Source organism: Equus quagga, chromosome 10, assembly GCF_021613505.1.
Source record: "Equus quagga isolate Etosha38 chromosome 10, UCLA_HA_Equagga_1.0, whole genome shotgun sequence".
Classification (NCBI taxonomy): domain Eukaryota; kingdom Metazoa; phylum Chordata; class Mammalia; order Perissodactyla; family Equidae; genus Equus; species Equus quagga.
In genome coordinates, this window is record NC_060276.1 from 42647649 (window position 1) to 42791227 (window position 143579).

At 41.1% G+C, this 143579-nt stretch overlaps 4 protein-coding genes across 8 annotated transcripts; 2 read left to right on the plus strand and 2 right to left on the minus strand.

The window, feature by feature from the left end:
- The first annotated feature begins 2784 nt into the window (after positions 1 to 2784).
- On the plus strand, positions 2785 to 51711 carry SYTL4 (synaptotagmin like 4). 4 transcript variants are annotated; one of them, XM_046673958.1, is made up of 17 exons: positions 2785 to 2899; positions 28334 to 28511; positions 28764 to 28979; positions 29118 to 29227; positions 29448 to 29550; positions 37323 to 37424; positions 37896 to 37971; positions 38313 to 38403; positions 38519 to 38622; positions 39138 to 39233; positions 40291 to 40469; positions 40764 to 40866; positions 41384 to 41545; positions 45133 to 45241; positions 47096 to 47195; positions 47952 to 48160; positions 50091 to 51711. In XM_046673958.1, exons 2-17 carry the CDS (start codon positions 28402 to 28404, stop codon positions 50237 to 50239), a joined length of 2019 nt encoding a protein of 672 aa, XP_046529914.1. In that variant the 5' UTR covers positions 2785 to 2899; positions 28334 to 28401; the 3' UTR covers positions 50240 to 51711. The 4 variants fall into 4 exon arrangements, with proteins under 4 accessions (XP_046529914.1, XP_046529916.1, XP_046529917.1 ...); XM_046673960.1 differs by having other exon boundaries at positions 38555 to 38622; XM_046673959.1 differs by lacking the exon at positions 2785 to 2899 and adding an exon at positions 3820 to 3909.
- Positions 51712 to 54835: 3124 nt separating this feature from the next.
- On the minus strand, positions 54836 to 77795 carry SRPX2 (sushi repeat containing protein X-linked 2). Its single transcript, XM_046672657.1, has 11 exons — positions 77474 to 77795; positions 75580 to 75796; positions 71049 to 71129; positions 63427 to 63618; positions 61171 to 61347; positions 60744 to 60870; positions 60463 to 60584; positions 58963 to 59142; positions 58499 to 58632; positions 56485 to 56606; positions 54836 to 55365 (listed from the first exon to the last, which is right to left on the minus strand). Exons 2-11 carry the CDS (start codon positions 75659 to 75661, stop codon positions 55185 to 55187), a joined length of 1398 nt encoding a protein of 465 aa, XP_046528613.1. The 5' UTR covers positions 75662 to 75796; positions 77474 to 77795; the 3' UTR covers positions 54836 to 55184.
- A 7031-nt stretch (positions 77796 to 84826) lies between these two features.
- TSPAN6 (tetraspanin 6) lies at positions 84827 to 91527 on the plus strand. 2 transcript variants are annotated; one of them, XM_046674143.1, is made up of 8 exons: positions 84827 to 85053; positions 86017 to 86205; positions 86492 to 86566; positions 87439 to 87537; positions 88036 to 88170; positions 88575 to 88658; positions 89908 to 90013; positions 90678 to 91527. In XM_046674143.1, exons 1-7 carry the CDS (start codon positions 84967 to 84969, stop codon positions 89974 to 89976), a joined length of 738 nt encoding a protein of 245 aa, XP_046530099.1. In that variant the 5' UTR covers positions 84827 to 84966; the 3' UTR covers positions 89977 to 90013; positions 90678 to 91527. The 2 variants fall into 2 exon arrangements, with proteins under 2 accessions (XP_046530099.1, XP_046530098.1); XM_046674142.1 differs by lacking the exon at positions 84827 to 85053 and adding an exon at positions 85203 to 85477.
- A 21958-nt stretch (positions 91528 to 113485) lies between these two features.
- On the minus strand, positions 113486 to 128250 carry TNMD (tenomodulin). The gene is made up of 7 exons (XM_046674072.1): positions 128203 to 128250; positions 127907 to 128038; positions 119285 to 119425; positions 118972 to 119073; positions 115725 to 115878; positions 114174 to 114340; positions 113486 to 113866 (listed from the first exon to the last, which is right to left on the minus strand). Exons 1-7 carry the CDS (start codon positions 128248 to 128250, stop codon positions 113657 to 113659), a joined length of 954 nt encoding a protein of 317 aa, XP_046530028.1. The 3' UTR covers positions 113486 to 113656.
- Between the last annotated feature and the right edge of the window lie 15329 nt (positions 128251 to 143579).

Consider the following 143579-nt stretch of genomic DNA (forward strand, 5'->3'; position numbering starts at 1 on the left):
GTCATTCACTATGGGACAGGAACTTACACACTATACATAGGATAATAACCCATAAGTCCCTGTTTCAATTGCTGCACAGCATGGTGCCTGGGTTTGCTTGCATTGGACCCCTCATGATATTTGGCATAAGAATTTGAGCACTGAATCCTTGTGGCAAACAAGGAGGACCAAACAGAAACGGACAGCAGTTTGCAAAGTACAAAATCTCTGTAAAAAGGCCATGGACTAACTTTGTTTTGGTTCATTGTTTATGTTTGTCTCTGTGTATTTCCAGCTGGTCCAGTGAGACTATCGTAGACTAAAGGACTCAGATTCTCACATCCTCTTTAATGAGGTGGACCTTGGCGAGTGAGAAACTGCATACACAGAAAAACGTGAAAATCATAAAAGAATATCTGGAAATTTTGCTGGAGAATAAGGGGATTTGACTAGTTGTTTTCTAAAGTCCCTTCTAGCTGAGGGTGTTTCCAGCTCCTGCCAAGCACCAACTACAAAGAAGTAGCAGAGAAGAGCTTGGCGTGAGTTTCCACAGGCCACGTTAGGGAGGTGGAACGCATTCAAAGCCTGGGGCTGAGCAGAGAGGCCCCGAGGACTGAGTTGGCAAAGCTAGACAAAACAAAAGGATTTCCTTTCTGCAGTGGCTTCTTCACACTTCAGGCTGCAGACGTATTGAAGGGCTAAAGGATGGGAAAAAAACTCTGGGGAGAGCCCGGGAGCTGAATTTTACTGTTTTGTCTGCTAGAATTAAAATGATTTTTCTCTTTCCTTTTTAAAATTTTCAAAAAAAGATGTCTTCTATTATCCAAGGCATACGTGCTCATTATGAGAAAGTTGAAAAATACAGAAAAGTAGGAGGAAAATGAAAAATTCATTTAGTTCAACCACCTAGAGATAGCCACTATTAATATTCTGTGCATTTCTTTCTAGTCTTTTTTCCATGCATATCCCTCCATTTCCATGAATTATTGTGACTATATTTTACATTAAATATTGTATCCTACTTTCAGTTAACATTAAATATAAGCTTTTTCCTGTCATTATAAACTATGTGTAAATATTGGTTTTATTGGCTATATATTATTCCATTGTATGACTATACTATAATTTATTTAACCGTTGAACCATTAGGGTTTTGTTTTTTTTTAGTATTTTATTATTCTAAGTAATACTGGGATTGACATTGTTGTAGAAAAAGTTTGCAAATGTCTCTGTTTCCTTAGGACACATTCATTCATTCATTATACAAATATTAGTGAGGGCCTACTATGTGCCAGGCACTATGCCAGGTGCCAAGTTTCTAACTTGGATGGCATGTTGTCATTTGCCGAGACAGGAAAGGCTGGAGTAGCAGCAAATTTAAGAGAGAAGATGGTGGGTTCAGCTTTAGATGTGCTCAGTTTGAGGTGCCTGCCAGATATCCAAGTGGAGATGTCAAGAAAGCATAAAATTACAGTTGTGGCCATATTGATGGTAATTAAAGCCAAGTGAGTGAAAGACATCCTTTAGGGAGAGAACATAGGTAGCCTAGCCCTGAAAGTGTCTGGCTTTCAGAAGTAAGACGACAGCGTGGAATCTAGAAAGGAGAATGAGGCGAGGGCAAAGGGATAGGAGGAAAACGGAAAGAGTATGGCGTCAGAGAGGCCACAGGAAGACTTTCAAGGAGGAGAAAATGTTAACAGCGTTAAATGTAGCGGAGAGGTCAAGCAAGATAAGGACTGAAAATGCCTTGTTTATTTATTTACTGACAGATTTATTGACACGGAGGTCATCGGTTGGCTATCCTGTTGAGCACAATTTCAGTGGAGTGTTGGTGAAGGAAGCCAAATTGCTGAATGAGAAGTAAGGGAATGGAGATTGCAAACGTACCTGTAAAGTACATTTCCAGTAAATTTGCCCATAAAGAGGAACTGGAGAGTCACCTAGGGTGTAGGGAGGATTTTTATTTTTAAGATGCCAGAGAGTTGAGCATGTTTAATTGCTGACGACAGATGAGAGGGATTGGAGCATGGTTAATGGCTGATGAGAAAGAGAGAGGGAAGGAGAGAGAGAGGGGGAGAGCAATCTACAATTACTAGGTAGATGCAAACATTTGAAAATCTATTGACATACATTGCTCACACGCTTTTGAAAAGGATTTTTAACCAACAGACACTCCCAGCAGCAATGATGAGAGATCTTGTTTGGTGGCCACTTTGTCATTATTGTTATAAAAACAAACAAACAATGAACCTTTGCCAAAGAATCTCATTATTGTTCTAATTTGCTTTTCTTTGATTACTAGTGAGTTGAATGTTTTAGCCAGTTGTGTTCATATGTGTGAATTTAGTCTTTTTGCCCAAAACGTTTCTATTTTAGACAGACTTTTATTTGCCATAAAAGGCCAAACGCCAAAAGTCAAAGGATCAGAATGGCATCATATTTTATCTTCTCAAACTGTATGGTCTAGAGTCTGCAACCTCTTAGTCACGAAGCCCACTGTACAGGACAGTTTGACAACTTTTGGCTCAGCGGAGCGCCAGAGGCATGTGATTTATCATCTGAGAAAGTGACCACAGATGGAAGTAAAAGGGGGGCCAGGTCTAGTCTTGGATCCCCATCCTCAGTCCTCAAGCTCCCTTTTCTAACTCTGGAGGACATTTCTCCAGTGCCTTAGGGCTGTGGCTCCCAGAGCTCCCCCGGGTGGCGCGGCCCTTCACTAAGGAGCCCGGAGCGCTGTGCGGCCCCTTTAAGAGTGCAGCTCCTCCCCGCTCTAGGGAAAGTTGCAGCTTTTTCCGCCTCCCGGGAGGGTGAACTGGGCCGGCCGCCGGCGACAAGCTGCGGTCTTCGCGGAGTCGAGACCCTCCCCTGGATCCGCAACTGGGACATCTCGCCCGCTCGCGGCACCTGTTGCAGGTGACAGGTAAGTCGGCGACTAGCGACCGCCCCTTCGCTCTGGGTCCAGGGCTCCTCCCTGGCCCCCAGCCACTCTTCGCTGCCCAAGCGCCCCCACCCCTATCATAGGGACCCGCGCCCCCCACCCCGGCCCCCGCCCTCCCGCTCTTTCCTGCTGCCCCGCTCCAGCTGACCGCCCGGCCCTCTGCCCTGTCCGCCTCTCCGGACCGCACCCCCCGCTCGTGGACTCCGTCTGCTCGGGCCGGTCCCTCCCCGCCACTTTGCTTTCCCCCGGGCCTCTTCTGGCCCTTTCCCTGGCCCACGCGTCGCTGGCGCGGGCTGTGCCCCTCTGAGCTCTGCCTCTTCCCTGCCTCGCCTCGCGCCTGCGGCCGGCTTTTCCCGCCTGCCTGCCAAGCAGGGGTAGCCCGAGGGCTGGCCCCGGGGGCGTGGGCGGCCGGGCTCCTGCGGGCGCTGCGCCCTCGGAGGCGTCCAGTCCCCTTTCCGGCGGGTCCGCTCACCGCGCCGGGGCCGGCGCGCGGGGGCTCGGCCGCGCTGCTTCCGGACCTCGACGGCGCTGTCGGCTTCCCTGGCCTCGCTCTGCCCGCCTCAGGTAAGGGCTGGAGGCCGCCTGGCCCCGAGTCCTGCCTCAGTGGACTCCCTCTGCGCTTGGGACGGGGGCCGGCTGTGCTCGGGAGCTCGGGCTGTATCTTGCCACCCTTCGGGCAGCCTGCGGGGATTGGCTCCTGGAGGGGCGTCCCCAGAGCCCTCAGAAGGGGCCCAGAACGCTCTGTGTTTTGTGATCGTTTGCAAAGGGGCAGAAAGATGTTCCTCCAGCCCTTAACGTTGCATGAGATGGTTGGGTTTTTTGGTAGTGAAACCATTTGGTTAGAATTCTGGCGACTTGAATAGGTGGTCTGTTTCTCATTAACTAACATTTTCTTTCCCCAGTACCCTGCCTTTTCAGGACCAGAGGACCTAGCATTCCAGAATACTGCTTTTGGCAGAGTTGACCCCAGACGTTGTACATTTGGGACAGAAGTTAGTCTTCAGTACATCCTGGACCTCCTATTTTTAACTGGCTTGTTTTCTGCTCTTTCAGCTCCCTACCCTCACCCCTCATAAATCCATTAATATTAAGGTTTTAATGACCTAATGTGTTTACCGCTAGTCTGTGGAGAGAGCAATGTTTAATGCAAAGAGTTGAGTCCCTGATGAAATTTTTTGTCATAGTGGTAGTTGTTGTTTTAGCACCTGCTGGAAATCCTAGTAGAAAAAGACCACTAACTTCGCTTGTGAGACTGTCCCTGGCAGGACGTGAACATTTCTGGTAAGGTAATTTGAGGTGCCTCACTCTAGGTCCAGGTAGTGAAGTGAAGTTTGGAGGCCTGTTCAGGCATAATCTGTGCGGTAGGTAGCTTTCTGGTTGATGCTCTCTGAGCTTTTCCCCTTAAAGGCTGCTACTCATAATGGTTGTAAGAATCCATTGAGCCGGGTGCTGCGAAAAATTCTATACGTAGTTATGTCGTATAATCCTCATGGTAGCTCTATGCACTATAATTATAATCATGTTATGATGAAAAGGAGATTCTGAGAGGTTAAGTGCCTTGCCCCAAATCACCCGACTGGTGAGGGGCAGAGCTGGGCCATCTGACTCCAGGACTTGTGTTCTTATCCCCTGTCACACCACCTGTGCTGTCTTAGATGTTAGGAACACTAAGTAGCTCACGGGTGAGGACTAAGTGATTAAAAATTTCTCTTTTGAGGGCTGGCCGGTGGGTGGCGCAGAGGTTAAGTTTGCACGTTCCGCTTTGGCGGCCCGGGGTTAGCTGGTTCAGATCCCGGGTGCGGACATGGCACCGCTTTGCAAAAGCCATGCTGTGGTAGGCATCCCACGTATAAAGTAGAGGAAGATGGGCACAGATGTTAGCTCAGGGCCAGTCTTCCTCGGCAAAAAGAGGAGGATTGGCGGTAGTTAGCTCAGGGCTAATCTTCCTCAAAAAAAAATTTTTTTCCCTTCCGAGCTGAAGCATAAGTTTTGGTCCTTGACGCCACCTCAGATGCACTGCGGAGGCTTTGGACCACTTACCTCACTGGTATCTTACCCACTTCCCCACTTTACTTCCCACATGGGCCAATTGCCACGTTGCCACTATAGGTACACACCCCTGAATGTACCCGCTGAGTGAAACCTCTGGGGCTCTCAGCTCAGTAGTAATTGTCCTGGAGTTAAGAGAGTGTAGCTTTGGATTCCAGGGATGTGTGGCTGACTCAACGCCTTCCTTTCCTGCTGGCTAGGGGAGAAATGAGAGTGTGGGAAGTGATAAGGATTTCCCAGCAGCCAGACCAGACAGCCTGAGGGTGAGTGTGTGCTGGGGATAGATGGAGTACCTTAAGCAGGGACAGTCCAGGAGAAAATGTCCTCCCTGATCCCATTTCTGGGCCTTTGCTCAAGCTGCCTCCCCCCCTTTTTTCCTGAAAAGATAACTTGCCGCTCAGACTCACTCCCCTACCATTATTTCCTATTCATCTCTCAGGATTTAGCACTGAAGTCACCTCCTTTGGGACAACCTTACTAAACACGATTCCTTCTCTTAAGCAGAATTACCAGTTATCCTGTGTCCTAAAGCACTTTACTTACACCTTAGGAAAGCCCTTAACACCACTCTTAGTTGTTTTTCCACCTGCCTTCCCTAACTACCCTATTTAAACTTGCAACCCCTTCCCTGAACGTTCCATATGCCTCTCCTCTACTATGTTACTCCAGTGTAACGTACTGTGTATTTTATTCATCTTTCTTCCTTATTGTCTGTTCCTCTTCCCCCTCCATAATGTAAATTCCATGTGGGCAAGGATTTCTGTCTGTTTTATTCACCAGTGGACCCCAGCACTCAAAACAGAGGCTGGCACATCGTAAGTGCTTACTAATATGTGTTAAATGAATTAATGAATGACTTTACCTTTCTACGAATTGGCCATCTTTTGTGATCTCCTGGACCTGAAACCAAGTGTCCCCAGTCTGTCACCCTACACCTGTGAGGTTGCCTCAGGCCCACTTCTCAGCCAGCTTTCCTTCTACTGAGTTTTGCTTTGAGATTGCATTCCTGATGACACCTTTGACCTAGTTGGAAGTACTTCCTCTCTCTTTTTTTAAGGCATGAGACTCTGAATGAAAACTTCTAAAGTTTAAAGTGGGAGTGTAAAGATGCTGTGCTTCTTGCGGGTAGGAAGGGGGCTGCCCTGAGAGGAGGGGGTGTGGATTGTCAGATGTTTTGAGGCATTTTAGGCATTTGGTATAAGTGTAAGTAAGAAGCTGGAGAAAGTTACCGTGCACTAGGGGAGTGAACAGTCCAAAAGGATAAAAGATGCCGCCAATTAAGCTTCTGACCGCAAGTCACCCTTAGCCTTTTAGGCATGAGGTAGTTATCGGATTATGAATTTTATGAAAAAGCCATTGCTGAGTGCTACTTGGTAGTACTTGACTAGTTTTATACTAGGAGAATTGTGCCGTGTGAGGAAACCACTATGTAACATAAAAGAAAAAAAGCACTATTCTGTTTAAAGGTTTAAATGTATTTTGAAATATTCAGAAAGAAAAAAAGGCTACAAGCCCTTAAAAGATAGGCTTGGAAGGAGCTGGGCCCTTGTTACGGTGGTAAATATGTGATTCTCCACCATTTGATGTATGTTGACTTCTTTGAAACTGGAGTTTGTACAAAACACTTCTACTCAGCCCCCTCTTCTACTGAATTTATCTCCCCAACTTCTGAACGTTGGAGTGATGCAGGGCTCAGTGCACGGACTTTTCTCCATCCAGAATCTTCCTAGAAGCACTCCTCCAGCCCCATGGCTTTAAATACCATCTGTCTATACACTTGATCACTCCCACCTTTATGTCTCTGACCCAAGCCTTTCTTCTAAGCTGCAGCCTGTTGTATCCAATGGCCTATTCGATGTCTCTCTTGGATGTCAGATAGACCTCTCAAACGTAACATGGCCAAACAGGACTCCTGATTCCTTTCACATCCCCAGCCCCTTCCCTCGGCCTCCCTTATGTCAGTAAAATAGAACCATCATCCATTCAGTTGCTCAAACCAAGAGCCTAGGGTCACCCTTGATTCCTCTCTTTCACTCCCCCCATCCAATTCGTCAGCAAGTCCTGTTGACCTGAGCTTCCAACTGTGTCACATTCTGCCACGTGTCTCCATCTCCTCTGCCTATCCCTCTAGTCCAAGCCACCACAGGTTGCAAAGCATATCTTTGTACAGTGCTTGAGGATGGCTATAGATATAGCTGTGCACACACACAGTTCTGTGGGATAGCTTTCTAGTGGGAGAATTGTTGGGTCAAAGGATATGTACACTAAAAAATGTGAATAGGCACCGCCAAAGTGACATCCAAGAGGGTTTAACTCTCTCTGTTGAGACTGCTTTTCCTCATGCCCTTGCTGAGGATAGACAGTCTTTTTAATTTTTGTCAGTGTGATAGGGGAAAAATAATACTGAACTGATGTAACTTGCATTCTCTGATCACTGAACACTGAGTGAGGCTCAGTATCTTTTCATGTGTGTTAACTAGTTGTATTTTTCCTGACACTTGCTCCTTACTATCCTTTGCACATTTTCCTTTTGGGTTATGTGTTTAGTTTGTTTATAAGAACACTATTTATTAGGGATATTTACCCTTTGCCTGTTATATAGTGCAAGTTTTTTCCCCTCTCATCTGTCATATGTCATAACTTTGTTCATGATGTGTACCCCTCTTGTAATAAGATAAAACATACTATAAAACATTTAAAAAACACGTTCATTAGATTTGGCAATTAGGAGGTCAGTGACGACATCAGTGCAGCAGGAGGAGAGAAGGCAGATTGTAGAGGGTTGAGGAGTAAGCATGGAGAAGGACTGATGAGGACTATGGTATACCCTTTGAAGAGGCTTGACTATGGCTCTGATGGGAAGGAGAGAGTGTTTCTGATAGACAGTAGGGCACAGGGGACAAGAACATGTTGTTAATTTTGTTTTGTTTTAAATATGGGAGAGAGATGAGCCCATGTATGTGTAGATGGCACAGAGCTTGATGAGGCACGGTCACAGAGGAGGCAGGAGTATGGGGGCTCCAGAGTGAAAGAGGTAAAAAGACTGGCTTTCCAGAAAGGGAGGTAGCTCTTCCATTGAGACAGGAGGGAAAGAGGGCAGGACTGGTGAAGCTGTGAAGAAGGCAGGAGCTATGGAAGCACAGGATTTTGAGGGCGGTCCCATCTGACAAGAGCAGTGAGGCATTGGAATAGCGTTTGAGAGGGATGAAAAGAGGAGGTCTTTAGAGGCATACCATCCAGCTTGCCACATCACAGTGAGCCAGGAAAGGCTTGGGTACCTTGAATTTGTCTCTGCCCCAAGTCCCAGAACCCTGTATCCATTCTCTTCTGTGGCACTCATCAGCCCAGGTGTAGAAACAAGGTAGACAATCTAGTTTGGGGGATCTTTCTGGGTGGCTGGGACAGAAAGATAAGAAGGCAGGAGATTGGACAGTGCTGGTGTAATAGTTGAAGTGATGGACCACAGTGGCTTTCATATCTGTGACTATCTAAACCTACCTTGAACTTGAATAATTCTTAAGAATTGGAAAATTTCCATGGTGTCTACACTATTTATTGTTTGTAGCTCTCTCAATTCAGGAATCAGAATAGTTTTAGTATCAATGTCTTTAAACTGTTGCTTTCAGCTTGTCAGAAAGCACTGGTTGATTTACTGAGGGCCTACAATATGCCAGTTTCTAGGCTAGGTAGTGGAGAAGATAGACACTGGCCTGTTTTTCATGAGACTTATCTCAGCAGGGGAGGTATATGTTAAACAGTGTATCACGTAATCAATGATTTAATTGCAATTGTGATAAGTTCTATGAAGTTCAGCTTTTTAGAAATCAAATCATCCCATTGCTTTCTCCAACATCTTTTACCAATTTACATTTGCCGACAAAGTATGAGTTCCTCTTTTGTCTTCCCTTTTTAAAATTGAATATTCTCTTTTTAAAAGTTTGCTGAATTGATAAGCAAACATAAAATATCTTTATTACCAGTAAGAGGGAAACTTTTTCTTTTTTACGTCTATTGGCCATTTGATCCTCCTCCTTCAAGAATTATCTGTTCATGCTGTTTGTCTGTTGGTTATTTTCCTCTCCTTGTTTTTAGTAGAGCTCTCTTTCCATGTTTAAAACCATGAAGCACCCCCCCCTCTCTCCTCTCTTAACTCTGGAAACACTAAAATATATTTTACCCAGTCTCTGGCCATTCTTTTTTGATCTCCTTTGAACTTGTTTTTTTACCTACTTTGGAAATATTGGTCTGCTTAGGAATCTGACTACATTTTTATTATTTGACCAAATAAACGATAACATTCAAGTCTTCTGTTCTGCTCTGCACATCCCATTCCCCTGAGGTAACAATATTAAATTTGTATCTCTTTCCAGAAATTTTCCATGCATACATAAAATATTTCCTTCTTTCCTTCCATCCATCCATCCATCTATCCTTCCATCCTGTCTGCACTTATATGTTAAAAAATACAAATGGAATAATAATATATATGTTTTGCAATGTATTTTTTACTTAGTATTTGTGGCAAGCTTTCAATATATAGAGCTACTTCTTTCTTTTTAATAGCAATATAGTATTCCATTATATGTATGTACCATAATTTATTTAATCAGTTTCCTTTTGATAGATATTTAAATTATTGTATAATTTTTTTGCTGGTTCACACACTGAGCATCCTTATGATATATATTTGTGCGTCTACTTGAATATCAGTAGGATAAGTTTTTCAAAATGGAATGTCTCCATTAAAAAATGGTCAGTGGTGCTGAAGATTCAGGGAAGTCTAGGAAGATAAAGACTGGGAACTGTCCATTGGATTTAGGAGGTTCTTGGTGACTTTAATGAGAGCAATTTCGGGGAGGGAGTGTGGTGAGTTGAGAAATGACTGGGGAGATGAGGGAGTGGAGGCAGCGAATATGGACAATTCCTTGGAGAAATTTGGCTCTGAAGAGCAGAGAGAGGGTGGTTAGGGGAAGGGTTGCAATCCAGAGAAGCTTTTTTTTTTTTTTTTAAATTTAGGAGACATTTAGATGTCTTTAAAGGCTGATGGGAAGGAAGGGATAATTGTAGAGGTAAGTCCTTACAGGGAAAAGTCCTTATGCCAGCCGGGAGAGGATCCACAGTGAGGTCGAGGGATTACCCTTAAACAAGAGGAAGGACATTACGGTAGGGAAGAACAAAAAGTGAACAGATATAGATGGAAATAAAGCTTATAGATTTGGTGGCAGGAAGTTGTCTGAGGGCACTTATATTTATGATGTAAGAGGAAAGGTCATCTCTTAGAGCAGGAGTTGAGGTGGGGCAAGGTTTGGGTTGAAGATTGGAGGTGCTTGAGGAAGGTTTGAAATAGTTATCGTGGCAGACAGGAGAGCAAGCTAGGACAAGGGAGGCATAGCTGGAGTGTCAGGCAGTGTTGAGGTGAGCTTGGTGACCAAGAATTCACGTTCATAATCATCTACCAGGTTGTGATTTTTTTCTCCAGTACATCTCGGTCTCAGTGCAGGCATAAAGCACAATAGTTGGGCTCCTCCAGGGTTATGTTTTTATCAGATATTTGAGTGAAAATGGGTTTGTTAAAGATATTGACAAGAGTGCAGTTGAAACAGTAGAATTCAAACTGTCTAGGAAAGGAGTGTACAGGAAGGAGCTGACAGGGTGAAAGCAGACGGGTCTGTGGAAGACTCTCTCCCCCCATGAGGTCTGACAACTGATGTGGGGCTTGGGAAAGTCACTGAGTGGACAGGCGAGGGGGTTGTAGTCAGAGTGGAGCATGTGAATTAATGATATCAAAAGTGGAGAAGTCCTGGGTGATAAGGTCTTGGGTATGGCTAAATATGGTAAATGGTATTTTTGATGCCAGCTCATTCTTTTAACAAATATTTATCATGTGCATCTTATGTACCAGACAGTGCTCTAGACACTGACGTACAGACATGAACAAAACACAGCCCCTTCTCTCAGACAGCTTTCTGTCTAGTGGGGGAGATTATTCATTTTCATAAAGTAAAAGGGCATGCTCATTGATATGCTGATTACTGAATGTTTAGTTCTGTTTAGAACTAATAATAATGCCAAGGCCAAATATTTACATCTATGGGGCTAGGAAAGTCCATCTAGACATTTCGAATGTCTTGCTTTATTGTAAGGTATATTAAGTGAATTATGAAAATTCATACCTCTTCTCCCTTTAGAACTTTTTATGGTGCTTTCATATGCTGTGTCAGAATTGAACATAAAACAAATGCATACATATGTGATTTGGACATTTTAGCAGTTTTAAATTTTTTATGCTTTAGTGTTTTATTAATATTAGGACATTGCTCCTGGCTGTAGACCAGATGTTGGTAATGCATGTACTAATCTTGTTCTGGGGATTTGATGTAACGTGTAAAGCAATTATGGTGAAGCAGTTTAGGAGGGAAAGAGGGCTTGCAGTACGTTAATATTTTACCTTTATTTTATATTCTACAATTTATACCTACTCTTTTGTGTACATATACTCATGCATATATTCATTAAAATTTTATTTGGAAGAAATTAACATATATTTTATGTCTTATAGGGCTTAAATAACACCTTAAAATTATCTGCCACATATATAGCTCAATTTAAGTTCAACCACACGTTATTTGATTGTGTTTAAGGTTTCTGTGGCCATAGCTACATCACAGCGTCCCTAAAATTAAAAAAGACACCAAATGCATGAAATCACAGTTACGTGTGAAGATGGGCTGGATTAGTCACAAACCATCATGATTTCTCATTTACGGGGACTGCGTGGGTGATTTTCAGGTGACGTGGCCTACAAGAAATATTAGATGCTAGCTAGAGTTCAGTGTAGAAATCCCCACCATCTGTGACCCTGACAGGAGAAGAGGGTCGACCCCTGCGGAGGTGCTGGTTTATCAAAGCTTGTTGACTAAGGAAGGATAATGGTGTTCCATCTGGTGATGAGGCCTATTGAAAAATGACAATGTGTCTGCTCTCACCAGACTTTAAAAAAATTGTTTTATGCATATAAATGACCTGGATTTAAAATATTCTGTACCCTTAGTGGAGGATTTTCTGTCTTTTTAAGCTTTTGGGCTGCTAAAGAAAGGAACTTTGGCAGAGAAGAGGAGGAACTGGCCATCTTTCACCCCATCAAGCTCATGCGGCTCTTGTGAGCCTGCCTGGCTCACGTGAGAGGAAGCCCCAAGTCTAGGTCTTGCAAGCTGGAAAGCCAAATGGGATTTGTCTTAATATACGCATTTCCCCTGTTGCCAAGGGGGGTTTTGGGCACATGGTCTCGTTTTTATGATCTTTTCTACTTACCTCCATGTACCACATTTGTGGAGATCTGCCTTCTAGGAATGGTGGTAGGTTCAAGATGCCTGGAGTTGCTGAGGAGGAGGAAAAAAGTGTGAAATAGGAAAATAAGACCACATTTTCATGTATCCAAAGAACCACTCTGCAGGAGAAATATATATATTAAGACATCCAGCTTCCCTCTAGGACTTACTTTAGAGAAGCATGTATCATTTTAAGTGGGAATTTCCTCAAACCATTTATGAACGGAATTTGGTGGTATTTGAAAGGCAGTCATGTGGATTTAATCTGGAGGAAAGTCCCCATCTGTGATTCTGAGAGCTAACAAAAGAGATTATATTTTAGTTATTCTCCCCTTTACGCTCCTACCATCGTTCAGAAGGGATGTCTGTCCTGGATGCAGAGAAGGGGTCCTTTCGCATGTGTAGAGTTGCTCTGAGCTTGTTAGACCTTGCATGGGGAGGTCAGGGAACTGAGGTGGTAAACTGGACCGAGGGCCTCTCCAACATTCATCTGTTATTAGCTGAGGACTTTTAAAAAACTCTACCTCTGGTTCCTGAGGGTAGGATGTCCCCCTTTCCAAATATTACCATGTACAAGCAACATTATCAGAATATTAAGAGACCGTATAGCGTAGTGGGTAAGAGCTCAGGCTCTGGTACCAGACTGCCAGGGTTCAGAAACCAGACTGTCACTTATAGGGTGTATGACCTTGGGCAAGTGATTTGTTCGACGTGTGCTTTAGTTTCCTCTTTGGTACAATGTGGTAGTATAGTACCTACCTCAAAATATGGTTGTGAGAACTAAATGACTCCATGTACATAAAATGCTTAGAAAAGTGCCTGGTCTATAGTAAGCATTATGGAAGTGTTAACTGCTCTCATCATCATCATCATCTTCTTTATCTTCATCAGTTGGTGCATATCTTAAAAGGAGCTAAAACTGCAAAATGCCTCAGTACATTTAAACTCCACTTTTGTAGAACCTATTTTGAAAAAGATCGTGGCGGGCAAAAGAACCTTAGTGCAAAACCAAAATCAGAATCTTGTAAAATTGAGAGCTAGTTATAGATTTCTCATTGTTAGGGGAAAGTAAAAAACTACTCGGCTACCAATAACACTTTTGAGAATGGCCCCCGGTGTTGGCAGGCCTGGGCATGTTGTGTGCAGTGTGCTTGTGCTCCCTGGGAGGGCTGGTGCGGATCTAGACCCCACCGGCCCCTGGGAACCTCAGCTGCCCTTTGGTTTTGGAGTCTTGATTCTGACGACACTACTTTGTCCCCGCTCTTGTTTGCCTTGTTTTTGATCCTGTTTTTTAAATGTATGCTGTTTTGTGATGTTTTATGTATCTTTGTAAGTCACTTTAAGTCCTGTCTGGAACAGTGTATAAATAAATATCTTTTAAACCGATCATATCAAGTTACTAACATATGCTTAATATTTATGTTTGTCAGCCTACCTCCATGCAGAGAGGTTACGGTGACTTTCCATCTGGGCAAGACTACTGATTAGATTTCTCAAATTTCATAGCAAGAAATCAAAACAGCCATATGCTTATATGTTTTCCAAAGCATATGGTTAATAATAATTAAAACTAAACAGGTACCAGGATTAGGTGTTTATCCTAGATCAGGCATGATGTTATGCCCTTTACACACGATGTCTCCTTGAATCTTTACAGCCTTAGGCAGGAGCTCTTATTTTTAATCACCATTCTTTACAAATGGGGAAACTGAGACTCAGGGAGGCCGAAGGTCACATAGCTAAAAAGTAGTGAAGCTATAATTTGAAGCCCAGTAGTCTGGCCCCAGATCCAGTGCTCGAAGGCACTATTCGCTGCTATCCTGCTCTTAATTAGGAATTGAGTATATCAGAACCCCGAGTCCTAGTAGAAGAGGCTGTTCTGTGTTAAAGAACAGTCACAGGTCCTGTAGATTTTACCTCAGTGTTATGTCTTCAATATGCCCCTTTCCATCTCTACCACCACTGCCCTCTACTCTGGGCTCTCATCGTCTTCCCCCTGGATTTATACCACTGCCTCCTCAAATCTATATTCTGCGTAACTGTCAGAGTGATTTAACAAGTCCTCGCCTTACCTAAAACTCTTCAATGGTTCCCATGGTCAATGGCTAATTATCCATGTTTCTGAGCATAGCATATGAAGCCCCTTCTCCCACGTGGTATGATCCCCACCTGCCTCTTCCACAGCCTCCCTTACAATTTACTGTCCAGGATCACTGCACTCTTGCCCATACCACGTTGCTTCATGCCTCCATGCTTTTGTAAATGCTGTGCGCCCTACCTGGTTAACCAGCTGGTACACATTATTTACAACCAGTTCATGTGCTGCTGTTGGTGTCTCTTTCTAGACCCCTTTCCACAAGTTGGAGGAGGTGCCCCACCTTGGTATTCTCATAATACCCTGTGAGTGTATTTCTTTGATTACCATGTTCATTTATGATTATCCATTTAAGTATCTCCTTCAATAAATTGTGAACTCTTTGTGGTCAGGGACTACGCATTCTTCTTTTATCCTTAGCCAGATAGCACAGCACTTAGCACATAGTTGGCCCTCCTAACCAGTGAGCATTCTGTAAACAGTACAGAATACAGAGCTCCAAGTCAGGGAAAGAAGTAGGATTTTGAAGGCCTCAAAGCACACATTCAGAGATAACTACTGGGACAGCAGAGGGAGGTCTCACAGAAGAATCTTTGGGGCTAGATATATTTACATTATTTAATCCAGGAGCCAGAAGGGGCTTGGGGGGTTGGGAGTGGGGGTCTATATCCAAAGACAACTTGGAAAGATGTGAGAAACCAGACTTGGCAGCTTTGCAGTTGAAGCTTTTACCTTAAATTTGTCTGAGTGGCCTTGACTGGATATAACACACATTTTAATAAACAAATTTAGAGTTGCTTTCTTGGAGGGGCATCACCCTAAAATTGAAAGGAACAGTTGATAAAATAACCAACACAGCACCCCAATGTAAACATTTTCTTGACTGTAAGCAATGTGGCATGCTCACTCAGTTGTTACCAACCAAAAAGATGTTACCAGTTGGTACCTTTGGGCATAGGTGGCTGGATCCAAATAAGGGGATTTAGGGGAGCCCTGCATCCCTGGAAGCTTTCTTTTCTACATGGAGTCTTTTTAATTTTTTTTTGTTTTGGAAGATTAGCCCTGAGCTAACTGCTGCCAGTCCTCTTCTTTTTTCTGAGGAAGACTGGCCCTGAGCTAACATCCGTGCCCATCTCCTCTATTTTATATGTGGGACGTCTGCCGCAGCATGGCTTGATAAGTGGTGCCACGTCTGCACCAGGATCCGAACAGGTGAACCCTGGGCTGCTGAAAGGGAACGTACGCACTTAACTGCTGCGCCACCTGGCTGGCCCCTTTTTAAATTTTTTTGTAAGTTCTGCAGACTCACCGCATAACCTGTTTTGGTTTCCTTTTTCTGTACTCTACAATCCACTCTCTCCCCTTTAGATTTTCAAATAATTAGTTTTTTTTTTTTTTCCAAAGGAGGCTGGATTTTGCTAGCCTATGGGGCTGTGCTTCATCTCTGTTTTGGAAATCCATACTTATAATAGGTGTTAATTCTGACAGTGCTTTATATTGGTCTGCTTCAGATACTGTAATTGTCCTGGTCACAATTAGTTAATAGAGCCCACTTTGGAATGTACTTTATGGTAGTACAAATCCTTATTCATTGTGTTGTCCCGCTTGCATCAGGACAACTGCATTACAGTCATTAGAATGGCTTATTCTTTCCTAATTAACATACATCGTAACTATATCTAAGCAGAATCATGATAACATATGGTGATTTGTTAGAATGGTTTCCCTTCACCCTCCTTTAAGCAAAGGGTTTCCCAACTTCTTTGATCACTCTCCCTTACCACCAAAAATTTTCATCACCCCTAATATACACGTTTATTTATAAACTGTATATTTACCGCTGTACTATTATATATTATAAAGTATTCACAAAAGTGAAATAGAGAAGGATGAGATGAAATAAACACTTTAAAATTAATTTTAATATTTATTAATGGTTTAATAATCTTTGCTCTCATTTTGGTGAGAGCAATGATGTTAAGTGTGCTTCATTTAAACAAAATCTTGGTGTATAGCAGTGATATTGTGTGCTTCATTTAAACAAAATTTTGGTTTATGATACAGCTACTTGAAGGTTTCATTCTGAGTTCTGTTTATTTTTTTAATTTATTTATTTTTATAAAGATTGGCACCTGAGCTATTATCTGTTGCCAGTCTTCTTTTTTTAAAATTCTTCTTCTCCAGAAAGCCCCCCAGTACGTAGTTGTATATTCTAGTTGCAGGTCCTTTTAGTTGAGCTATATGGGACGCCACCTCATCATGGCTTGGAGCGGTGCTAGGTCCACCCCCAGGATCCGAACCAGTGAAGCCCTGGGCCGCCCAGGCAGAGCACGCGAACTTAACCACTCGGCCACAGGGCCAGCCCCTCTGTTTATTTTTATACTTGATTTTAGTGACTGTCATAGCTGAAAAAGAAACTTCACAAAACATATACATCTAAAAATAAAAGAAGTACATCATTAGATGTACTTACTAAATAATGGTACTCATATTATAATTCTGGGAAGCAATTATACAAATGTTTTAGTGCTAGTCCATCTTCCTTGCTCTGAGCATGCTGACTTTTCACATTTTTAACAAGTAGAACAAAACTTACTGAAATTCTTCATTTGGATGAGTTGGAAGGTAAAACATATCTTTTAGGCAACAAAATAATAATGGAAACTTTTGTTTTAGATTCCACATATAAGTGAGATCATACGGTGTTTGTCTTTCTCTGACTGACTTATGTCACTTAGTATAAAAAACCAAGCTCACAGGTAGAGAGAACTGATTGGTGCTTGCCAGAAGTGGTGGGTGGGGAGTTGGGAGGTGGGCAAAATATGTGAAGGTGGTCAAAAAGTACAAACTTCCAGTTATAAAATAAGTAAGTCATGGGGATGTAATGTACAACATGGCTACTATGGTTAATAATACCGTATTGCATATTTGAAAGTTGCTGAGAGAATAAATCTTAAAAGTTCTCATCACAAGAAAAAATTCTGTATGTGTGGTGACGGATGTTAACTAGACTTTTGTGGTTATTCTTTCACAATATATACAAATATTGAATCGTTGTGTGGTACACTTGAAACTAGTATGATGTTGTATGTAAATTATACCTTAATAGAAAAAGTAATAATGGAAACATTTTCAAATCTACTGTGTATTATTTATTCTCTATTAAAAAAAACCCCTTTGACATAAAACATTTTACTGTTTGAATGTATTTAAGGTCTCCTACTGTCCTGTAGGTTTTCTGGGATTGTAAAACTTCTGATTACAAGAAGGTTTAGTTACATTTAAACTTAAAAGTTAAAAAAAATTTTGTTGAGGTGTAATTTACATACAGTAAACTGTACATATTTAAAGTATGCAGTTGATAAATTTTGACATCTGTATAACCATAAAACCATTACGAAAATCAAGATAGTAAACATATCTATCACCTTCAAAAGTTTCCTTGTACTATTTTGTAATCCTTCCTTCCTGTCCCTCACTGTGTCCTACCCCCACATCTTTCAAAGGGCAGAAGTTTTTGATTTTAATAAAGTCTCATTTCTCAAGTTCTGGATCATGTTTTAGGTGTCGTATCTAAGAAATCTTTAGATTTTTTGCATATGGATATCCAGCACCATTTGTTGAAAAGACTATCATTTCTCCACTGAATTCCCTTCACTTGACTACTGTAGATTATGATAAGTCTTGAAATCAGGTTAAGTTTTCCAACTTGGTTTTACAGATGTTTGAACCTCACAATATGTTGTAATTTTTTTTTGCTCTAAACAGTCGATTATATTTTTAAAGGAGATTTAAATAATAAAAAAAAAACTTTACCCACATAGTTATCATTCTATGTGCTCTCCCTTCCTTTTTGTAGACTCATATTTCTATCTGGTATTATTTTTCTTCTGCCTAAATGACTTCCTTTAACATATTTTATAGTACAGATCTGCTGTTGATTAATTTTTTCAACTTTTGCATGTTTGAAAGTCTTAATTTCACCTCTATTTTTGAATGATATTTCACTGGGTTTAGAATTCTAGGTTGACAGATTTTTTTTCTTTCCATATTTTAGGGATGTTCCACTCTTTTCTCATTTGCATTGTTTCCAATGATAAATTTACTTTCATCATTATCTTTGTTCCTCTGTATGTAACACCCCCCCCCCCATTCCTAGCTGCTTTTAGGGTTTTCTCATTATCTCTGGTTTTAAGTAATTTGACTATGGTGTGCTATATGGTGTAGTTTTCTTTATATTTCTTGTGTGTGAAGTTCATTGAGCTGCTTGGATCTGTGCATTTACAATGCTCATCAAATTTAGAAAAATTTTGGCCGTTATTTCCTCAAATATTTTTTATTGCCCTCATTTCCTTTAGTGACTCCAATTACATCTATATGAGACAGCTTAAAGTTGTTCCACAGCTCGTTAATGCTCTGTTCTTTTTTTTCAGTCTTTTTTCTTTCTGTTTCATTTGGATAGTTTCTATTGCTGTGTCTTTAAGTTCACTAATCTTTTCTACTACTATGTGTAATCTGCTGTTAATCTCATCCTATGTATTTTTCATCTCAGACATTGTAGGTTTTATCTCTAGGTTTGATTTGAGTCTTTTTGATATTTCCATGTCTTTAATTTTTTGAAATATGGAATACTGTTATAATAACTGTTTTAATGACTTAGTTAATTCTGACATTTGTTTCAGCTCTTGGTCAGTTTTTGATTGATTTTTTTCCTCATCATGGCCTGTATTTTCCTGCTTTTTTGCATGCCTGTTAATTTTTTATTGAGCACCATATATTTTGAATTTTACCTCATTGGGTGCTGCACATTTTTATATTTCTATAAACATTCTTTGGCTCTGTTCTGGGATGTACTTGAGTTGCCTGGAAACAGATTGGTCCTTTCAGGCTTTGCTCTTTAGATTTGTTAGGCAGGACCAGAGCCGTCAGAGTGTACAGCTAATTGTTTCCCATTATGGAGGCAAGACCCTTCTGAGTTCTCTGCCCAGTGCCCTGTGAATCATGACGTTTTCTAGTTTGGCTGGTGGAACAGGCAAACTCCTAGCCCTGTGTGAGTGACACGTACTGTTCTTTTGAATCCTTTCAGCTGGTTCTTTCCCTTGCTTAGGGTAATTTCCTCATAGGCATGCCACGTGCTGATCAGTCCTTTGCTGAATACTCAAGGAGGACCCTCTGCAGTTCTCGGAAGATCTCTCTCTATGCAGCTCTCTCAGGTATTCTGTCCTATGAACCAACCACTTGGGTTTTCCCAGACTGCCAGCTCTGTCACCTCAACCAGGGAGTTTACCAGGCTCTGCCTGCATTTCTCCTCCCTGTACCGTGGCCTGGAAACTGTCTCAAGACAGAGAGCCTAGAAAATCAGAGGGCTCACCCTATTTGTTTCCTGTCTCTCAGGGATCACAGTCCTTCATTGCCTGATGTTCAGTGTCTTGAAAGCCACCACTGTTTCATGTATTTTATCCATTTTTTGGGGGGAGGAGGCTTGTTTCAGGCAGAGTAGAAATCTGTTCTTTGTTACTCCATCTAGGCCAGAAGTCAAAGTCCACTGACATTTTATAATCCCAAATTTTCATGACCAATTATAATTTGTAGCCCAATTTCAAAACTAATCTTTCGAAAGTGTAGACACCATTAGTTCTAACTATCTATGTTCAAAAATATACAGAATCTGGCACACAGCAGTGTAAATCTCACATCACTAGTCAGTTTCTTTGTAAAACATAGTACATTTGCTTAACAACAGCAGTTTAATTCAGGACTTCTTGGTTAAACTAATACCCCTTGAAAGACTCTGGTTCACTTTTTCATGTTCAGTGAGGTATAAATTTTACCAAAATTGTCCATTGTCCTTGGCCCAAACAGCAAAATCCTTTTATCATATCACTCTGCTGGGATATGACTGATAATCCAATAGAATTTATAGGCAAAACCATCACATAATTACTACGTGTAAGTTTAGAGGAATAATTTAATACCAGTTCAACCTTTTTGCCCTTGAGCATGGGTCAATTTTTCTGAAATTCTTCTGTCATCTCTAAAGTTGTCATCACAGTTCTCCACTTAAAAAAATGCCTGAAACTTTAAATGGTGTCTAGATGCAGTTTAACTCACAATTCATCTGTGTTCTTTAAAAGAAAATAAATGTTACTTTGCAAGACCCAGTTAAGTCTTAAAGCACAAATGCACATATAAAAACTACAAAATAAAAATAGCTGTTACTTAGAGAGCATTCTCAGTTCACATTACTTTCAGCAATTTACCTATTTTTAAAACTCATTTAATCTTTATAACAAGCCCAAGACGGTAGGTAGTTATTACCTTCATTTTACAAATGAGGAAATTGAGGCACTGAGAGATGTAGTAACTTGCCCAAGGTCACACAGCTAGTAAATGGTGAAGTTGGGATTCAAATTCGGACAGTCTGGCTCCAGAGTCCATGCTCTTAACTGTGACATCATACTGCCTCAGGAAAACAAAAACACTTTTCTCTCAGCTCTATTACCGCTCTTCAGTTTCTGTGAGTTTAAGTTTAAACATATAAATACAAATAGATTTCTGAGTGAAGACATTTAATACACATTTATTGAACTCATACTGTGTATCAGACTAAGTAACCTCCTGAGGGTATGAAGTCCAGATACAGTGCCTGCCCTCAACAAGGTCACATCTGGTAGAAGGTTCTAGTTTGAGCATAAGTGTTGCCATCTTCACATTTGTATGTGCACTGCATGTTTGGGAGGGAGAGGGGTATGGATGTGCTCAACAAAGTAAACACAGAGAAAGGTGTTTTATTTGCTGCCTGGTGCAAGGACATTATTTGGTATTTTTCTAATTCACATCAGTTTCCATTTGGGGAACACCAACAATGATTTTTAAGCTGAGTACTATTCTTACAGGGAAGTTTTTTATATTCCTGTTTTTATAATCTAATTTTTACATTCCAGGCCCTTACCCAAGGTCATATAACTAATAAATAGCAGAGCTGGGATTTGAACCCAAGTCTGTCTTACACCACTATATTCTTTATTCCATGCTTCCTATAAGTTTGACCCAATTTTTGGTTTTTAGAACTGGTCCTCAGAATTTAAAATAATTTGAGTTAGCTCTCCCTACTCCTTCTTGAAAACTGTGTTAGTTTTAATACTCATTTATTAATTATTGTTATCTCCTAATCTATAGGACTAGGATATAAATTGGATATTTCCATTTGGGTGTAGAATTCTACATATGTTCATTATGTCAAGCTTCTTGTGTTGTTCAACTTGTCTATGTATTGACTAATTTTTTATCTGCTTGTACTATCAATAATTGAAAGGGGTATGTTAACCTCCCATTGTGGTGGTAGATTTTTCAGTTCCCCTTGCTTTTGTAAGTATTTGCATTAAAATATTATCCTGAATTTTGAGCAATAAATGTGTATGATTTTCTAACTAAACAAACCATGTTTTCTAAAATACCTTCTTGTGAGCATGAGGTCCCACAAGGATGCTGTATTAAGATATTTCATCTGAGTCTTGACACCCCGCAACTAACATGGAACAGATTGTCCATCAGAGCTTGGATTTAGACACTCATGTTATCTGAGCTGTGGTCTTCTCGATAGATAATCCTTGCCCTTTTGACTACATACCTGTAATTGAATTTTAATGAAGGACCTTAAGATTTTCTTAGGCTTTGGTTTCTCCACTAAACCCTAGTATCTGTCTAGGGTAAATATGAAAGGTCACAGGTTTTCTCACTTCAAATCTGTCTGGTTTTCTTCTTTGTGCCGCCATTATTTTTCTGAGTTATGTTTTTCAAAATGTGATGTACCATTTACCGTAAAAAATATATCACTTAACTCATTGCATATGAAAGCATATTTTTATTCCATATTTTCCTTTTTGAGTTTCTCGAAAATATTCTATCATATGGTATGGGGTGGTGGTGGCGGTGAGGCAGATGGCAGGTTTCTTCTTTAAGAAGTTAATGATAGGCAGGTGGGCCCCGTGGCCGAGTGGTTAAGTTCCCACACTCCGATTCGGCTACCTGGGGTTTTGCTAGTTTGGATCCTGGGCACGGACATGGCACTGCTCATCAGGCCATGCTGAGGCGGCGTCCCACATGCCACAACCAGAGACACTCACAACTAGAATATACAGCTAGGTACTGGGGGCTTTGGGGAGAAGAAGAAGAAAGAAAAAACAAAGAAGTTAATGATAGATTTAGTACAATTATGGTTTCTTCTTTGACCTATGAGTTATTAAGAAGTGTCTTTAAATTTCCAAAAAGTATTGGGATTAAAAATTATCTTTTGTTATTCACTTCCTATTTAATTTCCTTGAGATCAAAGAACATGGTCTGTATGAGAATGACTTCTTTGAAATTTACTGAGACTAGAATTATAACCCAGTACGATGGTCATTTTCGGTGGTAAAAGTTCCATATGTGCTTGAAAAGAACGTGATTCTCCAGTTGCATATAGAATTCTACATGTTTCCATTAAATCAAACTTATTTTGTGTTTCAACTTGTCTATATTCTTACTAATTTTTTATCTGCTTCTACTATCAGTAATTGAAAGAGTTATGTTAATCACCCATTTTGATGGTCGGTTTTTTCAATTTCTCTATCTAGTTGTCCTTAATCTTCCTTTATATGTCTGGAGATGTTGTATTAGTGCATACAGGTTTATTTACTCTATGTAGTAATCCTCTTTATCCTTTATAATACTGTTATTGTCTTGAAGTTTTATTTTTTAGATGTTAATATAGCTACCTCAATTTTCTTTCGGTTAGCATTTACCTGGTATATCTTTTCCCATCTGTTTAGTTTTAATCTTTCCTGTCCTTATGTTTTGGATGTGTCCCTTGTAAAATGGCACATAGGTGGAGTTTTACATTTTATCCAGTCTGTTAATCTCTGTATTTTAAAGAGTGATTTTTGCCCCCACGTTTTTTATGTTTATTAGTATGTTGGAGCTTGTTTTTACCATCTTACTTTTTGCTTTTTATTTGTCTCATTTTTTTCTATGCTTTATTTTTCCTCCTTTCCTTTAAATTTTTTTTTTTATTCTGTTTTCTTCTCCCCACTACTGATTCCACAAGATCCCATCTCAAGTGAGCTGGCTGGGAACAGGGTTAGTGTTGGAAATAACAGCAACCCATGGTCGAAGGTAGGGCAGGAGATGGGATGTGGCTTTTCTGAAAGGAGTCAGATTGGCAAGTGATGGGGGAGAGGAGACAGGGAGCTGATGAAGGTCATGGCTGGTGGGCTCTGAAAATATTTTGTTTTACAGGTGTGAGACAAGGGTGTCTGATGGGACTGGAGGAAAGGGAAGTGGGAGTGTGCAATGAAGGGAGGCTTAAAATAGAACCCGAAGGGACTAGGTTAGGGAACTGAACTAAAGGCAAGTAAAAAGATTTGTGGATGACAGTGAGGGTCCAGGTGAGGTTGGAGACCAGGAATTGTGCAGGACCTGGGTATAGAAGTAGACAAGGCAGACTACAGCATTGGTGCAGGTTTGGGATTTTGATGGGCAGTTGTGGCAGAGAGATCAAGGTACATGGATATGGAAGATACTGGTGAGAGTGGTACAAACATTGAGGTGTCTGGAGTCCAGGATGGGTAGGAAAGGAAGAAAGATCAGCAGGAGGCAAGTAGACCAAGAGAAAAGTGAGGGTGGGCTTGAGACTGTGGTCTTGATGAGGTTGAAGAACAGTATAGTGGGAGTGAGATGTGGTTGGAAAGTGGGGATCCTTGAATTTAAGATTTCAGAGTTGGGCAGTTCTGGTTGGTCAAGGCCGGGAGTGAAAAATAAAGGGAAGATGTATAATATAAGCAGTTCTGTTTTCTTATGGTGCTATCTTTATCTCAGCGATGTTCTTACTTCCCTGCCTTTTGATATTACTTATCAGAAGTAATTGTGCCAATGTACCTGTCTCATCACAGAACTCTGCTGCCTCTCCATAAGCACCAGTTTTCTAATAAATCTAGTTTTGTTCTCATTCCCTTTGTGCCTGGGCCATCCTTGGTCTTTAGCTGCCAGGCGACTGGGGATACCTCTTTCATCCAGGAGCTGCTGATTTTTTGGCCAGTGCTTCAACCATAATCACACATATGGGAATTCATTTCCACAATGCTTTTGATTGCGCTGTTCAATGTTTTATAATTGCTTTGGCCATGATCCTGCCTGGAGGGACCCAGTAGGGCACTAGCTCTAGAATCAGATTGCCTGGGCTTGAATCCCAGCAACTTCATTTGCTTGCTGTTTATTTTTGGGCAAGTTAACCTAACCTCTCCTGAGTCCTCATCTATAAAATTGGGGATACTAATAGTACCTCACTCTCGGGTTGTTGTGAGGATTAGATTAGTTAGTATATGTAAAGTACTTGTTACCTGGCATAGAGTAAATTCTCAGTAAATGGAACTGTTGGGGTGATGATGATCAACAATAGTGGTGGCATATGCAACACTGTGAGCCAAATATTGTGTTAGGTGCTATGCCAGACACATCGAAGAATATTAAAAAGTCCTTGTTCTCATGGAGAATATATATTCTTGGGGATAAGAGCTAAGAATTCTTCCTCAAGACTGCCTAAGAAAGGGACTGTGAAAGAGGCTTAGTGTCTTATAGTTCAATAAAGACCAGGAAATAGCCAACTCGAGAAAATGTTGAGGTTTCAGGAACCTGTATAGTTTGCTGTGTTGTTTATACTCTCTGTTGTCCTGTAGGTAGTTAGTAAAAAAAAAATTTAAAGTGAAAAGGGCTTGTAGTCTAGTTTCAAGAGAGAGCACAGAAGGTAAGTATAATCCTCATTTCCCTTTTCACTATGTCTTTCTCGGGCTCTTCGACTCCTGTGACTACCAAATCTCTGTTTTCAAATACAGTCTCTCTTCCTGAGGTCCAGCCCTGTGCTTCTAACTACTTCTGGGCCTAATTCCCTGAATATCCTGTATGCAGCACAAACTCAGTATGACTAAAATGAAACTTCTTGCCTTACTTCCAAACCTGTTTCTTCTCTTATAATCCTTATGGCTGTTAGGGCTATCGCTAGCATCAGTTGTTTAACCTAGACGTGCAAGGTAGGCATCTTTGACTTCGCCTTCTTCATCCTCTCAGTCACTCCATTCTGTTGATTTTACTTCTCAAAGCTCTTCTGTGTCCCTTTGGCTTGCTGCCCTGGTTTAGGCCTGCCCTGTAGCAGATTCAGTGAGTGTGTGTACTCCAAATATGTATTCCAAACGTTGTGATTGGCCCTTTAACACATATTACCGGATTTTCATTTTCTTGACAACTTTGTGAGGTAGGTCATTTTGTAGATGAGAAACTAGAGGATGACAGAAATAAAATGACTTGTCCAGTTGGTTAGAAGCACACTTAGTAAACCTAGATTATCTTTTGTCTGGACTACTGCAATAATCCTGCTGTCTCCTTTGAATTTTCCTTTTTGATATTTAAAAGTAAGACGTATTAGAAAGTCAGAGCTATATAAAATAAAAAGTGAAAGTTGCCCCTCCCAATTCTACTCCCCAAGAGAAACCAATGATACTGGTTTTTGTTCTAGACCTTTTTCTTTGCATATACAAATGTATAGATAAATACCAAAGAGATCATACAGTATAGTCTTGCAACTACTTCTTTTTCACTCAGGGAGGTATTTTCATACAGATCTACTACATTTTTTTGATGGATGCATAGTATGCCATTATATGGAAGTATTATTTTGTTTTGATGATTCCTCTGTTAAAGAGCTTTTTGTCTTTCTCTGTCTGACATATTTCACTTAGCATAATACCCTCAGGTCCCTCCATGTTGTCACAAATGGCACGATTTCTTCTCTTTTATGGCTGAGTCATATTCCATTGTATATATCTTCTTTATCCATTCATCAGTTGATGGACACTTGGGTTGCTTCCATGTCTTGGCTGTTGTGAATAATCCTGCAGTGAACTTAGGGATGCATAAATCTTTTTGAATTGTTGATTTCATGTTTTTTGGATAAATACCCAGTAGTGGGATAGTTGGATCATATGGTATTTCTATTTTCAATTTTTTGAGGAATCTCCGTACTGTTTTCCATAGTGGCTGCACCAGTTTACATTCCCACCAGCAGTGTACAAGGGTTCTGTTTTCCCCCCATCCTCTCCAACACTCGTTATTTCTTGTCCTGTTAATTATAGCCATTCTGACCGGCATGAGGTGATATCTCATTGTAGTTCTGGTTAGCATTTCCCTAATAATGAGTGATGTTGAACATCTTTTCATGTGCCTATTGGCCATCTGTAAATCTTCTTTGGAAAAATGTCTATTCATATCCTCTGCCCATTTTTTGATTGGGTTGTTCCTTTTTTGTTGTTGAAATGTATGAGTTCTTTATATATTTTGGAAATTAACCCCTTGTTGGATATATGATTTGCAAATATTTTCTCCCAGTTGGTGGATTGTCTTTTCATTTTATTGATGGTTTCCTTTGCCATGAAGAAGCTTTTTAGTTTGATGTAAACCAGAGGGGAAGGGAATGATGGGAGGGCAAAAGGGGTAAAGGGGCACATAGGTATGGTGATGGATGGAAACTAGACTTTTGGTGGTGACCACGATGCAGTCTATACAGAAGCCGAAATATAATGATGTACACCTGAAATTTACACAATGTTATAAACCAGTGTGACCTCAATAAAATAAAAAAAGAACTTTTTCATTTTACTCTTGCAAATAATGTTGCAATAACATTCTTGTACATTTACCCTTGAATGCACATTTGTGTGTGATTATTTCTATTGGGTAGATTCTTAGAAGTGGTATTGCTTGGCTAAGGAGTATGCATATTTTACGATGTGTTATGTACTACCAAGCCACTTAAATTTGTTCTTTGAATCAATCTTCCACACTATAGCTAGAGTGATCTCTGTAATATGAATTTGATCGTGTGATTTCCCAACCTGAAAAACAAAGTAGGAACAAAGGTGTTTGATGGATTTCTATTGTCCATGTCATAAATTTTTAAATTCTTAATTTTTAAGAGTATTTGAGAGTTATAAAGTCTGGCCCCAACCTATCCTTCCTACCATTCTCCCCCACCAACAAACATACTCTGTTCTATAAGGCAAAATCCACCTCTTCTGTAAAACATTTCATGTATACAACTCTCTCTCTTCTCTCTCTATGCAAGATAGAATTAGTTACTTCCTTCTCTAAGTTCCCACAACACTTAATTTATTATCCCTCTGACAGCACTTTGTACATTGTACTGTATTTAGATATATCTGTCTCCCCTACTACTCTGTGAACTTCTTAAGGACAGGAACTGTGTCTTACTCATCTCTGTATCTCCAGCACTTTGCACAAAGCCTGTCAGAGTGGGTGCTCAGCAAATGTGCGGGAAATGACTGAAGATATTCTTGAGGTAGTGTTAACAATAAGAACTTTAGGAGATAGAGTAGGTGATGGAAGTTTTGAAGTGTAGCAGAAAGCTGACTGACTCCTAGGAACATGGAAGCTAGTGAGGAAAGGAGAAATGGGCTTCAATTGGCAGGAGTCCCCATGTGATTTTCTCCTCCACTACAGAGACTAGCTGTCTGATTATTTGGGTTAATAGACTTGGGACTTGAGAACATTTAAAGTTCATTTAAACATTTAAAGTTGAAAATAGGATGATTGAGGATCCACTTGGTGGAGGGGGTGTTTGACTCAGCTGTTCTGTGCTCTTTCCAGACTAAGATGATTATGCTGAAAGACGCAACTCTTTCCCAGAGTCATGAATGAGTTTTTCTTCTTGAAAAATCAAAGCCCCTTCATTTTCAGGGCAGGATTCAGGTGGGAGTAGGAACGGTAGAAAGATCAGATACTTCTATGCTGTCTCTTTAGCCTGGCTCAAGGGGGAAGTAGCTTAACCAAAGGCTCGAGGGCTGTGGGCCTATTCTTGAGTCAATTACCTGTGTGAAATTAGTTCTTATCTTATTTCAGGCAACTCGTAGCTCTCCTGGTCTGATTGCTTTGAAGAAAGAAGAGTAGAAGAAGGAATAGAAGAAATCATGTCGGAGATACTTGACCTGTCTTTTCTGTCTGACTTGGAAAGGGATTTGATCCTCAGTGTTATTCAACGAGATGAGGAGCTCCGGAAAGCGGACGAGAAAAGGATTAGGTAAGAGTCCCAGGAAAACCATGGGTTCCCAGGCCTTTGACCAATGATGTCTGGACTTTTCCTTATACCCCTCATCTGACTTTCAGAGGAACTTGTATATGAGCTTTACAACCCCTCATTGGGTCTGGTTGGGCTCTGAGGTTGTTGCTTTCACAGAACCAAATAGTCTTACTGTCTCTACACCTCAACCCCTCTCCATCCGGCCTATACAGATTCTGAATCCACTTGTGCTTCTCTTTTTGGTCTTGGCAGGCGACTGAAGAATGAGTTACTGGAGATGAAAAGGAAGGGGGCCAAGAGGGGCAGCCAACATTATAGTGATAGGACATGTGCCCGGTGCCAGGAAAGCCTGGGCCGTTTGACTCCCAGGACCAACACTTGTCGGGGTTGTAATCACCTGGTGTGCCGGGATTGCCGCATCCAGGAAAGCAATGGTACCTGGAGGTGCAAGGTGTGCACCAAGGAAATGTGAGTGTTGTCTATGGCTGAGAAGAGAGGGGAAATGAGGCCTCTAGGTGTGATGAGAATTTCTCTCCTCAGCCTTTGTTGGTTGAATAACAAGGGCCATTTTTTATCCATATGTTATTTTCTTTTATTCCATCCCAGAGAGCTGAAGAAGGCAACTGGAGACTGGTTTTATGACCAGAAAGTGAATCGCTTTGCTTACCGCACAGGCAGTGAGATAATCAGGATGTCCCTGCGCCGCAAACCTGCAGGTACCAGACCTGTCTGGAAATGGTTCCTTGAGATGCTTGACCTCAGTGAGAGATCCTCTGGTGTGGAATCCTAGGGTATTCTTACTGGTGGTGTCTTCACTCCATGGGCTCAGCCTGTTTGTGGGAAATATAAAGATTGTATTGCCGTCCCGTCTGCAAGTGCAGTGTGTTTCCCTTTCCCCACTCATCATCACCACTCTGCCGTGCTTTTGTTTTGAAGTGAATAAAAGAGAGACAGTGGGACAGGCCCTCCTTCATCAGCCACAGATAGGCGATATCTGGCCAGGAAGAAGGATCATTCAGGAGCAAAAGAAGGAGGCCAGGTAAGAACCAAGCAATCATTTAGAGAAATGCTACATGTCCCTTTAATTCTATTTTTTTTTTAGTTTCTTTTATTTATAAAATAGTAGATATTCATTATAGGAAAATTTGGAAAGTACATAAAAGAATAAAGAAGGAGGAAAAAAAATTTCTAATCCTGCTACCCACATCTAAACATTAACATTTTGGCATATTTACTTTGTTCTTTATAAGAGCAACTTGAATACAAATAAAAATAACACATACTCATTATTAAAAATTTAACCAGTAGAGGAAATAATAAATAAAACAACAAATCACTCAAATTCCTACTACCCCACTATTCACATTATGTGAAAATTATTTCAGATATCTTTTGTGCATAAATATAGATAGAGAGATGGGTGCGTGGATAGACTGAAAAACCTTTATAATAATGGATCATAATATACTAAAAAAATTCTGTTTAATTTTGCTTGAACTTAGGATAAAATACTGAAATAAAATTGAAGAATTGCTAATCTTCAGGCAAATGTTTCTTTACCGTAAAAAATATTAGTCATTAATATCCCTCTAAGTTTAAGAAAAAATATTATTAAAACCATTGAGCAGTTAGTCATTTTTTTCTAGTGTCTTTTTGGTTATAACCTTATTGAGATGTAACTCACATAACATACAGTTCGCCCATTTATAGTGTACAGTACGATGGTTTTTAGTATATTCACAGAATTGTGCAACCACCACCTAAATTGATTTTAGAACTTTCATCACTTTAAGAAGAAACCCGGTACCCTTTAGCTATCACTCCCCCCAACCTTCCTGCCCTTCCCCATCGCTAGGCAATCGCTGATTTACTTTCTGTCTCTATATATTTACCTATTCTGGACATTCTGTTTAAATGGAATTATGTAATGTGTGGTCCTTTGTGACTGTCTTCTCTTAATATACTGTTTTCAAGGTTCATCCATGTTGAAGCATGTATCAGCACTTCATTTCTTTTTATTGCCAAATAATATTCCATTATATGTGTATACCACATTTGTTAATCTGTTCATCTGTTGATGGACATTTGGATTGTTTCCACTTTTTGGCAGTTATAATTAATGTTGTTCTGAACATTCGTTATGAGTTTTTGTGTGGACATATGTTTTCATTTCTCTTAGGTAGATACCTAAGAGTGGAGTTGCTGGGTCAAATGGTCATTTAGTCATTTTTTAAATCTACCTGTTTCAATACTAAACATTATCGGTGGGCTCCCTGCCATGAAAGAGGCGATTAGCTTTCTTACACTTCCTCCCAACTGTTTCCCCTACTCCCACTTTTTATTACTCAAATTATTTTTTACTTTGTCAGGACTTAAAACATTTATATTCTGTTATGCAACCATAAATCATCTGCTTGTTTTATCTGTTTGTTCAGTTTTAGTTCGTATTTAAAAGGATTGTGTGCTTACAGTCAGGCTTGGACTATGGCTTCTCTATATTTCTGAATTCTTTGATTTATTTCTTGGTTGTCTGAAGTTCCTTCAAGAAGGGCTCGCGGGTGCTGTATTTCTTTCTTTCTTTCCTGTTAAGAATGTCTCCTACTGCCTTTATACTTGAACAATCTGTTGGCTGGATACTATATTCTTGGGTCACACTTTCTTTCCCTCAGAATGTTGTAGACATTACTCCATTGTCTTCTGCCACTGAATGTAACTGTGGAGAAGTCTGAGGCCAGCTAGCCTCTTGTAGGTAATTTACTCTATGTGTGTGTGTGTCTGTGTGTATATGCTTGAAAAATTCCTTTTATTTTTCTTGAAGTTTAGTAACTTAACAAGGATGTATCTCAATGGTGATTATCCTGTATGATTTTTCCCTAATATGAGGTGTGTCCTTGATGAGTTCTGTCTTCATTGCTGGAAAATTTTTCTGCATTGTATCCTCTGAACTCTTTTTCTGTTTCGTTAGTTAAGTTCTCCACCTCAGGGACATTGCCTTTCTTTATCCTCCATTTCTGTCCTTTTCTTTAACTATCACATGCAGAGAAAAAGAGAAAGATGAAAGCAATTAACCACGATTAGCCCAACCCTTTCCTCTTTGTTATTACTTTGATTTTCTTCCTTCCCTTCTTCGCTCCCTCCCTTCCTTTTTCCTGTATCTAGTTTACTTATTTGAATGAATCATCTTGTTTAGGTTTTAATTTGTTCTTTGCTCTCAGTCTTGCCTTTTCTCTAATTTTGTTGTTTTATCATCTTGTATTTGAGCTCTTGTGCTTTATCAAATATATATTCATATTAAGTTCCTCTGTAGTATAAAGCACTCGCAAGAAATCTACTTCTTTTCCTATGGTTATATTCTTCTCCAGAATGGGTTCTTCATCCATCTTACAAGTTGTTTCTATTTCTCCGCAGCCCATGGCATATTTATATATCTGCCTGACCGTTTCTTTTCATTTTGCTCCTGTTTAACATGGGAAGTTCTGTCTACGTCTTTTATTTGCTCTGATATAGTGTGTGTGAATTCTTCTTGACAGGCCTCTCACATCAACTTGAAACAATTTATTTCTTCCCCCCACACAACTATACTTTAGTTTAAGGATAGAATATTGCTTTCTTTTTTTTTCCTACATTTTTTAAATTGAGATAACATTGAGTTCTATATACTTCTGTTTTGTAACCCGAGGGGAGGGGCAAAAGGCAACTTGGGGGTCCTGGGTTTTGGTCTCCTGAAGTTGTCTTAAAGGTCTGGGCTCACTCAGTCCAGCTCTGGCTGCATCCTCTAGCTCAAACCAGTGCCACAAGAGATGACATACCCCAGCAGTCTCGTCTGCCTTTGTTGGGGTCCCCCAGTGATACTTGGGGCCACAGATCTTGAGGACTTATGTTTTCCTTAACTTATCCCAGGACTGCCTACTCACGTGGTCTGCACATCTCCACACTGGAAGGAGTTTTTCTGAGCTGAATATTTCTTCTGTTTTCTTGGCTGTGACTTTTTGAACTTTATGACTTGAGGCTTTACTCCTTTCCTCATTTCGTTGCTGCTGGTGAATTTTTGGCTTTTTATTTGTTTTTCTCTTTCCTAACTTCCCCTCAAACAAAGAGAAATGATTTTATCATGTTTTATATGATTGTTGGAAAGCAATATAGAAATATAAAATGAGTTCCCAGTAACCTCACTGCTTCTGCCCCAGACAATTATAAATAGTCATTAATAGTTTTGGTGTATATATTACCAGACTGTCTAAATGTACAAATATGGGTTGGATTCTTAAATTTTAACTTCTTTTTTGAAGAAGGTTGTTCTATATACATGTTAAGTAAAAAAAAGAAAGAAAGCTTTAAAAACTCAATAATACGGATAACCCAACAGAAACTGGGCGAAAGATTTGAACAGACATTTCCCCAAAGACAATATATAGATGTCAAATAAGCACATGAAAAGATGTTCAACATCATTAGTCATTAGGGAAATGCAAATTAAAATCACAATGAAATACTACTCTACCCACTAGAATGGCTAAAATTGAAAAGACTGACCGTGCCAATTATTGGTGAGGATGAAGAGCAACTGGGATTCTCGTACCCTGCTAGTGGGCATGTACAACGGTGCAGCCACGTTGAAAAACAGTTTAGTAGTGTCTTAACAAGTTAAATGTGCACCCACCTCGTGATTCAGCCATTCTATCCCTGGATATTTACTCAAGAGAAGTGAAAGCATATGTCCATACAAAGACTTGGACATGAATGTTCATACAGCTTTATTTGTAATAGTCGAAACCTGGAAACGACCAGATATCTATCAACAGGTGAAGGGATAAACTGTGGTTTGTTTACACAATGGGCTACTAGTCAGCAATGGAAAGGAATGAACTACTGATGCATGCAACAGCATGATGAATCTCAAAATAATCATGCTGAGTGAAGGAAGCCAAAGAAAAAAGGGGATGTACTACTATATGATTCTGTTTGTAGAAAATTCTGGAAAATGCAAACTAAATTTTAGTGACAGAAAGCAAATCAGCACATACTTGGGGACAGGGGCAGGGAGGGAGGGACGGATTACGAAGGGGTGCACGGAAACTTTTGACAGTAATAGATGTTCACTAACTTAAATAACTCAAGGTGTAAAAGGAGAAAATTATAGAAAAACGTTAACATCTTTCCATGTCAGCACCAAGGGTCTACCTCATTCTCTTTGCTGCCTGTACCATGTTTTGTTGTATGTATGTCCTGCGAGTTTATCCACACGGCCTTGAGTGGGTGACTCATCTGTTCTAGGTGATGAGGCCCCCTTTTTCCTTTGTGGATAAGGATAAGAATGGCTTTTATTTCCTGAACGTGATTAACACATCTGACATCATCGGTCAGAATGTAATTTTTGAAACCTACTGCTTCTGGCTGTCTATGACCTCTCGTCTCATTGGACCCAGAAGACTCTTATTTGTCCTAAACATGGAAACAGATTAAGTGGTCATAAATGATCCTTTTCCATAAAATTATGGAGCCTTTGAGATAATTTAATTCAACCCCCTTATTTTTACAGAAAAGAAAGCAGGATAAGTGATTTACCTGAGATCATACAGATAGTTAGAGCCCAGGACTCCCATCTCTTAGTCTATTTTTTACTGCACAGATGTCAAATAATTGCTTTTTTGCCCTAGGGTTGTTTGTATCAGCCCTGGATCAGTACGTATTAATCTAGGAAAAAATACAAGCAGAACACCCTCTTCATGGACCATTGTTAAAGTACCTCTCTAGAGGAATGGTTCTAATTTGGCTTCTGTATTCTTTCGGGCAAAGAGGGGAAAAGATTGATTCTGAAGTAGAAATGAAATCAAGTTCCCTGCTATGTCTTGGACTATAAAGTTAATACATCTCTCAAGAAATGACCGCTGTTTCCCCTCTTCATGCCCTAGGATTTCCACCCCTGCTGTCTGTTTTCATCGAGCTATCTCAAACATCATGTGCTCACTTGGAAAGTTCATTCCTTCCTGCCTAAGACATTAGAGATTTTGGTTACTTTGTTCTTTGTTCATTTATTAGTTCATTCGTTTAACAAATATCTGTGAATGCCAACTATTTGCCAGGCTCTGTTTTAGGTAGTGGGATATGCTGGTGAACACCATAAGGTCCCTTGTTGGTGGAGCTTAGATCTGGGGGTAGGGGACACAGACAATAACTAATCAAGTAAATATATCATATCACATGTTGACAAGTGCAGTGGAGAAAATGAAGTAGACTAAAGGGATAGGGAGCATGGGAAAGCATGTGTACATATGTTGTTTTATTTAGGATAGCCAGGGAAAAGTCTTAATAATAAGGTGACATTTGAGCAAAGACATGAACCAAATGAGGGAACAAACCCAGAGAGTATCTGGGGGAAAAGCATTCTAGGCAGAGGCGGCATCAGGGATAAAGACACTAAGGTGAGTTTGTGTTTGGCATGTTTGAGTAACCTGGAACTGAGTGAGCCGGGGGGAGTGGCAGGAGATGAGGACAGAGGTGAGGTGAGAGCAGGTCATGTTGGACTTTACTGGCAATTTTAAGGACTCTGTCTTTTACTCTGAGTGAGAAAGACACCTCTGAGTGACATGATATTATTTTTCCTTTTTTTAAATTGAGGTAAAATTCATATAATATAAAATTAATCATTTAAAAAGTTTTAAAGTGTACAATTCAGTGGCTTTTAGTACTTTTAGAATGTTGTGCAATCATCACCACTATCTAATTTCAGAACATTTTCATCACTTCAAAAGGAAACCTTGCACCCATTAATCAGTCACTCCCCATTTCCCCCAGCCCGTAATCTACTTTCTGTCTCTATGGATTTGCCTGTTGTGGACATTTCACATAAGTAGAGTCATCCAAAATGTGGTTTGTATGACTGTCATACAAAAAGCTGTTTGTGTCTGGCTTCTTTCACTTAGCATGTGTTCAGGGTTCATCCATGTTGTAACGTGTATTAGTACTTCACTCTTTTTTATTGTTAATAATAATTCATTGTATGGATACACCACATTTCATTTATCCATTCATCCATTGATGGAAATTTAGACTGTTTCCACCTGTTGGCTATTGTGAATAATGCTACTGTGAACATTTGTGTACAAGTGTTTGGTGGACACATGTTTTCAGTTCTCTTAGGTATATACCTAGGAGTGGAATTCTTGGGTCATATGGTAATTCTATATTGGACTTATATTTTAAAAGCTCATTTTGGCTGTTGTATGTATGTAGATCGTATGGGGACAAGGACGGAAGTAGAATGTTCAGTTAAGAGGCATTGCAACCATCCAGGAGTTAGATGATGGTGGTTTGGACCAGAATAATGGCAGTGGAGGGGGTGAGAACTGGTCAGTTCTAGATATACATTGAAGATAGAGCCAAGAGGATTTGCTAACTGATTGGATTTGTATTGTGAGAGAACGAGGGAGTCAAGGATGATTCTTAAGATTTTTGACCTGAAAATTAAAAGGAAGGAGTTGCCATTTGATAAAATTGAGGGAAGAGCAGGTTTGGGAGAAGATTAAGGCCTTGGTTGTGGACTTGCTGCGTTTGAGACATCTAAGCAGAGATGTCAAGTCGGCTGTTGGAAATACAAGTCTGGCGTTTGAGTGAGAGAGAAATTTAGGAGTTATTAGTTTACAGAGGCTATTTAAAGCCATCAGACTAGATGAGATCATGTAGGGGTAATTTTAGATAGTGAAGAGAAGCAGTCCAGGGAATAGGCCTGGACACAATCCAAAGATTAGAGGTCTAGGAGATGAGGAAGGTCAAGCAAACGGGACTGAGAAGGAGCAGCCAGTGAGGTCAGAGGACCAGGAGAATGTGGGGTCCTAGCAGCCAGGTGAAATTCCTTGAGACACTTGAGGAAGAATTATTTTTCTCCTTTTCTTGCTGCTTTCACAAATTCCTCCAGGTAAGGGGCCTAGGAATTGTGTCCTTCCCTCTAGAGATGAGGACTGTTGTTTTGAATGATCAGGGTCATCTTTCATTCAGCTGAGAAAGAATTATGGTCATCTGACTACTGTCTTCAAAACATACTGCTTACTTATGTATATACTTTAAGCCCCACTGAGGGCATTTAGTCAAGAATTCAGTCAACAGATATTTGAGTGCCCACTCTATGCTGGTTTCTCTTCTAGGTATTGGGAACACAGCAGTGAACAAGATATGTGGTCACCGATCTCATGGAACTTAGTCTCATGGAGGAGAAAGACATTAAACAAATCATTTTTTAAAAATTATTGAACAAATTAAATAATTTGCTTAAAAGACATAAACAAATAATTACATGTGTGATGACTGCCACCAAGAAATCAGGATGCTTTAGGAGCACATGGGAAGGTTACTAATCTAGACTTGGGGTGGAAGCATGGTCAGAGAGGTTTGGAGGAATTGACATATAAGGAGAGACGTGAAGTAGTAGATTTAGCCAGGTGAAGAAAGATGGCCATTGTGGAAAGAACATCCCAGGCAGAGAAAAGAGGGAAGAGGCAGAGCTTTGGCATATTCATGGAACCAAAACAGCTTCATCATTCTGGAATGTAAAGTATAAGGAGAGGTGGAGGGTGAAAGATGAGTCTGGGGAGGTGAGTAGGGGTCAAACATTAGGGATTTTCTTGCCATGCTAAAGAGTTTTAACTGAATCCCAACAGCAGTGGGGAACCACTGAGAAGTTTTAAAAGTGTACTCAAATATTTAGCTTAGAAAAATCACTTAGGCTACCATTGTGAGTGGGCTAGGAGGAAGCCTGACTCCTCCTGGCAGGAGAGCCCACTCCCTTTACATATCAGCTCTTGGTTTTTATTCTAGTATGCCATTTGAAGTGACCAAGCTGAAAATTGGGAAGAGTGTGCTGGAGGCTGAGAGTGAGAGTCTGGATAGCTACACGGCTGACTCAGATAGCACGTCCAGGTGAGATCCCTGCCAGTCCCTGAACCTCCACCCAACCCGAGTTCTCATTTTGTTCTCTAGAGTCAGGATGCCTTCAGTATTCCTGACTTGTCCTTGGGAAGTCGAATGAAGTATTTTCTTTGACCTTGCCATAAGTCTTCCAGTAAGCACCTCTGCAGTTGGCTCTCAGCACAGTTTTCTGGAGCATGCTAGCTTCCACAGCCTGCTCCACCTTGGAAGAGTCTTCCTGGACCAGCAGCAACTGATGCTGTTGTCCCTTAGGAGTGGGGGTGTGAGTGGTTGTATTTACACAAAGTTGCTTATCTGATCGTCTACACTCCTTCAAGGTAAATCAGATGTGAAGTTTACCTTCTGGATTTGGTTACTACAGTGACACCAAGCCAGTGGCTCTTCTTCCATGGAGCTTGGGTCCCTAGAGAGAAGGGGGAGAAGAGGAGGTGATTGTGTTATAACTTCCGTGTCTACCTCTAGGAGAGACTCTCTGGATAAATCTGGCCTCTTTCCAGAGTGGAAGAAGATGTCTGCCCCCAAATCTCAAGTGGAAAAGGTAAGCTTTAGTTATTGGTTAGCACCTCTCTCTCTCTCTCGCTCTCTCGCTTTCTCTCTCTCTCTTTTTCCTTTAAATCAAGAATTCATCTAAACAAACTTTAGTTCAGATTCACTTGAGAGCATTGATCTAAGGTTTTGGTTGAAACATGTGAGCAAATAGATTTTGTACTACTTCCTAGGATTAAATTAAATTCCTAAGATTAAGTTGATCTTTCCTTTAAGTTTGTCATAGTTCACCGAAAATCTGAGCGTTTTTCTTCTTAAGGCTATCCTTCCTTACTCCGTCCTTCCACCTACCCAACTGTCCTTTTCCATTTCCTTGCCCCTATTCCTTCCTAGGAAATTCAGCCTGGAGGTCAAAATGTGGTATCTGTTGATGAGAGTGAAATGATATTCAAGAAGAACACCAGAAGAATCCTCAGGCCTTCAGGTAGCTGGTTTCCCTTCATGGCCTTTTGAAATTGATGTTCTGGGTACCCTTGATGTATTCTTGATATGGAGAAGAGTTGGTCTCTCTTGATATGGGGTTTTGGTCTTCCACTCAGAATACACTAAATCTGTGATTGATCTTCGCCCAGAAGATGTGGGGCATGAAAGCGGCTTCTTGGGAGACAGAAGCAAATCCGTGCCAGGCCTCAGTGTGGATATGGTAGGTACCCTTGTATTTCATTTGGTCACTGTATGAAATTTTATATATCTAGAGTTGACTGTCGTAGCTGATACTCTCAATCAACCTATTTAATTCTTTAGGAAAAACCAACATGAATCTTGATTCCCCCAAATTTCTAAAGTAAATGTTGCTCAGTTGCTTAAAGAAGAAGACTGTCTTCGCTGTCTCTTTTGTCTTCTAATACAGTGTTTGGTATATGGTTGGGGGCTCAAATAAACACTTATTTTGATTAAAATGTAGAGGGATGGCTGGGTTGGGGCAGTCAAATGGGAAAGAGATATTCTTATTTTATTCTTTTGAGATTTGAGAAAGATGGTTGTAATATAGTGTAGAAGCCTGAAATCAGGAGATGTAAAAATAAGGATATGTGCGTACATGTCCACATGACACCTCAGAGCTTAGCGACAATTAGGGCTCTTACTAAAGGAAGGATATTAGTCTTTGAACTTTTAAAAAATTTTTATTAACTGTGAATCTATATTTTACTGTTCCAGGAAGAGGAAGAAGAAGAAGAAGAAGACATTGACCACCTGGTGAAGTTGCATCGCCAGAAGCTAGCTAGAAGCAGCATGCGAAGTGGCTCCTCCTCGGTAAGTTCTGTTAGTTCTGTGGTTATAGGCATGTTGGGGTACAAGGAAGGAAGGAAGTGCCTCCCAAGAGCAGAGTCCGGACCTGGGGAAATCTTCCTCATCCCTCTTTCCAGGTAAGTGAGGTGTATTTGTTCCAATCCTCAGTTTGGACCATAGTTGCTTAGTGCACAGCTAGGTGACTTCCTCAGCCTCTGCCCTGGAGATTTTTATGTCAGGTAATTACGGCTGGAGACGTTCTTCATCACCGCCTTGTGAACAGTTGCCCATAGCTTCTCTCCTTAAAGAGGTGCTCAGGCCATGAAGTGAGCAACATCAGATTTCATCATCAGGGCCCACTCCAAATCTCACATTCCAGGGCACTGAGTGTCATGAGAAGGGCCCTGGCAGGGTTAATTGGCATCAGGGTTTGAGTAAGGAGCAACAATACCAATCAGAATCATGAAGTTAAAAGGACACTTAAGAATCAGGGCCTAGTTCTGTCATAAGTATGAAGAGTGATGCATAGGGGAAACAGAATCAGGAACCAGGGCGAGTCGAGTTTGTTCCTGCTCACACACAGGAAGAGAACGGCGGCCTTGGAGAGCCAGTTACTACCTGAGAGGAAGATGTCTTTTCACCTCTGGTGGGATTTTCCCTTCAATTCTGATGCAGTCACTTTTCTTTATAGGTCTTGTTTTAATTAGTAAGTGACCCCTTCTATCCAACGTTTTAGCATATATAACACATACCAAAAATGGACATAGTTGCACTTTACTTGTACTCCTTGCCCACTTTCTGAGGCAGGTGAAAATTAACAATAAAATGTGTAAAATGAGAGGCAGAAGAGAAGCTAAGAGCCTAGGGGAGCCATGGGCTGATTTATTAACCCAGACAATTGTGAGTGCTACGAGCTCTGTCTTATACTCTGTGTCCAAGACTGTTGGCAGTACTGACTTGTTGCAGGGGCTTCTGAAAGTTGTATTTTGTTCAGTGACTAGCTTTATCCTGAGGGAAGATGTGAGCGAAGCGGCAGGGGGAGTATGCCTTCACCAGATGTTTGTGGGTACATTCTCTTCAGAGTACAATCGGCAGCATGATGAGCATCTACAGCGAAGCTGGTGATTTCGGGAACATCTTTGTGACTGGCAAGATTGCCTTTTCCCTGAAGTATGAGAAGCAAACACAGACTCTGGTTGTCCATGTGAAGGAGTGCCACGAGTTGGCCTATGCTGATGAAGCCAAGAAGCGCTCTAACCCGTGAGTGCTTCTGGAATCTGACTGATGCTCTAAGAGAGCTCAGACCCTACCATCTCTCTGGGCCCTCTTGAACTGAGGTTATCTTTTCCTGGGCAGACAGGGAAGTGTGATTGAGATCGCTTAGGGGAGATGTGGGAAAGGGACCGGGATAGGGAAAATGCAAGAATGACATGTCTAAGAGGGTTTGATGTGACATTTTCGTTTCGTCATGGCATATGTATGTGGAGAGCAAGGAAGTGAAGAGTGGGCTTGAGAAAAGACGGCAAATTACTCCCTACTCTCCTTGGTTTCTAGATACGTGAAGACTTATCTTCTGCCTGACAAGTCCCGCCAGGGAAAAAGAAAAACCAGCATCAAGCGGGATACTGTCAATCCACTCTATGATGAGATCTTCAGAGTAAGTATCTGGATCCTCAGGGTAGGAGAACTTGTTCTGTCTTGTGCGCTAAGCTGTAGCTGTTCCTCTGCTACATGGCTGGTTGTAGCATGTACATGTACCTCATGTCTGAGGATACACTATAGGCATCTGTTCACATCCCGATCTTCCCGAGAAGAGAAAAAGGTGATCTGGCTTCCTTGGATTGTTGTGAAGCTGGAGATTCACCTGGCCACAAATCTCATTTTAGAAAGTCATTTGGGATCAAGAGCCTGCGTGGCATTTCTTTTTGAATGTTCCAGTGTTCTCTCACCCACTCAAGGAAAAATTGATTTTCCAAGTCTTCCCATGGAATATGGTAGGTTTTTGTGAAATGGGGTAAGTGGAGGCTTTGAGTGAGGAAACTCAAAGTGCTTAGGGACTAAAGTAATTTGATATTCAGGACTGTGGACTTTGGATATGGTCGCTCAGGTTTTGGAATAATCTATTCTGAGGAATTACCATGAACTAACCATCTTGGACTTCTGTTCTTTCACAGTATGAGATTCCAGAGTCTCTCCTGGCCCAGAGGACTTTGCAGTTCTCGGTTTGGCATCATGGTCGTTTTGGAAGAAACACTTTCCTTGGAGAGGCAGAGGTCCAGATGGATTCCTGGATGCTTGATAAGAAACTGGATCATTGCCTCCCTTTACATGGAAAGGTAGTTGGCTTTAACAACTCCTTACAGTTTGGATCTGAGGTAGAATTGTCTGCAGTGACCTCTGCTGATACGTGTCGGTAACGTCTTTGAATGTAGTCTTCTGTTGAGTTCTGGCGCACCCTGCTGGGGTTTCTGAGTCTGACCGTGATTTCAGATGCACTTGCATGTCGAGTGTGAGTAATCTCTTCTGTGTAGCCCAAAGGATGAAGCCATGGTTTTCCTTTGAAAAGTCTTTCATATGTGTGCCAAGCTTTGCTTCCTCACCTTCCAGAGTCTGGGCGTATCCTAACATCCTAACTTGCGCTTCTTATTTACGCTAACCTTTTGGGTGTATCCTAATCTGCGCTCTTTCCAAACTAATCTTTTCCCTAAAGAAGCAGGAGGTAAAGCAATTCATGGAGTTCCAGTTACTGTGCTCTTGGTCACACAAGCCAGGGAAAATTTTACTTTGGGGTGGCATCTAAGGTGAGAGGGTAGCAGTGTGCATGATAGTGCCTGTTGTCTGAGTGCAGACCTGGATTTGAATCCTGGTTCTGTTATTTGCCAGCTAGGTAAGTCACCTAACTTATATGAGCCTTAGTTTCTTCATCTATAAAATGGAGATAATAATAATATTCCCCTCTTGCAGGATTGTATACAAAGTACCCATCAGTGCCTGGCACATAATGCACATTCAATAGGTTACTGTCATTCTGGTTAAGATGAAATTGCTAGGACTTCTTGATTATCAGAATTCTTCAATGGCAAGGTTCTTCTGTAAAATTTTTTTACACTAGCATTTTAAATGCTAAAAATGGTACATGGTACATAGAATCTCTTTAGAAAGATAGATAAGAAACTAGTAGTAGTGGCTGCCTCTAGGAAGAGAGACTGTGGTGGGGGCAACTTAGTTTTCTCGATATGCCCTTTTATAATGGTTGAGCTTTTTACCATGTCTACATATATTGCTTATTAAGAAAATTAAGAATAAAAGGATTTATATGCACATGGTTCAAAATTAAAACAACATAGAAGTGTATAAAAAGAAGAGTAGGTTCCGTTCCCTAGAAATAACCACTGTTATCAACTGCTTGGATATATTTATAGAAATTTTGTACTAAGCAGCATGGATACACATGTATGGATTTATATTTTTCCCTTTTACACAAATGGGCTCATATGAATCTCATTGTGTATATATCCCTCATTTTTTTCATTTAACAATTTATCATTTATCATGGACATCTTTCTAAGCCATCACTTTACAGATCTATCCCATTCTAATTGCTGTGTAGTATAATTGCTTGTATTATTATTTATTTACCATTCCCTCACTGATGGGCGTTTAAATTGCTTTTTTTTTTTTTGCTGCTGAAACTCTGCTGTGACATGTCTTGGCCTTCTTTTGTGAATGTAACTATAGGAGAAATTTCTGGTGGTGGAATTGCTGAGTCAAAGGAAATATACATCCAATATTTTGATAGCCACTGCCCTCTAAAAAAAATAGTAACAACATTAAATCTATCCCTTTAAATACTAATAAAAAGAGGAAAGCAATTATCATCAAACTATAGTATCTTATAAGAAATTTAGAATTGCTTAAGCATTTGGCATGCAAGTCATTCTCTCAGGGGTCTACAGTTGATGTAATTATATTGGAAATGTCACTGTAAACCATCATAAACAACTACTAATAAAAATGTTTTACGTCAAAAGAAAGAACTGCATTACCATGAAGGTATTTGCTCTTTGCAATTATTTTGAGCCAGAATGAAAATAGGCTACTGAAACCAATATGCCAATTTCCTGCTAAGGCTAAACTCCAATTTTTAAGAGTCCACTGAAGTTCACAATCTAGAAATTAATAAATTGTGTAGACATTTTAGAAACAACAAAAAAGGCCACTCTGGTATCACATATATTTTTTAATTTAAAACATTCTACCTTTATTATCTCTGATTTTTCTCTCTTTTTTTTTTTTGCCCTAGTAATCCATTTGCTCCCATTCAGTTTTCTCTTCCTGGCATCCACTTCCCTATTCTTTTGTATCTCTTCCATATGCTGAACTTTGTGCATTCTGGGCATGTGGTACATTTTTCCAAACCAATGGGGATTCTGCCTTCTTGGCATCAGTATGCCTAGTGGTGAGGACCTAGGCTAGAGGAGCCCCATGGAACACAGGCAGGTGAAAGGGCACCTCTGGTCTGCACCAGCTCATGCTCTGGATACCAGAGCACAAGGAACAGAGCCACCACCAAGAGAGCCACTAGAGTGAAGCAGTTCTGCTCTGTCCACAGCCAATGAGCTAGGCCACTTGCTGCTCATCCAAGACATTCATTCATTCACTCTTGCATTCATTCAGTAAATATTTGTGGAGTACCTACTATGTGCCAGGTACTTTGCTAAGTGTCAGGCATACTAGGATGAACCAAAATAGGCTTGATTCCTGTCATCCTGGCATTTAGATTCTAGTGGTAGAATAGCTCATCAAAAGTAACAGAAATAAATGTAAAATTAAAAATTCTGGCGTATTCAAATCCTTGGAACAGAGTTCCAGCTAACCCTCAAATCTGTGCAAAGTCTCTTCAAAAAACATTTTTTATCTTTGAAAATCATGTAAGTGATACATGCCATTCTCACTAAAAAGGCACTATAGATATATACAGAGTAAAAAGTGAAAGCCCTCTTTCCTTCCCCCATTTCACTCCCTTCCTAAGAAGGAACAAGTGTTAAGTTTGTCTGTGTCCTTCTTGGGTTTTCTATGCAGTATAGTGTAGTGGTTAAAAGCATGGACTTTGGAACCCGTCTGTCTGAATTTAAATCCTGCCTCTGCCAATTACTAACTGTGTGACCTTGAGCAAGTTACTTAACCTCTCTATTCCATAATCTGTAAAATGGGACTAATTCTACCTATCTCATAGGGAACTATTTTAAGGATTAAATAAAATGATATACTTAAAGTACTTATAACAGTGACTGGCATTATATAGTGATAATGATAATAATCATTATTTACGTACATATATATTCACATGTACAAATATCAATATGTTTTAATGTAAGTGGGCTACTTTTCTGATCTTGCTTTGTTGACTTAACAATACATCTTGGGTATCTTTCTATGTCAACATGTGCAGATTTACCGCATTCTTTTTTGATTGCATGCCATATGCCATATGAGGGCATTAAAATCACTCATCTAACCTTTTCTATATTGATTGACATTTAGATTGTTTCTACTTTTTGGCTATTACTAACAGTGCTGGCAGCAAGATTCTTCATCATGGTGTCGGTACCCTGTGAGTTTGTGTGGCAACCTTGCTGAAGACCTTTGAGGGTATTTGGAATCTAGTAGCTGTATCCCCAAGGTAGCAAAATAGTGGGCATTGCAGAAGACTCTTGTTCGTTCTTCTGCAGCTCCTTCTGAAGAAACACCTTAGAAACCTGTGGCTGCCATGGCCCAGGGACCCTGGAGTGTATTCATAAGGAGAAGGATCCTCTTATGCTGTGAAGCTATTCTCGGGGGTAATTTTAGAATCTCCTCAGCGAGAGGTCCCAACACCTCCTGAGAAGCCCAGCTTGACCTGTTGGGTTTCCCTTTGTTTCAGATCAGTGCTGAGTCACCGCCTGGCTTGCCATCACACAAAGGCGAGTTGGTGGTTTCATTGAAATACATCCCAGCCTCCAAACTCCCTGTTGGAGGTGACCGGAAAAAGAGTGAGTTTTCTTTGGGGCCCTGGATTTAGCTTAGTTTTCTGCACAGGATCCATGTGAGGCGGTGCTGGCTAGCGGCTAGCACTGTTGGAGAGACCAGATTGAGATGTGCCCTGGATCATCTTCCAGGGAAGATTCCTTTACTAAGTAAGCCTGTTCTGACTTTTTCAACCAGAAGGGAATGCCTTAGGGTTGGCATTCTTTTTTTTATTTTAGGTCATTAAACTGACTTGGTCTTGGTCCAGCTATGGGAAGCTACTAAGAGGGCAGAACAGAATAGAAACTTTGGAGCTGAGAAAAGGTGGTTGGAAAGGGAGGTGAAGTATGAGGGATAGGAAGCTGAAGGCTGAGGAAGGGAAAATCCACACACTAGGCACTGTGCTGGTGACTATGGATATGTAGATGAATAAGACACGATATTTGCCCTCATTTGAAGAGCTTAGTTTAGCAAGAAAGGCAGTCATATGCTAAAAGAACACAGATAGGGGAGTGATGAAATCTGTCTGCTTCCATTTGGGAGAGCTTTAAAGAGGAAGCAATGATGAAACTGGACTTAAGACTTTACTAGGCAGAAAGGAAGAGGATGGGGCAAGAAGAGCATTTCCAGAAGAGGAGATAGCATGAAAAAAGGTGTTAAAAAGGCATGGTAAATGTGGGGTTGTGGGTGAGTGTGAGGGACTGAACTCCTTATTTCAGTGGGGCTGGAGTTATGGTATGTAGGTGTGAGAGTGGGGCTGGAATTGGAGATGAGGCTGGAGCCGGATGGAAAGGGCCTTGAACTTAATGGTAAGGAGTTGAACTTGATCCATTGGCAATGGGAAGCCAAAGTTCTTAAAAATATCCGTTCAGCAAGGTCTCATCTTAGGATTTGGGGAATCCTGTAGGATTTGGGATCCCCAAGGAGGGTGTGCAGAATGACTAGAGAAGGGAGGCAAGGATAGGACCATAGGGAACAGCAACATTTTGAAGCATGAAGAGAGGAAGAAAAGTCGGTGAGGTAGAGGGTTCAGGAGAGAGCAATGCCAAGAGAGAGCTTGAAGAAGAAGGGAGCAGCAGTTGTCAAGAATATTGAAATACTGCTGGGAAGTCAGGCCAGATGAGAACTCACAGTTCGTGACTCATCGTGACATGGCTCATCGGCATTAGGTTACATTTTCAGTGGATTAGTGGAAGCAGAAGCCATATTTCACTAGAAACTAGGCTGAGTGAATGAGGCAAAGACGAAGAGGTGGTGAGTGTGCACTTTTTTTTTTCCAGGATAATTGATGGTGAAAGAAAGGAGAGACATGGAGAATAGCTTGAAAAGGAAATAAGGTTAAAGGGAGATTTTCTTTTAAAAGGATCTTTTTAAAAAAAAGAGATGAGATTAGCATATATTTAGACTGAGGGGATGGGACCAGTAGAGAAAGAGATATCAAAAATGGGAGGTGGGGGGTGAATTGATGACTCCTGATGAGTCCCTGAAGGGATCAAGAACATAAGTGGAGGAGTTCCCTTTTTAAAAAAATCATTCAACAAGTATCAGGCAACTTTATTTCTCTAAGCCTCAATTTTCTCATCTATAAAATGAGAACAGTAATAGTCTATATCTGAGGGTGGTTTTGAGAAATGCTTAATGTAGAATCTGGCACATAGCCAGTTTTCATTAAGCATTTATTGTGATTGTTGTTACTAATTGAGCACCTATTGCTTACTGTCAGGCACTGTGCTAGGTGCTGAGAATACAAGTCAGGTGTAGTCCATTTATCATGGAGCTTGCTGCCTTCAGGAGCAAGGAATGGAAATGCTACGTAGATAAAGCTCAAGAGAAATCTGGAGGTATAGGGGCTCACTTGCTATGGCTGACATCCCTTACAGGTAAAGGTGGGGAAGGGGGAGAGCTCCAGGTGTGGATCAAAGAAGCCAAGAACCTGACAGCTGCCAAATCAGGAGGGACTTCAGACAGCTTTGTCAAGGGGTGAGTCCCTGGACCAGCACCAAACTAACCAGTTTCAGGACAAGAGAGCTAAGAGAGGAACCCAATTTAACCTTTCTCTGTGGATATTATCCTTTGTGTCCTACCGCCTCCAGAAACCAACTTTGTTCCTGAAATTAGGTAATGGCAAAACCTCCGCTACCCACTGTGTCCTGGTCTGAGCTCAGTTTGGACTGGGCTGTAGTGTTGATTTCCAAAGAGAAGGCTGGTAGACAGATAGGGCTGACTTTTCCTTTGTTACAGACTTATGCTCTTAATTAATCCTGAATAAAAATCTATGTCCTTGACTCTCAAGATTTGGGAACTCAGGACTCGATTCCCCACAATATTTAAGCAATGCTGGTTTTCTACCAATTATAGACCATTCTACTGATTTAAGTTCTCTAGCAAGTCATGTTTGGCTATGCCTATAGTTATTACGATTGCTTTTATTTAAAGAAGACCTTGCCCAATAGGAATGGAAGGAAATATTTAAAACCCATTTTTGGTGGAATATAGACACAGCACACTAATAACATTATACTCATTTTCTCTCCAGGTTAAAGAATGGAATCAGGTGAATGATCTAGTGGAGGTAGTAGGAACTCTGCTTCAGCAGATTCAAAGGAGGGAGTGTGTGTACTAGGATCTGAGTGTTGACTCACTTTTCTGGGCTAGACCTGGTGGTAGGGGAAAGGGGAATTTAGATAGATATTGCCAGCTTGAGTAGGTTGTTGATTACTCCCCGCCCTCTGCCAGATACCTCCTTCCTATGAGGAACAAGGCCAGTAAGCGTAAAACTCCTGTGATGAAGAAGACCCTGAATCCCCACTACAACCATACATTTGTCTACAATGGTGTAAGCCTGGAAGATCTACAACACATGTGCCTGGAACTGACTGTGTGGGACCGGGAGCCCCTGGCCAGCAATGACTTCCTGGGAGGGGTCAGGCTGGGTGTTGGCACTGGTGAGAGCCTCTCTCCCCATCCTCACTGTCTTAAAGGCCTCTTGTATATTTCACTCCCAATATACCCCTCCCCCTCCCTGCAAAGCTTCCCTGTGACAAGAGTTGTCGGCTTTCCTCTCAGTTAATGTTCAACCAGTATTTACTGAGTGCCTACTCTGTACCAGGCCTAGGGGAAGGCTGAGCTCATGCACTGTTATGCGTATAGATAAATGTGACCCAGATTGCCAGGAATGCTATCATCTTGCCACCAAAAAAATCTACAAACCTACCTATATCTGTACCTATAATTTCCATCTTTCATACTGCTATAATGAAAGAAGAGTCCTTTCTAGCCAAGCCAAGCTCTCCTCAAGTGTTCTGGATCACACCCTCACCTTCTCAGTGACATTGCTATTGGAATCTCCTCTCTCTCCTGTCTGATCAGTTTCATTCTTTCTACCTCCCTTCTGGAGTTGAAAACAGATATGCCCTGGTATTTCCAATCTTAAGAAACAGAAATGAACTTTCCCTTGACCCCACTTCCCCCTCTAATTTCTTAAAATGAATCGTCTCCACTTCCTCAGCTCTCCTTTAATCCTCAATCCACTGTGATCTGGCTTGTCTCCCACCACTCCACTGAGCAAGTAAGTGCTCATGCCAAAGCTTTGTTTTCACATTACTAGAATTTTCAATGCTATTTAACATAGCTGATCACTTCCTTTTTCTTGAAATACTTAGCTTCTATTGACAGTATACTTTTCTTTGTGGGTTCCTCATTTTCTGCCCAAACTCTAAATATTGGTGCTTCTCAAGGCTTACTCTTGAATCTTCTTTTCTCTCTCTACAGTCTCTGCATTCCTGTGGCCTCCTGTGGCCTTAAATACCACTTGTATGTTAAAAACTCATAGAAAGCATTTAACACAAGCATCTAGAATGATGTTTTTATAAATGTAAGCCAGTTCATATTAGTCCCCTGCTTAAAACCCTTCAGTGGCTTTCTGTTGTACTTAGAAAACAATCCAAAGTTCTTACCGTGCCTACAGGCCCCTGTATAATCTGGACCCCCTCTGTTCCTTTATGATCCTTCCTATATCACCTGCTTGCGCACTATGCTCCAACCACAATGATTTCTTTCTGCTCTCCAAATATACCACGCTTATTCCCACTTCATAACCTTTGCAATTAGTGTTTCCTCTGTCTGGAAAGGCTGGCTCCTTCCCCTCTTTCAGATCTTTACTCAAATATCTCCTTCTTGGGGAGGCCCTCAGACCACTCCATCTAAAGGAGGCCCTGATCTAGGCGCTACAAATCACCCTGTTTATTTATTTTGTGATGTTCACTTCACTGTTTTAAATACTCTTGTTGATTTACTTGTGTATTTTCTGTCTTCTCTGTTCAAATGTAAGCTGCCTGTGGGCAGGACTTTTTCTGCTTTGTTCACCACTGTATCTCCAGAGCCTAGAAGAGTACCTGCTACACAGTAGGCACTCAATAAATGTTTGTTGAGTGACTGAATGTACAAGAGAAGAGGAATGAAGCCACATACAAATATGAACTTCAGGCCTGGAGTCTATAGCTAGAGAAACAGGTGCTCCGCTGTTGCTGCTTTTTTAAAAAAATTTTAAGTCAAGTTGGCAATAACAGAGGGCAGCAGCTCTGCCATGAGGTGTCAGACCCTAGAGCTCTGTAACAGCCTCAGAATTAGAGGTCTCGAGTTACTGTGTGCCATTTGGAGTCCCATTTCATCAACCTGAAATCTCTTGATAGTCTCAGGAGCACAGAAATAGCTGTGCAGGATCAACAGGGAGCCATTCTCAGACTGCTGTCCCCATCAGCCCATCTTCATAGCACACTGTCTATCGGGGGTGGCTCCCTTTGCTCTGTAACCCATCTTTCCTGGTGGGCTGAGGAGTAGAGTCCCTGTTCAGCCTCCTCTGGTGTTTCTCCTCAGGGATCAGTAATGGGGAAGTGGTGGACTGGATGGACTCGACTGGGGAAGAAGTGAGCCTGTGGCAGAAGATGCGACAGTACCCAGGGTCTTGGGCAGAAGGGACTCTGCAGCTCCGTTCCTCGATGGCCAAGCAGAAGCTGGGCTTATGAGTCCCTGTCTTTCTCTGCAGGTTCAGCCCTGTCAAGGGCAAGTCAGAAGAAGTGAAGAAACCAAGAGCAAAGATTTATAATTTAATGTGTGTGTGTTATGTGTGTGTGTACAAACGTGTATTTCTGCAAATCTCATTAGGCTAGAGTGATGCAGACTTGTTCCTCCTTTTAAAGCAGGCTCAAGAATGAGGGTCTCTTCAAAATATTTTTATTTGTGCATAATTTAGTATGTTTTCAGAGTCCATTCTTTCTTATATCTTTGTGAAGTTTAATTAACTTTAAAAATCTTTTAAAACAACTTTTTATCTCCTGTCTTGCTATCCTTGTACCTACTTCCCCAGGAAGCCCTGGGTACCTTTGGCATTTGTACCAATCTCTGTTTCAAGGTGTGCCTGTCTGGGGCCAAGGCCCTGGGAAGCAGGGTTGGGTTACTAAAGACAGGAGAAGATGGGAGAGAGGTGAGTAGGTCCTTTCTTCCTTCTCTAATTTAGGCTTTTAACTCCATTTCTACCGTGATAAATTTCTGGAATTTAGCTTTCAGCTCTTCTTGTTTTTAAGCAGTTTCCACCTTGCTTGGGCCTAATGGTTTTCTTTGAAAGGATAAGAAAATTCCTAAGTTCCTTCCAGTTCTAGACACCTTCACTAGACCTTTGGGGTCCCTTATCATGGAGCTGCTTTAGAAAAGAACTTTAATTAGATAATGGCCCTTTTGACTGAGTCAGGGACATGCCCAGCAATGGCTTCTTGGTGGTCCCAGAGGACCAGAGTGACTGAAGGTGAAGTGTGTCCTAGCCCGTGCTGAGTTCTTTGCATTTTGAACTGATACAGCAGTTGTTGGAGAGCTCCTCATTTCCCTTATGCAAGACGAGGCATCTTCACTCTTATGTACCACATCTTTCTTAGTATTTGTGTCCGTGGTGTGTTACCTCACAGAATATGGGCTACATACCATTATGTCAGCCAGAATAGCCAAGTACTGTCTAAACTGGTCCAGTGTTTCTCCAGGCTGGGCACTGTTAGTGCTCCAGGAAAATGTGTTCAGGGAATTTCTCAGTTATTCTGACTTCCTTCTTGAAGTGGTTTCAGTTCCTACTCTATTGTTTCCTAAACCTGACCTAGATGTAAGATGGGTGTAGTGTGTTAGGACCTTTCTAAGAAGGGTCTGGTGATCTAAGGTTCATTTTCTGAAACTCACTATTCTAGACTGACCTTTTTATTCTTACAAGTGTGTCTACACAAAGTCGTTTGTGAAAGTAGTCGACACCAGAGAAGAAATCCCTTTCAGTTGAGTCGGCCTAGGGTGGTTTCTATTGAATGTGTAAACTGCACGGAGGAGTGTTTTTAAAAGGTTTTGTTGGTGTGGGTTGATATTGAAATGGAAGGCATAAGCTGGGATCCTGGGCTGTAACTTGCTCCTTTTTTCCCACCGCCTGAAGTATACGTGTGTTTCAATAAAGCTTTCTCACTTGTCAGGTGTTTGCATTTGTTAGTTCTATAGACAGTTTTGTCTTTGATGTTCCGACTTACTGTTGTTGCTTTTTACGTGGCTTGAAGGATAACAACCAAAGTGACAAATGCCTTTCCCTAACCATCCTGTGCTGAGTCAAAGAAAATTTCCCTTCCTCCGCATTGTTGCCTGGCATGCCGCTGAGCTCTGATCCCTTGTCCTTTGTGTTTGGTATCTAGGGAGAGAAGTGAAAACCCATCTTAAAAGTGGTACCACTTTCCTCTCTCTTGCAAGTACCAAGGGAGCATCTCTCTTAGCTTTGTAGACCTTGCCCCACCCAGGGAGGAAGCAGAGAGATGTGCACAGGGGAGGGAAGACATTCATTCCCCACTGTCAGCGTTTCTTTCTGGATCCTTCAGTTTTTCTAGGAGGTAGGGCCTTTTTCCTTTACTCCTACTACCATTATTTAGTTTTGAGAGATATATAACACATATGCTAAGTGACCCGTCTCAGAAATAAGGCTCTGGGTTTCTAGATAGAGTCCAAGAGATTCTTGACTTCTTGTTCCAAAGGGCATTAATATATGTTGAATGCCTTTTGTGTATAAGGCTTTATGCTAGGCGTGTTATATATTATTTCCTTAATTTCTCCAGGCACCTTATGAACTAGGAAAATTTCCCTTTTCACAGGTGAGGAAAGTCAAGCCCACTGTCATGCAGCAGAGTTGGGATTTGAATCCAGGTGTGGCTCTACTGTACCATGCTGCCTCCTACGTGGGTGATGTGTGTGTTATGGGCAAAGATTTAAAGGAAGGGATGACTCCTCTTTTCTAAAATATCTCAAAGAAATAAGCTTAGTTTACAAAGTAGGACAATCAGAATGTTTTGGCTTGTGTGTGTATATGAGGGAGAGGGAGAGAGATGGGGAGCAGAAAGAGGAAAACAGAAACGGGGGTCTATAGAGGGGCTGCATCGGGCTGGCCCCTTTGGCTCTGGCTGTGGGCCTGATTCTGCTGCTGTCTCCTTCCCCTGCTTTAGGAGTTGGGATCTTTTGAATCATAATCCAGAGGAGGTTACAGAAGAACTTTACCTAAAGAACGCAAGATCGACTTGCCTTGACTACTCAATAAAATGAAACAGAACAAGAGCTCCTCAATTATTTTAAGCTAGAGGAGCATTTATATGCGAGAGTCAGGCCCAGGTGGGAGCTCTGTTCAGGAGGCAGTGGGCCTCCTCATGTTATCATTTGGGCCTTTGACCTTCTAGCGTGCCCTGGCGTGCTGCTTGAAGTGTTGGTGATACAGACAAGGAAGGGCATTCATCTTGTCTGATGTGCAATCTTTTGCCTCTGGAACCACAGACCCTGTCAGACCGGAGATTTCCCACATTAACTCATTGTATTTTGCCTTCTACCCATAACTTGCCTCCTGCCTTTCCCCACTCCTGTATTTTCCTGGAGGGAAGAAGGAGACGGGATTTTGCTTCAAGTTTGATCATTCCTCCTTGTCCCATTCTCCTCAGCAACTGCCTGACTTTTTATTTTGCAGTTTAAAATTGAGATATCCACTAACCCTCCAGTGGAAACAGCTTCTCTCTGACTCCCTACTACCCCTGTATGTTCTGGGCTCATAATTTATGTCCCATCACTGTGGTTTGGAGAGTGAATTTTCTTGCATTGAGAGTCTTTCATTCCCCTCTTTCCTCCTGGGCCCACTCTGAGTCTTGTGTCTGAGGAGGATTGTATATGAAAGGTGAAACCTTTCTCCTTTCTTGGAGTTGCCAGCTGGCTTTAAATGAAACGTAGAAAGAGGAGTAGAGGCAGGGTAGCATAATGTTAAAGAACATCGACTCTGGAGCCAGATTGCTGGTGTTTAATCCCGACTCTGCCACTTACTAGGTGTCTGATCTTAGGCAAGTTGTCTATTCTCTCATCTGTGAAATGAGACTAATAACAGTACCTACGTTTTAGGGTTCTCGTGAAGATTTGAGAGTCAATCAATAGAATATTTAGAGTGGCACCTGGCACATAGTGAGTGCTCAAGCATTCTTAGCTCTACCTCTCCACCCAGCCTGCTTCCTTCTCTCCTCTCATTTTCCACTGATGACTCCCTGGATAAAGCTGAAGGAAAAAGGCTGCTGAGTCTTCACTGGGACGCTGGGTTCCATGAGTGTAGAAAAGAAGGTTCTCAGAGCATGGGGAAGTATGCTTTCCTTCCAAACACTGACGCACTGTTGAGGGTGGCTGAAGCTAGGGCATGGGTCTGAGCGTGGCTCCACTTCACAGTGGCCTGGCCTCCAATTTACTTTCAGGCCTGGCTCTTAAGACTTGACTTTGTGCTGCTGTAGCTCCCACTGGCTCTGTGCTCATCTCTTAAAAGTGATTTCTGGGGCTGGCCTGGTGGCACAGCAGTTAAGTGTGCACGTTCCGCTTTGGCGGCCCAGGGTTCGCCCGTTGGGATCCCGGGTGCAGACATGGCACCGCTTGGCAAGCCATGCTGTGATAGGCGTCCCACATAGAAAGCAGAGGAAGATGGGCTTGGATGTTAGCTCAGGGCCAGTCTTCCTCAGCAAAAAGAGGAGGATTGGCAGCAGATGTTAGCTCAAGGCTAATCTTCTTCTTCTTCTTCTTCAAAAAAAGTGATTTCTGAGTAAGTTAATTCATGAGGCTGAAACTGTCTTTTTTTCCCTTCTCTATTATTTAGTTTTACAGAGGCGTCCAGTGGTAGTTTTGAGCTTTCCCAGATCACGAGCTGGGGGCTGCTCTGAGGAAGGGACAGCATTGGCTACCTTTTGCAATTGAACTGGAGGCTCAGTAAAAAGAGATTGTTGCCCATGAGCCAGCTGGAGGGGTCAGGAGAAAACATTCTGCTCTGGCCTGATTTTTCTTTCCAAGCTCCCTCCCACTGCAGCATTTTCCTAACTCTTAGATGAAGCCGTGGTTAACATAACATTTGTAGCCCAATGCCCTAAAAGGGAAAATGATAAACAAATTCAAGGAGGTTTTGAAGTTCCCTCCACCTCCAATGATGCAGTTAACCTGTAAGGAGAATCCAGCTACACTTGCTCAAGTGTCCTGGTTGTCTGTTGTGATGGTGCTGCCCTCTGCTGTCACTTCAGGGTAGAGGAACCATTTGAAACACGCACGGCTGGTTAGTGAGTGAATTTAGGATTTACTTATCTGGAATACTTTGGAGAGCTGGGCAGAGGCCCAGGTTAGGCAAGGAAGACGTTTACCCCCAACCCACTGCCCAGGGCCTGTCCTCAGTCCCTCCTTAGCCTCTTAGGCTCCTCCAGTGCTATCTAAAGCAGAGACTTGCTTAGGGAAGCTATTACACAGCCCTAAAAAGGTGCCTGGAAACGTCCCAGGACTGGTGAAGCTCATCCACCTCAGAGTCCTGTCCCTAGATCCATGGGGAACCATTTCCTCCTTTTATTAGGCTCCAGTTCCAGCTCAGTAGGGGAGCTTTTCCCTTGACCTCAACCAAGCCCTGGCTTAAGTTCACTCGCACATGTCCCTTTGCTCCCGGCGCTGGATCAGCTCCTGGTTGCTCAGTAGATAGTCATCAATGAACGTGAAGATTTCCTCAGGGGTGACAGGTTCCATGTAGCGTTCCCGATCAATTCCCTGCTTGTCAATCAACACCATGTTGAAGTAGGAGCGAGTGAGGTGCTGAAATTGCCTAGAGAGAGGAGCCGGGGAGGTGTGAGACCTTGTCTGGGCTCCATCCCATCATGCTCTACTACCCTCTGACCTTTCACAGCTCCACTGATAGACTAATTCCTTCCCTACTTGATCTCTTGTTCCCATCCCCTCCACTACCTCTCTCAAACTCCTTTATTTTTCTCTGCTCAGACTGTAGTCTTGCTGCCCCTACGTGTCTAGCTCTGCTAGGCTGTCCCTTCCTCACCCCAGATGGAGCAGCTTTGTTATTACCAGGCCGTACTTCCCTCATAGGCCCCCTTAAGCAGGGCTTTCACATATAGCTATGCAGGCTGCACGGAATAACTCCAGGGAGCACCAGTCGCATGCACTATGAGGTGACTAGTGTTTTCTAGAGTTGGGGCTGGGCATAGCCTGCACAGCCACACGTGGCAGCCCTGAAGTTGATCAGTATCACCTGGTCAGCTCTTCTACCTCTAGCTGCAAGTCTGCAGTCTCCTTCTTCTGAGTGGTTCCCAGTCTCTCCCTTACCTGGGACTGAATCTTTCTGTCCCTACTGAGACTGAACCCTGGAGGCAGGTATTGTTTATACAACAGAGAGCAGTGAAGGCTATATTGGCTCTGAGTATATGTGGAGGCATTGGAAGGGTGATAATAGGTAGATAATGAGAAAAGTCAACTTCTACCACCTGTCACCTATAGTCTTCTCTCCCCCAGGGGCAGATGGGTATGATTCAGTTCTCAGTGCCTACAGATGCCTTTTGCTCCTTTGGAGACTGAAGGCAAAGAGGTGAGGCCATGAGGCAGCAGGATCAGAGGCTTATCTGAGTCATGTTTGGGTCTAGCTGTGTCTCAGCTCTGGCTGTGCTTCAGAGTCACCTAAGGTGCCTTATAAAAGCACAGTCCTGAGGTGATTTTGGGTGGGGCCTGGTCACCTGTATTTTAAGCCACCCCCGACCCTGCCACTTGATTCTGATGTCCTGCCACTCTCTGGTCTTACCTAATGCATCTGTAAGAGTTCACTCACAAGGAGTGCTCCGAGAGAGTAGTGTGTGCCATTTCTCCCACACCTCTCCTGTTGCCCGTGTCCTGCCTAGGATTTCTGCCCACCCCTTCCACGCAGGCTCCCAGCCTGGACCTGAGCTCCTCGATGATGTTGGCTGACAGCTGTTGTTCCCGGATGCGCCCCACCTCCTGAGGTGGCTGCCCCACCAGCTCAATGATGGTCACATGCCGTAGATCCAGTCCGCAAGTGGATTGCTGGAAGGGGAGAAGTTTCTGAAATAGGCTCTGAAACTCAAGCCTAAGGCTACTTAGTAGATTCCCCCTAGGACCACGTTGAGGCAGTGTGGGAAAGGAGGGGCTTCTTCCCCAACCATCGCACAGCAGGGTCTACAGCCTCTTCCCTCTTCATTCCTGAAGCACTTGCCCTGACAGTGTTCCCTTGATTCTAATAAAGTGTAGAAACAGATTACACCATGTGGGGTAGAAAAGAGAAATGGATTGATAAATTGCAGAAACACAGTCTCTCCTGGCTTAGTTTTGCATAAGTTTTAAACTACATAGTTTCTTAACAGATGGCTATTGTGATATGATAATAATGGCTCTTGTTTATTTAACACACATACCTAGTGGGTTGTAGGAATAATCTAATTTAATCCTCACAACACCCCTAACAAGGTAGGTGGTATCATTCTTATTCTGTAGAGGAGAAAGTAACTTGCCCCAATTTGCATGACAGTGAGATGCTGAGCCAAGATTCAGACTGAGGGCGGATGCTGCCTGCCCCAGTGTATGCTCTCTACCACTAGGCTACATGGCCAGGGCCTTCTCTCTGTCTCCAGGATTTCTGTAAAACAGTGCCCAGTGCTCTTTTCATTACCTTTTGTGCCTTCCTTGCACAGGGCAGGACGCCCAGTAACCCTACACTGGCTCTTTGTTTTGCCAGGTCCTGCAGGGTCACCTCTTTGCCAGTTGCCTGGGACAAGGTTTGAAGCAGCAGCGAACACTCCCTGGTACCCCAGCCCTTGTTTAAATCTTTGGGCTACTCCTAGTCCCGACTCTCAGAGTCGCTCTCCTCCCTGACTGATTCCTGTTCTTGTTCCTGCTTCCTGTTGCAGCTGAGGTGTTGGCTTTGTCCGCTTTTTTTGGATCCCTGGAGGAACTAGGTTCTTTTTGGTTTAGACACCCAGGATCATCCTTTTGATAAAGCTGCTTCCATCATGGGCCTCTGAATATTGACTTGGCAACTTCTAAGATTCAACCTTTAGAAACCCCTTAAATAGCTTCTCTCACCCGGGTATCCAGCCCTTTGCAGCTCTTCAGAGCTGGTTCTCTTGGTCTTGTCAGCACACCCTGAGTTCTCTTCAAGAACCTAGTCTATTGTTTTTATACGTCCCAAAGGTCACATCTATTTTGCCCTATCCACCTCTCCCTCCCCCTGCAAGTGGCTTTGGCTAGATAACTTAGTGTGTTAGAAATCGTCATGCAACTCTCTCCTTCTACTTTGAAATATCACACCACTTTTCCTTCTGCTACTGGTTCTGGTTAAGAGCACAGATCTTGGAGTCAGACTGCCTGGGTTCAATCCCCGCTTGGCCACTTACTAGCTAGTAATCTTGGGCAAATCACTTAAACTCTCTATGCCTCAGTTTCCCCACCTATAAAATGGGGATAGTAATATCACCTACCTGAGCAGGGTTGTTGTGAGAATTGAATGACAATGTCTAAAGTGCATACTTGTATACCTGGTACTTATATAGCACTTACAGTCTAAGTGTTTGTTAGTGCTATTATTCCTTGAAAATATAAATATAATTAATTCCCAACATTTACGTTTGGTCCGACCTGTCTTACAAGTCTCTCCAGAGGGCTTTGCCACCCTCCCTTCCCATCCTTCACCAAGCCCCCTGCAAGTAACACCTGCCATTCCAATGGCCTCACTGCCTTTTCAGTAAAAGCATAGCAATTTTTAAAATGTGCTAAATTTGTGTATAGTGAAACTGATCAAATGTTGTCCACAAAAAGTTTGAGGAAGTAGGGTTTGTGCTACGGAAAGAGCAACTCTTTGATTTGGAGGCGGTAAGGGAGTAATGGGGTGGGGATGGGGGTGTGTAAAGGAGCTAAGCCCTGATTAGGGGAGTGGTTCTCACCTGCAGCATAGAGATCTGCATTTTATAATATCGGTTGGAGGGATCCGGAGCTGAGACAATGAGGAGTCGCCGTTTCTCATAGAACTGATCCAGAAGGCCAGCAGCCGAGTTGACATTGACATTGATCTTCATAGCTAGGGCAGAAGCAGATGGCCAGTCAGGGTATGGCCTTCTCTTTCATCCTAGCTTACATAACAACACTTTGAGGAGCTCCAGTCTTTCTGGTTAACCCTTTGTTGTTGTTTCTCCCTTCCCTTGGGGGAAATCCTGAAAGAACACTTGGAGATTTTTAAGCCTTCTTCTTGGAGTAGGAGCACATTGGCTCTTAAACACACCTCAGAACCTCACCCCCATTTCCACATCATACACATTGCTCTTGGACCACTGTGCCACACACATGGGGATATGCTCCAAAGTAGCCCTAATCACTGTGTCCACTCTCCCCATTCCCTGGTTTCACTTACGAGCACAGACGGGTGGTGATCCTGACCACTGGCGGCTGGACTGGCAGACCCGGGAGGGGGTCCCTTGGCGCTCATAACCTCCGTCACAGTGGTATTCACAGGTGGCACCATAGTTGTCCCCTGCTGAGGTGCAGGTGAGGTAGCCATGCTGCGGTGGTTTCAGAGTTGGGCAGCGTCTCACTGTCAGGGAGGAGTTCCAGTTAGAGACTGTGGTATCTCTGTTAGGAAAAAAAGGCTAAGAGGGTGCCCATGCTAGGTTTTCTAGATCAGGAGACTTAGGATGATCAGAATGAGTGATGTCTGTGTGTCTCTAATGGCCAGGGATAGAGCCAGAATTTCCCTTTCTAAGGGATTAAATCTGAAATGTAGACAAAGGTGTTCATAAAATCTGGAAGCACAGGTGAGTATACATATTGTCATCAAAAAACTATCAATCTGTAAAAAAAAATTGCCATTTTTATTTTCAGACTTTGTGGACAAACCCTGTATAATGATGACCACCTTACAAAATTACTTTTAGGGGGCCAGCCCCATGGCCTAGTGGTTAAGTTCGGCATGCTCCACTTCGGTGGCCCGGGTTTGGTTCCTGGGTGGGGACCTACACCACCACTTGTTGGTGGCCATGCTGTAGTGGCGACCCACATACAAAATAGAGGAAGATTGGCAACAGATGTTAGCTCAGGGTGAATATTCCTCAGCAAAAAAAAAGAAAATTACTTTTAATATCAAAAATAAATCAGAGGAGACTTAAATATCCACCAATGGGAAAAATGTTAAGCAAATTATGATATAGTCTTAGAAGCAGTTTTTATGCTGTCATTAAAAATATTTCTGAAGAATTTTTAAAGAACATAGGAAAACTACTTGTGTTATAATGAAAAGTGAAAAAAGCTGATCTAAGACTGGATATACAGTATGATATCAACTATATATATATTTTAAAGTATGTGTAGATAAAAGCCTGGAATGAAAATACCAAAAGATTAACAACAATTGCCTCTGGACAGTGGAGTAATCGATTTTTTTCCCTTTGTATATTTCTTTATTTCCCAAATGTTCAACAATGAGCATGAATCATTTTTATAATGAAAAAAGCAAAACAAAACAATACAACACAAAACAAAGATGAAGAATCAGGCAGCCAACACCACCAATTTCAGCAGAGGTGAAAGACTTAGAACAAAGGCTGATTAGATTTGACAATTAGAAGGCCAAGAAAAGAAATAGAGATGGAGTATCTTTGTGAATTTTATCTAGATTTAGGAGAATGAGAAAGTCTTGTTGAGGAGTCAGGGTTTCTGAAACATGTGTACGCAACGCACATGTGACGCAGGCTTCCTGAATGACCCTGTTTGGTGAACTTGTTTTTTCCCTCTCCCAATATAAGTGAGGTGTCTGTTTCAGACCTATCTAGATAGGGGAGGCTTGTGGTGGGCATCTAGAGGGTCAGGGTAGAGCAGGAATAATGAGCAATGTGGAAATGGAAGACTTCTTTCTGACCTTGCACTTTCACAATGAACTTGCAGCTGGCCCGGTTGTAGGCTCGGTCGTAGGCAGTGTAACGAATCACATGCTCTCCTTCGGGAAAGTGAGAGCCAGGCTCAGGGCCCCGAAGTGTCACTCTGCATGGGACAGGGTGAAAGAGCCACTGAGGAAAGAGACTCTTAGAATCAGGGTCTGGGACACATCATTGCTCTTGCCTTAGCCTGTGCAGTTCAGTGTGGGCAGCCTGAGAGCCTGGGAGAAGGTGCTGGGAGGCAAAAGGGGCAGCCGTTACTCACCTGGTGATGGTACCATCGGCAGAATCTTTCACCAAGGGTGGGTCCCAGTATACTCGAGCAGTCAGTTTCTCTGGCTCTGCCATCTTCTCACGTGAATGGGGACAACGGATCTTGGGGGGATCTATGTCTGCCAAGGTCAGAAATCAGGTGCTGACCCATGAGCCCCTGCTTACCCTGAAGGGAACCCATAGAAGCAATAGCACACCACTGGCTAGGTAAAAGACGCACTCTCAGTTCAAGATGCTCAATGCAACTAGGGAAGGAAGCCCCACTGCAGGGGAAGCGATCACTTTGTTAAGCATGTGCCCAGGGTGCCACCCTCATAGTGAGCAGGAATGCCATCTGTGGTCAAAACTCCACATCCTTTGTGGACATAATGCCAGGGTGGCTCTTTGCAGCAGGACAACTGGGAGCAACCAGCATTTACCTACACACACAGGCTCGCCTCCACTCCATCGCCCATCTTCCATGCAGATTCGGCTGCGGTCACCTTCTAGGTAGTAGCCACTGGAACAGCTGTAGTCACAGCGGGAGTCAAGAAGCACCCCATTTGTACAGGTATAGGTGCCACTCGTGATGAATGGCAATGCGTGGCATCTCACCTCTAAGAGAGAACCAAGTGGCAAGCTCAGTGGCCTGTGGGACTATCTGGAGGTGATGCCTGGACATCTACACAAGGAGAACCATATCAGAGACAGCAGAAAATACACAAAACTCTACCCAAAACTGCCCTTACATTTTTGTGCCTACTTGACTCTTCTTTCCTAATTGCCTTCTTTTTTTATATTATAAAGTATAAGTAGTACTCTGGGCGGGGGCAGGGTGGTGCGGCTCAAAGAAATAAATTACTTGTCCAAGTGCATGGACTAGAGAATCACACCTGAGTTTGGATCCCAGCTCCACCTCTAGCTCTGTGACTTGAGCAAATTCCCTCATCTCTCTGCTTTCATCACTAAAATGTACATACTTCATAGGATTATTGTGCAGATTAAAAAAGACAATACATATAAACCTCTGGGCTCATTTAGGACCTCAGCAGCGCTTAGGTTTTGTCTTTTGTTCCTCAAATGCTAGATGCCCTTCAAGAAATTCAAGGCTCCTTTTTGAGTATAATTTTGGTGTTACCACAAGCCCTCCTCAGCTGCGGCTCACTTAGCTGTGGAAGTAGGCTGGCCCTCTGTCCAGGTGAGAATACAAGTCAGGCCAGTGCCTGGAGGGCCAGCTTTGGCGGTATTTGACTAAAGAGGAATCCATGTGCTTTAGACACTACATGTGCCAGAAGCGGGGACTGCTACCACGAAATGATTATGAGCCTGTGCTTGCCAAAGTCTAGTTTGAGATGCCTGAGACTTGAAAGAGGTAGGCAAGCCATACATTCCTCTAGGTTGTCTAAGTTCTAACCCTGAATAAGTTCAATTATTGGCGCTTTGAATAAAGATGCTGTAAGCTATGTCCATTTTACTTCTTGGTCAAACCAGAATTGAAGATTATTGCCTTTTATGTTTTCCACTATCCTTTATGTAAAGACCTAAAATGACCTCCTTGAAATCAGGGCCAAGAAAAAAGATTTGTCTTTTCAGAAGAATTTGTTTTCTTAGTATTATATAACAGTGAAAATGATAGATCCAAAGTGTCCACCCTTTTGTCTCGTATGAGGAAGGGCAAAGCCAGATTCAGTGTTCAAATATAGTAATTAATTCATTCTGGTCACCTGGAAATATATACATCTCCATTATTTTAACTGATGTTATGTTCGTTTATAGACATTTTAATTTTGTAGGGCTAATTGAAATTCATTTTGGAAATGATGGGGTCTAAATCCTAAAACAAATTAATTACAGTCCCTTAGAGGGGCGTGATGGCTTACTGTTCTCTGGCTATCAAGCTTCTCCTCTTCTCCATAGCCGTCTTCTCTGACCAACCCCATTTCTCTGTGAGTGCTGAGCTCTCTGTGTCCACTTACACTGCATTCATGTGCACACATTTGTGTTTGTATCCCATTCGTCTATAAGCAGCCTGGGAGTAACTGAGGAGTTGAGTATGCTCCTGAAGTGACCAATACAGGGCCCCACACATATGGATGTCCTACAAATGGCATTCAGCAATGGACACACAAAGCTCAGTTGCTAAAAGGGGGTAAGCTGCAGAGCTTGAATAAAAGGTAGGGATTTGGGAGCTGAGGGGTGCACGATTTGGAATGTGTGTGTATTAGCATCCCCACATTCTAGCCTTAGGGATTCTTCTTGACTTGCAGAAGAAAATGAAGAATAGCACATGTCTCATAGCTTCACTGCCAAGGCCTTCTAAGGCCTTAGGCCAGGAAGTACAGCAGTTTACCACAAGTGGAAAGAGTCTGAGACCACACATTCCTCGAGAGCTCCAGAGGAAGGCCCAGGTCCACATCGAGCCCCAGGCCCCAGCCTTACATGTACTCCTGGGCCTTCTGAGCCCAAAGGGCTGGTTGCCACTTAAATGCCCATATTGCTTGGGCAATAACCACAGGGAGAGAAAATGAGCTAGAATGTTAGGATGGGAAAAGGCCCTGTTGAGCGCCTGTGGAAAATTCTCAATTTGTACTAGATAGAGGGCATAATAACACCTCCAGGCATATACCCTCAGTGGCTGGCTGGCCAGCTGGATTCTCTTACATACACATGTCAACATTTGCGCACACACCACTTACGCCTGCAGTAGGCAGTTCCAGACCAACGGCGGCTTGGCAGGCATTGCACCGACCTACGTCCGATCAGTCGAAAGCCTCGGTCACAGGAGAGCTCACAACGAGTGCCCAGGCTGCTGTGATAAGTTCCTCCCCTTGGTGAGTAGCATGTAGCTTCTCCATCCTGGATATTTAATGTATAACACCATCGGGGGGCTGTAGCAATAGAAGAAAAGTAAGCTAGGAGTACAGTAATGAAGACAGTGTGGTATTGGTGAAATGATAGACGCTTGGATCAATGGAACAGAATAGAGAGCCCAGAAATAAACCCACACAAGTATGCTGAAATGATTTTTGACAAAGGTGCAAAAGCAGTTCAATGGAGGAAAGATAGCCTTTTCAATAAATGGTGCTGGAGCAATTGAACTTCCATAGACACACAAAAAAAGAACCTCGGTCTAAGTCTCACACCCTGCACAAAAATTAACTCAAGATGGATCATGGACTTAAATGTAAAAAGTAAAATCATAAAACTTTTAGAAAGAAGCATAGGAGAAAATCTCTGGGATCCGGGGCTAGGCAAAGAGGTCTTAGACATGACATCAAAAGCACAATTCATAAAAGAAAAAAATCAATAAATTGAACCTTGTCAACATTACAAACTTTTGTTCTGTGGAAAGCACTATTAATAGTCAAAAAGACAAACCACAAACTGGGAGAAAGTATTTGCAAACCACATATCCGACAGAGGACTAGTATCTAGAATATATAAAGAAGTCTCAAAACTCAACAGTAAACAAGCAAACAATCTAGTGAGAACCTGGGCAAAAGACATGAGCAGACATGTCACTGAAGAGGATACACTGATGGCAAATAAGCACATGAAAAGATGTTCAGCGTAATTAGTCATTAGAGAAATACAAATTAAAACCACAACAAGATACCATTATACACCCATTAGGGTGTCTAAAGTTAAAAAAATATGGCAATACCAAATGTTGGTGAGGATAGAGAGAACTAGAACTCTCATACATTGCTGAGGGAAATACAAAATGGTACAGCCACTTTGGAAAATATTTTGGTAGTTTCTTATAAAGGTAAATATACACTTGCCATGCAACTCTGCAATCCCACTTTGGGTATTTACCCAAGTGAAATGAAAACCTGTGTTCATAAAAAATCCTGTACACAAATGTTTGAAGTATCTCTCTTCAGAATTGCCAAAAGCTGGAAACAGCTCAAATGTCCTTCTATGGGTGAATGGTTAAACTAACTATGGTTTATCCCTACAAAAGCATGAAGTCCTAATACTTGCAGCAACATGGATGAATCTCCAATGCCGTTTGTGAAGTGAAAGAAGCTGGACTCAAAATGCTGCATACTGTAGGATTCCATTTATACGACATTCTGGATAAGGCAAAAATCTGGGGACAGGTCAGTGGTTGCCAGAGATCAGGGGTAGAGGTCAAGGATAACCTCAAGGGGCAGCCCTGTGGGAGTTTTTGAGGCGATGAAACGGTTTGGTACTGTGGTGGTGGTTACCTGACTATGCATTTGTCAAAACTCGTAGAACTGCACACCCAAAAGAGTGAATTTTATGGTATGTAAATTTAAAATAATTGAAAAGAAATAACACCAAGACGTAAGCTAGAGAGAGGAAGGGAATCCGATATCAAAGAAGGCTGCTTAGGCATGAAAGCTTGATCCCTGTTCAGTACTGAGCACAAAAGGTTATAGGGCCATTAAATTATAACGGCGTCATAAACACGCCTCATTGGCTACACAAAATAAATGACTCTTGAGTGGGTTCCAATTTTAAAGGGACAGATACAAACAGGCAGAAGGCCACGTGCCCAAGGAGGCACACACAGGATGGCACAGATCTGTTAGCCTGGGGTTGGGTAGGCTAAAGCCCCCTATGAGCTCATTGGCTCCCACATCCTAAGGGACAAGAAAAGGGGGCTTTGAAAAGAAGCACATTAGGAGCTAAAGGAACAAAGAAAGGCTAGGGCCTCTGCTTGAGGGCAGCTGGAGAATGAAGACAGATGACGGACGGTGAGAAAACTATCCTTGAAGCAACAACACGTTTGTGGCTTCCAGCGTTAGTTTTGAGCCTGTGGCTGTGACACACGGCTGCCATCTGGAGACACCATCTCCAAATTACAGCAAGTCTCTGAAGCACGACAGTTGCAGGGCTGCTGATTATACAGTCCCAACACATATCACCAACATTTTACACGGGAGGCTGGGACCTCAACGATCACCCCTGTCCTATTTCTCGCCCATATTCTGTCAAGGAAAATACACATCAGATTGGAATGAATAGGACAAGCAAGCATAGTAAAGGGAAATATGAAGCTCAGGGTAAATGCCGAGACAGGAAGAGAGGGTCTAACTATCGTAAGTAAGTGCAAATTTGCTACCCCAGAAGAATCCTGGCATAAAGGAAGCAGGTTGGAAGGCTGGGAAAGAGCAAAAGCACTATCCCAATTTTTTCCCCAGCTTTATTGAAGTAAAATCGACAAATCAAATTGTATATATTTAAGGTGTACAATGTGATGTTTTGACATACATTGTGAAATGATTACTGCAATCAAGTTAATTAACACATCCATCACTTTACATAGCGACCATTTTTTTTTTTCTGGAGAGAATACATAAGATGAGAGAATACGTAAGATGCTCTCTCCTAGCAAATTTCAAGTATGCAACATAGTCTTATTAACTATAGTCACCATGCTGTGCATTAGATCCCCGGAAGGAAGAAGAAGGCAGCTTCTGGGAACTATAGCCTGGTGAGACTGACACCACTGATAGCAAAGTGTTCTAGAATATTTAAACACAGGCTTATGATCAGTTAGAAAGCGAAGTGGTGATCTCCAGGTACACTCAAGAACAAGTAATTCCAGAGTGACCTCTTCCTTTTTGGGCACGGTCACCAGACGGGTAGAGCAGGGGAAATTGTGGGTACACTACGTGGAAGTAAGTGAGGCATGTGCCAATGCCTTTCATGCCATTGATGTGGGTGAGATGAAGAAATACAGGAGAGGTGACAGTACAGTCATGGAGACTCATAACTGGCTGAACAACTGTACCCAAAGAATGCTGATGGGAAACTGAAACTAAGAATCTGACTCAATACTGCACTGTGAAAATGTCTCGTAGGAAATATGCTACTCATTACTGAGCAGCTATCGTGTGCTAGGCACCATGCTTTGTATTTTCATTTTCACATCCATCATCTCATATAGCTCTCCCCACAGCCCTGTGAGGTAGGTGGGTGTTTATCCCTATTTCGCAGATGAGGAAGTAACTTGCCCAGGGTCCCTCAGCAAGTATGGGGCAGAGCTAGGATTTGAACCCAAGCTGTGTCTGGCTCTAAACCCATATTTTTTTCTAACCACGATATCTGCCACTGCAGCATGTTAGGCTGCTATTTTGAAGTACACATTTACATTTTTGAATAGGTAATATAGCCACGTGGTTCAAACCCCCAAAAGTATAAAAAGTTACACGGTAAGAGGTCTCGCTCCCACCCCTGCTCTGATGCCTACCTTCACTTAGTCCCCCGCAAAGAACCACTGGTAATAGTTTCTTTATGCATATAAAGCAAATCTTGCTATAGATTCTTATTTTCCCCTCCTTTTTAACACACAGAGTAGCATATTATGCCCACTGTTCCCACCAATGCTTTTAAAAATAATCTTAATGTGTTTGAGATCTTCCCATATCACTACATAGCAACCATGCAATTTATTTAAACAAAATAACATTTATAAAATACACAGCACAGTGACTGGCACATAACATGAGCTTGCTTGTCCAGGGTCAAAGAGCTGGAAGGTGGAGGAGCTGGACTCGAACTCAGGCCCATGGCCTCTGCTCTGTGAAGCTATTCACCGATGTCTTTTTAGGGATTATAAAGAAAACAAAGTTCTAACAACAGGATTGAAAAGGCCTTCTCTGTGATTATCTTCAGATAACCCAGGCAGAATACCAGCTTGCCCGGGGCTGAAGCCCTCTGCAGGAAAAGCGATGGCCCAGAGGAATGAGCGCATAGCTCAGAGAAGGGTTTCTGATCAAGCTAGGAGTCAGGATAAGGGAGTGAAAGTTCAAGATTAGTGAAAATGGCACCAGACTACATGGGCAGTTTGCTCTACAGTAATGATCTGGTTTTTACTGGTTAACTCTTCTTCTTTTCTTTTACCTGTTTTTTTTAAAAAATGGGGTACATTTTTGAGGCAAGAGATGGAATGAGCATGCTTTTGGAGTCAGACAGACCTGGGTTTAAATTCCCGCTCTGCCAGCTGCGAGCTCTGTGACTCTCTAAATTTACCTTCCCTGAGCTTAGTCTCCTGATCTGTAAAATGGGGATAATAAACCAGTTTCATAGGGCCGTTTTGAGAATCAAATGAAATGGCATGTGTAACAAGTATATCTAGCCCTGGGAATGAAATTCCCTAAAGCAGTGTCTGGGTTTGAGCCGCTGGCTCATCCGGCTTCAAGCAGCAACTCGCTGCTGCCCCCTGGAGACGTCATCCCTAAATTACAGAAAGTCCCAAGCACTACACTGCCAGAGCTGTTGATTATGAGGTCACAAAGACCTTACAAGGGAGGCTGCGACCTCAGGTTGTACTGTCCTGTCCACCCCTACCCCCTCAACACTGACAACCTCACTCAATTAGTTTTATGCCCTGAGACTAAGTCCCAAAGAGAGCCGTGAGACACTTGACTCCAAGGCCACAGGCTGCCATGTGGCTTATATTTTCCTAAAGGGCTTTATGCACATTTAAAAATAACCAGCGAGGCAGGTTAATACTAATCCCTAGGGCTGCCAGACCCCTTGAAAGTACCTTCTGCATCTGTTGCTTTTTCCTATCCACTTCTCCCATTTACAGTCTCGTACAATCTGGTTTCTGCTCCCAGGATGCCAACCAGCCAGGAAACATTTCTTGAGCATCTACTTTTTACATAGCTCTGTGGGAGTGTCATACATGGCTCCTTCTGTTAAATCGGTAACTATTTTGTTGAGGGTAATAAAAAGTAAACCCAAGAGGCAGTACCTAATGAATGCAAATGAGTTGTCCAAATAATAAGCAGCTATTTCAGAAGAGGTACATAGCAGGTACTCAATAAATATTCATTGAATAAATGAATGAAAGAACGAATGGATGAGGGAAAGCTCAGTTTGGACTAAAGCAGTCAGGGAACAGAATAGAGTTCTACTAATCTGGCTGAAGCATAGATTTCATGGGGAGTAGGGGTAATGAGTTGGCAGCTAGACTGAGGCCTAATTCTGTTAGAAATGGTCACAGTGGGCCACTAGGTTTGGGGAAGGGACACACATGAGTCAGAGAATGCAGGAGGCAATTGCCATTATCCATGTGTGAGGTAATAAAAGTTTTAATCCCATGGATTTATAAAGAAATGACAGTTCGTGGTGAATGACTGGTGAGAGGTGATGAGGAAAAGGGGGGCCATTAAAGGTGATGGGGGCTATTAGAGGTGCCATTGAGGCATTTTTAAGAGAATGATGGTGCCATTATCTAAAGTAGGGTGGTCAACTGTAGAGCCCCTTTCAGGGAAGATGAAAGAATTTAGTGTTAGATATCTCCAAATGGAAGTGTCCAGCAGCAGCTGGAGATGTGGTCCAGGAGCCCAGGAGACAGGTCAGGGTTACCCAAAGTTCAGATTTATGCCTCATTCTCTCTCTTGTCACCACTAGAAAGCCCATCTCCTTTCTTGGCTTCAGCTATGACCAGAATAGTGAAATGTCATGGAGCACCATGGAAGGCGGGCTGAGAAGAGAGAGATGTGCTCCCTGCTGCTGAGAACCTGGGGAGATTGAAGCTGAAGAAAGGGCCATATGATTCAGGCATTGGGAGAGAATTGTGATCTTCAAGGGATGTCGTTTCAGCATGGAGATTTGTGGGTGAGTGGGAATCAGACTGTATGGAGTTTAGGAGTTTGTGGGTGCTGAGACAGAGAGGCAGTGGGTGTGGACCATTTGGCAGTGAGAAGATAGGTAGAAGGTAATAGAAAGGAGCACAAAGGAACCCAAAGCTCTGATCATTTCTCTAGTGAAACTTTCCTCAAAGGTAACCATTTACCTTCTTCTTGCCGAATGTAATGTTTGCAATCCACTCAATTTGTCTCTTTGCAACATTTGACACAGTAGATCTCTTAGCCCTTCCCCTTCCTTAAAACTCTCTTCTCCTGTGGCTTCTGTAATATGATAGATACTACCCTGATCTCCTCCTACATGGCTGACCACTAACTATCTCTTTTTCCCTTGCTGGCTCTTCTTCTGCTACTCACATCTGTGGATGTCTTCTAAGGCTCTGACTTTGGCCCTCGTCTCTCTCACACAGCTCATCCATCTAAGCTGATGACTCACAAAACTCCATCTTTCTACTTCCCACTGCCTATACGGCACCTTCACCAAACCAATTTCCTTTTCTAACCTTGTCTTTCTGAGAGGGTTCTTACAGTTCTCCCAAGTATTCAGACTGGATGCTTTTAGATATCTGTTTGTTTCTTAGCCTCTTGGTACATCAAATTTGTACCAAGTCTTGCCATCTCGTTCTTTGAAACATTTCTTACGTGAAACGTACTCTCCATTTCTTTGCCACTACCCTCAATCATCTCTAATCAACATTACTGAATCCTGGAGAGTCTCCTTGACCCAGGCTCTACCTCTCCTGAACTCTTACTTTCTGTACACAATAACGAGGTTAATATTCTGAAATTACCATTTACCATGTCACTTCCCTGTGCAAAAACATAGGATGACTCCTTATAACTCCTAGCACAACAACTAAACTCTTCCACATGGCTGGCAAAGCATGGAAACAAGGACTCTTAGGAATGGAGGGGATATTAGATGTCACCTGGTCTGACTTTCCTTCTAAGGCAGGAATTGCTATTCAGCATTCTTCACAGAGAGTCCTCCTGCCTCTCCTTAGAAAAGTCCCTGGATCATGGAGCCTTTCTTAATTTGGTCTCATTCTTTATAGTCAACTTATTTTCTACTACTCCCTCCACATCCCATCTCCTCCAGTCAGGCTGGTTTTTTCCTAGCTCCTTCCTCTAACAGGTTTGTTCTTACCTCTATATCTGTGGCCATCTGCTTTACTGAATGCCCTCCCCTCCCCTTTCCAGTTCTCAAAGTCCACCCATCATTCAAGGCCTAGTCTAAATGTCATCTTTCATGGCTCCTTCCCTGACCTCTTTTTCTTACCTCCTATTGCATTTACTGCCACCACACAGTTTCACACTTACTTGTCCTATGTGTGCTAATTTTATTGCCCCTTCAGCCGTCCCCCCCAGCAGAATGTAAGCTCTTTGAGGGGGAGAGAAACCCTGTCTTAGATTTTGTATCACCCACAGGCTTACCTTGCACAGGATTAGGCATACAGTAGGTACTCAGTCAATACTTAATGATTAGTAATAGATGAGCAACCTTAGCGCTAGAGAGGTGAGGCCACCCCTCTAGTAACCAAGTTCATGATTGAAAATCACAGCCCCTGATTCCCTGAGCTGCAGTTTTAGCACATATAGTCAAGCTGGATGAGGATGCTTCAGGGAGGGCCTAGGTCTTAGGCCAGAAAATACCCTTCCTGAGCCTGAGAAGCAGTGAGGATTACCTCGGTAGTCTAGGGCAGGGCCCTGTGGGACCTCTTCAGCATATACTTCATTGTAGCTTTCATCTGGGTAGTAGCCTGACCCTAGAATGAAGAAGACAATATCAAGATGGCATATTGATTTCTCATTCAAGTCCTTCCCAACCTTTCCCCTATCCAACTTGGTCCCTTCTTCAGGACATGGCACTCCATGGGTAGGGAGCCAGGGGGATATTTAGTGGGGAAAACTCTGTCTTGTAAAGCAGCAGAACTATTGTGGGCAGACCTCAACACCTCAGATGCGTAGAGAGCGAGCTCATGTTGTGGGCGAGGGCTTACAGGTAGCACTAGAAGCCTCCATTTAAAAGAAAAAAAAATCAGGGGCCGGCCCCGTGGCTGAGTGATTAAATTTGTGCGCTCTGCTTTGGCGGCCCAGGGTTTCCCTGTTTCGAGATCCTGGGCGCGGACATGGCACCGTTCGTCGGGCCACGCTGAGGCGGCGTCCCACATGCCACGAGAAAGACCCACAACTAAAATATACAGCTATGTACTGGGGGGATTTGGGGAGAAAAAGCAGAAAAAAAAAGAAGATTGGCAATAGTTGTTAGCTCAGTTGCCAATCTTTAAAAAAGAAAAAAAAATCAAACTTCTGGATCATCCATTAATCCCACCAATCTTGACTGTAAATGGCCCATTTCCTTGATGCAACACGCAAGTCTTGGTGAGACACTGATGACCAAGCTCTGAGGGTGGACTTTTGTCCCAGGTAGGAGGAAAAAACAGAGGCTGAGTAAGGGTCTTCCCACTAATGACAGTCCTGCTCACAGTCCTCGGAGGGAAACGATTCCCCAAGCTCCCATTAGCCTACAGGCCACCAGCCTTCTGGCCCCTGGTTGCCCTTGTTAGGAGTGGCATACCCAGGCAAAGAGGGAGGGCTCAAAAGGCAAGGGGGAAAGAGAATAGTTTCATGTCCCGAGCAGTTTGTCCTGGTTTGGAGAAAAAAGAAGGCAGGTTCCTTAGAGAAGTTTCTGGTTCCTCTAATCAGCAGGAGCTTTAGCAGGCATCTGCTGAACTAGAGGACATTCCCAGTCCACCCCCACTCCGTTAAGTGGCCCCGTCACTGGTGGAGGCAGGTCTGCGGCTGTCTGGGAGACTAAACAGTGTGTTCCACCAGACGGCAGGAAATTGGTCATGAATACAAACTAATTGGAATACAACTTGGTCCTTTCCGGAGCGAAGTTTCCGGAAGCCCTCCTTTCAGCCTCCCTGAGCCCTAATGCACGCACAGGAATAGAGCAGCCAGCCGTGCTGGAGTCAGAAGACAATTCCTCATTTCCAGGAGAGGGTGTGCTTCCAGGACAGGGCAGGGTTTTGGTGCTGGAGCCCTTTGGCCTGTGTAAACACTCAGACCACAAGCTTGCCTGCCTCCTCTCTGGGAAGAGGCACAGGGCCCCCTGCACTAAAGGGTGGAGCAGAGGGCTAGATGATGAATCTCCATTCCCCACAGAGCCAGACTGAAGGTGGGGGGTGTTGAGAAACCAGTCCAACTTGATGAACAAGGGAATGAATTAAATTGAAAGTTTGCCTTATGAAATCATGTCCTTTTTGGTTTGCCCTCATTCCAAAGGAAAGAGTTCATTTTTTCTATTTCCCTTTATTTTTTTCTGTTTTCCCATTTCGGTTTTTCTTCTGGCTTCCGTTTATTTCTCCTTAGGCCTCTTCTTCCTTACTTGCTCTTTTCCAACATGGGAGGTTTCTTGGGGTGGGGGGCGGGAACGGGCACAGAATTCTTGTCAGCTGTTTCAGTTTAGTATTAGCCTCAAAGCCTTACAGCTCCTATAAACAAGAGGCCAGATGTGTGTGATTCCCTAAAGGATTCAGTCCCCTCACTCTTGTTCCAGAGCTCGCTTGTGAAGAAATACCCAGCAGGGAACAAGCCTCTGTTTACCAGAAGGGCAAACAGGGGTGTCAGAGGCCTCTGGCTGGATAACAACAGAAACAACTTGACTGCTAACATCACTCAGCACGTACTCTGCGTTCAGCCCATTACATATGTTCTCTCCTTATGTCACCCTAACGTCTCAGTGAGGTAGACACCCTTATTACTCTCTAACGCACAAATGAGAAAGCAGGCTCAGAGGAACTGAGCGAGTAGCCCAAGGCCTCCTGGCCAGTGAGGAGCAGAGTGGGCATTCCAGCCCGGGGCTATTTGACCCTCTATACCAAACTCAGACACTCCACTAAAGATGCTAGTAGGGGAGAGCTTTCGACAATGTCCAGCAGGGATAAAAATCCGAAATTGTTCTTGCAATCCAGCTTTTTCAGTCTGTGTGTGTGGGATTGAAGGCCACCAAGCATTTTACATCATTCCAGAATTGCAGGAGATGTGGGAAAGCTGAGGCGAAGATTCAATCCGATAATTACAGTCTCCACCAGGGTGCAGAGGTAGCTGGACCACTGCTAAGTTTGCTTTGTGGTGGGAATGCACTTGAGCCGCCTTCCCATTTTAAGCCTTTCCATGTTCCCTCCTTGCCCGTCTTTGGGTATTTTTTGCGAATATTAGGATACTGAGATGAGACATAAGAAACTAAAGGGGCATCCTCCCCATATTGTTCTGTCTGCTTGCTCCTCTTCAGCCCTGGGGGGGGTGGTTTGGGCAGCATTCCTCAGCTCCTTTAGATCAGCCAGTGGTTACTGTGTGGTCTGTTACCGGGTTCCTCCAGCTTCCTTAGTACAGTCAGACCCTCTAAGCGCTGCCCTTCACAAAGGTATGGCTGGAAATGTAACTGATAGTTGAAGACTATTTTAAGATCCACACTAATGCTTGGCTTCTGATAACAAATACGGTCTGACTTCCTCAACTGCACAGATATGCCAATACACACTCCCAACTCACTGTTTTCTTTATTTATATTCTTAACCCTTCCCAACCCCTGCTGATTATTCCTGGACCCTTTTTCTGACTAGCCCTGGATTCACACTTGGCTGCTTTCCTTGTGCCATTCTCATCTGAGGACAAGACTATGGCCATGAACAAAACAGTGCTGGATGCATAGAGAGTGGTCAATAAATATTTGTCAAAGGAATGAATGAACGGAGCAAGCTCAGGCAGCTGAACTAGCAATGTAAGGGAGGATTATTCAAAAATTCCCCAATTTCTCTCATCATGTAGCCTTCAGAGACTAGAAATGGGCAGAATGAGTGGGTTTGCAGGGCTGTCAGAGACCTCACCAGCCTGGGCTCCTCAGAAGGAGTGGTGACCCTGGTGATTCTTGTGGAAGGGGAGTGCCACCTTTGCAAACAGCACATTGAGAGCTTCAACAGAATCTAAGTTTTGAAAGAACTTCCCTGTCCTCAAGACTCCACCAGCTCGGGCTTCCAGCCTGGGAAGGGTAAAGACCTTTGAACTCCATGAGGGTTCTTACAGGTGTTCAAAACTGGGGTTTGAGCCATCTAATCTCCACACCCTAGTCCGGTGGTCTTTGGTCTTGTGCACTTGAACTGGAGCTGGGAGGATGTTGGGGAGGACAGCTGCACATATTATCTCCTGGAGACTTGGGGCTCCTTTAACCCCAAACAGTGTGTACTCTGCCAAGGGCTTGACTTGAATTTCTTCATCTCAATGTCAGCCCTTGTTCTTCACCCCCTACAAAGCCAGGTTAAGCCAAAAAGGGGAAGAAGTTTGCATATTTGTTTGAAAGCTTAATGCAGCTGTTCCAGACAAACAGAGCTACTGCCAAAGGCCTCCACCAGGAGCTAAGGGCATGTGGAAAATTTTAGCTGCAATGACTGTGGCTGTGATGGAAGCAGTTTGTTATTTACTCATTGCTGGATATTTTCCTAACTCCATTGGTTGGGCCTGTCTCTTTCCCCTACTCCCCCGAGCCCCCATGAGGGCAGACACTGTAGGCCACAGAATATTCTTAGCACTTGGAATGCCAGCTGGGCCCCATCAAAAAACCTCTGTCTGCCACCTCATTATCCATCCTTCATTCCTCCCCCTCCCCTTTTCCCTCTCCTCACTGAGTCTGTTCTCTTCAACTCTCTATGTCTCCAAGGGCAAAGGATGAAACATTCAGGAATCCAGAAATCCCCATCCTTTCTGAAATAAGGAACAAGCCAGAAGAAACTGGGGAATTCCTGTTTAAGAGAATGTGATCTGTATTGTCATTAAAATCCGTGGCAGAAAGAGGCTATAAAAATCTCATCCTATAAATAAGGTCTAGGGGAGAGAGAAAGAGAGAGGGAGGGAGGGATGGTGTGGGGGCAGGGAGGAAGCTAAGTGCATAAGCAGGTGAGACAATGGCCTCAAAAGCCATGTTGTCCAACCTTCTCATTTTTATGCTGGCGCAGCCTATTTTCAAATATCTCTTGTTAGTTTGCCTCAAAAGCCTCCTTTGGTAGCCTGTTGCTATGTTTAACCATCTTTGTTGTCAAGAAGAGTTCTTCTCTGTATCTAACTTAAGTGTTTCTTATTGAAGTCTAACTCTTTCATTCTCCAAGGCTTGGTCCAGGCCCTGCCTGGAAATAATGGGCAACAGCTTCTAAAACATACCTGCATACCATGTTGGTGTCACTGCTGGGGTGAGGAAGAGCAGCAGAGAGAGAGCTCCACTTTGAGTTAGTTGACTGGCCATCCTTGAAAGGGGGGTGGCAGTTAGGGAGATAAGAATAGAGGTATGTGGCCAGAAGTACCAGGGCAAGGGAAAATAACTTTCAGCAATCAGCCATCAATGAACTTCCAAAAGTGAGAGGAAGCAGAAATGCGGAATCTGCGAGGAAGAAGAGAAATTTTTAAGTTAATGATTACCTGTTATATCATCCCCCTTGTAAGATCTTCCACTTTATAGAATAACAAGACTCTATTTGTTATTTATGGTCTCTTCTCCTCCCAGGAGGAGGAGGACATAAAACAATCAATTCTCAGTTGACTCTGGTGAGATCAGATGCAAATGTTCCATGGTCCAAGTTATAGAGGAACATTTAGGTCCCATGATCAGGAAAGGGCCAACATAAAGTCGTATAGAACCAAGAGGGAATCTTGTGATCTAAAGACTGCCAGTTGGTAATTTCATCCATTTAACTAGCATTTCCTAACCACTAATCTGGGAAAGCATTAGTGTGTATGGAACTAAGAACTTGAACCCTGGAGTTAGACAGACCTGGATGTGTATCCAATTCTGTCCCTATTAGATATGGGGCCTTAGGCAAATTCCTTAACTTCTCTGAGCCTCAGTTTCCTCATCTATAAAATGGGAATAATAATAGTATCTGCCTTATAGAACAGATTATTGCCTGGCACATAGGGAAGCAATCAGTATATATTAGATATTATTATTATCAACTTCGTATTGGACAGAACGAGATGTCTCCTTTCTCTAGTCTCTCAGGCAGTAACTATACCCTGGCTCTGTTCTTAGCTTTGGGTTTTGAGGCTTAGTGGTTTGTTAGTGGCTTCTGGCTTTCCAGTGCAGCTTAACCTTCTAGTTTTACCCTGCTGAGCCAGCAGGAAGTCAGTGAGGTTGGGGAGAACCTACTGAGGTACGTGAGGAGAGGGTGAGCAAGCTCCAATTGCCCTCTCACTTCCTGTCCTGTCCTCACTCTAATGAGATGAGAGTTTTGTGGTTCCCAGTAGGCAAATACTTCATAAATGACAGTATTAAAACTTGCAGCCCACTGGGATAAACCGGCCACTGGACTTTTCAGCAAGCACCCATTCACCCACATGCTTTCAATGAAATGCCATGCACAGGGGAGGAGTCAGTCCTAGAAATGGAGAAACAACAAGATGGCAGATCATAGGCAGAGTCCTTAAGTGACAGGAGAAGTCCAAGAATGCAAAAATTCATTTTCTAATTCATTGCTATTTGGCTTCAGGTTTTGTCTAGAGAGTGGCAAGGAAGCAGGATAGAGAAAAAGTGAGAGTAAGTGAGGGAGGCAAGGAAAGTGGAAAGATGTGGGAAGGAAGCTAGAAAGAAAAGAAAATTTGCCCAAGCTGAAGGAAAGAGATAAAAGCAGAAAAAGGGAACAAAAGGATAAGAAAGAGGAGATTAAAGAGAGATCCAGGAAAATGAACAGCTAGATAAACTAATCACTGGCCCCTCTGCCACATGCAGCCTCAGTCCAGTTCCTTGGTTCTGGAGCAGGGGCTTTCCTTTTCAGACCTGGTGCTCTGAGTCTGTGATGGCTTCCCTGCCCACCTCCTTCCCAATCTCAGACTGAAAACTTGACTCACCGGAGTCAGCCATCCCTCTGCTGCAGGCTTGGACGGTAGTGGGAACCTGTGCCTGCAGCCGGGTCACAGCTCAAATGGAAAGCAGCGTATGATCCAGTTTCATAAAAGAACGTCTCCTGGCCGCCCCCATGTTGCCCAAGTCCTGGGTCTCCTTACCCCCCACAGTTGTGAAATTGGGTCATATAGTGTGAAGGGGTTAAGCAGCAGATCTTACCTGTTGTATGGGTTTTTGTGCTCTTTCTCTCTCCTTCTTTATTTTTCTCCTTCCTCTCTGCTCCTCTCATCAGTTGGAAAAACTTCTACTTTAACATTCCTAGAACGAGTGGCTCCTGGTCTGTCCGGGGCCTCCGGGATTCTGTTAACACTGCCCAGATGTTAGGATATCCGCATCTGCCAAAAGTTTCCTTAAAGCTATATGACCCCCAAAACTATAGCTGTTCCTCCCTCAGAGAAGGGTTTTAGAGCCGTGGGGGAAGAAGGAGCACAAGGACTGGAGGAACTCAGTCCGTCTGCTGCAGAACAGGGGAAAGTGTGAATGGCGCTGGCCCCAAGCCCGTGAGTATAGTAATGACTAACGGAGGCTGGCTAAAGGGCCTCCAGAGATGTGGCGCACTGAAGAACACTGCTTTTTATGACTCAGCATGATGACAGGATTGAATGAAAAGGAATTTCACTAACTCCAAAGAGAGGGGAAGAGTGTAGCTGACTTTGACATTCCCTGGAGACTTCCCGGTAATGCCTTAGTACTCCCCAACTACAAGTTGCCTTGCCATCCATATGTACAGGGTTGGACACACTTTGAAACCCTCTCAGTGATGACCTAACTTCTATGGACTTCAGTTTCTGATAAGATTATGGTGTTTACAAAAAATATTATGTGCTTCTTGCCTGAAGAATCAAGACTAATTTCCTGGAATAAGAGTGGAGGAAGAGCGTGCTTAGAAAGGCTTTAGTGGGAGGCTGTTTAAAGGAATCTAGATGATGTGTCCATGGCAAGGTTATAGCCATTGCCAAGCTGTTTCCCAGTGACCTCTGATGGAGGGATATGTTTCTCTTCACTAAACAAGCTTTCCTTTTAGTGTCTGGTATTGAGACTACTCTACCATAGTGCAGACCAGCTCCTTACGTTCTCCCTCCCCTTAGAGTTGACATTTCCATCCTTGAAAAGTCAGTGGTTGTAGAAGAAATTTTTCTAGCTGCCATAGAAAGGGTTTCTTCCCTGTGTTAGAAGCAAATTGGTAACGCTTTTTCAGTTATGAAAGGAAGAATTGTGCTTATGATAATAAAAAGTTCAGTAGCAAGCCTGTTTCATTTCCAATCCACCAAAAACAAGTACGTATTGAGTGTCTACCATGTGTTCAGCAGTGAGATAGTGATATAAAGAAGCTGAGGACATGATCTTGGCCTCATTCCTTCAATAAATTTATCAAGCATCTATTGTGTTAAAGATGATGGACACACAAAATCCCTGATATCCTAATTCATAATTAATTCAACAACTATTTATTGAGCACCTATTATGTACCACACACTCTTCTAGGTACTTGAGAGACATCAGTGAATAAAACAGACAGAAATCCTTGCTCTCATGGAGTGCAGGAGGCAGACATTCAGCAAGAATGTTCTTGTTTTTGTATTTATTTTTTATTGGAGTAACATTGGTTTATAACATTATATAAGAGAATGTTCTTGATTACAATTGTATGTGCTTAGAGAACTAGCCTTCTTGGGCGTCTATTATAAGCTAAGAACCAGGGGACAGTGATGAGTAAGAACTGTGTGATCTTTGGTCTTATGGAGCTTTACTCTTCAGCTCCCAGAGGGTTTATGTTTAGTAGGGGAGGGAAGGGGGAAACAATCAGAAAACAGTAAAAGACCATATAAACTTCCAAAAGCTATGGTATAGATTGTGTGGACCCTGTGAGCACTGGGTAGGAAGAGGTGGGCCTTGGTCAGCTCTCAGGCAAGGGAAGTGACATAAACAAGTGCTTACTATTATGTCAGAGGGGGATGGGCTAACTGGTTAGAGGGTTCAGGGAAGCAGCAGGAAACAAAGTTGAATAAATAGGGTAGGACCAGATGATGGGGCCTTTGAAATAAGAAATAGGAGTTTAGAGTAAACTCCTATGTTAGAAATAGTGAATCTATAAAATGGGTGTGTGTGTGTGTGGGAGAGAGCGAAAGAGAGAGAGACAAGAGAGGAGAGAGAGAGACAGAGAGATAGAGGGAGACAGAGAGACAGAGAGAGACATAAATTCTACCAGGGTTGTTTTCTTTCTTAAGACCCTCCTCACTAGCTCCCTCTGGGCAAAGGGTACAGTCTGAGGTCTTAGCAGGTCATCCCATCCCCTTCACAAGCAAACCCCACCTATGTCGTCAGCCTCGTTTTAAACATTCACCCCATGACTCCTCATTCTGGACATACTGAACTTCTTGCTCTTCCTTTCACCCCTTGGTGCCTTTTCACAGACATATTCACTCTACCCGCTATTCCTTTCCCTCATTTCCTGGCCTGTTGAAACCATATCCATCTTTGCTGCTGAGAAGCCTCCCTCAGCCCACCCCAGCCAGAGCTGGTTTACTTCGCCTTCCTTTTCTATCACATTACTTTGTACGTGTCTCAATTATAGGATTTATCACTTTTGCTGTCGTTCACATATGACAATCTCTGTCCCCTCCTATACTAGTCTGTTCATCTCAGGCTCATCTCTGTCCCCTACTAGACTATGTGTGCCTAGAGGGCAAGAACCTTGCCTTAGTCTTCTTCATTTTCCCAGCACCACACACAGAGCCTTGCATGTGCTAGGATGAAGATGCTGCATAAGGCCTCTCGTGCCACTTAGAGCTCGATGGAGCAGGACAGAAGGGTGGCAGAGAGAGGTTAAAGAAGAAAATGAAGCAGGAAAATATGGAAATCAGAGAGAGATCAAAGTAAGGAGATAAATCAGAGAAGAGGGACAGCATTCTTTAAAACACTGGGATGGTAATATGAAGAGCTTACCCAAAATTGTTGGGGTTAATTTAAAAAACCCAACATTTCTTCAGCAACTACTATGTGTGGATAACAGTGTTAGACACTGTGGGGATATACAGTTAAATAAAACACATCTCCATGTGATTTGGTTGGGAAGATAAGACAAGGACACACAAAGAGACTGACAACATTTATTCATACAAACATGTATTATTTAAAGTTCTTAATGTTTAGTAGGATTTCCAACTTCAAGACTCTTAATATGAAGCCCCTCAGCAGTCCATACTTTATTTGTTTTAAGAAATATTAGATGTGGAAACTGATTTGCCTGGCTGAGATCCGAGCAAAGCTTAACAAAGCTAGACTAGAAACCACTTTCTTAGAAAAGGGACTAAGGCAAATTGACATGGAATTGTGAATTTTAATAGCATTCAAGATTGTTTCTCACTTCTTTGTGTCCCAGATTGTATGCTATGAGCTTTTTTGAAGAAGGCAAGATCAGAGTTGGAAAGAGAGGAAAGGATTCATGGAGAATATGAAAGAAGTGGATGGAAAAAATGAAAGAAAAATAGACCCAGGAGAGAATTTCAGAGAAGGAATAATGAGAATACATAAGAGACAAGAAGAATAAAAAGATACTCCTATTCAGAAAACTAATCTTTAAAACTGTACATTTGAATTACCTGTTTAAATGATGTTTATCTGATAGCTGTAATGTAAAATATAAGGTTTTAAGAAAATAAGTAGGAGGTGCTTTTAAATTTTATGATAGGCACTTAGCCAAAGGTAATTGAAGGGATTCTAGAAAAGGTATTAGAAAATGAAAATAGTAAGGTCATTATGTGAATAAGAGATGAGATATATTCTGAGTGAAATGGTTGATATCTTTTTACTGGTTCCTAAGACAGGGAATAGTAATGTCCCAAGACATTATCCAGGGGTTCAACTTAATTTCTCTGTTCTATGACAATGTAATACTGGGATGGCTTAAACATTTAGTTTTTTATTTAATTTAATTAATCAAACCTTGAGTCACTACTAAGTAGTTAGCTTCAGAGACCAGCTATGACCAGCGAGCTCAACAGGGATTGGCTGAGCACCAAATGAGCTCATCAATTGAGCATTGTGTCCTAGGGTATTCAGGAGAGTATAAAAGGGGGTGCAGGAGCCCTGCCAACTAGCTCTTCAGTAGTTTCTGAACATGTAGACAGCAGGACATAGACAGGTAAGTAGAGAAGAAAGCAGGTACCGTAGTAATTGACTAAGGGTCTGAGTTAATGTGACTGGTTAGAGTATGAGCACTGACGTTAGAGAAAGAGGTGTGTGCGTGGTGGGTGCGGGGGGTGGGGGAGTGAGGATGCTCTCATTGAGTTGGGGTTGAACTGAACCTTAAGGAGGGGGCAGGAATTTTGAGTGAGGGTGGAGAGTGGGAAGGGAGTAGGGAACAGATCTTGTTTATTGGGAAGATAATCATACTGGCCTATTGTGGAACAGAACATTCATGTTGGAAAAGCAGTAGGAAATAAGTTGGTATCATATTTGCTGGGGGAGGTACAGTTTAAATGCTAAAGAAAAACATTTAAACCTGATCTTGAAGGGTATAGGAAGTTAATAGGGAAGGGACAGAAATCCCTACGAAATAGTGAATGTAGAACAAGCAGTAGTGATACTTAAGGAAAGTATTTTCCTTTTTTTCTGCATTTTCAGCATCGAACGTGTGTTTTCATGCTCAGAAAGAGAGAGAAATTAAGGGGTTGAACCAGACAAAGTATTGAACTCTCTACCTTGCCACTCTGGGATGGGCAAGGTTACTTCCTAGATCTACTTCCTAGATGGAGTGAAGGGAAAAGTAAAACTCAACAAAAACCCCCAAGTACAAGGCAGAACTGGGGAAATTGAGGTTCTTGTGCTTTAGGGGGTCCGAAGAGCTCTTGCTTGTGGCTAACTGTCTGAGTACCCCAGTCTTTGCTCAGGTTATTCCCAGGGGAGAGAGACAGCTGTTTGTACAATGGCAGTCACGTCTCATCACGGAGTGGGCCCCATTTCTGATGAGGGAAACAGAATTTGGCAGGGCTTAGTCCTAAGCAAGTTACTGAGCCTCTCTGAACCTGTTTCCTCGTCTGTAAAATGTGGGTGGTAGTAGTCTCGACCTCACAATAAGGGCTTTTGTGATGTATGCATGAGGTAACATGTCTAGTGCTTAGCAACAGTCGTTGGTAAATAGTCAATACTCAATATTACAGGCATTATTAATACTTTAAAGAATAAATTTATCTTATTACCTAGAGAATTACTTCTTACATTGCTGTAGATGGGATTAGGTGCCCCTTTCGTCTGGGTTTGGACCCAGACCCAGGCCTAAATTTGAACTAAACTGAAGTTCTGGGTTTGGTGGCATGGCAAGGGGGTAAGGGAGGTGGAGCAGGGTGGGAGCAGTGGTGCAAGGTGTTGTGGCCATAGGAATATTAAATTCCATGTCAGCTTCTGGTTTAATTTGGCACTGAATGCTGTTCGAACAAAGCAGCGTTGTGAGTGGCAGAGGAAGGGAGAGGAGGAAAATCAACACATTCTTGGAAATAAGATGTAGCTTTTGCTTTGACTACTTTTTTTCCTTCAGCCACAGAAATATTTATTTGCTCTCAGGCTCACAATGAAAGTCCCTTACAGGGTATGGTAGAAACCTAAGCTTCAGAGGAAACTTCCATTTACAGATGACAAGGAGTTAACAAGACTTCCCTTGATACTTGCTTGTTTTTAATCCTAGAACCCCTAAGATAGTGTTACTGAGCCTAGGGAGAAAGCTTTGCATATACTTAGAGCCCTCCTCAGCCTCATTTTCTGTATCTATGGCATATGTGGTACATGAAAAGTTGATGTCTGCTATATTTCCTGACGGCCTTGCCTCAGTGTTTATAGGTGTATAGATGTCTCATTTACCCATTCGCTCTATGTATTTATGTGTTAGGCTTTTCTAGTTTTAGGATGAAATTTTAGTATAAAGCCTGGCAGTGCAATAATTCATTCCCTAGTAGTTGCTTCTCTTGGACCTCAGACACCTGGCATGATGCTATAGGAGCTGGTCCTAGGTCAATATTTGAAGCACAGGGAAGCTCTGTGTGACCAAGTCAATGGAACTTTCCTGTTTTCTGGTTCTGTGGTATATGTTTAAAGCACGATTTCAAGCAAAAATGTTTGGGCATCCACCTCTCCTTCACTATGCAGGACTTTTTCAACAGCAGTACAGTAAATGCCCCTTTGTGATGTTAAGCTTGTGTCAGTGATGATGTGATGGGTTGGAGGGGGAGCTGATATTGTCCTCTAATCCCATCCCTCTAGAAATAACACACACTCGACACTCAGTGTCTGCCCTCAAAGAACTTACGCTTTAGTTGAGAAACCAGATCTTAATACATACTCTGTGCTGTAACAATATAGACCAAACTGTTCACGATACACAACATGGAAACATGGAGCTACCTACATACATGATTTAATAGGAAAAAATACACTTCCATACTTTAAATGCCATCTATAATTTACTAGGAATGTCCAATTATAAACTTTCCTTAGAAAACACTGTCTTGGGTTCTAGGAGGATATAAGCAGCTGGGAGAATTTCCTGGGGATGGGCAGATACCCCTCACAACCAAATACCATATGCAGCTTGTATAGCAGAGGAGGGGGTTGGAAAGCACAGTAATCTCTAGCTTTGGCTTTGCTATTAGCTGTGAGATCTTAGATTTCAGCCTTTGTGATCAGCTGGTTCTTGACCTGAAGAACCAGGCGGCTGGAATATACAGCGCCTTTCAGTTTTAACATTTAAAAGGGGGTCACATTTGCCTGGCATTCTCCGTAGCACCTTCCCTTTCAAAAAGTTTGTAGCTAACTGAACTTAATTTCAGCCTTTATTATTTTGAAACACTTTTCCTCAACTTTCCAATTACTTAGAGGATAAGGGAGGAGCAGGATGATTGAGGTTTGCAAACTCCTATAGGGAAATTCTAAAATTCATTATCAACCTTTCATACTTGGAATTCTTTCAACAAGTGATTATTTCCCACAATCCATTCATTCTTATACCCCCTCCTCGCCATAGAAAACAATGTTCAAAAACTGAAAATCACAAAACAAGTTGAAAAAAAATCAGCCTAATTCCACCACTCAGGTAAATTTCACTTTTCAGTTTTTGTTTAAAAACATGTAACTGTACGTATCGTTTTGCAATCTGCTTTGTTTCTCTTTGCAAGTATATTTCTTGTGCGTCTTTGCCATGTAATAAAATAGTCTTAGTTCACTTTTAACCTCTTTTCATTCCTTTCCTTCTCTCTAGGGTACCAGGGGCCGGAGTGGCCGAATCTCACAGCGCTGCTGGCGCTGCTGGTGATAGAAACAATATGATAAAGTAATAAGGGAGGGGGAGGGGTGGGGGGGCAGGAAAGATTCTTTGAGAGAAAACATGAAAAAAGCTCCACTTGAAGATCTAAGAAATTTCCGACACTAGAACCTTTGTATATAGTTTTCGGTAACCCTCGGCAGGGGGCGCTCGGAAATTGTCGTCACTTTCCGGACGGCCTCCCAGACTTTACCCTCTAGAAAATTGTCCAGTGTTTCCGGCTCTTCTCAGTTGTATCCGCTCGTAAGTTTTCGGCAGTTTCCGGGGAGACTCGGGGCCTCCACGTCTCGCTCGCTCGGTTCCGATCGCCTGGTGCGGCGGGGCAGGGTCTGGGCTAGTCATGGCGTCCCCGTCTCGGAGGCTGCAGACTAAACCAGTCATCACTTGTTTCAAGAGCGTCCTTTTGATCTACACTTTCATCTTCTGGGTGAGAGATGGAGGCCCCTAGGGGCGGGAAGGGATCCCAGGCTGTAGTGAGGGGGTGTGACCCTGAGCCGGGGGAGCTCAGGTCGGGGTTGGGGAGGGAGGCACAGCTGGGTTTTGGGCGGCCGTCGCTGCTGGGACCCCGGCGCTGGCGACAAGTTGCTGGGGCCCGAGCTCGAGCTCGAGCTCAGGCGTTTCGCGCCGCCGGGGTCCGGGTGTTGTACGACGGCAGCCGATAGGCTGAGCTGGGACCCAGATGTGCCTAGCGTTCGAATTCGATGCGGGAGGCGAGGAAGGGAGTTAACCCCCCTGAGCACGCGGGGTGTCCCCAGACGTTGGAGAGGCGAAGCTTGCCGGCCCCTCTGAGGCCTCGCTTGCATAATAGTCTGTTTCTTTTCACTGCTTCATACGAGAGGAGTATTTCTCAGGTAAGTATGGTAGTGGCTCCACTCCCGCCAATCTGTCCTAGGGCTTGCTTTTGTGTACCATTCCCTTTGTACCCTGTGCTCATTCTCAGAACTGGGGGGGGGGGGGCGAGTTTCTGCAACTCATAGAAATACTTTTTTTCCCCTCCAGGAAGGTTTTCTTCCTAAGGCGCGAGTAAAACAGTTAAGGAAGTTTTGATCCTAGGGCAAATATGCCATGGGCTTGTGTTTACACAAAAAACAGATGCAATTTAAGAACTTTGTTAAGATGCCTTCTCTGGCTGTCCCCGAGTTTTGCCCTGGCTCCCTGGGCTACCTAGTGATCCAGCGTGTGGCCTTATCGAGGCTTGTCCTTGTGTGCGGATCCCCTTCCTACCCTCCCTCTACTGCCCTCCCTTGTCTGCCTATCCCAGCCACAGCTCTGTGGCCACAGACTGTTAAATCAGTTCTCACATCTACTGTTTCTTAAATGCTTAGTGGTTTGTGGTTTGAATGTGCTGCTGTATACAGCGTATAACTTTCTCTTCTGATTTTCCACATAGATCACTGGTGTTATCCTTCTTGCCGTTGGCATTTGGGGCAAGGTGAGCCTGGAGAATTATTTTTCCCTTTTAAATGAGAAGGCCACCAATGTCCCCTTCGTGCTCGTTGGCACTGGCACTGTCATTATTCTTTTGGGCACCTTTGGCTGTTTTGCTACCTGCCGAGCTTCTGCATGGATGCTAAAACTGGTGAGTTATTGTTTTCCTTGGAATTGATTCTTGGTTTTTGAAAAGCCTTATATGTTGTAGGCTTTGTTCTTGGAACCGGCCGTGGCCCTTTACGATTTTTCCTGTGCCATATGAAAACTTACCAAGTAACAGTTCAGCTGCCAATTCCCACTTCTGTTGTGTTTTCCCTGCCCTTTTCAATAAAAACATGCTGAACTGATTGAGCAGACCATTTTTTTCTTTGACTCCCTTTGCAGCTGTGATGTATCTTATTTATGCTGACATGGACTTTCTTTTTATCCCGCAGTATGCAATGTTTCTGACTCTCATTTTTTTGGTTGAACTGGTCGCTGCCATCGTAGGATTTGTTTTCAGACATGAGGTAAGTCTGAGTTTGGGAACTTTGTTAAAATTTAGACTGTAAGAGATAAAAATGGATTAATTTAAGTAACAGAGTTAAAGACAACTTTTACTAGTTTAAAAATCACTTGACAGCTGTGTTTAAGGCTTACTTTTCAACCTGTAGCTGACAATAATGGCTTTCTGCTAAAAATTCTAGCCTACTTTTAATATAAAAGAAAGTTTAGAAAATTGTAAAGACTGACAAGCAACAGAAGAAAATTAAAGGTACCTGTAATTGTATGTATTTCCGGTCTTTTCCTGTGTATAAGTACGTATTAAAGTGGAGATAGTGCAGTGTATAACTTTACTAATAGGAAAATGTTTAAAGCACAAAATTGATACCTTCTCCGCTTAATGCCATACATTTTGAAAAGATCGGATATACTTAATGCAAATCATCAAAGCCTTACTATTGAGGAAGAAATGAGGGTTCCATCTGGGGTTAGGAAATGAGTAAGTAGTGAAGGCTCCTCAATGAGAGTGTTTTAAAAGTGGAAGTGCAGTCTCCTAAAGTCAGGTTTTGTAGCTTAAAAATTCCAGAGACATCAAATTCGTACTCAGTTTAAAGTGGGGGAATAGCAGTAGACAGCTGCCACTCGAATAAATACATGTTCCCATGACACCCTGAACTTGTAGTGGGTGTCATCTTTTACTGTAATGTTTTGCTTAGTAGTCCCCTCAGCTAAACTACATCCCTCTGAGGACAAGACTGGACCATAGAAGTTAATTACCATACATGTTGCTGCTGTCAAAGATTAGGACCATTGGTTAGAAGTGGGAATTTCTTCTTTGACCTAGAAGCCAAAAGAATCTAGGATCTTTGTTTACCGGCATTGTGTTTCTTTGCTGTAGATAAAGAACAGCTTTAAGAATAATTATGAGAAAGCTTTAAAACAATATAATGCTACGGGAGATTATAGAAGCGATGCAGTAGACAAGATTCAAAATACGGTAAGTGGTCATAGGTGGTGGCTTCTTAAGAGGGGAACACATTCCCTGTCACCTCAGAGAAGAGGATAGGGCCCTGGCTACTAGATGTTGTCCACTTGTATTATATTCTCATTATAATCTTAGATTAGGAGAAAATGGAGATATGTCCCTGGAAGGAAGTGTGGGATGATGCTAGGTGACATATTTCCATTTTCTCGATTAGGATGTACACCTCTTCTCTTCACTCCCCACTTACATCATGGACCAAGTACTGTTAGTACCGACTATAGCAGGAAAGTAAGGCCAGTCCAAAAATGTCACACTTGGTATTGGAAACAAGTGCTAATCTCTTGAATTATAGTGCCAATTGAGGACGGACACTTTAAAATATTAGGATAGAGATCATTGAGTATAATGAGTGTTCTTCTGAGCACAAATTGTAATCTAAGATGGTAAGTTAAATGTTTGACTACAAAGTTGTAATATGAACTATAAATGCTTTTGTTGGTTTTTTTCCAGTTGCACTGTTGTGGTGTCACCAACTTTAGAGATTGGGAGGATACTAGTTATTACTCAGAAAAAGGATTTCCCAAGAGCTGCTGTAAACTCGAAGATTGCTCTCCTCAGAGAGATGCAGATAAAGTCAACAATGAAGTAAGGGGCCTTTGGAATTTATTTGAAAATATTAACTGAATACAGAATGCACTCAATTTTTAATTTTTACTCACAATACACATAATCCTCAATAGGCAGGGCAGGTGTTATTCTCATTGAATAAATGAGGAGACTGAATCTCAGAAACTTTGTGACTTGAGTTCATACAACTAGCGGGTAACACCTTTAAAAGCGTAGTCTGAAAGGTGGAACTTCTGTTCCTCAAACTTCTGTTGAGAGCATCGTGCTTCAGAGGAGACAGGATTTGTTATATGAAAGAGCACATTTTAATAAAATGACAGTCAAAGGCTGTGGTAGCCCAAGCTCGTCTTTCTGCAGAGATGTATGATCAAAGTGTTTATTATTGCTTGTGCTGTGCTTAGATGTTTTTTTCCTCCCATTAGGGTTGTTTTATAAAGGTGATGACCATTATAGAGTCAGAAATGGGAGTCGTTGCAGGAATTTCCTTTGGAGTTGCTTGCTTCCAGGTACGTCCTTGTAGTTAGGAAGTGTTTCATCCCTCCTGTAGGTGTCAGCCAGAAGATTTCCACTTTGAAGGCCTCAGGTTTTTGCCTCAGGGACCTGGATAGCGAGGGCATTTTCAGAGAAGTCACATTTTCACCAAACCCTCAGCTTCTCATCACAGTGTAGAAATAGTTTTGTATATGAAACACATGTAGTCAATCGTTTGTGATTGGGTCTTTATTTAGCTTGCTTTCATTTGGGAGGAGGGGATATTTTGCTATTTTCATTCCAGTTTTTTGATGACTGCGGAGTTTAAATTTTTATTTCCATCATCCCTGCTCTTTTTGCCATGGCCAATAATGCCTTGAAACTACAAAAAGCAGGGCTTAGAATTAACTCCTAGCACTACATGTCTTTTGAAAGCACTTAATGGTGGAAAGGCCTAGTGCCCTCTTCAGTGTGGCACCTTTCCAACGTCATAGTTCATTAATTAAATAAAATGTGAGATAGATGGGAACCTTGTTTTGCTCTACAGTCAGTCAAGATTCCAAAACATTATTAGGATCTTTCTTTCCTGGGCTGCAACTGCCTGATGAGTTGCATGTAAGTTCCAACCTATTAAAATTGAGAGCGTACAACCCCGCAGTCAATATGTGCCTGTTATTTTGGGTAGATGCTGTGTTGTGGGTCACATATTATTTCCTGAGTTGTGCTGCTTCTCACTGTAGCGTGGAAAATTTGTATTGTGGCTCTAAATTTTTTGTAGGGAATGTGGGTTTTTCCTGTATTAAACGTTGTGGAGATAAGACCAAAAGCATCAACATACTTCATTTTGACCTGTGTAATTGATTTTGGAAGTCTAATCTTAATATATTTCTAAAGCAGCAGGCATGGCTATGTCTGAATCTACACTAATAAAATAGCCACTAGCCACCTTTGAAAGGTTCTAATTAGTAAATAAAATAAAAAATTGGGTTACTCTAGCCCCATCTGAAGTTCTCCAAAGCCGCATGTGGCTGGTGGCTTTTGTGTCGGACAGCACAGGTATTACACAGCATTTCCATTGTGAAATTCAGGGTCACAGTAGCAGTGCAACTTCACTTATATTTTTGGAAGGTGATCCAGGTGCTGCAGAGTATCAGACATAACTGTCTAGAAAAACCTAAGGAAGGAAATTATTAGTGAATTAGAAGTAAAAGGAGATTGTACTTCCATTCTGAGTTCTTTAAGCTCTTGTGTATGTATTTAATTTTGTCTGTATTTTATTTCCAGCTTATTGGAATCTTTCTAGCCTACTGCCTCTCTCGTGCCATAACAAATAACCAGTATGAGATAGTGTAACCATCAGGTCACGGGCTTACTCCTCTCCAACGTTAAGGTACGTTCATTGTGGTCCTCAGGTCTGTCAGTCCTGGTGTTTCCTCCAGCCTGTGTGTGTGAGAGATGGACTGAGTTTGCCAAGAAGGTCTTATCTAGCAGAGCATTCAAATCTTGTTGGTACTGTGTTAGCCCTGCATGGGCAGATCAGGTCTTTAAATACAAGGCATGGCCAAGAAGGACAGAAGAGGTTTTCTGGGTTTACCTACATATCAGCCTAAAGATCCTAAGTGGTCCCCTTTCTAACAAATTTGGACCTAGAATGAGGAGAAATGAAGAAGCCCAATAGTGACCTTACTTGTGAGGTTCCCTGGCAAGTATACTCTGCTCTTGACCAATACTGGCATTTTCCCTAGTCTTTTCCCGAGTTCTCATTGACCATAGTCCTCTGGTGGACTATTCATAGATCCATAAACTCATCTAGCCTAACCAGGAACCAGATTTTGGGGAAACGTGTTTTAATAACTTTAGTATTTGAATGGTCAAACGTGAAAACTGTTGCTGGCTGAATTAATCCCTAGGGCGCCTTTCACGTTTTAATTGAGCCACTGACTGGGAACACATGAAGGTTCTTCATTAGCAGAATAGATTAGAATGTGTGCAAGCGAATGCAGATACTGAAATTTGGGTTACAAGTAAATTAACTTTTTTTTCTTTAATTTTAGGACATTTACATTACCCCCTGTGAACTACAAGATTGCCTGGATGGAAGACTGCCAAACATTACTTACGGATAGATAAAAAAACTACACCAATAGTCTGATTCAATCAAGACATTTGTTCAATATGTTATAAGTCCACCTTCTGTCCCATTCACGTTAGATCATTGAAACCCCTGTATCACTCTCAAACACTGGAAGAGCTAGTAAATTGTAAATTAAGCAATATTGTGTTCCTTTTGACTTTTATTTCTCTCAATGTGGAGCTTTCAAAAGGCGCTGTGAATTTTCTATTTTGATGTAGTGTTATAAAACGGAAAATTGACCCCTCTGAATGTTGATATAGTGTGATAGAAAATTGACCCCAACCAAGATTATCTGGTTTGATTGTATAATTTGCATCAGGAAGTTAAAATGTTTTGATTAGTCTGTTCTCCTGGTAGGCAGAGTCACATTGTGTAGTTTAATTCTAGCCAGGAGTTGGATGGCCTCATCTTTGGAGTTGCCAGATGGTGGTGACCGTCTCTGATCTAAGACACTACCAGTGTTCTGTGACACATCGGGTTGCAGCACACTTACATTTCTTTGCCTCCGAATTAAGTTGTTTATACTGATGTTTCTATTTCCTCTATAGTTTGAAAGGTTCTAGTTATTACTTAATGGTGTCGGAATTATTGTATTTTTCTTGGGAATTTAAAGTAACTCATCTTCATTAGCTTTAGCTGGTATTTCCTTACCAGGTTGATATGACTGACTTGTCAATATTATGGTCAACTTTAGTAGTCTTAGTTTTGGTTTGTGTCTGTGATTAATAACTCTAAATCTTTCATACAATAAATATTGTTTTCCTCTAAAATCGTTGTGTTTAAATTAACTTTTAGAACATCTAGTAGGATGGTTGTTTTCCACTGAGAAAACTAAGCCCCACATTTCTACTTGGAGTACAGTTTTAAATATGAAATGTAAAACTGAGGTCTTGACTCTTTGTGTCATAAAAAAAGAAAAGTCCCTGTTTACAACAACTAGTCCCTATGAAAGGATTACGTTCCTAGTTAGGAAATAGCATATTCTTAGCATTCTCCTAGAGGTCAGATTTGTTTGATTGTATAGTTTACATTAAGAAGATACATAGAGAGGTAACTTGTACCTTCTGGGTAATAAGGAAATTAATGATTAGTTGAAATTAGGAAATCCTTTCTCTGGTTTTGGATTTCTTTCCACATCCATCAGAACCTAGTTTCTGATTGCCACATATCCACACAGTCCTTGAATTTGATGGTAAGGGGGAGTCAATCACAGTCATAAAGTGAACAAACACTAGTTAAATAAGGTTAATAATGGCTTCTGGGTACGTGTTTTAAAATGCTTGGAGTTACTACAGAAAGGATATTCTCCGTTAAAACATTTGACGGGCGATTTTTGACATAAGAAGGTAGAGCGAGGAAACAGTTGAAAAACAGTGCCTTTCCAAGTACAGTAAATCAGATTTTTGGCTATTGGAATTAGTGAAGCTGAAGAAGCAAATATTTAAAGGATAGTCGGAGCAATTTTTAAATAGGTACTTTCCCCTAGGATGGTCTAGAAGAGACTTTCAAAGTTTTCCTTAAGTAGTTTCTAAGTTAAAAGTTTTGCCTCATTATTAAAAAGAAAAAAAACCACCAGAAGATAAGAAAATTAGAAAGAAAAAACACCACACGTCACCCTTAAGGTGAGCTGTTGTATTTATTTTTAAAGTGGGTTTGTTTTAGGTGGCCAGTTACAAAAGGCCCTTATAGCTAAGATGTGTACGTGTGCCTGGACTGCAGACTCCACCTCCACCTTCGATGTGCCAAAGGTGTCCTGTGGGTTGTCTCCCTTCCAGGCACCAGGTTGCATACTGCAAGGAGGCTCAGAACTGCACTTTGAGAAGCAGAGCTCCGTGGGTATATTTTCTGAGAGTGTGGAAAGCTTGGCAGCTTTGGCCTATTCCTGTGGGGGTTGAGTTTGTGTTGTAGGCAACAAACTTTTACAGCAATAAATACTGAATACAAGGTATAAATGCCATTTCTGTTTCTCCTCAGAGCTCACACAGGATTTGAGACTTGATGTTTTTCAACCTCCTGTTAGAATCCAGGTTGGGACATTGCCAGTGATGCAGCCAACCAAACCGATTAAATTATGAGAGGCAAAGCGATGTATGCATTTATTTGTGAAACTGAGGAAACTTTGGTTCCTTCGGACTATTCTGTGTAAACTTTTGTTGGTATTTGTAGAAAAAAATCTCACACAAAGTATAAATACCATTTCTGCTTTTCCTCGCAGCGTACGTAAGATACATTGAGATTTGATTTTTTTAAGTTTGTTGTTCTTTGAGGCTGACGCTTTGCTGTGATGTGGTGACCAAAATTTTAATTCAAAAAGGAAAACACAAGGCTAATATTTCAGAAGAGAATGCATAAACTGAAACAGTTACAGAGAAATGAGACTTTCATTTTGAAGTCATTGGTCTAAAACTCTGCCCAGGTTCCTTGTGAGAGAGAAGCCATTATGATCTAATTATGGCTTTTCTATTAGATACCCATACCCCATGGAGCTTAGAGGAGGTAGGCACTTGTAAGAGCACAGAAAATGCTAATGAATTAAGTGAATGAGTGAGTGAATCTAATTATAACGGTTCTTTAATGTTCTGTGTGAAATAAATTGATAGAAATATCTCATTCCATATAAGCCACTGTTTATATAATAGCAACCACCTGCCCAGTCAGAAACCAGTTAACCTCAGAAACCACTGCTAACTTCCTCCTGGTTAAATCACGTTCTGCTGTTTCTCTTTTTTGAATTCGTTGCTGTACTTGATGCCCCCGAAGTCTTGTTTTGTTTTCTGTTTTGACTTTGTAATATCCTGCTTTTCTTTCCTTTCACTGCTCTTTCTGGTTTACTTTGCTGCTTTAATTTCCTCCTACTTTTCAAGTGCGGCTGCCCCCAAAGGCTTGCATTTAGCTTTCTGCTCCTAGATTATGCTGACCTCAGAGGGATTAAACGGAGGTGATCATCAGGCCTAACTCCTTGCTCTCTGGTTGGACGCTTGAGTTGTGTGTTGGTCCTAGAAGCTTGCTTATGGCCCCCTCCCCCCTCCAACTCCCAAGAGCTCAGCATTCTGAACAGTTAAAAATTCAAAACTTCTATCATGTAGGCCATGGAGAGTAGGCACTCACTCATTTGATGTTGACTGAACTGGCAGCCTTCACCAGGAATAATGCAGTTTATGGGAATTGGAAGAAATGGACCAGTTGCTCTAAGAGTTCATTATCATTGGCTCTAACACATGCATTTATCAGGTGCACATGAATTCTTTGGGTGAGATTGTCATACTTGGTCTGATGGTGGTCTCATTATCACGCCCTCAAAAGTTTTTATGAAAAAAGGAATTGAAGTGGTGACTTGTAAAGACGACTCTCTTCCAACAAGTTTCTCACCACCTTTGCCAGGAAAACATAAGCCTAGCAGCAAAATCCTCAAAGCAAAGCAAACTGGCATGGTGCTTGTGTGGATATAGACAATCAATTCACAAATGGGTGCATACAGCATCTTAGTAGGTGATAGAACTGTTCAAAATCATCGCTGGAAAGGTAGAGTAGCTACGTTATGTACACAGGGCAACACGCCTGGAGTATAGTACAATAGATTTGGAGAGCTGAGGGACAGCATCCACACATTTTCACTCGGGCGTGTACTTCCTTAGCAGGAAAATGGCATATAAGGGAAGGTAGACCCTTTGCACAAAGAGGTTTTTTTCCTACTCAGTTTCTTCTCCCCCACAGGGGCGGCAAGAGAACTAATGTTTATTGAGCGCTTACTAATTGCCAGACATTGTGTAAGGTGCTCCAATCAACTACTCTGTGCAGGGAGGTGGCTATCCTCGTTTTTCAGAAAAACCACCAAAAAAGCTAAAGATTGCGTTAAATAACTTGCCCAAGGTCACACAGCGAATAAGCAGCAGATCTAGGATTTGAACTTAAATCTGTCTGACTCTGAAGCCCATGCTTCTTTCATTGAATTTTGCTGCATCTTACTAGCAAAAAGGCTCTGGGGATTATGTGACGCTAGTCCACAGCCAGAGAACAAAGTAAGAAAAGAAAAGATTCTCTTCCAAATATCTTTTAATCAGTCTTTATTGAATATGAAATCTTTCCAAAGGAAACCTTCATGAAAAAGAGTATTCTGTTTTCTCACAACATGCTCTTGTAGGGTGTTAGCATACAATAAGTATATATTAAAAACAAACAAACCCGGTTGTTACTCCCCAATGCCACAACATTATTGAACCAAAGAAATGATTACAAAGAGCCCATCACAGTCTAAACATTAACCCCTCCTATTTTCTTTTAACCATTTTATCACACAGTCGAATGCTCCCTAAAGTTTATAAGCTAATACTTCCTATGTTGGTAAAGATACTCCACAACGCTTAGCTGCTTTCATAACGTATTCCCTCATGAGTATCTTTAAACGTTAAGTGGAAAAAACACCCAACAAAAACAAACCTCTGCCGCACAGGCATACACATATGCTAGAGGCAGAATCACTCTCCCCCTGTAGGCACAAATCCAAACGTGTGCTCTCGTTAACTGGGTTTGTTTGCGCACGTGCACACACATGCAGATAATCTACCCCCCTCAGGACAGCAGCAATTTCCAAGTCCCCCAGACCCCATGGTGCGCCCCAGGACATCGAGGGAGTTCAGAGCTGCGCACCACAGCTCAGTGCAGCCTTGAATCCAGCCCAATCACGGTCTGGCTCAAGCAGGAGAGCAAGCAACACAGGCCCTTCTTTCATCGTCTTCCTCAACCCCCACTCCGACCCCCCTTGGCCTCAACCCCATCCCAGGGTTCTGACACTGGCAGAACGAAATGTAACAGAAAATGTATCATGGTAATAATTTGAGAACTTGGCTCGAAGACGTACCCTGAAGAATTTAGAAAATATCAAAAAGTTTAGGGAAAATTAAAAATGTAAAAATCTGACAAATCAAAGCTAACTGATGTTTTGATTTAAAAATAGATGTTTCTTCTCTACAAAATGAATACATGAATTATAAAATGCATTAAAAAATTCAGAGTTCAAAGTGGTATAAAGTAATAAATTCGTCTCCCTCTCCGGCCCACCCTCATTCCCACTTCCCAGAGGGAATTACTGATAAAAGTTCCTTGTGATTCCTTCCACATATTGCCATCTACAAGTACATCTGCAATTTTTTTCTCTTCCACAAGTGGAAGCTGTGGTTAAGATCACAAGTTATGGAACCAGACTGACTGGGTTTGGTTCCCATCTCTACTAATTACTAGTTGAGTGCTCTTCAGCAAGTTACCTAATCTCTCTGTGCCTCAGTTTCCTAATTTATGAAACAAGGACAGATAATATTACCTACTTCCTAGGGCTGTTATGAGGATTAAATGAGTTGCTACATGCTAAGCATATGGTAGACGCTATGTGCTATATATACGTTAGCTATAACTTAAAAAATAACTGTATTGAGATATATTTTATGTATCATAAAATTCACCCATTGCAAGTGTACAATTCCATGTTTTAATCAGTTTTAGAACATTTTTATCCCCACGATGAGATCTCTCCTGCCCATTTACAGTTAATCCCTGTTCCCACCCCTAACCCTAGGCAACCATTAATCTACTTTCTGTCTCCATAGATTTGCCTTTTCTAGACATTTCATATAAATGGAATCATACAATATGTGGTCTCTTGTGTCTGGCTTCTTTCTTTTCACAAAACTATTTTTGAGGTTCATTCATGACATAGCATGTGTCAGTAGTCCATTCCTTTTTATTGCTGAATAGTATTCCATCATATGGATATACCATAATTGTCTATCCACTTGACAGTTAGTGGACATTTAAATTGTTTCCAATTTTTGGCTATTATGAATAATGCTGCTGTGAATATTTCCATGTGAGTCTTTGTGTGGACATGGGTTTTATCATTTCTTTCAAATAGACCTAGGAGTGGAATTGCTGGATTGTATGGTACTTTTATATATAACGCTTTGACAAACTCCCAAACTGCTGCCAAAGTAGCTGTGCCATTCTACATTCCCATCAGCATCCAATGAGAGTTCCCATTTCTGCATATTCTTGTCAACATTTGGTGTTGTCTGTCTGTCTTACACTCATTTAGTGAGCACAAAATGATATCTCACTGTAGTTTTAATTTACATTTCCCTAATGACTGATGACATTAAGCATCTTTTCATCTGCTTACTAGCCATTTGCCAATCTTCTTTGGTGAAAAGTCTGCTCACGTTTTTTGTCCATTTAAAAAACTGGGTTATTTGTCTTAACTTGTAAGAGTTCTTTACGCATTCTGGATACATGTCCTTTATCGGATATGTGTTTTATAAATATTTTCTCCTAGTTTTTTTGTCTTTTCATTTTCTTAATGGTGTCTTTTGAAGTACAAAAATTTTGAATTTTGATAAGGTCCAATTTGTCTTTTTTTTTTCCTTTTATGGACCATGTTTTTGGTATCATATCCAAGAAAACTTTGCCTAACCTAAGCTCCCATGAATCCTCTTATGCTTTCTTCTAAAAGTGTAAGATGTCTGTAGCTCTTATATTTAAGTCTGAAAGATTTAAAGTCAATTTTTGTGTAAGGTGTGAGGTAAGGGTCTAAGATCATCTTTTCACACGTGCATATGCAGTCTTCCCAGCACCATTTGTTGAACATCCTTTCCTCGAATGAATTGCCTTGAGATCTCTGTCAAAAATCAGTTGACTTTAAATATTAGGATTTGTTTCTGAACTCTTAATTCTGTTCCATTGGTCATTATGTCTATCCTTATGCCAGTACCACACTATCTTTCTTGATAACTATAGCTTTACGGTAACTTTTGAAATTGGGAAGTGAGGGTCCTCCAACTTTTTTTTTCAAGACTGTTTTAGCTATTCTGGATCCTTGCATTTCCATATAAACTTTGAGATCTCCTCGTCAATTTCTGCAAAAAGGCCTTCTGGAATTTTGTCGGGGATTGCATTGAATCTATAAATCAATTTGGGGAGAATTACTGTCTTAACAATATTGAGTCTTCCAATCCAAGAATATGGAATGGCTGTCCATTTATTTATATCTTCTTTAACTTCCCTGAGTAACGTTTTGTAATTATTAGTGTACAAGTCTTGTGCTTCGTTTACTTCTAAGTATTTTATTCTTTTGATGCTAGTGTAAATGAAATCGCATACTTAGTTTGATTTTTGGACTGTTTGTTGCTTGTATACAGAAATGCAGTTGATTTTCTACATTGATCTAGTGTCCTGTGGCCTTGCTGTACTTCTATTTTTCTGTTGTTTTGTTTTGTGGATTCCTTAGGATTTTCTATACACAAGATTATGTCATATGCAAATAGAAATAGTTGTGCTTCTACCTTTCCAGTCTAGATCTTTTGTCACTTTGTTTCTTTTTCTTGCATAACTTCCCTAGCTAGAACCTCCAGTACAATGTTGAACAAAAGTGATGAGAACAGATATTCTTGTCTGGTTCCTGATGTTAGGGGAAAGCTTTCAGTATTTTACAATTAAATATGATGTTACCTGTGGGGTTTTTTTTTGGTAAATGCTCTTTATCAGGTTAAGGAAATTTCCTTCTATTCCTAGTTTGTTGAATATTTTTATCATGAAAGGGTGTTGAGTTCTGTCAAATGCTTTTTCTGTATCTATTGAGGTGATCATGTGGTTTTTGTCTTTTTTTTCAATTGAAATGATATTTGACATTGATTGGTTTTTGCATGTGGAACCAACCTTACATTCCTTGGATAAATCCCACTTGGTCATGGTGTATAAATCTTTTTATACACTGCTGGATTCGGTTTGCTGGTATTTTGTTGAGGATTTTTGTGCTTATATTCATAAAGGATATTGGCCTGTAGTTTTCTTGTAATGCCCTTGTCTGATTTGGGTAATACTGGCCTTGTAGTATTAGTTGTGAGGTGTTCCCTCCTATGAGTTTGTGAAAGATTGGTATTAATTCTTCTTCAAATGTTTAAAGAATTAACCAGTGAAGCCATCTGAACCTGGGCTTTTTCTTTGTGGAAAGTTTATTTGATGACAAATTCAATCTCTTTACTTGTTGTAAATCTATTTAGATTTTCTATTTCTTTTTAAGTCAGTTTTGGTAGTTTGTCTTTCTAGGAATTTGTCTATTTCATGTAGATTACCTAAGTTGATGCCATACAATTATTCATAGTATTCCTTTATAACACTTTTATTTCTCTAAAGCTGGTAGTGATATCCACCCTTTCATTCCCGGTTTTAGTAATTTGAATTGTCTCTCTTTTTTTCTTAGTCTAATCTTTCTTCTTTTTTTATTATGGCGCTTGAATGTATCAATTTCCCTTTAAGCACTACTTTAGCTGCATCCCATAAATTTTGACATGTGTGCTTTTATTTTAATTTAGATCAAAGTACTTCCTAGTTCCCTTGGAATTTCTTCTTTGACCCATAAAGTTTTTAGAAGCGTATTGCTTAATTTCCAAATACTTGTTGATTTTCCTAATTTCTTTCTTTTGTTTATTTCTAATTTAACTACATTTTGGTTACAGAACAGACTTTGCATGATTTCACTCCTTTTTAATTTGTTAATACTTGTTTTGTGACCTAGCATAAGTCTATCCTGTACAATATTCCATGTGCACTTGAAAAAATATGTTTTCTACTGCTGTTAGGTACAGTGTTCTGTAGATTTCTGTCAGGTTTATTGGTAGATAATGTTATTCATATCTTCTCTATCCTTGTTGGTCTTCTGCCTGTCTTTCTACCCATTATTGAAGGTGTGATAGTAAAGTATTGAACTATTATTGTTGCATTGTCTATTTCTCCCTTCAAGTACGTCAGTTTTAGTTTCATGTATTTTGGCGCTCTTTTGTTAAGTGCATGTAAGTTAAAAATTATTATCTCTTCCTGTTAAGTTGACCTTTTTGTCATAATAAAATATCCCTCTTTGATTCTAATAACAATTTTTGTCTTAAAAACTTTTTTGTCTGCTGTTAATATAGTTATTCCAGTCTTTTTTTGGTTACTGTTTGCATATCTTTTTGCATGTTCTATTTGTATATCTTTTTCTATCTTTTTATGTTTAATCTATTTGGGTCTTTGAATATAAGGTGTGTCTCTTCTAGATAGTAGACAGTTTGTTTTTATTCATTCTGTCAATTTCTGTCTTTTAATTGGAGAGTTTATTTCATTTACATTTAATTTAATTACTGATAAGGAAGGACTGACTTGTGCCATTTTGCTATTTGTTGTCTGTATCTCTTTTCATGCATCTGCTTTGTGTCTTTTTAAATAAATAGGTATTTTCTAGTGTATCATTCAAATTACTTTGTTGTTTCTTTTACTATATATCTTTCAAGTTATTTTCTTAGTGGTAGCCCTGAGAATTACAATTACCATCTTAAAACAATCTAGTCCATATTAATACTAACAATTTCAATACTATACAATATCTTTGCTCCAATATAGCTCTATTCCCTTTCTATTCCTTTGAGCTATTATTGTCATAGAAACTAATTCTTTATACATTTCTAGTCCACCAACATAGTTTCATAAGTCTTTCTTTATGCAGTTTTACTTTAAATAAGGTAGAAGAGGACAAAAATTACAAAAAATACATTTATACTCTTTTATATTTACCTACCTTTCTTTCTTTGTGTGGATTTGAGTTACTGCCTAATCCTTTCATTTCAGACTGAAAGACTGCCACTAGTCTTTCTTGCATGTCAGGTCCACTAGTAAAAAATTCTTTCAATTTTTGTTCATCTGGAAATTTAACAATTTTTCCTTCATTTTTTTTAAAGATTGGCACCTGAGCTAACATCTGATGCCAATCTTCCTTTTCTTCTTCTTCTTCTTCTTTTTCTCCCCAAAGCCACCCAGCACATAGTTGTACATTCATACATCATAGTTGTAGATCCTTCTGGTTGTGCTATGTGGGATGCTGCCTCAGCATGGCCTGATGAGCAGTGCCACGTCTGCACCCAGGATCTGAACTGGTGAAACCCTGGGCCATGGAAGCGGAGCACACGAACTTAATCACTTGGCCATGGGGTGGACCCTCTTCATTTTCGAGGAGTAGTTTTGTCAAATATAGAATTCTTGGTTGACGATATTTTCCTTTCAATGCTTAAAATATGTCATCCCTCTGCATTCTGGCTTCCACGGTTTCTGATGAGAAATCCACTGTTAATCTTACTGAGGATCACTTGTACATGATGAGTCACTTCCCTCTTGCTGCTTTCAAAAATCTTTGTCTTTGACTTTTCACAGTTTGACTGTGATGTGGCTGGGTGTGTATCTCCTTGGGTTTATCTTTCTTGGAGTTTGTTGAATTTCTTGGATTGGATGTGTAGATTAAAGTTTTTCATGAAATTTAGGGAGTTTTTGGCCATTATTTTTTCAAATATTCTTTCTGTCCCCTTCTCTACACCCCCTTTCCTTGTTCTGGAACTCCCATTATGTGTATGTTGGTATACTTGATGTTCCCAAGGTCTGTGAGGCTATGTCCATTTTTCTTCATTGTTTTTACTTTCTGTTACTCAGACTGGATAATCTTAATTGACCTATCTTTGGGTTCTCTGATTCTTTCTACTGTCAGCTCAAATCTGCTGTTGAACACTTCTAGTGAATTTTTCATTTCAGTTATTGTACTTTTCAACTCCAAAATTTCTATTTGAATCTTTTTAAAAAATCTTTCTTTTCATTGATATTTGGTGAGGCACAATTGTCATACTTTTTCTTTAATTCTTTAGACATGATTTCATTTAGTTCTTTGAGCATATTTATAAAGGCTTCTTTGAAATCTTTGTCTAGTAAGTCCAATGTCTGAGCTTCCTTAGGGAGAGCTTCTATTGACTGCTTTTTTCCCCTGTATATGGGTCATGTTTTCCTATTTCTTTATGAGTCTTATAATTCTAGTTGAAAACTGGACATTTTTGATAACATAATTTGGCAACTCTAAATCACATCGTCCCCCTCCCCAGAGTTTATTGTTGTTACTACTTTGTTCTTTAGTTTGTTTTTGTTGTTCTTTTGTTTAGTGACTGTGTTGGGCTAATTCTATTGTATTACCTGTAGTGTATGGCCTCTCATGTAAGTCTCTATTCAGTTCAGTGGTTAGATATTGTTTTATCAGATATTTCCTTAAACGTCTTGAATCAATAAGGCTTCCATCCTTTGCCTGGGTTGGGGCGCAGTATAGGGATGGGGCTATGTGCTGTTTGGGTCATGCCTTCAACACTTAGGCAGGTATTTTACAACTCTACCTTAGCCTTCACTTCTGGGTTGTGCAGAGCTTTAAGGTCAGCCAGAGATGAGAGATTGATGTCCTCTCAGGTCTTTCCTGGGCATGTACACAGCCCTGCATATACATTCAACCTTCTAGATCTCCAAGAATCTCAGTGTTCTTTCAATGCCACTATAGGATATCTCATTTGCTAGATCTTTCTTTAAGTTTTTGGCTAGACTTTTGCTTGCCCAAACTAGTATAGTCGCCTCAGGCAGCTGTGATGTTAAACCACTGTTGTTGATTGCTTTCAACAAATGCTCTACAGATAAGGCTTTTCTCGTGGAGCAAACTCTGAGTTGGGTCAAATAGTGAAAACACCCTATGAATAGAACTTTCCAGGGAGCTATGAGACAGGTTAAATAGTGACAATGTTCTGGGGAATGGGACTTCTTGAGGAGCTCCAAATCCAGTCTTCTCCCTCCGGTGGTTGTAATGCTGCTGCTGCTGTTGCTGTTTTCTTTACAGCTACTATGGCTGTAAGTCTGCCTTTTTTCAAGGCTACTGTGGAACTGGGGAGAGGGAAACGGGAGTAGGCCAAGTTAAAATGCCATAAAATGTCCTCACAGAGTTTAAACAGTTTTTCTTGATTAAGTGCTCCTCAAATTGCTTCAGGCCTTTGGTTAATTCCAATATTTCTGGAAAAAGTTGGTTTTTATAATTTTGCCAGTATTCTTGTTGTTTTTATGGAAGAGTGGATCTACAGAAGTCTTCACTCTGCCAGTCCAGAAGTCCCCCTGGTTAGCTATTATTTTATTTTATAAGCTGCTCCTTGGCTTATCTTTTTCCCCATTTAACAATGCCTCTTAGAGGTTTTTTTTTTTGAGGAGGAGGAGGATTAGCCCTGAGCTAACATCTGCTGCCAATCCTCCTCTTTTGCTGAGGAAGACTGGCCCTGAGCTAACATTCCTGCCCATCTTCCTCCACTTTATATGTGGGACGCCTGCCACAGCATGGCTTGACAAGCGGTGCCATGTCCGCACCCGGGATCTGAACTGGCGAATCCCGGGCCGCCGAAGCAGAATGTGCAAACTTAACAGCTATGCCACCGGGCCGGCCCCTCTTAGAGATTTTTTTTATATCAGGTCATGCAGATCTTCTGTATTGTTCCAGAGTAGGGGTGAGACATAATTTATTTAACCAGGTCCTATCACTGGACCATTTAGTTTTTTTTTCCCCGGCACAATCAATGCAAGAAATACCATTTTGGATAATCTTATATGTATATTGCATGTATATCTTTAGGTTAAATTCCAAAGCAAGAAATAGCTAGTCAAAGAGTATGTGCAGTTCTCATTTTGATTGATAGTCCCAAATTGCCCTCAAAATAGCTACACTAATTATACTGTCTCTACTACTATATCAAAGTGCCTTCTTCACATATACTTGCCAACACTGAGAATCTTCTTAATTTTTGCTAATTCAATAGTTCAGAAAATGGTGCCTCATTCCATTAATTCATTTATTTAGTTTTTACTTGGTTTTAATGCTGTCAATATGATTAAGAGCCCAGCATAAGGCCGACTAGTTGTTTACCTCACACACACAGTTTGAAAGGTCCTGTAGACCGAGGCTTTGTTATAATAAGCAAGAGGAGAGGAAAAAGCAGTTGCAGACATAGGAGCATCACAGAGCATGCCTTATTACCAAAATGGTTTTTTCAATAGTTTGCGAAAGCAGTTTGGGGATAAAGGCATCCATCAAAACCTGCTGTTGCTATTGTTTCATGGATTTGGATAACTTCACACTATTAAGACTCATGGTGATTGTTGGAAAAATGGAGTCCGACACCCTGGAATTTGGCATGATGACTCAGGATAGGGAGTGCAGCTGCCTCTTGTAAATTGCCCTGGGGCCCTGGTAAGCTCTAACTGGAAGTTTTTGCTAGAATATTTCAGCTAGCTACTAGTGATCTTTTCCTTTCACAGTTGCAATTAGAAAGAATTGGACATGCTTGGGGCTCACAAATTGTTTGTAGAGAGCATGAGAAGAATAGGATTGTGTTCAGGCTGCTTTAAAAGTATTTTATGAGAGGGGCTGGCCCCGTGGCCGAGTGGTTAAGTTCGCGCGCTCCGCTGCAGGCGTCCCAGTGTTTCGTTGGTTCGAATCCTGGGCGCAGACATGGCACTGCTCATCAAACCACGCTGAGGCAGCGTCCCACATACCACAACTAGAAGAACACACAATGAGAAATATACAACTATGTACTGGGGGGCTTTGGGGAGAAAAAGGAAAAAATAAAATCTTTAAAAAAAAAAAGCATTTTATGAGAGGGGTATAGAGAAGGAAATAGTGGTGTTTAAAGTGAGGTTAAAAAAGACAAGGAAAAAAATCAAAGGTCTGCCACTGAAGACTTGATATACCTAAATGCCAGGTAAAGTTCAGAGAGAGATTTATTATGACAACTATAAAGGAAACATCTTCCTTATCTAGGCTGATGTCTTCAATTACTTTTATTGTCTTTTAGGCACTAGCATGGTTTCCAAAAGCCACGCCAAGTTTGCTTAATACACAGCTTGTCCTTTTACATTCTCCATGCATGGTCATTCCTAGGCTATGGATACTGGGCTACTCAACTCAGGCCAGTATGGAGAGGAACTGAATGGGGAGCACGCTGAAATGGAGGGTGGAGAGGAAGATGAGCACCATCAACTCCATGGTGATCTTGGAAAACTTGCTTAATGTCTCAGTTTTCAAATCTCTTAAGTGAGGCAATGAATTAGCAGGGAACACAGAAAGCATTATAAAAACATTATGGTGGATATTACCGTGATCATATACTATTCAGGGAAATTGAACTTGATCAAGTAAACCTCTGATAAAGGGCTATATTGTAAATCATTTTTTCTCCTCACAATAATTTTGCACGTTTGTGCTTTAGTGAGTAAAGTAAAAGTCATATAATCATAAAGAAAAAAAAGCTAGTACGTTCCCTTTTAAATGTAGACAGTTAGTATAACATAGTGGTTAAGTGGATGGGCTTTGGAGCCAGACTGCCTGCCTTCATATCCTGGCTCTGTTGCTTACAGGGTATGTAACCTTGGGCAATGTCTGGGTTTTGTCATCTGTAAAATAATAATAATAATAATTCCTACCTCTTCTATAGCATTAATATTAGGATTAAATTAGTTAATATAAGAAAAGCACATAGTACTGGGCAAGGAGAAGCACTCAATAAATGTTAGCTATTGTTGTAAATATTATGAATTAAAAATACTCTCCTTTTCCCAGACACATAACAGGAGCCAGGAAGACAGGTAGAGGCAGAGGGCTGGTGTGTGAGTGCAAGGAAACCAGAGGCTCTCCTCCAGTTCCTCCGGGGAGATCGTAGTTCTGATGATGGTGTTGCTGACAAAGATGTCAGTAATTATTGTGACCATACTATCAGGATGTTTTGTAAAGAATACATCAATGTTATTCAAAACAGAATATGAGCTACTTGCATCAGAATCACCAGGGGAAGGAAGAATTTATAAACTTGGGATTCCAGAGCTTCATCCCAAACCTGCAGAATCAGACTGTACATTTTTAACAGGCACCCCAGGAGCTTCTGATGCAGACTAAAGTTGGAGAACCACTGGATCGAGCTATACTTAGATATGGTTTGGTCAGAACACAGAAAGCAGCTAGTAACACTGACGGTAATGCCAAATGGTCCTCGTATAGGAATTCATATTCAACTTGGCCCAGGAGCTGCTCTGACTTCTGCTCTCAGGCTGATGAAAAATCTTTTCTTGTAATTTTCGAATTCAGGTGGCAAGCTATCCTATTTCTGGGCATAGTAAACAAAATTTTAATTCCTAGTTCTATAAGGCTTTTGTCAAATAAATTTTTGATGCGGGTTGTAGCTCTTGATTTTACCAGTAGGGAGCACAGTCTGTCTATTGATCTCAGGCTTTGTATAACAGAGAAGTCTGAGATGGTCTTTTCTCTATTTTAGTACGGAAATCTTTTCCTGGGGGTTGGATAATAAGAGACAAGGACCACTTCTGTGTAGGGTAAGCATGTGACCCTCAGGGTTTTTCAAAGATGAGACAGAATGGAACTCTTAAATCTAAAACTTTTATATCTGAAAAATATGGTTTCCTAGACATGCCCCTCTATAAAATGAAATAGAGCCCTTCTTTCATGAGCAACATGCATTCCATTTGAGCTCTTTGGGATTGGGTGTGAAATGCAGAGAAACGTGTAAGACAAATTATGAGCTGTTGAATTATTCTATTTTTGGAAACAACGTGCTTTGGCATGTGGAATTAGACACCTGGAGGGAAGTACTTGAATGCTTGATGAAAGATAAATTGGAATTTTCTGTGGTTTGAGAGGTTTTTTTCTCAGCTCCTACAGACCATTTAATTATAATCTAAAAGAAAACTGGAAGGGCAAGTGTTTTGGAGCTTTGGGGAAAAGCTAAAACACAGATCAGCTTTCGCTCCCCTTCTCCCAACCCCCCAAAGTCAAAGTACTTGAGACCATGATACTAATACCCTCAGATGAAAACCTTTCTCAGTGTTTTCGGTACAACATTTCATAAACTCAAAGGAATGATTAGTTCATTAATAAAATGTAGACACTAGGAAAACAAGTTTTAGAAAAAAAATTGGACTGAATATCAAGACAAGTAGAATTTCTGTGAAGAAATCTCTCTGTACTTGAAGTAGGTTTCATTCTTAAGATGCCTAACTATAATAATACTAGGTCAAAACACTGGGGAATGTTGGTTAATATTTATTGAATGCCCACCACGAATGTGCTGCAGGGAATCAGTCTGTGATGGTTGGCCTGAAGACTGTGAATAAGTCTCAAACTAATAAATTTTTTTCTTTATTTTTTCTCTGGTGGCCTAAAAGTCATCGTAGTTTCTCTGAATATAAAGGCTTATGCTCTTGGGATTGGTCCATAAATTGGTTACAGCCTTTTATATCTCCAAAGTCATATTCATTGGGATGACAAATGGGATCCATCTATGGTGCAAAAAATGAAGATTTAGAAAAGTAAGTGTGGATTATCAGCTGCTTGAAAGAAAAGGGAAATTTCCCCGGGTGGCAGTAAACTAGAACTTGTTTTTTTCTGGCCTTAGATTCTCACATCTGCTCTGTGTATGATGTGTCATGAAATTTACTCTGCTCTACTAGACACATTTTGATTCCCCAAAATACGTCTTCTACAGAAGATGAACTTTCTCTAGTCAATTTAAGTCTGTCAAAGCAAAACTTCTTTGATGAATCATATTTATTTCATAATGATCTCACTCCAAAAACTGATGAGGAATTTTAACAGGAAAACCTGTCTCCATACTTTTCTTCATAATGGTGCTCTATTTTGGTTCCAAAATAAGAGTTATAGTTATTTCAAAGCTTTTTTCTTGTCTCCTTTTTCCAACCAGTTCTAAATCTCCTGGTACCACTCTCCCTACCTTTGCTAGTAAAAATGAAAAACAAAAGCCTTGCAAAAGATAATAGTAAATGGAATTATTTGCTTTGTGATATAGAATCTTTGATATGATCTACAGATTATAGAAATTGCATCCCCTTGTATCAACCTAGATGTGTGGAGTTAGTCCTCAGTAAAACTGTGAAGTAAGCAAAATTGATTTCAGCTCTCTCCCCACCCACACCCTTACAACATGTAGTGCCTTGACTTCGCAGCGTCCTGTGGAAGCTTTCCCTTTGCATCCTTTATGTATTTCCCATTAGTGTTTTTGATTTCCTTTACTTATGATCACAGTCTTCACAGAAAAACTTAATCTCTTAAACTGGTTTGTTATCATATGAGAATGGGCCTTTGTTAATGTTTTACCACTTTCCAAGTAATATATTTGCATTTAACAGAGATTTTGAGAGACAGCAACTTAACAGAAAAGGGATGACTTTAATAATAGGGATTCTAGATCTTGTAACAAATTACTAGATGTGGCTGATATTAGCAATCGCCTCCCCCCAGCGTGACTTCTCACTTTCTTCCTCAGTAACAGAATCGTGATTTTGTTTGGTGTGATAATGCGCCTAGAACAAAGACTATTGCCAGCCTCCTTTGAAGCCACGTTTGGCCATGTGGCTAAGTTAAGCCTCATAACATGTAAGTGAAATTCTCCCTAAAACATAGAGGGTGGCCTTTTGTCCTGCCCAGCTTCTTTGTGAGGCCAATGCAGAATGTGAACATGATGGCTAGCACCAGAGCTCGCTCAAATTATGAGATGACCTTGAGGATGGAAACCACATACTGAGAATGGTAGAGCAGAAAGGTAGTTTGCATGGGTCAGTTGACTCGACCACCTGGACTACCTACTTCTACCTAGTTTAAATTCATGTCATTTTGGGATTTTCTGTTATATGCAGCAGAACTTGATTCTAAGGAGACAGAAGACGAATATCTTTGGGAAACCAGGGCTTTGCTGTATCTCTCAGCAAAATTGGTAGGCTAATTCTGAGAAAACTACCACTACTGGCTTTAAGAGAGAAGGTTTTTTTGTTGTTTTTTTTTGAGGAAGATTAGCCCTGAGCTAATATCTGCTGCCAATCCTCCTCTTTTTGCTGAGGAAGACTGGCCCTGAGCTAACATCTGTGCCCATCTTCCTCTAATTTATAAGTGGAATGCCTGCCACAGCATGGCTTGATGAGCAGTGCATAGGTCCATGCCCTGGATCTGAACTGGTAAACCCCAGGCTGCTGAAGTGGAGTACTCAAACTTAACCACCACGCCACCGGGCCAGTCCCTAAGAGAGAAGTTTTTCATCTCTGAGAATGTATGGAGAATTCTTGCTTTCCTGAATTCTTCTGAAAAAATTCTGTCTCATACTTTCTAAATTGTTTAAAGGGCATAGATCTTATCATGCCAAATATATCATAAATGACTAGACAACAAAGAGGATAACCTATTTTCTATCTGCCATGCCACAAAGTCTAGCAGAGTGGAATGCTGGGTTCTTCATATCTTGTTGATCATATTAGTGTAACAGTTACCCTAGATTGACATGCCCTGGTAGAAAGACACTCTCAAAGAGAGAAGTAGTTTGGATGAACAGGAAATGTAAAAGGTCAACCACAAACCATTCTGACTTGAACATGACATGATTTAGTGTAACCAAAACATCAAAAGCTATTATAGGGAACATGGGGGATTTTCATCACAGGGTGCACTAGACAGATACACATGGCTAAAGGGACATTGCTGTGAAGTGGCAACCTCCACCCCAAGGAATGGATTTCAGCAGACATGGTGAATTTGTGAGTCAGCATGCCACATGGGCCCCTTTGCAAAATAAACAAGCTCAGATCCCTGTGTTATATTTGTAGCTAGTCACATTGCTGTCTTTTTACTCTCTACTTTAGCAACTCAACCATAGCTAGGGACTGTACCCAAAATCCCCTACCTTTGGCAAGTGTCTTGTTCTTGGCTCACTGGTGATTGATATGGGTTTCAGCCTGAATTGTGTTTCAGTAGCCAACATCTCTGTAAGTAAGACCCGCAGAAATACTGCTGTCAGTGGAAAATTCAGAATGCCAAATGATTGCATCAGCAGAGAAGGATAAATATAAACGATATATTCATATCACTGTTAGACAGAGATCAACTCAGCACTATGGAGTTGCTGGGTTTTATTTGTTTGTTTGTTTTGGTTGGGGGATTTATTGTGGCTCGGTCTGTTTCCCTTGGTTCAATCTGCCTCTCTCTTTCTGAGTCTTTTCAGCAAGGACAATAGGCCTGAGTGTCAAAGACGTGAATGGAAGAAAAGATAGGCAAATGGAACCTAAATATCAAAGCAGTAAGTATACAAGTGACTATGCACTCATTAGGCTACAAATGCCGGGATTGACTATTGGCCTAAAGTATCGATGCGGCCCTTGGGTAAGTAGCTTTTGTGCAAATTAATTAAAGATACCAGAGGAGACTTAGGAGCAGGACTCTGCGATGAGCCACGAACAACATCTTTTGTGTATACGTTCATACCTGGTTTTTAATATGGAGCCACTTTTCTTTCTCGTTAGGGAACAGCATGTTGTCAGCAAAATTAAGCCCCAGAATGAAATTTCTTAAAAAAGGAAAGCCAAAATGAAATCATTTTTTAAGGGTATAAATAAAATAGATCCACGCATTTCCTGACAGCCTGAATGAGAAGGTCCATATTTATCTCGGTAAGCTTTCAGCGTTAGACTTTAGGAGCCAAAGTGACAGTTTTGGACTCAGCCAGACAGTGAATCTTATATATAAAGACTCAAAATAGATTTCCTTTGCCCCTAGTCCTGCCAAAGAGCCATTTTAGGTGTGCAGGAAGGCGCTGAGCACACTAATGCATAGTGCCCTTATGCTGAGTGGGAGCAACAGATGGCTTCGCCTCACCTGACTTTTCTTGATTGGAATTTAGATCCCCCAAAGAATCTGAAAGGTAATAGGAGAGTTTTTGCGATTTCATTGCAAATGTGCTTTTTGCCTTTTTTATATGTAGAATCATTGAAAATTCAGAAGAAAATGCAAAAAGCCTGCTTTTGTATAATGGGAACAGATAATCGAGCTGCGGGCAATCATCGATGCTTTTGATCAATCTGCGATTAGAGGAATTCTTCATACTTTTAGAAACATACTGTGTTAAAAGATAAGGGATACAAGAATGGATTTAAGTAAGATAAGAACTTTCATCCCAAATTTCGACAGAGCTCAAGGCCAACTTTTTGTAATCATATTCTGAAGAGCCTTGTAGCTGTACTCTTTTACATCCTCCTCTTTTTCTCCTGCTTTCTTCCCTCTCTTCTTTCTCATTGCCTTCGATCAAAAAAAAAAAAAAACCCATTTAAAGGCCACTTGCGTGCTTTCAATACTATGCAAATTCTGGACAGTGCAAAATGGGAGAGAGTATGGGCCCTCTTTTAGAACTTGCAAATTAAACTCATATGTAAATGGTACGTGCATTGAGTGATATATTAAGTTATACAGGCACAGAATAAGTAGAGAGGATTTAGATTTCATGTTTAGGTAAGAGGAAAATGGGACTTTCTAATCTCTTCAAATTAGCGAGAGAAATTCTGTAAAGGAGATGGGAAGACTGCACGAATAAAGCATGAGGCTAATGTGCCCGAGACAAGCAAAGGGGGTGGGTAGGGTAGTGGGAGGAGACAAGGGATATCACATGGTGGTTAGGGGTGGTTTGAGGAAGGACTATTTGGATGCAAGTTAGGCTTGGTCCTTGGTGTAGTAAGAAGCTATCATAGACTTTCAGGAAAGGAAATGACATTCATAAAATCTGTAAGTGAAAAATAAACTTTGTGTAAAAGCATTTATTCTAGCTTCAGTCTACAGACTGGGAATTTCATGAGGGAGAAGGCTGTAATAGCTGTGCTAAGAAATAACCTGTGGCCTGAATCATAAGCATAACTGAGGCGGCGGGGTTGGGAGGACAAGCTGGAAGTATTTGGAGAGAGATTGGACTGGAGGACAGGGATACAGTAGAATCACTGCAGGGCCTCTGACTCGGGAGTTCAGAGTTACTTTGGTGTCACTCCTTTGTGATGGGGAGGCTGGGCTCAGCGGAGGGTGGTAGAAGGAAGAGAGGCAGCTCTAGCTTCAGTGGGGTTGTTCTGAGGGAAGTACAAGGCACGATGTAAGGAATCTGTACAGGACTCGAATGAGGGGCAAAAATCTACGCCAAGAGAGCAATATCATGCTTTCTTCTTTTCCAACCTGACCTGGGCCTATATGAAGTGACAGAGTAATGTATTCAGGTTTGTTTGTTTGTTTGCTGGTTTTTTCCTAAGCATGAAATGATTTGAATGCTTCTTTAAGCATGTCCTTGTATTTTTTGTGAACTCATATTCTGCCTCATTAAAGGGATCACACTTTCCCAATGCGAAATTATGTGGAGGCTGAGGGATCTCATTTGAACAGGACATGCTTCCAGAATTAAAATAATGTGAGTAGGAACTCTTAGCCCTAAAATGTGACATGGAACCTTCTATACCTCTTGTGTGTGTGTGTGTTCACACATGTATATAGCACGCCATATATAACTGTAGTTGCAGTTGTGTAGTTTCTGCACTTGGGCTCATATGTTTTAGGTGTTTTATTTTTCTTTGGAAATAAGGAATATATTTTCTATTTAATTTGTGTTGCCCACAGAGCATAGTGTATATAGTACCACATAGACTGCATAAAATTGAATGTCTCAGGGATTTAAAATTATTGGTTGATCTTAAAAATGAATAATTTATTAAAAAACAATGATAGAGAACATCATAAAGTCCATACAACTGCAAGTAAATCTCATATCTTTTACATTTTTCTATTTCAACTGTAAATTAATGCCTGTTATGATAACGGAAGTACTCCAAAATTCTCAGATGTCTTCTAAATCATTAATAAAAAAAACATATTTTCAGTGATGTTGCATTGTTAGATACGTTTTATTGTGCTCTCATTCTGTGGAAATTGGTAATCCAAGTATGGCATGTATGCTAATTATCAATTAATGACTGGTTAATCTCAACTCAGCCTTGGGCAAATCCAGTTCTATTTGCTTCCTCAACTGTTAAATGGGGGAAAATGATTCCTGGCCTACAGGCATCTTGGTGAAGATTTTACTCTTTGAGAATACTTCTCTGATGAAAGTGCCAGACAGATATTTCCATGGCACAATAACTTTGAAGTTGAGCAATGAAGGGGCTACCTTCAAGTGAAACTAGAAGGGGTAATAGATTGGTAGAACAGGACTTTTGAAACTAGAACTGGCTGGGACATCAAAGTTAACATTACCCTCGAACCACTTCTTTTCCTCTTCCCTTTGCCCTTTTTCCCTTTCCCAAGCAAAGTATCAGGTGTTTGAAACTAGTCCTCACCCTTCCTTTAAGAAAGTGGCATACTGCTAGTTCTTTGTGGTTTTCTAGGGAAAAAATATCCCATTTGACTTCTCACTTCAGTGATTTCCTAAGATGCCTGTTTCTGCAAATGATATTTATGGGTCCCCTTGTTCCAGACAATTGCCTTGGAAAGTTATGTAGCCAGACACTGATCTAAAGAGAACTCAGACCTGAAGGTTGTGAAGTGTCGAATTTATCCAAAGTTGAGTTTCTGTTCACAGGAGGAGAGCCTGGGACCCTTTTTGCTAGGTTAGCTTTCTCCTTTGCTGAGTCTGAGCACTTGGAATATTTTAGTGTTGGCCTGCTGTGACTCACTGCCTGTCCAGCAGCTTAATAGATGCTTAAGCAAATCCACAATATGTCTCCCAGATAATTAAACATTGGGGCTATGCACAAAAGGACAAGTTTTTATGCATCCGTTATGGGGACACTTTATCATCAGCCCCTCATTTCCACTTTCTCAATACAGCACAGTAAAATACGGTATCTGAGAATCCTTATACTTTGCCTTTTCCTACTTCCCAAACCTGATGAAATGCAAGCTTCCATCGTTGTCATCCATGTTAGATGCATGTGCTTCATTTCAGCTGGAGGAAATACTCTCAGCAAACACTTACCCAGTGTGTTCAGCAGCAATCAGGCCATTGAAGATGATGTAGAAGTTTATTAGAACATGAAGAGAGGAATTACCTACAAGTAATTCTGGAGTACTGGCTACCAGGAGCCAAATGCCTTATAGGGAGAAATTCATTGAATAGCATGCATTTATTATATGTTGGCTGCCAGAAGTTTAAGCTCTTGTGCTCGAACTTGCTACTAGACCCTCCCCAACATGCGGGCCACCCACCAGTTGCAAGGCATGATGACACGACAGATAACCCGCCCTCCTTGGTAGCAGTATGGATACGGGTAGTAACCTAGTAAAGGTTCACAGACGCGGCGGCAGTAGCGGTTGCCTCGACGGCAGTAAATACAACAATAACCTCTCTCATCCAGCATGGGGTCAAATTCTATTCCATTTTCAGTCTGAAAGAAGAAGAAGCCAGTGTTGGAGGGGAAGGGTCACTAGGTAGAGGTCCACCGAGCAAGGGAGGACTATAAGAACATATGAGTTGGGGACTGGTGAGAAATTAAGTTCCTTAGCCTGATCATGGAGATACATCAATAAAGATCAGGATGATTTTGAATGAGCCTCCTGGGGATTCCAAATTTCTTAAATATTTTTGTTAAAATAATGACCATTCTTCTTTCAATGACTTTGATCTGAGGGGCTGTGAGTTTTGTGAGGGCTCTTTGTTTTTGCTCTAACGAGAGTAATGTGAACAGAACTCACATAGTCATTAATTGGAAGTTCTTCTTCACTTGCTTGTCTGGCGCGACGGGTCTTCTCCACCTTCACTTGAGGGACCACCCACTGCTCGTTTTGTTCAATGCCTTTTTTGTCGTTGGTAGGGAAGTGAAGATCTTCACCATCCTCCTCAAAGTCTTGTAACTCTGAAACTAAGGCAATAAATACAAAGTTGTGTTGAAACTGCTTTATAAACATTTCTGAAAGATGTGCTTGGGGGAACAGCATTTGGGGATAGATTTTCCTTATGTCTTCTCACTATCATCATCTGGGCATGCATGAACCACTTTTCCAAGCTCCTTCAGCTGACATTTAAGGAGATTTTCCAAAACAAATCTGACTATTCCCGTGTACACAGACCTCTTCTTTGCTCGTTTGGCGTCAAACACTTACTGCTTTGCCCTATTAAAATACTAAATTAAAAACTGAGGACGAGGGACTTTTTTGTCTCCCACAATTTTTTCACCCACGGTAGGTGCTCAATAAATAATTTTTGATTGCCTGATCTGGTTTGGTGCTGTCTGTCCTCTTCCCTTTTCCCTTCTCTTTCCTGTCTTAAATTTTTTTTTTAACCTTCTGTTTTGAAATAATCTTAGATTTATGGAAGAACTGCAAAGATAGCACGGAGTTCTTGTATATCCTTCACCCAGTTTCCCCTAAGGTTAGTGTCTTACATAACCATGGTACAACCATCAAAACTAAGAAATAAACATTGGTACAATACTATTAACTAAGCTACAGACTTTATTTGTATTTCATCGTTATTTCCAGTAATGTTCTTTAGAAAAAGGGTACTGAAGCAGAAGTTCTAGCATCCAATCCAGGGTATCATATTGAATTTAGTTGCCTTTTTGTAAGGTGAAAGATTACCAATAGATGCCTCCATCGGTGGGAACGGTCTCTCTTGGGTAATGTAGTAATCTATGCTGTCCAGAATGAGGGAGGCCAAATTAGATGTTAGCTGGATAGAATAAGACATCCAGGGACCTTTGCTTTCTCTATGGACTAACTGGAAGTTAAGACCTGAAGACTTCTGCTCTGGACCTCTAGCCCTCAATTTTATAGTGATTACTAGAACAGACAAAAGAAATTTGTATTGCAGTGACTGTCCTATCTTCTGGGGAGAATGCCACCATTTGCACAGAGAATCCTTCTTAAGGCAACAGAGTATTGTTTTTGCTCTTCTCTCCTCTGTGCTTGGGTTGGGCACTAGTGGTTTGAGCAATAGTCTGGTATCCTGGTTGCAATGAATATAGATGTGCAAAGAAAGACAGATTAGCCTTTTGCTATCACTAGTCACATTAGGGTGGTGTTACCTTTGCTGGGATATTTAAAAGCCTGTCAGCATTAATTTATCTGATTTATAACTTGGCTGTGAAAAATTCCTTCCTCACTGGCAGTCAGCATATACAGTTTCATCTAAGAAGATATAAGCTGATCATTTGTTTTCCTAGAAATGTACTCTCTGAATGCTGGAAACATTAACCTGTTACTGATTCTGGAAAGAGGAGGAGGAGGCGGAGGAGGAGGCCATACCTGCTATTAGAGTGGGATTGATCCAATACATGGTCACGTTATCACAAATCTCCAGAATTTTGGAATTTTTAAGAAAGTCTCGGTTTTCAATAGGCTTTTCTGCTGGGACCCAAATCACTGACTGTTCAAAGAAAGTTGTGGTAATTTCTTCATTCTGAGAGAAGAAAGTAGTTCAGGGTGGAGACAGGCAGAGAAATTAATACAATGAGATATTAAGCGATGCTGGAAAACACCAACTTTAAAGTCTGAATAACAATTCCAATCCCAGAGGTGCCACTAAACTAGTTCTGTGCCTTGCACACAGTAGGTGCCCTTGGGAGAGTTAACAATTGCTCCCCCTTCTCTGGTCTAACAATGAGGCCGCTTGCTCACTGAAACAGGAGGCTTCTCTGCTACCACTTCCCTTAAAGTCAGGACGGCTCTCCATCATTTTCCGGGCTCCCACTCGGCCAGGCCGGCCAGGCCGTGTATGCTTTAATTTGCGCTTCTGCCACCCTGAGTGATTTACATTTGTTTTCTCTCTTTCAAATGGATGTCGTGAGTGCCTGCCTTGTTTTAGGCTTGCAACTAAGGTGACAAGCAGGATTTGATTTCAAGCTGAAAAAACTCCTATAATCCAAACTGCTGAGATCAATTAAATAGCAACCAGACCTCATATTTTGGTTTTACAAGATTTTCCTGTTAATGGCAGCTAGTTGCAGTAAGATGTCTTTTTTTGTTTTAAAATCAAGTTTCCAGCTTGTGACTTCACTGGCCTTACCACTATTTTACTCCTTTCATTTCAGATGCTTAGCGGTTGTCTCAGAGTGCTTTTTCTTGAGGTAGCCTTTCTTATATGTATTGTCAAGAACGCCGCCTTCTCTTCAGTTTATAATATTGGAAGTAGTTCTCTTGTATACCTTGTTCTTACTCACTTGTCTTGCTCTTAAGGGCTTTTCCTTTTCTCTTTTATTTCTTTCTAGCTTTATGATTTCAGTGTTTTTATTTCTTCTCTGAAATATGGCCTTGTGCAGTTTTCCCCTAGTCATTTAAAACTCTCAAGTCTTGGCTCCTTTGCCCTTGAGTCTGTAAAGACCTTGGGATGCATTGAAAGGGATTCTAAAAAATGAGGTCGGTACGCTGACTAGCTTTGTTAGCAAAATCAGGGCTATTTATATATCTGCTCTGTATGTTTAACATGCACAAACAAACCAGAGATACAATGGTGAGGGGAGTACAGAATTAGAGGGGTTTTGTCATTCAGGACCACAAATTTGTCTCATTAAAAAAAAATCTGTAGCCTAAACATAAAAAGTAGGATTTTGTTGAGGATATAGTAATCTATCATGAGATGCATACTTGTGTTATTTAAAATATTCAGCAAAATTATCTGAAGAATAAATTAGGGTTAAAATGAGACATCATGGGCCTTTGCCTTTATCTTTTTCAGAAAAATAAATCCTGTTGTGTCAGTTCAGACTTTCATTGCTGGCTGGCCCTACTCAAAAGCTTACATTATTTTCTGTAAAAAGCAGTATATGATATTGAATATAGTACCTTTTTATCCTATCGATTCTCCTTTCATCTTATCCTTGCCTCCAATAATAATTCCTAATATCTTGGAAGTTGTTCTACTCCTCAGATGCATCTAACTTATTCTTTTTTTTTTTTAATCTCCAAAATTTTTCACTATCATAGACTTTGGGAGGAGAGCATTATCTTCAGGGGGATATTCTTGTATTTCTTGGAAATTCTGGTAACAATGGCCAGCTTCTCTGGCCATGAGGAGACCAGTAGCATGTCTGTGGGAGCCAATGACAGCTCTGAGACTTGGGTAAGGGAAAAGAAAAAGTGCTCCTCACTCCACCTCACCACCCGAAAAATGAGAAAAGGGAAAGAAAGAGATAATGGGTAGATGAGAATTAAGATGGAAAGAGTTGGGTAGGAGAAAAGTGAAAAAGAATGGGAGAGAGAGAGGGAGGAAAGAGAAAGAGGTATTTACAGTATACAGAGAGGCCACTGTGCCATTGCTACAATCTTATTTTAGATTTCCCAGCTAAACACTAAAACAAACAAAACAAGCCAAACAAACATTTGTTTCTTCCTGACGACAGTGTCACAATACAGCCTTAGCTAATGCTCCCCTTCTTCCTCCATTGATAGCAACACGTTGTAATTATAGACAAAATATCAGGGAAAAATTAAGAGGAGCCTCAAGGGCTTTATTTTTTTATTTTTTAATAACGTAGCTAAATTTTATCGAGGACTTAAGAAAGAACTTAAAGTGAATTCATTTATTCGAACTTTGAATCTTGACAACCGTGTTATGTGGTTACTATTATTATTCTCATTTTTGCAGATAAAGAAACAGAAATTCAAAGAGGCAATGCAATTTCCTCAAGAAGAAAAAGTTATTAAGTGATAAAGCCAAGTTTCTAGGTCAAGCTACATAGGATGTTAGGGTCCGTGTTCATAACCACTGAGCCGCACTCCTCTTAGTCAATGTAAACTGTGAGTCTATTCTCCAGTGTGATTTCAGTCATTCTCAAGCTGAAGGGCTTTACTTGAGCTTATGTTTTAGAATGGCTGTGTTTTAGGCACTAATCCTCATCTCTCACTAGGCTTTCAGGGGCCATTCAGCCATTGCACCGGGAGGCTAGGTTACCTCACCCTGGCCTAGTAGCGTGTTTTCAGAGAATTTGTATACCTTGTAATTCTCACCTTCTTTGCTTTTGCCTTTCCCAGTGAGGTTAAATGTGAATTATTCCATGAGCAGCCCAGCATAAAGTGGTAAGGTTAACGAACTGAAATCTTTAATAGGTGAATGTCACAGTGTGACACAAGTGGCAAGGATCCCAGGTGGCCTTGGGACTTTTCTTTTTAGGGCTTTATCTTAGGCAGGATTGATTTTGTTCCCCTGGCTCATCCCTCTTCCTAGAATCTTTGGTTTGGGAGCAAATGTCCATAATGCTAATGGTTACCCAGGTATAAACGTATAATGTTGCACCTAAAAACATGAACTTTAGTTTTTTGAAAGGCCTGAGTTCAAGATCCCAATCTGCTCCTCACTAGCTATGTGAGCTTGAGGAAGTCACGTTTTGGTTCTGAGTCTGAGTTTCCTCATCTGAAAATGGGGATAATAATAGTACCTATCTACAGGGCTGTTGTGAGAGTCAAATGAGAGTCAAGCATTTAATACAATCTCTGGCACATAGTTAGCACTCAATAAATGATGGCTTTTACTACCACTATGATTACTCTTACATACCTCATCTATTTCCTCCTCTGGTTCAGAAAATTCAGGAATCACTTTAATCTGAGTTTTGATGAAGCATTTTTGAAGACCTACAAAGTAGATGCCAGTATATCCCTATAAAAGAGAAAAAGAAAAATAACAAACTTCCTGAAATAGCCACAATTAATGAGTTCCATGATCTGTCAGGCCCCAGGCTGGCAAAATTTGAATTTGAAGGGAAAGCTTTGTCTTATAAATTAAATGAAAGCTAAAGGCTATTTTTAACTTGACTCAAATGTTCTAATATTTTAAGTGGGAAGCCTTAGGGGGAAAATATTCAGCTTACATTTTTAAAGTCATGTACTTCCAATGTTTCATCAGTGCCATTTCCGCTTCTGAATATTTCAGTTCTGGTCACGGGATCAATTTCCATGTAAATCTTCCTCTTCTCTCCGTTGCTGTAGAAAGTGTGCTCCATGTCATATGTCTGGGAGAACAGAGGAAAACAAGCTCTAAGATATTCAGTGTGTCCTTTCATAAGACACTTTAACTGAGTAATATCTGGGGCACTTTCTCTTTCCAGAACCTTTGTAGTGAAGTGCCATCTCAGCAGCTTGCCATTGGGAATTCTCTGAGACTCGAGATTAAAGGGAGGTGCTTTTTGGCACTGGAGCTGATATGGGGATCCCTTCAGAGCCAGTATTTTGTATTCAAGCCAAGTTGCTGAACTAATTACTAAGAATTCCAACAGTTTTCTTGGCAGCCTTGACTAAACAGAAAATGATATTTTGCAAACCAGTCTGTAAAGTATTTTCCCCTTGTGTTAAGCAGAGGGATCACCTAAAACCTACACTGCTGCTTTAAGCAAACACTTCCCTTTCTAAGTGCTCAGTGGCCAGCCCCTCACTGCCCAAGAAATCCACCAGGGCTGAGAAAGAGATTTGAACACATTTAGAAAATGCTTAGGTATTGCTGTTTATCTCCTTATCTATCCAGGGCTTTAATATCGCCTCCACAATCTTGGCTGTGTCCTTTTTAGAATCTGAAGACCATTCTCCTTGGGCAATATTACGTAATAGTCTTAACTTGACCTCAATTGCTTTCTTCTGCCCTTTAAACTTCAGGAAACATTTATTGCCTTCCACTAACCTTCTTTTTTATGAACTAACCAACTCCACTCAGCTTATTCCTGAGTTCTGTTTTCCAAACATGACTCATCTGGCTTCAGGTTCTCCAGACCCTCCTGTATACAGAATTCAAGAACTGGATCAAGCGCCCCGCACTAAGTCACATGGAGTCTCACAAGCAGAGTGCCTTGGAGAGGCTGCTTATCAGGTCATTCCTGAGTGGTTGAAACCAAACCCCAGACTTTCTTTTGCCCTCTAAAAGAGCCAATTCTTCTTCTAAGGACCAAGAGGACCAGTCCCAAAGAGGGTCTCAGTTTAGGAGAAACCCATTACCTATAACCAAGGATATATTTATAGCCAGAAGCAAATAACAAGCTTAAAGGAATTTACTACCTGTCACAAACCAGGCTAGGCCCGATGGTGCCATGTGGAAGTCTATCTTATCTCTGTCGTTTCTTCATACTCATTTTTCCTTACAAAAACAATTTGGTAAATTAAAAAGCCTGAAAAATTAAGTCATCTACACAGCCAACACTACTTTCTAATGACATGGTTCCCAGTGACAGCCTTTAGAGCTTGCACTGGGTTGGACTGTTTTTTTAATGTCTGCTGAAGTCTGTGACTGAATGTTGGTTTAACCTGGTCAAATTTTCCCCACCTCAAGTAGAAAAACAAGTTGGAAGAGTTTGTAGAAACAATGTTACTTCAAGCATGAAAAGTTTATATAGTTGCTGAATAGGAAAACAAGAGACAGGGTTAGTGCTTAAGTATTTGTTGAATAAGTTTTTCCCACCAATGGCAAATTTGCATCTTCCTAAAGGGAGATTTTGAGCACTGGCAAGGTCTTTTAAGAGACCATATTTTAAAAGGGGGAAGGAAAACAGTATTTAGAACCTTCCGGCAACTGCAGAGTTAACTCAGGAAGTCTGGCCTGGTTTGTGACAGGTTGCAAATTCTTATAGGCTTGGTATTTGCTTCTAGTTATAAATATGTCCTTAGTTCCAGCTGTGCAGCCAGCTTGAGAAACTTCTACCTATGGCAACAAATTGAGCTCTCAGTTGGCCTGACCTAAGTAGAGGAGAGAGGCATCTACTTCAGATCCAGTCTTGTCAGATCTCCCAACAGGGGGGAATTTCTTTAGAAATACTATCCATTGTTGAGACAAATGTTGACGCCACTAGTCATTGGGGGTAGGGTGGGATGTTTGTTTCATCAGTAGCACCACTGATGGATTATTGCACGGAAAAATGAGGTTATAGACTAGGGGATGTTGGAACACTGCCTACCTGGGCAAAAGAGAAAATACAGGCTGTATTTTCAATCATTGGTAGAAGACTATGGAACCATACTGGTGACATTTAGAATTTCAGTGTACTTCTGTGGAATGAGTTTTCCTGCACCGTTGGCAATGCACTTCACTTGGACACCTTGCTAGATGAAAACTATTGGAAACTGCCAAGCTCAGCAGATCTTGATTATTTTCAACATTCCTTCAAAGAGTTGTTTTTTGTGTTTTTTTTTTTTTTGTGGGGGAAAAGGGGTCCATTCTGATTGTATTCATTAACCAGCTTGTTGGCTTTTTGTTAGCAATGGTAGTGTGCTAAATAGAATGGGATCAGAATGACTTCATTTATATATGAATCCTTGGTGGGTGTGGGGAGCTATATATTCACTCAGATTGAATTACACTATCAAAGGTGTCCTTTTGGAACAAGCTGTCCTTTGTCTAGGAAGATGATGCTGGTGGCCCACTTTGGACTGTTTAGGGATGGGTCTGAGCAAATCCAGACATACTGTCTCGCCTGGGTCCCTGTGGAGCACATTGCCTGGGTAATGGCTATGCAAGCTTCACTGGCCCATATGAAGACTGAGCTCATGCCTTTGGCCTCAGAAGTACTTTTCTCTCTACTAAGCTCACTGGCTCAGGGGCTGGGGGTCTTTCTGAGATGAAGGAATAAATGGTTTTGTCCTCTCCAGGCCCAAACTAGAACAGAGACAGGATTATTGGCCTGAGAGAGGTGTGAGTGGGTTCCCAGTAGCTCATCTCAGACTGCCCCCAACTCAGCTTTATTCCAGGAAGGAGAGAGCAAGGACATAGTATGACAAGAAGTACACTTGCGCCAAATTGTCAAATAGGGAAAGTTAATCTTTGGTGCTTCTAGCTTCCCTTTTCTGTTCTTTCCACATCCTGTTTACTTTGTACCCTCCTAGCCCTTCCCCCTCTTTCCATCTCCCTCTATCTCCTTGTCTCCTCTCTAGACATCTAGGAATCTCATGTTGCTTCAGGTACCTCATGTCAAAGAAGAAATGAGTCTGACAAATGATTTCACACTAAGTTGTCAGTGATGGGTATTTGTCAAAAAAAAATTGAGTGCAATACTTAACTCAAAGAAATGAATTACTAATGGTGGATTTTAAGCACAATGGCACCAGGAATAAGAGATATTTGGGGGGCAATGGCATCTTTCCATCACCACACAAATGGGTTCCTACTCTACCCACAAATAAAGCTGGTCTTAACTACAAGGACCGGAACACTGGAGTGGGACAGGGAAGCCAGTGGAGGGGAATATGACTCACAAGTGAAATGAGGTAGATACATGGTTAAGCCCAGGAAGTGAGAGATGTAAGAAGACCACACTGACAAAACATGGAGAGAACACAAACTTATTTCTCTTCCCTGCCTAGGAAGTCTTTTCTCAGTCCAGTTAAATCCTCTACTCAGGTAGCAAATGAGCCCTAACATCCCCCTTTCACAGTTTGCCCTGTTTTCTTGCCTCAATTTGCGACAATCTCTGAGATCAGAAAAGAAAGCTTTTTATAAAGAATAAAGCTGCCTCAGACCTCAGCGTGATGGATCTGTTTCAGGTGCAAGTAGCTTTAGCCTGTCCTGGAAGGGATTTGAGGACATTTGGCTTAGGTTTGTTTTTTGAATCCCGTGATTAATCTAGCTGCTCTTCTCTCCACCTTCATCCTTTACTGTCTGTTTGTAAGGTACATTCTCCAAAGGTGAAGTACATGCTCGGAATAGCTGGCTAGCAGGTGTGAGGCTGGAAGGAAGGAAAGGGAATGCACTGTACCATATTATTACCGACCTAGCCTGTGGGAATTAAAGGGCCTCTGGGTAGTTCTTTACCCACACAGAGCAGACAGATTGTTTCTTATGCAAAGTTGGACTTCTGCATCTTCAATCACCAGTTCCCAGCCCTGAAAAAAATTGGCATAAGCAGCACAGACATTCTTCCTTTTCAACAAGAAAAAAACCCATTTCTTTCATCTACAGACTCAAGCTGGCTGGGAAGTTTTCCCTTACCCACTACCCCCACCATCCCTTATTCTTAAATGCAGCTGGAGAATAGTGGAAAGGATCCATAGACCAGGTTCTAGTCCTAGCCTCAACTCTGCCACTTACAAGCTGTATGACTTTGGGCAAGTCACCAAATGTCTCTGGAGGCTCAGTTCCCATCTTTATCTCCTACTGCTTGCCAGATGCAATGTTGAATAGTTGACAAAATCAGTTCTGACTTGACTTGATTTGGGCTGACACCTGTCGGGGTGACCATTGGACTGCTACTACCCGTTGATCACCTGGATGGCTTTCCTCCTACAGCCCCAGTCCCACTCTCAGCCACTGAAGGACTGCTCCCTTTGAAGACCCAGGCTTTTCTTACTAGTGCCACGTAAGTTGCTCAGCAAATGCTGCCTTAGGAGAATGAAGGGACTGAATAAGAATGTGCTCATAGTAGCCAGAGTCCTGCTCTACATATTTGGTGCTGCCCTTGAGTCGCCCAGAGTAAGAGCTGGCCCTGTGAGAGTTGCTGGACAAGGTTGGACTTCACTCCCGCAATGGTTTGGGAGAAAATAAAATGAAAAGAAGTCTTCTTTTTTAAAATGCCGGCGTGGCACCATCTGTTGAAGCTGAGTCTCCCTGCTAACGAGATTCCAGCTATAACTACAACTTTTTCCTTGAGGGTATGAATGCTTCTCCAGACCCACGTTTCATCCACCAAAATGCTGTGTAGGAAAGCCCAGAGAACTTGGGAAGGAGAGTTGTACCCTGTGCGCCCAGTAGAGGAGCGAAGAAAGTTGGTCTCTGACCAATGCTAGCATTAGAGAAATAAGCACAGGAAAGCTGGATCCAGGCTTAGCAGGAAAGTGGTATTTCTGAACAAAGGATTTTTAATCTAGATTGATATTGGGCTCACAATTCTGAGGGAGCCTGCTTTAATGGTCATCTGCAGTTGATGTGCAAGGAGGGGGCAAAAGGACACCCACCTATCCCTCCCACTTCTCATCTCATACTGGTAGCATGTAGAAGTTGAGGGGACATGTCCAGGAATCTGTTGATTGCTGTGTGAGCCTTAGGACTTACAGTTTCTAAACAGCCCTAAAGTCACCAGGCGGTTCCTACATATGGCAGGAAGGGCAGCATTTCATTTATTTATTATTTTTTCTTCTGCCTCATTCTACAAAGGATTGGAGGGGATAGGCTCCAAGCTCTGTGCTACATCTATAAATTGTTGGTTAAGGGCTGGGAATTTTTGGAATTGTTTTCTCTATGTTAGATTAATTAGCTGGGGAATTGGCTCTAATTGTTTCAAGTTAGATGTGTAATACAGGGAGCTTTAAGCAAGAATGTTTCTCTAGGGAATCTGCTTCAAAGATCCCTGGGCAGTCACTGCCTGGAAGTGGAGTCTCATTGTGATATTCTCTGAAAATCTCTGGGACTGAATAGGTTCCCTCTGCTTGGTTAAGAAAGCTGCACACAGAGCTTGATGGACTGGCTTTCATTTAGCTCAAGTGCGTCCTGTATGTGGCTGTGGGTTAGGGGGATTGTAGCCTGCAAAGGAGTGCAGAAGGTCACCCAGAGTTAGTTCTCCTTATTTCACTTTATTTTGATTCCTTTCTCTTTCTGAGATGTGTGCATGTGTGTGTATATGTGCGCTCGTGCCTGAGGTGTGTGAGGAGGAATCAAGCCTGACTTGCTTCTTTGGGATCAAGAATCTGGATCTTTTGTGCATACCAAGGTGGGAGGTAATGGAAGGAGTGGGGAGGACTTACCAGCATGGAACTGTCAACACCAGATGTGGGATGTTAAATAAACACTGTTTATTACAAACATGTTGAAAAACAAAATCAAAAAGAGGAGGTGTGGTGGAGGCTAGAGGAGCAAACACTAAGAGCTCGGAGGAAACTGAAGGACAGCACACAAACCCCTGCCATCCACAAGCACAGCGGCCTCAATTATCCTCTCCACCAAGGGACCCCAGTCCCCACAGGTCCCACAGGCTTATAAAGGAAAGTCCGGAAGAGCCCGGGGTTTACTCTGCTAACTGTGGTTTCTTGCTAGGCCATACTCTTAAGGGGAGAGTCTTTAATTTGTGCAAGATGCCTGGATCCTTTTCCTCTGAAAATCTTCCTAGACTAATCTGACTACTCTTCTCTTCCCAGGATTGATAAGTCAGCTCTGAGGCAGGCTTACTGGCAGTCTCAGCCATTGGAAACACAGAGGGTCTCTTGGGCTCTTTGTCTGGGAAGTGAAGGTAGTAGTAGACTGAATGAAGCATCCACATCTCCTGCTGGTTCTTTAGTTCGCAATGGACCCAGCCTGGTCTTGTGGTGAAGGCCAAGACTTAGATATCAAAGACAATAAGTTGCAACTCCCCATTGGAATGGAGAGCAAACAACCTTTGTTCATGGTGGAACAATTTGCCCCAGGAGACAGTATTGTTTTTTACTGGATTACTTCATAATAACTTTGGTCATTTCTGAGAATCCCTTTGCTGAAAATTACATCCCAAGATGGATTACTTCACAAGGGATGTGATTCTTGATAAACTTTATTCGGTAGCATACCCCACCTATTCTGTGCCTGCACTGACTAGGTTTTACTTTTGGTTTGAGACATCACAGGATTGCTCCTTATAATCCATTAAAAAGAGAACTGGAGTGAGAAGCAAAGATGACATAATATGGAAGCAGAGGGGACCATGAGCCCTATTAGTGAGCTTGGCATCTTGCAAGATAAAAGCAAGGCCCCCACCTAGTCATTTATAGTTGCACTGAGGCAAATAGCATTGTAAGTTCAGAAAAACACATAAACCCTTTCAGAATAGTATTTGCTGTACCATTGGCTACAATAAAACAAGACAGGCCATCTGGCCCCATGTTTAAGCAGGCATGTATGAGTGGTCAAAAGGGCTAGCTAACTACCACACTCAGTTAAGTACATTATGGTCATGGAAAACAAAAGGGTTTATTGTACTCGTCTGTAACTGTCAAGAGAATCCAAGATTCAATTTTCAGGTCAGCATACCACCTTGGGAATTAGTTAAGTGGTAGCAGAATCGGATTGGAATGCATTTTGGCGCTCATTTATTTACTGTTTCCTTCCTGATCTCAATTGCTTTGCCCACCTTGCTAGCCCAAATATAAGTGGCTTCTCTAGAAAGACATGTGAATAGTAAGTAGTTCAGAATCAGGGAGCAGTGAGAGAGATTGAGAGAGAGAGAGAAGGGACTAACTATAGGCATTGGGTGATGCCTTAAATCCTTTCTGGAACAAGATATAAATAAAAAGGCAAACAAAGTCAGCTGGTTTGCTCTTCATTCTCCCTGCTACTTAAGCTTGATAAGGTAGCTTCTGGGACTAAATGAAAGTGCATATGGCAGCAAAGCTTACGAACCCAAGGGTGGCTATGGCTTACTTTTCTGTTTTCTTCTGCACACTTATCCAGTTGATTTTCTATTTTCTCACCCTCTGCCTCTCCTTTCTCATCCATCCGTATTCTTTCCTCTGCACCTATTGCTCCTTTGGCTCCTAATGGCCCACATCAACCCATTTTCTTCTTGTCTCCCATCCTCTCTCCTGGATTTGTGCCTTTCCCTTCCTACATCCGTTATAAAATAGAAATAAGCATTTCATGACAACAAATTAATAAAAATAGTAACAACAACAACATCCCACATGCAGGGAGGAAAATGTGGCAAAGCCAGAAAGCCATCTTCATACCCTGTAACCTGTGCATTTATTAATTCTCTTTCAAATGGCAATTGTTAGCATGAAGAGACTATGATTTTCTTTGGGTCATCTCTAAACTTGCACATTGCGTGTGAGCCCGGGAGTAACAATAACACCAAAGTACACTAATACCAGCTACAATGGCCAATCAAGCTTCACCAAATCACCCTAATATCAGAAGCTTTCTGATACCTGTGATAATGACTTGGAGTCACTTGTTTCTACCTTGTGGTATTACTATCTCAGTGGAACAGAGACAATTGTGGCTGGTGAAGAGCTAAAAAGCTCTAGTTTTTGTTTTTTTAAGTCATAAATAAATGTGAACTCAGGTATGAGGAGTGCTCTTTCTGAAAAGGAGTTTGCTGCCTGTCCTCACAGCAGATGCATTAAGTCAGAAACATAATCCCCGAAAATCCTTTGCTGCCATTTCTGGTGGTTTCTTCTTATGTGGTGGTATAATTACTTTTCCATCAGTTTCTGCCCAAATAATTGAAAGAAAGACGGAAAGTATTTTTTCTTACAGTAAAAATTTTGCTTCTAGGAGGACTTTTAACTCCTTAAAGCCAAGCATTATAAAAGAATGGGTAATTCTACATCCTATCCTTACCAACCGAAATACAGAAAACACATTTTTTCCCTTTCCAAAATAATTAGGGAAATAAAAAAGAGCAAAATCTTGATTTAGGTTTTCATATCATCAGAAAATAAACACAAAAGGGACTTAATGATTTTCATTTTCAGAGTAATATACAAGTCAATCACTAATTAAATTCAATCAAACTCAAAACAGAAGTATTGGATAATAATGTGCATTTACTTACTTTTTTGGGTGTCTCCGGCCAGAAGTGCTTGCCTCCCCAAAACAGGACAATTAGAGTTAGGGCCAGGATACCAAACACCAATCCACAAATTTTAAGTGATTTACATATCTTCTTGGATTTAAAAGCTTCTGCCTAAGCAAAGAACAGAGAGAATAAAACAATACACAAAAGCCCTTAGAATAGCAAGCCACAATTCAAAGTCACCTTTGATTTTACTTTCTAATGTTCATATTGCAATACGATAAATCTGTGAAACTGCTTCTGCTCAAAAAAGGAAAAAATATGAATCAACTTACATTTAAAATGTGACAGTCCTCACAGTTCTCTGGAGGATTCTTTGCCATGGTCTTTCAGCACACAGTACTCTTTCCCTGCTTTGAGAGGACTGAGAGACCACTGCTGAGGTGGAGTTGCAAGTGAGTCGGCTAACAGATGCCAGAGGAGAAGCTGAATTTATATGGCTCAAATATGTCATACCAGAGCCTGAGGGAGCCCAGGGGGCTCCTGTGCTGTGATTTGTTACATAGATATACCCATATATGTATATAACTTCTGTGCACAGAATTCCATCCAGAATGGCAAAGACAGAAGGTTATAATGAAAACTATTGTCCTGGGGGTTGGTTTGGGAGGGGACCAAGCCTAGGACACATTGAAATGATTTTTCGTTATGAACTTAAAATATCAGTGGCAATACATGCTGCACACTCAAGAAATAAGCAAACAAAACAAAAAATGGAATGAAGTCCTAATTTCAATTCCATTTGATTTAACAAATATTTATTGCAGGGATATTAAATGTCAGGTACCGTGTTTTGTGTTGGAGATTCAGAAATGAATAAGGTATTGCTCTTCCACGGTGCCAAAGCTCTTTGAGGATGGAGATCAGTATGTACTCAACTAATTATAATTAAAAACAGGGTTAAAATGGTTAATTATATGTTTTCTCTCTCCCTTCATCTTCTCTCTTTATTTTCGTTTCCTAGGTTCTGTTCCTCAGTCTGTTCTTTAATGTCGATATTCCTTAGATTCTATCCTTGATGATCTTCTCACTCTATATACACTTAGATGATTTCATCCACTCATAAAATTAATTAAAATATCACCTACATATCAATGATTTCCAAATCTGGGTCCATAACCCCGATTTATCTCTTGAATTTCAAAGCCATTTGAATATCTCTACCTGGATATACCTCAGGAATCTCAAACTCAACATGTCCACATCAGATTCTTCTTTCAATACCTCCTTCCTCCAACCTACTTTCATTCCCATATTCCTTATCTTGGTTGCTGGTGGCTATACTGGTTTTCTAGAACCTCCATAACAATGTGGCTTAAACAACAGAAATTTATATTCTTACAGCTCTGGGTGCTAGAAGTCCAAGATCAAAGTGTCAGCGGAGTTAGTTTCTTCCGAGGCCTCTTGCCTTACCTTGTAGATGGCCATCTTCATGTTCACCTGGCTTTCTCTCTCTATGCATGTCTATGTCCTAATCTCCTCTTCTCATAAGGACACTGGTCATATTGTATTAGGGCTCATCAAGACAAACCTTGTTTTTCCTTAATTATCTCTTTAAACGCTCCATCTCCAAATACAGTTATATTCTAAGATAATGGGTATTAGGGCTTCAACATATGAATGAGGGGGGCACACTTTAGTCCATAACAGTGGAACCATCACCCATCCAGGCTCCAAAGCCAGAAACCTGAGGTTTGTCATCGGCTCCCCTCTCACATTTACTTTATCCAATCAGTCACCAGATCTTATCGATTCTAAATTCTTACATCTTTCAAAGTTATTCTTTCTTCTCTATGTTGACTGCTAAAGTCTTAGTTTAGGTTGTCATCTTCTCTGACAAGTCTCAAATCCATATCTCTAACCCAGGCTACTCTCTTAGGGTTCCAGACCCATGTATCCATCTAACCTGCCAGACGCCTTCACTTGGATATCCCACAGGCACCTCAGATGCCGTGTGTTCTAAACTGAATGAATTATCTCGCCTTCCAAACATACCCTTCTTTCTGTATTATCTCTCTCACTAAATGACACAATGATCAGTTTCTAGAATAGGAGTCTCCCAATGATCCTTAATTTCTTCCTCTCTTGTTCACCTCTATGCCTAATCAATGATTGAGTCTAGTTAATTTTGCCTGTGAATTATCTCCCCAATTCTGTTCTCTCCATCTTCACTTGTCACTGCCTTAGTTGAGGTTCTCATAGGTACTTTTACTGTTGCAGTAGAATTCTAACTCGTTTCCTCCAATCCATTGCCTTCAAGGTGATCTTTCTAAGACTCAGATCTGAGGATAATTTCTCCCTGGCTTAAAATCCTTTTGTGTCTATTCATTGCCCATAAAATCAAAGTTACTTTGGGTGACATCAAAGAAACTTCGTGGTCTGTACCCTGCCTATCTCTCCAGCCTTGATTTTGGACAATTTCCTCCATAGAAATGGAGCCAACTGGGGGTCTCAGAGCTCCATGGGCAGAGCCATGGAGCATATATATGTGACTTCATCCACATTCTAATGTCTCGACGGAAACACATTTTCTAATTATTGCAGACATGATCATACATGAATTAATTTATGAAATATAAGTCATAGTTCTATTTGTTTTTACAATTCTTTGGCCAAGCTTAAAAAAAAAAGAATGTCATGAGAATAGTCTCATGGAGAAACCTGTGTTTACTGTGTTAGATGGTTCCCCTCAACAATGTTACTCACACTATGCCTCTTATGCCTTCTTTACATTTTACACTTTATTGATACTGAGCATCCTCTTCTTTTGCACACCATAGGGCATTTGCACATGCTATAGTCTTTGCTTGGATTTCCCTTCCTCCCCTTTTCTACCTGGAAAACTCCCATTTAGCTTTCAAATTGCTGCCTAGATATTACTAGCTCCTGAAATCCTTCCCTGGTCTCATCTCTACTACTTCATTAAGTTCATCATCTTTTCCCTTGTTCTATTTTCGTATTTTGCTCAGACTTCAAATGTTGCATTTATTATACTGTATCATAATTGTTTTTTATGTGTTTTTCTCCTGAACTGACTTTGAGATCCTTTAAAACATGCCTTATTTTTTCAAAGGATTGAATTAAAATAGAAGTCAAAGCAATATGCTGTGGAAGCATAGAGGGAAGAGTGATTAATTATGATCCAGGAGAGCAGGGAAAATGGCACAAAACACATGAACTTTCATTAGATTGTTCATTTATTAGCGTTATTTATTCAGTGTCCTCTATGTGGCATGCACTGTAATAGGGCCTGCATATATATTTAGTAGTGGACAAGACAATCACAGTCCTTGGCACTACAGATCTCAGAGTCTAGTTGGGGAGATGGAAGTTAAACTAAAAGGGAAAAATTCCTGTAAATAAATTTAAAAATATAAATTATGAAACATGCTAAGAAGGAAAAATTCAGGGTGCTATGAAAGCACCTAATTTGGATTGCAGGGGTCAGGGAAGTCTATGCTGAAGAAATATCCCTTAAGCTCAGACCCGAATAATGAGCAGGAGTTAGCCAGTGAATACTGGGGAAAAGATGATTTCAGGCAGAAGGAACAGCACATGTAAAACTCTGAAGCAGAAAAGAGGTTGTGTGTGAAGAGTAAAAGGAAAGTCAATGTCGATGTAATAGAGCGAATGAGGAGGAAAGTTGCTCGAGATAAGGCCAAAGGGGTAGGCAGGGACCTTATCAGGCAAGATTGTATCTATTAGGACTGATTTTGGCTGCATTAACAGAAATCAAGTTATGGTGGTTTAACAAAATGAGGGGTTTACTTTTCTGACATAATGGAGCTTCAATGTCAGCAGTCCAGGGCTCATGCAAGTTCCACAACCCAAGCTTCCATCTTTTTGTTCTGTGATCTTTTGAGTGTGGCTTCCATCTTCATGCTTCCGAGATGACTGTTCCATGTCTGGGCAGGAAAAAGGAGAGAATGCAGAGGGCAAACGACATGTGGCAGTTGAGTCTGTCTTTTTCCATCAGGAAAGTAATAGTTGTCCTGGAAGCCTGATCTTGTAAGTTTCTGCTTATCTTATCGGCCAGAACTGGGTTGAATGGCCAACCTTAACTGTAGTGGAGGCTGGGGAGGTTTTCTTTTCAACTCAGCCTATTAGTACTCCTAACAAAATCCTGGTTTTGTTATAGAAGGGGGAAACATGTTGAGTAGGCAACTTACAGTTTGTGTCAAAAGGGCCATGGTAAGGGGTTTGAAGTTTATTCTAGAACAATGGGAATTCATTGAAGGGTTTTAAGCAAGGGAGATCCATAATTCCTTTTATATTTACAAATATCTCTCTGGCTGCTGTGAGAAGAATGAATTATAAGCGAGCAAGAATTTTAAATGGTTGACCAGTTAGGAAGTAATTGCAAGAGATGATGGTGGCTTGGACTAAGGAAGTGGTAGTGGGGATGGAGAGAAGGAGATTTGGGATATTTTATAGGTAGCATGTACTTGGTGACAATTTGGATAGACAGGGTGAGAGAAAGGAAGGAATAAACCATGATTCATGCATTTCTAGTTTGTACATTCGGGTGGAGAGTGGTGCCATTCACTGGGAATAGGAAGCATGAAGAAGGACCAGTTTAGGGTAACGAGTATGGTTTTGGACATGTTGCATTTGAGGTGTGTATGAAGCATACAAGAAGAGATGTCTAGTTGGCAGTTGGGCGTATGTGTCTGGAGCTCGGAAGACAGTCCCTGGAGTAGAAATATAGATTTGTGGGAAACACAGATTTGTGGATGGTATTCAAAGCTATGGGAGTTGACGACATGGTCTAGAGAAAGAGTGCAGAACAGAAAGAGAAAATGGCTCAAGACTGAACCCTGGGGAATCTTCACAGTTTTTATTTAAAAACATACTTTTAGAATGGCTTTCACATTTTTATTAAAAAAGATACATAATCATTATAAAATAAGCAAGCAATATAGAAAATTGCAAACAAGAGCGAAAAAAATCTTTCCAAATCCGCACCAACTAGGAATAACCATTATTGTGCCTCAGTTGCCTAATCTGAATAAAAGAGGATAAAAATAGCACTTATTTATAAGATTGTTGTATTAATTTAATGAGATAATCCATTTAAAGTGCTTACTCTGCTACCTGGCAGATAATAAATCCTTCATAAACATTAGCTGCTAAGATCAATGAACATTACCCTGGGTATCACTTTTGTTATATAGGATTAATAAATGGATAGATAGAAAAATTTTGATAGAAATAGTATACTTGCTATTTTTTAAAGTATGAACGTTTTCAAAATGCTTGAATTGAACAAAAGGAAAATAAATCAAAGTGAAAGTAAGGGAATTGATAAACTTCAGATAAATGTTTCTTCCCCCTCAAGAAATAGTAGACTCTGAAAGACTATTTTAAAGTTAAACTCAAAGATTTGAAATATATAAAGAGGTTGTAGTCATTATATTTTTATATCCATGTTTCAATTTTTGATAGTGTGGACTGATTCCCTGGGTAGTTGGTTAAGAGCATGGGTTCTGGAAATAGCCTGCTTGGGTTCAAACAAGTTCTGCCACTTACTAGCTACAAGGTGGGCAAATTATTTAATTCTATGTGCCTCAGTTTCCTTATTTTTAGAATGAGGACTAAAGAGTGCCTACTTCATTGGGCTGTTGTGAGAAATAAAAGAGTTAATACATATAAAAGACTTGGCACAGTGCCTGGTACACAATAAACTATTGTTGTCAGTATGAGGATATGGGATATCACTATGAAACATGACAAAATGAGCCCCCTTGCATTTCCCCTCCCATCTCCTGATTTTTGTTGACTATATTATTATTTTTACCTTCTCATAGTTTATAACATTTACATTCTGCTCTCCACCTAGAATTCTCCAAGTTGTTTGGTCTTGGTTCTGTTTAAATGAATTCAAAGCTTACCACTAGTCCTTTTATCACAGCTCTTTTATTCCTGAGTTCTTTGTTTTGATATATCTCTTGGTTGCCTAGATTTTATTTTCTATTAGTTTTTTAAAAAGAGGCACTTGTAAGTGTTGCATTTCTTGAACTTTTGCATACTTGAGAATAGCATGCAAAAAATAGCATGCTTGTCTGTTGAAGGACAAAACGATACGATATGAAATTCTTGGGTCACTTCTTTGGTTCCGTCAGGAGTTTGTCGATATTGCTCCACAGTCTTTTGGCGTTGTGGGTTGTACTGGTCCTTTAACTGTGGCCTCTCCATTCATTCTTTGGCTGGCTGGATTTCACTGTAGAAATTCCAGCATTAGAAGTCAGATGACGGAGGAGGAGGAGCTGCCAAATGAAATTGAAATAGAGTGGCCAGGAAAATGGGAGGAAAACACTGAGGTGTCACAAAAGCCAGAAGAAGCATGTGTTTGACAAAGAAAGCAGCAGTGAACTCTGTCAAAAGCTTCAGCAAGGTCGAAAGGCTGTGAAAACTAGGATTTGGGTGGAGGAAAATGTGGAGGAGCGTTCTGGGCTGCAAGAAGGACATGAGCAAAGTCATAAATGTGTATGTGTTTGGGGTGTGGGAGTAGCGAGTAGTCCATTGTGGACGGAATATGGATTGCACGGGAGGGATGAAGTTATGACAGATCAAGTTACCCAGATCTCTTTTTCTCATGGGCTGCCTTGTTTTTTCCTGCTGCCTCTCTACCTAGCTCTTCATCTGGATTAAAGAAAAAATATCTCTGGGTTATCTTTCTTTGGCTCCATCCTTAAATTTCTTCCATATTTCTCTATTTTTTCTTTCAAATAAAAGAGGATTTTCAGTAATGTTCTATCCATAAAGCAACTAATAAATTCAATAAATATCGAATATTGATTGGGAATACTGCAGTACATAAAGCAGTGTAAGGAGGAGACGTGTAAACCAGTGATCACAGCCCAGTGTGTGGCGAGTGCTATCTGAGAGCAGTACGGGGTGCTTGGGAACACAGAGGGGGCCACTGAACCCAGCTTTGCAAGTCTATTGCGGGGGGGAGTGAGAGAGGGGTATTCAGGGCAGGCTTCCAGGAGAAGGTAATGAAGAAATTGAGAATTGCAAGATGAATAGCCAGGCAAAGGTGTCGGCAGAGACAGCGTTCCAAGCAGAGGGAAATCATGGACAAAATCTGGAAAATGTGGAAAACAATAAAATGTTTGAACAAGTGAAAGAATTTTAGTGTGGAAGGAATGCTTAAACTTTTTTTCAACACAAGAGAAGTACATCCTCACTGGCAAATATCTATCAAAAGTAGGAAGTAATATAATCAAAGTTTTTCCCCACCTCTGCAAATCTTCCGTGTTAACCACTGTTAACAATTTAATAAGTATTATTTCACATGCTTTACTATTCAAGTGAAAATACATACTCACATATACATGTATGTGTGTATGTATATAGTATTAATAGTTTTTAAAATATATGATCCTACAAAGCATTCATATGTTTTTCTGCTACTTGATCTTGCCATTAGAAATATATCGTAGACATCTTTCCTTAACAACACAAGAACTCATTCTTTTTTAAAAAAATATTTAATTGAGGTCATGTTGGTTTATAACATTGTGTAAATTTCAGGTGTACATTATTATATTTCAGCCTCTGTACAGAAGAACTCATTCTTTACAGCTGAATAACATTCCACATGTATTGGAATGTACTATAATTTATTTAACTGGTTACCTATTGATGGACATTTAGGACACTTTTAGTTCTTTGTGATTATAAAAAATGCTGCAATGAGTCCACTAGTACATTATAAATATCTTTGTCCACTTCTACAGGCATTTCTGCAGGATAGACTCTTAGTAGAGCGTATTAGTTTCCTAGGGCTACCATAAGTAACCACAAACTTCATCTTAAAACAACAGAAATTTATCCTCTCACAGGTCTTCCTTGCCTTTTCCTAGCTTCTCATGGCCCTGAGCAATCCTTGGCATTCTTTGGCTTGTAGCTGCATCACTGCAATCTCTGTCTTCACATGGCCTTCTTCCCTCTTGTGTGGATTTGTGTCTCTCCAAATCTTGCTCTCCTTATAAGGATGGCAGTCATTAGATTTAGGCTGAAAAAATCACATCTCATTTTCATTGTAGTCCTGTTAGTATTTCTTCTGTGAATTGCTTATTAATATCCCTGGACTAATTCTGCTGTTTTTGTAAATTTGATCTTTTTATTGAGATATAATTCACGCACCATAAAAATGCACCATTTAAAATTGCACAATTCAATGGTGTTTAGTATATTCAAGAGTTGTGCAACTAAAATCACTATCTAATTCCAGAACATCTTCATCACCCCCAAAAGAAACCCTATGTTAATTACAAAGCACTTCTCTCTTCTCCCCTTTCTCTCAGCCCCTGACAACCATTAATCTACTTTTTGTCTCTATGGATTTGCCTATTCTGGACACTTCATATAAATGGATTGTATGCTTTGTGACCTTTTATGTTTGACTTATTTTATTTAGCATAATGTTTTCAGGGTTCATCTATGTCGCAGCACATATCAGCATTTCATTCTTCTTTATTGCCTAACAATACTCCTCTGCATGAACAGACTACATTTTGTTTAATCATTCATCAGTAAATAGACATCTGGTTTGTTTTCACTTTTTGGTTATTATGAACAATGTAGCTATGAACATTCATGTAGAAGGGTTTTGTGTGAACATACATTTTTAAATTCTCTTGGGTATATACCTAGGAGTAGAATTGCTGGGTCATCTGGTAACTCTATGTTTAACTTCTTGAGGAACTACCAAACTGTTTTCCACAGTGGCTGCACCACTTACGTTCCCATCAGCAATGCATGAGGGTTCCAATTTCTCCACATACTTGCCAAGAATTGCTATTGTACTTATTTTTCATTACAGCCATCCTAGTGGGTGTAAAGTAGTATTTCATTGTGGTTTTGATTTGAATTTCCCTAATGACTAATGATGTTGAGCATTTTTTCATGTGCTTATTAGCGATTTGTAGATCCTTTTTAATATCTATTCAAATCCTTTTTCCATTTTTTAATGCTTTTTTTTTTGATGAGGAAGATTGGCCCTGAGCTAACATCTGTTGCCAGTCTTCCTCTTTTTTTTCTCCCCAAAGCCACAGTGCATAGTTGTATATCCTAGTTGTAAGTCCTTCTAGTTATTCCATGTGGGATGCCACAACAGCATGGCTTGAGTGGTCTGTAGGTCCACACCCAGGATCTGAAAGGGCTGCCAAAGAAGAGCATGCGAACTTAACCACTATGCCACCCGACCAGTTCCCCCTTTTTTAAATTGGGTTGTTTGTCTTTTTAATATTGAGTTGTAAGAGATTTTCTTATATATTCTGGATACAAATCCCTTGTTAGGCATATGATTTACATGTATTTTCTCTCATTCTACCAGAGGCCTTATTTCTTGATAATGTCCTTGATACACAAAAGTTTTAATCTTGATGAATTTCAACTTATATATTTTTTCTTTTGTTGCTTGCACTTTTGGTGTCATATCTAAGACTCCATTGCCAAATCCAAGGTCATGAAGATTTATCCCTATGTTTTCTTCCAAGAGTTTTATAGTTTTACCTTTTACGTTTAGGTCTTTGATCCATCTTGAGTTAGTTTTTACACAAAGTGTGAGGTAGAGATCCAAATTCATTCTTTTGCACATAGATATCCAGTTTTCACAGCACTGCTTCTTGAGAAGACTGTCCTTTCTAAGTGAATGGTCTTGGCATCCTTGTCAAAAATCAATTGACCAGGAAGGTTTGGGTTTTTTTCTGGACTTTCAATTCTATTCCATTAGTCTATATGTCTGTTCTTATGCCAGTATCATGTCATTTTGATTACTGTAGCTTTGGAGTAAGTATTTAAAGGAGAAAGTGTGACTCCTCCAATTTTGTTCGTTTTCGAGATTGTTTTGGCTATTATGGGTCCCTTACATTTCCATACAGATTTTAGGATCATTCTTTCAATTTCTGCAAAAGAAGCAGTTGGAACTTTGATGGGGATTTCTTTGAATCTGTAGATTGATGTTGAGAGTATTGCATTCTTAACAATATTAAGTCTTCCAATTCATGAACATAGGATGATGTCTTTTCATTAATTTAGGTCTTCTTTAATGTCTTTCAATTACTTTTTCTAGTTTCCAGTGTACAGGTCTTGCACTTCTTTGGTTAAATTTATTCCTAAGATTTTATTCTTTTTGATGATATTGTAAATGGAATTGTTTTCTTAATTTCATTTTTGGGTCATTCATTGCTAATGTATAGAAATACAATTGGTTTTGCATATTGATCATGTATCCTGAAAGCTTGCTGAACTTATTAGCTCCAATAATTTTTTTAGTGGATTCTTTATTTTTTCACTATAGGATCATGTCATCTGCAAATAGAGAAAGCTTTAATTCTTCCTTTCCAATTATGATGCCTTTTATTTCTTTCTTTGCCTAATTTTCCTGGCTAGATCTTCCAGTAGATCTATTGGGTTTTGCAATTTTAGTTTTGGACATGCTAAATTAGAGGTTCTTGGGCATTATTCAAGTGGAGAAGTCAAGTAGATGATTGACTATTCAGGTCAGGAGAGAGATCTGGTCTGGAGATTCAAATTTAGTAGATGTTAACATTGAGATGTTAGTTGAAGTTCCTTGAAGAGATGACCTTGCCCAATAAGAGTGTTTGGAATAAGAAGAGGGCCTAGAAGAGAGATCGATATCTCATGAAGAATGGGGATAGGAAGAAGAGATCACAAAGGAAACTGAGTAGTCACTACCAGACGATTAAGAGTTAAGTCTTGAGAATATGGTGCCATGAAAGTCAAGGGGAGAAAGAGTTGCAAAAAAGTGGGAGTGGTCATTAGTTTGAGAGATATGAAATGTATCAAATGCTGCTGAAAAGTTCAGTAAAATGCTATCTGGGGCCCCTTAAAGCATGTTAAAATACTCAAGGAACAAAACTAGTAAGGTGATGCTCAAGGAACAAAGCCAATAAAGATGATAGTGAAGATACTAAAGACTGAGGGGATAATCAGCAGTCTATATTTATTTCAGCCAGTAAATATTATCTTTGGGTTTGGATTATACCTGAGTTTTCTGTGTATTGCTTGTGGCTTTTGGATGTAGTGGAAAACTTACTAGGGAACTCTTTGCTTGGAAGACCTTGTTCTAAAAGGGCCATATATGAGCAGGTTCCTGGTAGAAGAGGCCTAATCTACTCTTTCTACCCCAGAGTTTCTCATAGTATGCTCTGATTTGCGTTAGTATCACCAGCATACTTTTAAAGATAGAGATTGGTTGGTGTAACTACAAACCTACTCAATCACAATCCCAGGAGTGGTACTCAGGAATCTTCACTTTTTTTCCAATTATTTTAGTGAGGTCAAAATGGTTTATAACATTGTGTAATTTCAGGTGGTATATTATTAGTTAACAGTTTTTGTATAGATTGCATTGTGCTTTCCACCAATAGTCTAATTTTATTTCAATTATTTTACTGATGTCATAATGGTTTATAATATTTCATAATTTCAGGTGTACCTTATTATTTATCAGTTTCTGTACAGACTGCAGCGTGGTCTCCACCAATAGTCTAATTTTTATCTGTCTCCATATATCCGTGCCCCTTTACTACTTTCACCTCCCCAAAACCCTCTTCCCCTCTGGTAATCACTAATCCGTTCTCTTTATCCATGTGTTTATCATCCACATATGAGTGAAATCATAAGTTGTTGGTCTTTCTCTGTCTGGTTTATTTTGCTTAACATAATACCCTCAAGGTCCATCCATGTTGTTGCAAATGGGATGATTTTGTCTTTTTTATGGCTGAGTAGTGTTCCATTGTATAAATATACCACATCTTCTTTATCCAATCATCAGTTGACAGGCACTTGAGCTGGTTCCACATCTTGGCTATTGTGAATCATGCTGCAATGAACATAAGGGTCATAAATCTCCTTGAATTGTTGATTTCAAGTTGTTTGGATAAATACCCAGTGGGATAGCTATATCTTATGGTATTTACATTTTTAATTTTTTGAGAAATCTCCATACTATTTTCTATGGTGGGAGCACCAGTTTGTATTCCCACCAGCAGTGTATGAGAGTTCCTTTTTCTCCACATCCTCTCTAACATTTTTGTCTTGGTAATTATGGCCATTCTGACAGGTGTAAGGTGATATCTCATTCTAGTTTTGATTTGCATTTCCCTAATAATTAGTGATGTTGAACATCTTTTCATGTGCCTGTTGGCCATGTGTATAGCTTCTCTGGAAAAATGTCTGTTCATATTCTCTGCCTATTTTTTTGATTGAGTTGTTTTTTTTTCTGTTGTTGAGTTGTATGAGTTCTTTACATAGTTTTGAAATTGACCCCTTGTCAGATACATGATTTTCAAATATTTTCTCCCAGTTGATGGGTTGTCTTTTCATTTTGTTCATGGTTTCCTTCACCTTGCAGAAGCTGTTTAGTCTGACACAGTCCCATTTGTTTACTTTTTCTTTTGTTTCCCATGCCTGAGTAGACATGGTGTTCAAAAAGATGCTGCTAAGACCGATGTCAAAGAGTGTACTGCTTATATTTTCTTCTAGGAATTTTATGATTTCAGGTCTTACATTCAAGTCTTTAATTCATTTTAATTTGCATCCTTGATCATTTCTTGTAACGGAAGTCTAGTGGCAATGAACTCCCTCAGCTTTAGTTTATCTGAGAAAGCTTTCATTTCTCCAACATATCTGAAAGATAGTTTCGCTGGGTAGAGTATTCATGGCTGAAAGTTTTTGTCTTTCAGTATTTTGAATGTATTATTCCATTCTCTCCTTGCCTGTAAGGTTTCTGCTGAGAAATCCACTGAAAGCCTGATAGGGGTTCCTTTGTAGGTTATTTTCTTCTGCCTTGCTGCCGTTAGTATTTTTTCTTTGTCATTGATTTTTGCCACTTTTACTATTATATGCCTTGGAGAAGGTCTTTTTGCATCAATGTAATTAGGAGTTCAATTGGCTTCATTTACTTGTAACTCCAGTTCTTTCCCCAGGTTTGGGAAGTTCTTTGCTATTATTTCTTTTAACAAGCACTCTGCTCCTTTCTCCCTCTCTTCTCCCTCTGGAATACTCATAATCCTTATGTTGCATTTCCCAATTGAGTTGGATATTTCTCAAAGAATTTCTTCATTTTCTTTAAGCCTTAGTTCTCTCTCCTCCTCTACCTGAAGCATTTTTATACTTCTATCCTCTAAATCACTAATTCAGTCCTCTATAATGTCAGCTCTGTTTTGTTCTTCATCTCCAGAATTTCTATTTTTTTTTTTTAGAGTTTCAATTTCTTTGGTGATATATTCCTTCTGTTCATTAATTTTATTCCTGAGTTCATTAAACTGTCTTTCTTAATTTTCTTGTAACTCATTGAGTTTCTTTATGACAACTATTTTGAATTCTCTCTCATTTAGAATGTAAATTTCTGTGACTTCAGGATGGGTTTCTGGAGACCTGTCATTTTTATTCTGCTCTGAAGTATTACTGTATATTTTCATGGTGTTTCCTGAACTTATCCTTTGCCAAGGCATTTGTCATAGTATCAGGTCACAGATTCCACCTGCCACCTCTAGGGGTGCAGGAGCTGTGTTTTCTGAACACAGCATGGCTGTTCAAGTTGTGCCAATAGGGGTCGTCATCTGTGTTTGCCCACTGGCCACAGATGCTTGACAGGTCACACATGCATATGCAGGCAGTCTGATGTGGAACTGCTGCCTTGGTCAGGAACTGGCCATGCTGGTACACTACACAGGAGGGAAGGGGTGATTTCTTTTTTGCGTGTGAGCCTGCTCTGTGCCCATGGGAAGTCTTCCTGGGCTGCTGCACTTGATTGGGGCATACACACAGTGACTGATCCATGTCACTTGGTGTGGAGCCTTCTCATGGGCTGGGCTGCAACTCTGAAAGTGAAAGCATTCATGTGCAGGCTTGCCTGCCCCAAGCCTCCTCTCACAGTTGCAAGGCTGCTGTGTGAGGACCCATGACCTAAATTACTGCCAGTGGGGAGGGGGAGGGGATCCTCTCACCTCCTTCCACTGCTTCACAGGGATCCAGTACCCTCAACTTCAGATCTATGGTTATGTGGATCTCTCAGATGCCCTATTGTGCTTTGTAAAAAATCCTCTGTTGGTTTATGATTGCTCATTTGATTGTAACTTAGAGGGGAGAGACTAGGGGAGCAACTCACTCTGCCATGATGTTCTGTAATCTGCATTTTAAAAATTTCCCTCAGTTAATTCTTCTACATACCTAAATTTGAGAAGCATGGTTCTGGAAGAATCACTTTCTAAAAGTTAGTTAAGCTGACTCATGTACTCCAATGTAACAGAGAACAGATCTATCCCAAAGAGACACTGATTATAGCAACATGAGTTTATTTGGCTACTTTTGTGTACATGGGTGCCCAGCCTAATAGAATGTTTGCCAAGTGTCAAATATTCTGTTATGTTACCAATGATGTCATTGGTGTTGGGCTGAAACAATGGCGTCCATCCTCTGTAGGTTACTGAATGATGCTAAGGTCTTTCATTGCTCAGATTCTGTCTTTCTATATTCTTCACCTCTCAAGGTTAAGACTCCTTGCTTTCAGCTCATCCTATATCCCCTTTGATCAGTAACTACATCAACCTACAAAAAAAGACAGCTTAAGCATGGAAATTGACCATCAAGTCCAAGTCTTCAGGTTCTCTGTAAAGTGACTGATCTATATCAAATGATATCTAAATCCATTCTTAGATTGCGAACAGCATCTTATACTTTTCAACTTCATGCCTCTTTGGATTATTCTTTGTGCGTTCTCTCCTGTCCTGACCAACCAGTTAGTCTCTTTTCTTACTTCCTTATTGATTTCATGTGTTTATTCACAGAGGGTGATTTCTTTTATTGACCATAGCATCAAGGAAAGTTGGGACTGAAATGACCTTAGGAATTTTCAGCGCCAACCCTTATTTTTACAGATAGGAAAACTGAAGGCCAGAGTCATGAAAAATAACTTGCCCAAACTAACACAACTAGTTAGTGACTCAGCTAGGACCAGCACCTGGATCTCCTGAATCCATTTCTAGGGCTCTTCCCACTATAGTAGGGCTAGTTATCCCCAGAGAAGAAAAAATAATAATTTTCATATGTTCTTCAAGTAGGAGCAAGTCTGGGATGTAAAAGGAAGAATTGAAGGAAAATAGTGAGTTTCTTTTTAAGCTCAGTCTGTTAAAAAGATTTAACTTTCAACTAGTATATTAGTTTTCATTCCCCTCCTTTCTCTGCCAGAAACAATAAAATGACTGCTGTGGCACCGAGACCAAGGCAAGGTATTATACTTAAATCTGAGTTTAAATGATTTACTATTGAGTGGGAAGACTGTCTGGTGTACTGGGTTTACCAGGCTATTTCTGAATGCCACGGACCAGCCATGTGACCCTCATCAAATCACAACAAGGCTCCATCCCTCAGTTTCTTCATTTTACAGGGAGGACTCTACTCCAAACACTTAGGCAGAGACCAATAAGAAAGCAGTGGCTTGAAAACAAAAAGAAGTTACTTGTATTCAATGGTTATCACTTCTGGGTAACTTAGTGACTGCCTTTTACAAAGGGTAAGATTGAGGCCTAAAAAGGTGAATGGACTCCTCACTGCCTCATACTGTGGCTTGATTAATATTCACTTTTGAAAAATTAAAGAAAAATCTCCAAGATGA

Coding starts and splice junctions, on each gene's coding strand:
- TSPAN6 (XM_046674142.1), top strand. CDS start 85,328: ATGCGGGAGGCGAGGAAGGGAGTTAACCCCCCTGAGCACGCGGGGTGT. Junction 86,206..86,491: donor CTGCATGGATGCTAAAACTG/GTGAGTTATTGT, acceptor TTTATCCCGCAG/TATGCAATGTTTCTGACTCT. Junction 88,171..88,574: donor CAGATAAAGTCAACAATGAA/GTAAGGGGCCTT, acceptor TCCTCCCATTAG/GGTTGTTTTATAAAGGTGAT.
- SRPX2 (XM_046672657.1), bottom strand. CDS start 75,661: ATGGCCAGTCAACTAACTCAAAGTGGAGCTCTCTCTCTGCTGCTCTTC. Junction 71,130..75,579: donor GACACCAACATGGTATGCAG/GTATGTTTTAGA, acceptor TCTTCATTCTAG/GGTCAGGCTACTACCCAGAT. Junction 56,607..58,498: donor TGCAGATCTCTATGCTGCAG/GTGAGAACCACT, acceptor CTCCCCTTCCAG/CAATCCACTTGCGGACTGGA.
- TNMD (XM_046674072.1), bottom strand. CDS start 128,250: ATGGCAAAGAATCCTCCAGAGAACTGTGAGGACTGTCACATTTTAAAT. Junction 128,039..128,202: donor AGGACTGTCACATTTTAAAT/GTAAGTTGATTC, acceptor TTCTTTGCTTAG/GCAGAAGCTTTTAAATCCAA. Junction 114,341..115,724: donor CAATCCCACTCTAATAGCAG/GTATGGCCTCCT, acceptor TTATTGCCTTAG/TTTCAGAGTTACAAGACTTT.
- SYTL4 (XM_046673958.1), top strand. CDS start 28,402: ATGTCGGAGATACTTGACCTGTCTTTTCTGTCTGACTTGGAAAGGGAT. Junction 29,228..29,447: donor CCTGCGCCGCAAACCTGCAG/GTACCAGACCTG, acceptor TTTGTTTTGAAG/TGAATAAAAGAGAGACAGTG. Junction 45,242..47,095: donor TGGAGGTGACCGGAAAAAGA/GTGAGTTTTCTT, acceptor CATCCCTTACAG/GTAAAGGTGGGGAAGGGGGA.